Genomic DNA, 144,179 nt, shown 5'->3' on the forward strand with positions numbered 1-144,179 from the left:
TGAATTTTTGGGATGGAGAAAATAAGCAAGCTATGCATGGGATAACAAGTTCCCTTCCGTACGCCAATGAACGGTAAACCTAAACTGCACCAAAACAGAACACCATCACCAAATAACTAAATAACTTTCTGAATAAAAAAAGTAACTCAGCCGAAGAATTCAAACGGCGACAACAGCGATAATAAATCATTCAAGAAGAAAACAAAAACAACAAAACAGGATAACCCTCTGTCAGAACATGGACCTATAGTAGGTCCATGGTCAGAACCCCTATTTGAACATGTTGAATACGAATGGACTTTATTCAGCCCAAACTCTCAGCTACTCGAATCAGACCAGATTCATTACCCATGATGCAACATTCTCAGCAGAATAAGTCCCATCTGAATTGTAACCCATTAATTTCACTACTCATTTCGTTCATATTACAATAATTATGTTACCTAAAAGCATAAACACGATAAAAGGTAGCTTTCCTCTGAAAACGCTTTAGTTTCTCTACACAAATAAAATTTTAGGCTAATAATCACTTATATTACTAGTAAATTTTCATAGTTACCTCAAAAGATATATATTTTGAACTAGCCATGTACAACACACAGCCAATAATAGACAACATACATTGTTAGTCAGTTTGCTCTGCCTGAAAAAAAAGACCATGCTGTACATAAGTGTATGTTCAACGAATATACATAATTGACACAATTGTACAACAAAGACATGAAATAGCTGCTTCCTTATGTTGTCTTTTTCTTTTTTTTTAATAAAGGAATACCATAGGAGGCGTCTATACCCGATTTTCTATCATCTATTGGCAAAAATTAGGATGTAATGTCGGGTGCTTCATCATATTTTCGCTCTTATTCAGAGCAGATGCAAAGACTCGCCGCCTCCAACATGCCTGGAAGCTTTTGAATTGCGATACAGTTATGATTTTAATAAAAGGCCCCTGATGGGGAGAACATGTCGTAAAATAAATGGCCCGGATCGCTGAGTTCTTTTCAAATTGGGGGTGTTATCAAGATACTAGACGCTTAGCTTGGGACGCTTATTGAATGTGCAAATCATGGAGCTAAAGACCATCATTGTCATTGGATATGATGGAATAACATCGCTTAATTCTCATAATGTTCGGAAAGCACGTGGTATTATTCTTCTTTAAGCTACATTGGTGCTTATGCATAGATTGTAATTATAATGCTTTGGCAACTGTTTATGTAGTTCTATAGTATTTTATGCTACAAAATGTACTTGCATGTTTACACAGGATTGCCTATAATGTCGCGCAGTTTTCTGTTCTTTCCTGAAATATTAAATATATATATATCTATATGAATAAATATGTAAATAAATAATCGCAACAGAACGGTCTAAAATACTATTACAAATATTACGTTGTATGTCTTTATTTCGATTCCAACAAAATTATGACCATGCACTGATCTGCATACAAATAAATAATTATGACCTATACGAGCTGGATCATGGGGAATAGTTCAGATATGAATCATAAAACAAGCAATATTTGTAGTTTTTTTGAGAAAAAAAATGGTAGAAATAACATAGGTGACTGTTTAGAGTGTTTGAAGAAAAATAAACATGGACCCCTACCCCAAAATAAAAATTAATTTCGTTAAGTCTCATACTTTGAGTAATAGAGGATGCCTGGGCTCCGTAACACAAAGGTTTGCGATTAATCGCAAATATGCAAGAAGCGCACTGATTGGTCCCTGGTCAGTATTTCAAACCTAATGCGCGTGTAACATTGATATTGATTGGTCAGTTCATTTAGCGATTGATCGCTAATCTTTGTGTTACAGGTTAATACTTTCTCCTACCGATCCTTTACATTTTTGTTTTCATTTCAAGTGATGGACACAGACGCGGACTGGGAAGAAGAAGTCGAAATGAAAGGAAGAGGAAATAAAGAACTTAAACCAATAACTGGTAACCGCCCCCCCCCCATCCACCAATACTCCGGCGTCGCCTCTCATAACATGGATAACAGATGTGCAGTTTAACCATTGTGATGTGTGGTTGTAAAAACGAGAAATTTGCTTTTGTTTAACTTGTCAAAATCAATGCAGTCTACACGAATAGCCTTGATGTGCGTTGAAGGTGTCAGTCTAGATGTATGTTAGTGCGAAAGAACAACTTCACATGTAGGCATTTGAGTCAGCTGATAAAATGAAAAGATTCATGTTGATTTTGTCGATGGAGAAATATTCAAGTAGGCGACCGTTCATGCCAGTAGAAGATACATAACCCAGATACATTTTCAAAAAAAAACATTAGGTAAAAGTACTCTTTGAGGGTAATTATGTGTCCAACCACTGTGTCCAACATTGGGCATTACTTTCATGACTTTGGGTCATTTTTATTTATCCAGTGTGATGAAAATGTTGCCCATTCTAAAGTAATTGCTGCTCATTCTTTAATCTTACTGGAGAATATGCTTCCCGCATTGGATAAAATACCTACTGCCCAAAGTTTGTTTGGCACATATTATAGGCCTCGTGGAGGTAAAAAATTTAACCAATATATTTTTACAGTGTACTTCTCTATAAGACAATCATGAATTTTTCAATCAACATCAACAGAACAATGAAAATACATGCAGATACACTCTCGAGACGATTAGAACATTCTTTTGACATGAAAATTGTTTCATCATTGCACTAAATAATTAAGGTTTTCAAACACATTACTATCAAGAATATGTTCGGTTGTCATTGCTGTAGTGCTGCGGGGGCAATTTGAGAGAGAATGTGTTCTTTAATTAAAAAAAAATCTTATTGGGTAAAATGTTATCATTTACCATGAATAGTTCAACATTTTTAAAACTAAACATTGGCTAAACTGTATGTATATATTGTTAATTTTATGTTAACAGGACTAGGCTGAAAAACAGTTAATCTGAGCCTGTTATCCTGTATAAAGATATGTTAATAAGATGAAATAAATAAAATAAATTTACTCTACTTTCTACTAGACTGAATTGAACCCAAAATTTCCTCTTTTTATTCTTATTATGTGTTATGTTATTAGTATTATCATCCCGGATTATCATTTATTCATTTATTTTTGATAATTATTATCATCATCATCCCTCATTACTACCATTGCTATCATTGTTACTATCTTTATCAGCAGTAGTAGAAGATGTAGTAGTAATTGCATGGATCCCAATATCAGTAGATAAAATACAGGTGCAATAACATAATACTACACTCTAAATTACAGGGATTTAAATTAAGTCTAGGGCTCCGTAACACAAAGATTAGGGATCAATCGCTAAATGAACTGACCAATCAATATCAATGTTACATGCCCATTTCGTTTAAAATACTGACCAGGGACCAATCAGTGCGGCTCTTTTATATTTGCGATTCATCGCAAACCTTTGTGTTACGGAGCCCTGATGGACTGTAGATACGGATCAATCGATTTCTGGATTTAGTATTAATCAAATCTCAAATGATTTAAATTTGAATCTTTCGAGATTTAAAAATGAATCTTAAGGATTCAAACTAATTCTCAAATGATTTAAATTTAAATCTTTCGAGATTTAAAAATGAATCTTAAGGATTCAAACTAAATCCGGAATTCGATTGGTCCCTAACTACAGTCCATGTGAACTTATTTTAAATCCCTGTAATTTAGAACAACAACAGTATTTTCTAAGCTACCTCATTGAACATAATGATGTCGTTCTCGTATTGTATCGGTAGAATATTCTGTCTTTATTATGAACCATAAAGTTCTCATAGTAGCAATAGACACCCATAAACGATCCTATTAATTGTTTTCATCCTACAGTTCGTATACCTTACCATGCACTTGGAAACAAATTTGTTCGATTGTGATAGCTCTCAACTCATAAGAGCATCGTTTATTTAATTGATTTGTAATAAGGACAATTGCGGTTGTGGTTTCGACTCGCGTGCAACTGTTAAAACCTCAGTTTATTCTTCTCTTCATGTTGTGTCCTTTCTGCGCTTTGCTTTCTTAAAAAGACATAATTTTATGGATTTTATTGAGCATATCCAGTAATAGTTTTTAATTCCTGTTGGAGCCATATAGACTTTGCAGTCTACTGCACAAGCCATCCGTTTATGAGAAGGGGAATAGCGCAGTGAAAAAATAATATATAGATTTCGAATCCCAGTTGACTTGAAATATCAACATTTATATGTTGTCTTGGATCTTAATAATAATCCGTTTTTATATAGCGCTTTATACATAGGAACGGCGTCTCTATAAACGGTCATGCAAATATTTGAATTTTTACGACGGTATACGGGCCTACAGGTACTGGATTTTTTTCTTTTCTTTTCAGGCACGATCCATCATTTTTGAGAAGGAAAATAATGCAATGAAAATATATATTTCGATTCCTAATCAACATAAGTCACTTGAAATATCATCATAAATATTTGTTATTGGTGGATTCAAAACTGTCAATTAAGCAAACACTTAATTTGTTATCGACGCTGTATATTTTTGTTCCATATTTATGCACAAACCAATTTTATGAGGAGAACATCGCAGTGAAATACATTTTTGAATTCCTAGATGAAACTTACAGGTATTAAAACGAAAACATTTACATCTTCCGATGCCATAACTATGTATACACCTATGTATTAGGCCTATATTTTCTGAGAAGGGGAATATTGTTAATGTAAATATACTTTGTGATTCCCTGGCCAGTTGGCATGAATGATCAATGTCTAATTGATATTTTTCTTTTAGATTACAAATAAAATTCATGCACTTAAAATTGCCGAAGCTAAACAAGGGTTTGCGTTTTTCACACCGACCATCAGTTCAACAAACGAAGAGGAATATCGCAAAAAATATATATTCTATTCCCAGTTGACTTGAAGTAACAACATCGATATATTTTCTTGTAATTTATAAAAGGTAAAGTAACGCTTGATTTTTTCGACTTAAGTTTCCAATAATCCACTTACCCTTATCAGAATGGGAATGTTTCATTGACAAATCTATTCCCTGTTTTCTGTATAAATATATAAACTAGATATCTGTATCTCTCAGATTACAAATGATGGAGCAAAAACTTGGGTTTTACCGACACTATTTACACTTTTTTTTCAAAAGGCTGCACATTTTTGTATCACCCCTGGTGTTTTTTTATCAAAAGTTTTTAAAATATATTTTAACAATTTTCCAATTTTATTCATGTGTATTTCACACTCCTATATTTGCGTAGCCATTAACGCGTTTTCATCGACCCTCCTAATGAAAGACCAATTATTTATTTCAGCCACTTCTTGGCGCACTTGAATATTGACTTGGCACGTATGCGATCCATGTTTTTCAGAAATGTAAATTTGGCCTCTTCAGTATTTTTTCATATACTCTATCAAAAAAAATCAACCCGGTATCTTTGAAGACGGAAAGAAAATGATGAGAATGAAGAGGAACTACAAGAATGAAGAAGGAGAAGAAAAAAGAAGGTGGATGACAAGAGAAAGAAAGAGGAGAAGAAGAGGAAGGAGGAGGAGGAGAAGAAGAAGAAGAACAACAAAAACAAGAAAAAGAAAAAAGAAGAAAAGAAGCATAAGACAAAAAAGTCACAAATCACAAGCGAATCCAGCATCACCTGATTTTACACAATTGTTTATACTCTCAGAAGTCAAGGAAACTATGTCTTTTGATCCACTTCATATTTGTTTGATAGTCTTGAATTTCACCTTGATTTTTCTGTTTTTTTTATGCTTTTCTTTTATGGCTGAAGATTTAGGGAAAATTAGCCTCAGATTTTTCACATCGAAAATCCAGGCACGGAACCAGGGAGGGTCGAGTACACCTTGCATCCCACCCTTATATTTTGTTGCTTATCAAAATTCGTTAACAGAAAAGTCAGCGTGGCCAGTAAAAAAAAATCCAATTATGCCAGAGGAGCAGCGAATTTACGCTAAATCGCAAAAAATTATGCCAAACCGTTTTTTGACAAGCAAAAAAAAAAAAAAACAAGGTTATCAACCTAAATTTTAGGATTGGCTAACCAAAATTTTTTGACAACCAAAAAAAAAAAAGTTATCAACCGAAATTTTAGGATTGGCTAACCAAAATTTTTTGACAAGCAAAAAAAAAGAAAAAAGGTCATGAACCGAAATTATAGGGGCAAAATGAAAAACAACATGTGGGGAGAAAAATCGACAAAAACTATGATAAACATGCAATTATTATGCCAGATTCTTTGCTTAAAAATCAAATTATGCCAAATTATGCCAGGCATAATGAATTATGCTGAAAGGGTCGAAATAATGCCAGTTCTGGCAACGTTGAGAAAAGTGCTTTTCTTGGGAAGTGATAACCTCTTCTAGGCTGAAAATAATATGGATGGAGCAGATAAAAAAAGACAAACCACTACACTGAAAATTCGATCAAAATCAGACAAGGAATAAGGAAGTTAAAGGCATTTCAAAGATTTGAATTATTTCGGTGAAACAGTTCTATGCATGTCTTTATGAAAATTCAATGAGCAAACTGATGATGCCATATCCCAACTTGTTCTTTAGGATTTTATTACATGAAATGTTTTTTTTACTTCAAATTTTGTCCTCCAAGAAGTAAACAAATTGGACTAAAAGTAATTAAATGCATGAAATATTCATTGCTGGAACTTATTTTATCATACATGTACTGGGGACATGTCATAATTATACACAATTACGAAAATATGAAATATGATTTCATGTAATAACATAAGAAAAAGGGCAGCCATCATCGGCCCGCCGAAATAATATTCATGACGATGTGCATAAAACCGTTTTCATGAAAATTTTGTTGAACTTAAACGTTCAATAACTTTGTTATTTGTTATCAGATTTTGATGAAATTTTCAGCATTTTGCTCGGTGAAATGAACTCCTTGTGGACTGTCGATACGTATATTCAAGATTGAGTTATGTCATTCAATACAGTCAAATGGTGATTCCTATACATTAATTTGTCTTTGTTCATTAGGGTCACTATACGAAGGCCAAGTATACACATATTACTAATTAATTATTACGTCAACATGAAAAGCATGCAACCGAGAATACCTGCCCATATATATTTTTTTTTGAAAAAAAATCATTTCAAAAATTGATATTTTGAATCGTATACAATTAAACGCTGTAAATGATCTTATTTGATTATACTCCATCCACTGGATACATGCAAATTTCTAGACAAAACCAGCTAAAATTATGCGAGTAAAAATGAAACATTGAATTTGTGAGAAAAAAAAAATCATTATTTTGTTGTAAACCTTTTCCTCTTCAGTCTAGAGCCTAAATCTACTATTATATTTTATTTTCTGTCTGTATCGCAATTGATATCGTATTCATGTTAGAATGATTTCTACTGAACAGGCCATTGCTATCCCATTATAGTTGCCTCCCTGTGTACTGCACACAGTCAAGCTAAAAAATAAAAGTAATTATATTTTGCATGTAGGCCGGACAGAACCATTCATTTTCGTCGCCATAATTACCCCGACAGAGACTCGACAAAAGCAAAATGGCGTTACGCGTATAAGGCAGAGGACACGAGTATAGGCCTGTATATAGACAGACATGAGATGTGCGTTTCTATCTGTTTAAATGGTCTTATCTCGTTAAGATTTTAATTCAGAGGTTGAAATATTTAAGGTGTTAAAAGTATAGGTAATATAATTGGAAATAAAAAAATCAATTTCCCCCGTTTTTCACTCTAAAAACACTGAGTAAAATTCTACCCAGTATTGGGTACAAAGGGAACGAGCATGTTTGCTTGTATTTTTTGTTACCCCATATTGCGTTATTTCAACGCAACATTATTTGCATAAATTTTCAAAACATTGTATATCTTTTACCCAAACAACACGCATGTTCCAATCTTACCCAATATTGGGTAAGCCTTTTTTACAGTGTAAGTTTCAATGTTACAGATGATAAAATATGATACTCATAATATTGAGGGCCGGAAAGAAAATAAATGAAACATAATATGATAGTTATACATTATTTTGGGGTTTACTTTACAAGGGGCGGTGTGACTTTGTCGATTAATTGATGCAATTTCGATGATGAGGCCTACATAATAAAAGTAAAGATTCAAATGCCTGTTTGTAATGTTTGTATTTTTGTTGCAAAATCAGTTATATTTGATATGAAATTATGTCCTTGGTTATTATGTTATTTATGTACAGAGATTCAATAAACTATACACTGTTAGAAAATTTATCCTTAAAATAAAAGAAGTTCCTGCAGCAGAGTCTCGGAACACCTGTAATCTTACCAGATTGCATAATCTTACAGGATATTTGTGGAATCTTACAAATTTACTTGAATAAAACACCCTTTTCCCATTTTTAAACAGACCTGTTATGTTAAATTGCAGAAGAATTGTTGTTACAGAATTATTCTATTATTGCTTTCTGCAAAACTTCTTTTTTTGTGTGTAAAATCACGTGTTTTTTAAGTGTATTGTATCTCATATAAGCTTTTTTGAATTGTCACGTTATGCATCTAATAAGAACATATGAAGATATATAAACATTTATATTTTTTTCAAATTGATGGAGACAAAGTCAAATCTCATTATATACTTTCAAGATTTTTTTAATCTCATTTCTTTGCATTGGCAGTCTCTGTACGACAAGTGAATAAAACATGGCGCATAACATAATTAGGATAATAATAAACACCTGCGAAAAAGGCATTGCCTATATGGATCGAGGCTATAATACAGGTCTATGGGCCCGAGAAGAAATATCAAATACAAAATACATGTTTCATTCAATCATAGTGAGAGGATTGGAAATCTTTAAAAAAATAGAAAAAAACACGAACGAAAGGAGATGAAATGCAAATACGTCACAACTTACCAAAGATGTAAAGGCAGCGATAGTTATGTCCAAACAAGTCAATAAGGGAGAAATTTCAGCTCTTTTCTTCGTGAAAATAAAAAGAAATCCAACAGGAATAGAACAAACTTCAATCCAGTAACTCCTTCGTTTACTTTTAATGCGTAAATGATGATACGAAGGACGATAAATTAAAAAAATATCTTGTAAATCCGCTCAAATCAAACTCAACATTTTACTGGTACTCAGCAATGATTTTAGGTCTATGGATTTACAGACAGCCCCGGCGTGCCGTACCGTTCATCTACTGCCGAAGAGCGATCGCCGTGAACTGATCACTTTCGTCGAGAGTCGCTCGCAGCCGTACCCAGCCAACCTCCTTTCGTCTGCGCTCTGATACAAGCCCCACGCCTAGACTTATGCGTCTGGTAAACACTAAGCTCGGAAACTCGGAATGCATGAGGAAAGGTGAGGTTAGGTAAATCGGAGCATATTGATTGGATTGGCGGATTTAGGGTGGGAAAAACAAGACCGGATGAAACCGTCAATAGCCACGGTTATCGATCCAAATCTGGAATGTGGTCCGGGAATGTGGTAAACAACTTTCCATAACTATTTGCTTGAAGATCAGTGGTGATATTTCAGTTTACTTGGAGAAGTACAAACTAAAACCTGGTTCATCTCGATTTTATCCCGGGTCCTCTTGAGTGTTTCTGCACAGCAAAAACTGTGGTGTTAACCGGTGTACACAGAGGACCACGCCAGTTATTTTACACCGGTGTTAAATTGGTGGTGTTAGTTTTACACCTCTAGGTGTTATTACAACACCTATGGTTGTTACATTTACACTCTTTTGTGTTATGTTCAATCTCTAGGGTGTTATTTTAACACCTCAGGGTGTGGTCCTCTATTAACACCAATTGGTGTCAGTTTTAACACCACAGTTTTTACGGTGTGCCTCTTAATCAAACCTTTCTAGTACACTTCTGATATTTTTTTTTTAATTTAAAATATACAATCCCTTTGCAAATCGTTCCTAAATGTTGGGAAATGAAATTGGATGGTCGAATTGATACTGAAAAGGAGATTGGCACGGCTGGTGCAGAGAAGTAGGGCAAAGGACCCTATATTTTTGCCGTTGAAAAAAAAATTAAAAAAATAATCTAAGCATGTATGAAACCAAAAATAAGGGGAAAGATTGTTTTGTCATTTTGGATGCAGTAGATTATACTTTAAAAAGCATATTGAAGGAAAAATACATCGATAATATTTGCGAGTTTCAATTACTTAAACATTTTATTTTGGTGACTTTCAAGAATATTAAGCTCTAAGTGAAAATAAATATCTTGAGTCCAGTTCCACTCAATATGAAGGCGTTGTGATTGAGTAATCACACATGAAATTGACCTGACCCTGGTAACAAAACAGTAAAATTGACGAGTTGCCTAAATGTGGGCACATTGTCAATTTTAATAATTAAAGGCCTTGAAAATGGTAAGGCGCATTTACCTTTATCTAGAAGAAGACTCGAAATGAAAAGGCCTAAATAAAAATCTCTGACATTGCTTTGATCACTCCATGAGTTCCATCATTAGATCGGGATTTCTTGTTTGAAATGTCAGCTTTTCCCCCTTGATATTATATGTAGACTTGTCAATCAGAAGGGATTACTGAATGCGTTAATTCTATTAATCCGTCTTAATCCGAAGAGATTAACTAAGTCAAAAGAGAGTAATCATTAGACCATGTATATGTCACATCCATCATTCAAGCAGGATAATCAAGACACGACACTATATAAAAGTAAAATGTTTTGAAGGCGTATCGATTTTTTTAAAGTCACGATGAATTTCTAATGCTATGCTGATTTGTTAAAAATCAAAAATGTCAAAGACGTGGTCGAACTGATTCTTCTGACGCTTTACGAATAGACCCCCCCCCCCGATGAATCCTAATGAAAACACCCTATTTGATTTGGCGTTCAACTTTACTCAAGATCGCAAGAAACTTGAAATAATGCAATATAATTATGATCACAATACCAAATCGATGACCATTTTCTGTACATTATTCTGCTTTTTGAAGCATTTCCACTACACCAAGAAATTGAGATTTTCGTTAATTTAAATTTTGGGGTAATTTAACCTATTGTATCAGATGAATGGCTGAAAGTATGTTCAACCTTTATGTCGATAAATATTGATTCAAAATCATTCTGATTATATTTACTCTAATCATATTTGTGTAAAACATTTTTTTAGAGATGCTGTTCCAATGTGTTTATTACTCTATGAAATCAGAATTGTATTATTGTTATTGACATGAATGTCCCTTGTGTAACTCTTCAAATCGTTCCTCAAAACTCACTCATTTCAGCAGATGTGTAGTAGTTGGCTTAAAGGGGAATCCAACCCAAATAAAAACTTGTTTTTATAAGGAAAAGAAAAATCAGACAAGTTGATAGGTGAAAGTTTGAACAATATTGGACAAACAACAAGAAAGTTATGAATTTTTAAAAGTTGTAAATATTGGTAATCACTATACCCATGGAGACTTCAAATTGGCCGCATATGGATGTCATAGTGATGTAAGGCAAGGACTACTCTTCCATGTACTCCAATACATATTATGGCTAAAAAGTCATTTTTCCCAAAAGTTTTATTTGAAATTATATTTTTCTTTCATGAGGACATACTACAATATACTACCTGGATTATATTTAGATGACTGCCCCAGGGGAATGGGTACTTAGGAGAAAACCACAAATCCCTGATAATAAAGTACATGGCCTATGGGAAAGTTGTCCTTGCCCCTTGTCATAATTTACTTACACAGTTGCCAATTTGAAATCTACATAGTATTAGTGATCTCAATTTTAAAGCAGCTATAACTTTCTCATTGCTTGTCCGATTTCTTTCAAACTTTCACCATTCTGTTTAATTTATTTTTCTCCTTCCCAACATAACATTTTATGGCCAAGGCTGGATTCCCCTTTAATTGGATGAGACTGCGCATATTAGTGTTTATAACAGAAATACGGCGCAATATAAATTTTATGGATCATCATCAGACATAATCACAATCATCATCATCTTCATCATCACCATCATCATCATCATCATCATTATCATCATCAGTATCATCATCATCATTATCATCATCATCATCAGTATCATCATCACAATCATCATCATAATCATCTTCATCATCATCATCATTATTATCATCAGTACCATCATCAATATCTTCATCATCATCCTTATCATCCTCATCACCATCATCATCATCATCATCATCACCATCATCATCATCATCACCATCATCATCATTATCACCATCATCATCATCATCATCATCTTTAGTATCATCATCATTATTATTATCATCATCATCATCACCATCATCATCATCATCATCACCATCATCATCATCATCACCATCATCATCACCATCATCATCATCATCACCATCATCATCATCATCTTTAGTATCATCATCATTATTATTATCATCATCATCAGTATCATCTTCATCATCATCATCATAATCATAATCATCATCATTATCATCATCATCAGTATCATCATCATCATCATCATCATCACAATCATCATCATCATCATCCTCATCATCATCAATATCATCATCATCATCCTTATCATCATTATCATCCTCATCATCATCCTCCTCATCATCATCATCACAGGCTATATACCTTTACAAAGTTAACCCCTTTTGGGGGCATATCTGAAAATCGTTCATTTTCAAAGTCTCTCACATTGCCGCGGGGGGGGGGGGCTTACGGAACATGGCTCCAAAAGAGCCACGAACAAGAAAGCATATGATATTATGTTCAGAGTATTATGTCAAAATCTGTCACTAAATAGATTTTCATTTTGTAAAGGTAATTTTTCCTACATAGTACACTATGTCTGATTGTCACTACTGATCGTGTATTTTAGACACCCCGAATAGTTGAAAAATTAAGTTACAATCTACAGAGTTTGCGCGTGCAGGCCTATTACTATGACATGGAAAATAAAATAAAATTATAAACATTAAAGGTTTTGAAATTTAAACACCCACTTTCAGTTTGTAATTTTCATTGCTTTATAAGTTTAACATTGCTGCTACGATGTAAAAAAAATATTTGCAATATCCATTCAATTCTTAAAGAACAAACGTAATGTTTGTAATAATCAACCAGGTTGTATAGGTTTTAAACATTGGTTGTTTTATTCGTCTTATACTGTGTATTCTTTCAAAGAAGTTGTTTGCTTTTCTGTCAGGTCTAAGATCGAATAAGATAGAAAAACCAGGGTCCTCATCAAAATAAAGAATAAATTAAAGATGGTGCATGCAAGCTTGTGACTACATGCACGTTGCGTGGTGGTGCTGCATGATCTCGTGTTTTTTCATTATACAGCCATTGCGTTGGGGGAACATAATATTCCTCAATCCTCTATACTATTTTCTTCCTGCTATACCTCGTCTTTTCGTGGATGTGTGGGCCTGTAATCTTGGTCCATTCAGTTCCTGGGCCAGGAAACCCTAAGTTTACAATAAGAAAGATCAATAGCCCATCATCGGCTATCCATTGACAGGTCTCGTTGACAAAAGGTCTCGGGCGAGAGCTCTTCCCATTGTGACCATTGTCCGGTATCTTGTAATCAGTCTGCTAAACAAATCGCCTTACAACGTGGACAGGATTGCTATCAAAAGCGGTAACAAAAACCGCTGGCGCGTCAATGGGAGGTATTCATTTCTGTGAAGAGGGTTGCAATTATAATGTTAGGATGCATAGGGACTTGAGGCAGATCAGGGGTTGAGGGAGGGGGGGGGGGGGCAAGCGAAGGGGCCAAAATCATCCCCCCGTGCCGGAAAATGGGAAAATAATGATAAAACAGGGGCCGCGGAACGGAGGGGGGGGGAGTGGCTGCTCCCAAATTTTAAGAAAAAAAACATTAAAATTATCATATAAATATGATTTTGCATAGTTAACCCCCTTTTAAAACATTTTCGAGGTTGTGGAAAAGGAAACAGGAAGGAGAGGAGCAAGAGTTAAATACAACAGAAGGAGGAAGACAATTGAATAACAATTATGGGGAAGGGAAGAGGATGAAAATAGATAAACATTTAAGACTCACTAAATAAAGAAGACGATAATTCCGCTCACGCTTCGCGCCTTTATTGTTTGCTTGATTATGCAATCCTGTTCATGAGGACCATTCCTCAAATATATTTATCCCGTTTTCAAGTACTTAATATATATATATATATATATATATATATATATATATATATATATATATATATATCCATAGATGTGAAGATGCCGATGACTGTGCAAAGTGCTCAATGCTATGAAGCAGAGCATATATTCATACCTTTGAACGTCTGCTACCGGCGGTTTCACGCCCGGACTTGAGGCGATCTTCAGGCAGACTGACGTTATTGGCTATTTGTGTGGTGCGGCGGGTCAATTTGACGCTTCGGTGGTTTCCGGTTTGGTCTCGTTCGGTGTCTGCACTTAGAAATCAGTTCTGACCTTTTGTTTAGTGAGTTTCTGTTTGTTATTATTGACACTTTTTCCTCCAAGCAAAGGTTGCACAAGCCACTTTTTCTTTGGTTTAAGTTTGACTTTTTTTCGATGTCCCAAGTTAGCGTAGATTCAATGTTCTTTTCTTTCAGATTCCATATGTATTTTGAGAGTTGAGTTTCGTTCCGGTATCTTTCATGCTTAAATGATTTGATGTGGTTTCTGTATCTATCTTTGAATGTCCCCCCTGCAAGTCCGAAGTAGTGTTTCTCTTCGTTGCCATGTCGGACCGTCGCCTTGTATACCAGAGCTGTCTGCATACACTTTCCTTGTAATGGACATTGGGTTTTTTGCCGACAGTTACATTTTGGTTTATTTTCCGCTCTTGGGTTTGATTGCCTGACAACTTTTTGGTTGTGGGTTTTTATTATGGTATCCATGTTTTTTCATGCAACTGTAGCTAACCTTTATTGTGTTCTTGTTGAATATTTGGTTCAATTTATGTCCCTTGGGGAAGTGCTTCATTATTAGCTTTAGGAATCTCCCTCCTACGTTGGTTTTTACTTCAGAATTGTAAGGTGGGTTAAACCAGGTGACTTTTCTACTTCTGTTTCTTCTTTTTCTTCCTTCTTCTACTGGTCTTGTGTATTTGATAGTCTTGTCGTACCCGTTTCTTTTCAGGGCGTCGTCGTAATCTGGCGCTGCTTTCTTGAATAAGTCTTCGTTAGAAGACAATGTCGAGAGGCGCTTCTCAACGGCCGCAGGTATTTGGTTGAGGATAGGGGTGGGTGGTTGGATGCCCTATGTACGTAGGTGACCGTGTCGTTAGGTTTTCTATATAGTTGAAAGTCGCCTGTGTCTAGTTTGAGGGTGACATCCAAGTAGTCTACTATTTTTTGGTTAGTTTGGACGGTGATGCGTAGGCCGAGATCATTGAAGTCCTTTATGAGGTCTTTTCGCGCCCTATCCACCCTGCTCCATGATGCTCGTCGGAGTACCGCTAAGCCGTCGTCGCGGTACAGGCCTACACTATAGGTGTTGATTCTTTTGTTTAATTGCGACAGGGCATATAATCTTACGAGTTCCCAATTCTAGGCTCCGTCGTAGGTCTCCATGGAAACATCGAATTGCTTTCGGCCTTCTCTTTTTTCCCCACGCTTTGTTGTTGTTGTCGAAGAGCAATGTTCTCCTTGCATGCATGATCGTTTCCATTTCGTCATCCTCGATGGCAGTGAATTTCTGGGCCCAGCTTAGGCAAGTTGACAATAGGTCGTTTGTGATGGAGGGGTAGAAGTCGATTATGTCAAACACAATAAATGATAATGATTTCTTGTTGTGGAGCTTTTTGAACCATTTTATTACATCGGCTGTGTTGGTCCACTGGTTTGGGTTGGTTTTTGCTTTTATTCGCTTGTTAATGCGGTCAAGCATTATCCTGCTAACTCGGCCTAACTCAGGTATCGTAGGGTTGATTAACCTGGCCTGGAGGTTGTTTTTGAAATTCTCCTTATGATATTTTAAGGTGATGAACGCTGGTTTTTCCGGTGTACTGTTTATTCTATCACCAATGTCTAGTTTACATGCAATCCTTTCTGACTCCTGGTCGATTTCTTAAATTATTTCATCATTGGCAGACTTGTATTTGCTTGTAATGTTCCCATTCAATAGCTTTTCGTATTTCCTGGGGTTCATCATGTATATGTTCCGGGTTTCGTCGGCATGAACGAATACTTTTTCTGAAGTATTAATAAGCTTACATCCTCCCGGAGTTTCTTTTGGAATTGGTCATTTACCCGCCTGAATTCCAGGTCATCTACAATACCTAATAAATCATTTTCAAAGTCTATCATTTCATCTATCTGAGGGGGCGTGCGCTGAAGATCGCCTCAAGTCCGGGCGTGAAACCGCCGGTAGCAGACGTTCAAAGGTATGAATATGTATATATATATATATATATATATATATATATATATATATATATATATATATATGTATATAATATATATATATATATATGTATATAATATATATATATATATATATATATATATATATATATATATATATATATATATATATATATATATATATATATATATTATATACATATATATATTCTGCTCGCTCCTCGAAATTCCATTATTTTCTTTGTTGTGATATATATCCTGATCATAATTACAGAACATTTTATAAATGTACCATTTTTTAATGTACCATTTTGCAGATGTCATTTTCTTCAATTATTTCTCGCTATTGCTCTCAATCTTATTATTATTCCTAATGTTCTATTTTAACTTATTATTATTATTTTATTTGGCATTCAAAAAACAAAGAATACAAACAGATCAAAGACAAGATCAATCAAACTTGTACATGATAGAGAAAATAAGACCTGGATGAGAGTTGGAGAGGCTGCCTGGGTATTGAAAAGGCTAACTAAATAGCCATAACCCACAGGCCTTCCTTCCCAATATTTACACTTGCGAATGAGTCCCATTTTTCAAATGTTTGATATATCATCTTAGGAGATCCACGCTCTACAAGCAATGCCTTTTTAGTGGATCCCTTCATTTCCATATCAGATTTTGTTAAAACTATTTTACAAATGTTTTGGAACTCGTAATTGATTTGTAATCATTATTATCCTATTTCATTTGTATTGTTTATATTTATGATGTATGTTTGATTTATATTTGCTTATAATGTTGATAATGAAAATGGGAAATAACATGAACGTGAACATAAACTTTTCAGGTTCAAATATCTTACAAATTTTCAGTTCAAATTTCTTGGTGGAATATTTTATTATAGTGAGAAGGGGGTCCTTTTTTGTGAATTCTCCAATACAGTCCTTGAAAGTTCACCACTATATTTAAGCTAGCACTTCGTGTACGTATATTGTTAGACAAATACGCATCTTTTTAGGATTACAGAAATAGACGCATTTTAGGGTATAAATTTGAAAAACATGTGCGTTTCGTGCTCATACCATTTATTTAATAAGATGCTTCATAATTTCTTACATGCTAATGTAGTAGTTGCATGGTGGCGCTCTTCAGCTAAAGAGAGATTATATGTTTGACAACAAGGGGGCGGGGTCCAGGAATGTAAGATGTTCCTTTAAAATGTTGACGGTATATTGGCATATCGCTTTCTCCGTAATTAGGAGAGCCCTTCTGCTATAGTGTCAGTTTATTTGTATCTAAAAGTTAGTTTTCTTCAAGTCAATCACTGGTTCACCAAATTGCAGTTGATGGAATGAAATACAACTTGGAAAATAATTGGGAAACCCCGTACCTCCAATTAAAAGTCATTTTACTAAATCGGGAAAGCTGTTTTGGTGTTAAACAACAGAGGGAGACCCAGAATTCAATCGGGGGAGGGGGGGGGGGCACGCTGTACAACAAATATCTGCCAGGCAAAAAAATTTGCAAATAAATAAAGGCCTGTTTTCCTTTACAAAATAACGGCTAATTACACTGTAAAAAGTGAAGTGCTAATTTAGTACTTACGGTGCTTGTATGGTGACTGCACTACGAGTGCTGGTTTTCTAGTTCAAATTTAAAGATAAATTCCAGTTTTGGTAACGATCTCAAAATTACTTTTTACAGAATCTAATATAATGACCACCCAAGTGTCTGTTTGTATGAATAAAAAATATGTGCCAAGGGATTCTGAAATAAATTGTGTAATTGCTGAGAAATAAGCAAAATAAGCGCGGATTCGGTCACTTCCGTCGGGTCTTTTAATATTCCAGCAATAATAATACACTGTCCCACGTGTGCCTATCTGTTTTGGTGATGTTCAGTGTGAACATTTTTCAGCGTAGATTTCAAGATTTCACAAAGTTCAGTTTATTTAACTGTACCAGATCTAGATCCTTGATGATATACTGAAAATTAAGCATGGTTTTATAGACTTTCTCATGAAATCAGTGTTTACTGCAACTACTGGTATTTATCTTTAAACTAGAAAATCAGTATTCACAGTGTAATCACAGTGCAGTCACTATACAAGCACCGTACGTGCTAAATTAGCACTTCATTTATTTACAGTGTATAAAGAGAAACAAATGGATCTAGGGGCGGGGGTGTAAGTTCATGCTTTGATTACAATGAAATCGTCTCTGAGCAAGCTGAGTACAACGTAAAAACACCTAATCAACCTAATTATTCGTGTATAAACTTATCCGGTAAACAAAATGTTATATATATTTCCGAAGCATGTTTGGGGTAAAAATTATGTAGAACGCTGTAATTACATTTCATTGAGAAAATTGCTTTTTTGTGGAATATGTTTCTCTCATACTTTTGCTTTTATCAAATTCAACTGCTCCATTCTGTGATTTATTTAAGTTTAATATCAGTGGATAATAATAACGATGTTAATATTTACAATGATAAATAACAATATTAATAATGATAATACGATAATGATGATGATGATAATAATGCTAATAACAAAAGTTCTCTTCATTTTATAGAAGTCTACATTCATTTTACCATTGCTTCTTTCACTGAACTTGCAGCTAAACAATTATTTTTACTGTATTAATAATATGGTAATTATCATAAACCGATGGCGTGTTGGGATAGAACTTAGAAAATAAAAGTAAGAATATTCTTTTCACAGAAAAGCGTCACATTTTCCCACATGATGTTTGCTGTTTTCCAAATATACTCAAACAACCGACATAACCTTATGACTTGAGCTGGTATACGGCCTACACCTCTGCACACCCCGATATATTCATTATATGATGTGTATTCTTATCACTGTCATATATTGCCTTGATGACAGCAAAATCATATTCACATATATATAGGCTTATGCAAAAAGTGTCTAATACAAAATGATGTGAAACACAAGTTATGCAAATCTTAGAGTGATAAAAAAATTGTAATGCCTCGGGGGGGGGGGGGGGGTTGAGAGGAGAAAGTGCGAGAGAGAGAGAGACAGTGGGGGAGGGGGTGCCTGGGTGTTGGCGGTGGAAGGCAATTTGTGTTTATACATGAATCGCCCTGCCGTTCGACTTTGTTTATTCCGGCCATAGCTGCGCGTTGTTTACCTGTTTTTGTAGGTCTTCGATGTCAGTGAAAAAGTGACTTTCTGGAGGTTTGTAAACTAAGGTCTGTATCACTGGCCATCCTTTTCTGTCTCGGAACTTCGCTTTTGATCAATGCACCATTTTGCTGTTATTCTGCTTTATTGCATGATTTTGTTTTCTTATCATGTAAAAATTGTTTGTATATATTGTGATCCTCGATGATTCTCCAATAAAAATATAATTAAAAAAAAGTTATGCAAATCTTCCACACAAATTTTGATTGCATGATTCACCTACGATCTGACTATATTACATCCATGGTATCTTGTACACAACTAATGAATTTTATTACATCACTCTTGCATTGAATAGTCTCATTAGTAGAATCCTAGAATCGATTAGTATCCGTTTTGGCTTTTGATAAATCATAATGTAATATTAAACATCTCACCTAGTAAATTTCTTCTTCCGTTAGACGGGTCAATATACGATAAAAAAAATATCCTTACCCGGAACAATGGTTTTTATACTTTTTTTTGGAGGGGGGGGTACTATTTGACTTCAGGAATAACTAAAAATCTACCGAAATCCGCATCCAGGAGAGTGGATTTTTTCCAAGATGGCGTCCAGGACAGCCGCCATTCACTGAAAATTGATGCAACTCACTCATTATCCACCCTAGAATCCTATTTTACATATTCCATGGTCTAGGGGGTAAAATAATTAGTTGATACAGACTAGAGTGAATATAAGCACTCCAGGTTACCTGGAAAATCCAAGATGGCGTTCAAATGGCTGCCGTTGGCTTAAAGTGGCTAATGTTTCTAATCAATGATTTAAAGGGTGCAGTAGTACATTAGAAGAAGTTACAAGGACAGCCAGTAAGAAGTCTGGTGGGTCAAAAATACAAGTTGGCTTCCAAAAAAGGAGTTTAAAATGGCTGTTGATACTTAAAGATGACATATTTCATTTCATATTCGCCTTGGAGATATGATTTTGGTGTCTAGACTATGGTTCCAATGGTCAACATAATATTTGGACAAGTTAAAAGGAGAGTCATTGGTCTAGTATGTTTACAAATCAAAGATGGCTTCAAAAATGGAGTCTAAAAGTGCTCTTGCTACTTAAAAAAACAACTTAGTTTGCTGAATGTCCAGGAATACGATTTTTTGTTCCTATTCCATGGTTAAATGGGTCAAATGATAGATTGGGACAAATCAAGGAAAGTCAGTGGTCTAGTAATGTCCAAAAATTCACGTTGGCTTCCAAAAATGGAGTCTAAATTGACAGTTGTTACTTAAAAATGGATAAAGAACACTGAAAATACACCTGACCTGGGGGGACGTTATTTTTTGTCTACATTTGGGTTTCAACGATCAAAAAATACTTTGTGACTGGTTACAATGATATGCAGTTATCAATTTTACCTTAAAATCCAAGTTGGCTTCCGAAAATTGGGTTCTAAAATTACTGTTGTTACCTAGTAGTGGACATAGTTCATACAATATGAGAAATAATTTTGATGCCTACACTCAGATACATGGGGATAAGTTATTATTATATTGTTTCATGAGTTGGTAACAGGATCCATTTTGATGCCAAATTTTAGAATCTACCAAGGATTTTCGGACAAAATGGAAAACTAACCATCCTTGTTACTTGTCCGAATGTATTATTTGACCCTTTATCATGTTTATACCACTGTGTACACAGTCACCAAAATTATTTCTCAGAGATCGATATTGAATGAAATCTGGCCATTATTGAGTTATTATCCACCCCAACAAAAAAGTTGATGCGAATGAAATGAAAAAAAAAATCATCAGAGGCCTACCAATGAAAATTTCATTAAAATTGGAGGTAAAAAAAGAAGAAGAAAGTTATGGCATTTCAAAGTTTTAGTTTAACAAAACAGTTAGATGCACAGTCTGCTCAGTATACAAATTAGCAGACTGATTACGTCACCCACCCAATATTTCCTTTGAAAATCACTTGACAATGCTTGAAGTACTTGAAAAGTATTCTTCGTAAAGGGGGGGGGGCGCAATATCTAATTCCAGCTACTATCAAACAATGAAAGCGCCTGTCTCAAGTTAAAGAAAATTTCGGTAATGGTCTACTTAAGATAGTTTTTTTATTATGATTATTGCTTGAAAAGCGACATGAGAATCAAGATCATAATTATGATAATAATACAAGACCAATATTTTTATTATAACTAATATTTCTGTTTTCATGGTTATGAATGATGATATTGATCGTTGCTAATATCAATGTTTGCGAGCTCCGGACTTTGAAACCACATGAGGATTGTTTGAGAGTGCAAAAGGAGAACAGGTTTTAACGTTCGTGACAAGAAAACAGATTTTATTCAGAATGTAGATTCATGCTGACCAAAAACCTACGGGAGCAGTGTTGTATTAAACTATGAATTTGTGAAAGTAAGGGATAGCATGCAAATTGATGTGAATGAAATGAGAAAAGTCAACATAGGCCTACCAATGAAAATTTCATTAAAATCGGAGGAAAAAGGAGAAAGTTATGGCATTTTAAAGTTTTAGTGAATACCACAACTCAATGATATGAAAATAAGAGAGTCGATGATGTCCGTCACCCACTCAATACTTTCTTTTTATTTTATTACATAAAATATGAAAAATTATAATCTTCTCCTCATTGTCATATGAAAGAAAATCTTATTCCTCACTGAACATGTGGAACTTTCAATATTTCAACCGTTTATGATTAAATCAAGTTGGTCGTTATTGTCAAATCTTTAAAATTTGAAATATTGTATAATTCAAACAATAAAAACAAAAGAAGTAGTGAGTGACGGACATCATCGACTTTTTCATTTTCATGTCATTGAGTTGTGCATATACTGTTTTGTGAAAAATAACCAAAACTTAAAAATTGTCATAACTTTCTTATTTCACGTCCAATTTTGATGAAAACTTTATTGTTATGCTTGTTTGCCTTTTCTTTTTTTAATCAAATCAATAATTTTCTGGGGTGGACTTAATCTCTAAGTTTCAACAGTCATTATAAACTCCATTTTTGGAAGTCATCTGTCCTTAAAACCTGTCCCGCTGTACTACTGCAACCTTAAAACCATAGAATAGCAACCAAATTAAAGCCACTTAAGTATTAGATGAATTGTGGATTTTCAACCTACTGCAGCCATTTTGGGCGCCATCATGGATTTTCCCGATAGCCTGGATTGCTTATCACTCTAATTTTTTTAAAACAAATTATTTTATCCCCTGGACCATGGAACGTGAACCGAAATAGAATTCTAGGGTGGATGAGTGAGTTATATCTAATTTCAGTAAACGGCGGCCATCTTGGACGCCATCTTACTAATCACTACTTTCCCGGATGCTGAGTTTTGTAGATTTTTAGTATGGTATCCCTAAGGTCAAAACCGCCAGAAACAGTTTAAACACCCCTGTGTTGCAATTTGCTCCGGGCCAAACCATATATTGACCCGTCTATTGTGTTTGATCCAGGTTGATGTACTTGATATCAGAGGCGTCGATCCTGGGGGGGGGGGCAGGGGGGGAGGGCGATCGCCCCACCAATGAAAATATTGGGGGGGGGGCAAACATATCGTTTTGCCCCCCAATAATTATGCATGGGCAAAAAATAAAATAAGATTGTAATGTTACACAGAAATCAGCAAGCGAGATTGAGATACACAACTTGCTCCTTATCTAAAATCGTGCTCAAAAAGTCCGCTTTTCACATTGGAATACCCAAAAAAATTTCAGCTCTCGCTTGGCGCCCGCATCATTTATGTAGCAAACCATACTTTTCGTGATTCAAAAGGTGAAAAGAATGTCCCGTTTTCAGTTCTAAACCTCGAAAGAACTCTCACTTCGATGTGCAGTAATCTTTTGTTGAATATATATATGGTGCTTTATTGAAAACGTACGTTAAACTAACTTTTTTTCAGATCGAAATATCAAAATTTTCAGGCTCGCGCTTCGCACTCGCATTAATTTGCTGGTGAGATTTTCTCTATCTCATGAATCATATATACATATATATATATATATGTATATATTGTTATGTAGTATGTTATGTATTATGAATTTAACTTCCTGTTATCCTTCCAGTCATTCACCCTCACTTGTTTACAAACTCCCCCAATGTCATCTTAGAATCCCAAACCCCCATTACCATTTAACAGATAAGCCTTGACCATAAAAGACCAACCCTCAGTGACGTCAGCTAACTTCATGGAAGAAGTATGACTCACACTCCAGCACAGAGCATCACCACACCCCCATATACCAGAGAAAGTTTGATAGACAGTTACTTGTAGACCAATCAGATCAAGTTTAGATCACTCCCACCTTTAATAGTTACACCCCCGAAACTAAGGATATAAATAAGACTTCTTGATTATTAGAGAGGAGAGAATACCAACGACAGAATACTAGACCCACACTCATCCAGATAGACCGACTGACTTGAAGACATAGACGTCCACCGAATATTATATTAACTTCACTCCGAATCTTGATCTGATACCTCAATATTATATTACATTCATCTTCCTGTTACACGACAATATATGTATTGTCACGAAATGGGTTTTATTTCGTGTTAGGAAATTATGTTTGGTTGATTTATAATGATTTTGTCGTAGCTGGCGATATTACATGCATGTTTCTACAGTAATAACGACGTAGATACGACATTGAAAGTTATGCGTGTTTTGAACTGTTTTTGTAGAATAACAATTTTCTGGAGATGCTTAACTGATTATTATGGTTATCACTAGCTTGATCTAAATGAAAGCTTTAATTTGATATGTCATTCATGCATATCTGGTTTCGGAGAGTAAAGTTATAGCTGTTCTAAGATTGTAACAGAGGTTAACTATAACAGATATTGTATAATTAATGCATAAGTACAGTAAGTAAGTGTACTCGTGAGGCTTTGCCGATGATCTGTTGAAATACGGCGCCCACGGGGTGCATTGCACGTAAAGTATGCAGATCGATTTGGATTCGCTATCCAATAAATAAAGTTGGTGGATGCGATCGAAATGATTTATATGATCGTTCGCATGTCTTTCCACGGGGAAACCTAGAATCCTAGGCGACGACTGTGGTTAGATTTCCTTGTATGTTGGGTCTTTTGCACGCCAGCAAGAGACTATACCAGGGCTTGCTCTTTTGGTAGTCTGGTTGGTCTGGAGGCGGACGGTTCGGAGTCTGGAGCAGACGGGTTGGTCTGAAGCGGATAGTTGCTGGTCTGGAAGCAGACGGTCGGAGGTCCGGAGCAGACAACGGGGAAAACTACAAGTAGAGCAGAGCCAATGGGTGTGGTCGTGGGAGCCTGACTGCAGAAGGACCCATACATATGGTCGAAGAACCAGACGTCGTTCCGGTACTGAACAGAGGTCGCTGGTTGCAGTACGGTAACAGACGTGGTTGCGGTACTGAACAGACGTGGTTGCAGTACGGAATCAGACGTGCATGGTTGCAGTACTGAACAGATGTCGGTGGTTGCAGTACGGACTCAGACGTGGTCGTGGTACTGAACAGACGTGGTTGCAGTACTGAACAGATGTCAGTGGTTGCAGTACGGACTCAGACGTGGTCGTGGTACTGAACAGACGTGGTTGCAGTACTGAACAGATGTCGGTGGTTGCAGTACGGACTCAGACGTGGTCGTGGTACTGAACAGACGTGGTTGCAGTACTGAACAGACGTTGTTGCAGTACGGTATCAGACGTGGTCGTGGTACTGAACAGACGTGGTTGCAGTACTGAACAGACGTTGTTGCAGTACGGTATCAGACGTGGTCGTGTACTGAACAGACGTGGTTGCAGTACGGAAATTCAGACGTGGTTGCAGTACGGAGCAGACGTGGTTGCTGTACTGAACAGACGTAGTAGCTGGTCGTAAGCAGACGACGGATGAAATTAACAGAGTCCATGGGTATGGTCGTAGGAGTTTTACTACAGAGAAACCCATAACTATGGTCGAGAGAGCTTTATATCATTCGAATTGAAATTTCATTATGAATTTATTCTTGGATACGCTATGCTTGGAGTTATCAGCTCCAAAAGCTCACCCGACCATATGCATCTGATTCCTGTAGTTAAGCTCCTACGACCATATGCATCTGATTCTTGTAGTTAAGCTCTCTCGACCATAGGTATGGGTTTCTCTGTAGTTAAACTCCTATGACCATACCCATGGACTCTGTTAATTTCCTCCGTCGTCTGCTTACGACCAGCTACTACGTCTGTTCAGTACAGCAACCACGTCTGCTCCGTACTGCAACCACGTCTGAATTCCGTACTGCAACAACGTCTGTTCAGTACTGCAACCACGTCTGTTCAGTACCACGACCACGTCTGAGTCCGTACTGCAACCACCGACATCTGTTCAGTACTGCAACCACGTCTGTTCAGTACCACGACCACGTCTGAGTCCGTACTGCAACCACTGACATCTGTTCAGTACTGCAACCACGTCTGTTCAGTACCACGACCACGTCTGAGTCCGTACTGCAACCACTGACATCTGTTCAGTACTGCAACCACGTCTGTTCAGTACCACGACCACGTCTGAGTCCGTACTGCAACCACTGACATCTGTTCAGTACTGCAACCTCGTCTGTTACCGTACCAGTGACCTCTGTTCAGTACCGGAAACGACGTCTTGTTCTTCGACCATATGTATGGGTCCTTCTGCATTCAGGCTCCCACGACCACACCCATTGGCTCTGCTTGTAGTTTCCCCGTTGTCTGCTCCGGACCTCCGACCGTCTGCTTCCAGACCAGCAACCATCCGCTTCAGACCAACCCGTCTGCTCCAGACTCCGAACCGTCCGCCTCCAGACCAACCAGACTACCAAAAGAGCAAGCCCTGGTATAGTCTCTTGCTGGCGTGCAAAAGACCCAACATACAAGGAAATCTAACCACAGTCGTCGCCTAGAATTCTAGGTTTCCCCGTGGAAAGACATGCGAACGATCATATAAATCATTTCGATCGCAACCACCAACTTTATTTATTGGATAGCGAATCCAAATCAATCTGCATACTTCACGTGCAATGCACCCCGTGGGCGCCGTATTTCTACAGTTCATCGGCAAAGCCTCACGAGTGCATTAAGTTACTGTATTTATGCATTATTATACAATATCTGTTATAGTTAACCTCTGTTACAATCTTAGAACAGCTATAACTTTGCTCTCCGAAACCGGATATGCATGAATGACATATCAAATTTAAGCATTCATTTAGATCAAGCTAATGATAACCATATTAATCAGTTAAGCATCTCCAGGAAATATGTTATTCCACAAAAACGGTTCAAAACATGCATAATTTTCAATGTCTTTTCTACGTCATTATTACTGTAGAAACATGCATGTAATATCGCCAGCTACGACAAAATCATTATAAATCAACCAAAGATAATTTCCTAACACGAAATAAAACCCATTTCGTGACAATATATATATATATATGTGTGTGAGGGTGTGTGCGGGTGAGTTTGTGTGATCGACCCTTTGGAAAGTTGATTCATGATTTTGCCCCCCAATCTGAAAAATGGATCGACGCCCCTGCTTGATATACAATCATACAATATGTCATAGAACACGGTCCCAACCCTACATTGAGAAGATAGTTTCAAGTGGAGCTTTATCTCAATGCCCAGTCTACTGACGGCCAGACGTGCCTTCACAAATCCATCAAACTCTGTCACAAGACTCGGATAATTGTGGAAGGAAGTGCCACACTAAAAAGGGTGAGCTACAACATTTAATGGTGTACACCTTATGCATACTGTGATGATAATAACAATAATGATAATGATGATGATGATAATAATTGTCACAGGCCCAGAGTGCAAAAGCAATGGACAAAACAATGCTCTAGAGGAAAGACAATTGCCTATTTACTGTTCAGATTAGATTATTTTATTTATTTCCGTTCAAACAAAAGATATAATGCAAGTACAGTGTAATACATGTTCAAAATAATACAAAATAATACTGTTTATTCAACAAATCACGAAATAGAAAATGGATTGAAATTACAAATCAAATGAAATGTCTTTAATTATAATTAAATTCAACACGTTCACATCTGTGAATAATATGGCATAGCGTATCCAAGAATAAATTCATAATGAAATTTCAATTCGAATGATATAAAGTCTTTAGCTATTATCATTTCGTTGGGGCCCATTGAAGAGAACTGACGAGTTTCGCGATCAGTGGAGAATCTGAACATCGATGACTCATCCCGAGACTTCTGTCCCGTCCGGGGTTCCCGTAAGCACACTCAGTACTCACTGTTGATACGGCTCTGCCTTTAGAATCACGGTACTAAAAACCCTACAATAAATAGTAAATATGGAACCACACATCTAATACATTGATCTAATCACACAATTGATTCATTAATTAGTGTTGCATAATTAGTTGTCAATAAGTGTCCACGTTTGATTGATGGAAATTCATTTTAAAAGCATCCATAAAGTAATCTTTCAAAATACATTTAATCTTACAAATACATTACAAATCAATCACGCCAATCCCTTATAGATAAACCTCATAATTGTCAAACACGCAACCATGTTCAGGTATAGTATGTAAACAAATCCATTAAATGGACGTAATGTCGAAAATCTTTTAAATTGTTTCAATTTGCAAAGTTATACGTTTCATACAATCTGCCATCAACTCAACACCTTATTTCATGGAAATTTCCGTCTTGATTTTAAAGATTCCTGAAATATCCTAGTAGGAAGTAATTGTGACCTACCACGTATGTGGGTTAAGAAATACATCATAGAAATTATCTAAAACTCCTTCCTGACATAGCAGCATAAAATAAGATAAACTCGTCGATAAACAAATCCATATTATGTGTCTGCTAAATCATAGCAAAATGATAAAAAGCGATGAAGTTGATATTGTCCCCAAGGCAAAAACAAATCGAGATAAATCATGTCAGCTCCATCCAAACCAATAAAACGTAATGACCAAAATTAATAGGCCTACAGTACACGACGCCTTCGGATCGGGTTTTAGGGCGTAGTTCATTTGCCTAACAAAAGTTTTATGAGTAATTTGCATATACGTATCGTTTCGCCTAGACGTAATGTCCAGTCTTTAAGAAAAGCTCTAAATTAGTAAGATTCAGACACTTAACCTTGACAATAATAATAATAATAGTGTAAGTAGTAGTAGTAGTAGTAGTAGTAGCTATAACATTGGAGGACAAGTCCACCTCAACAAGAAGTTGGTTCAAATAAAAAGACAAAAGTCCAACAAGTATAACACTGAAGTAAGAACGTCATGATATTTTCGACTCTCGCTTTATTTCACAACATCCTGGTTGGTATGCTAATGAGGTAACCAGTGACGTTACTCATTCACATTTTCTTTGTTATTCTATTATATGAAATATTCTAATTTTTTCCACAATGTCCTGGGAAACAAAGTTTTAAACCTCCCTGAAAATGTAGAATTACCATCATGACCATTGTTTCACATCTTATGATTCAGGTTCAGTCAGGTTGGTACTTATTGCCACATCGATAAAACATGAAATATTGTATTCTTCAACCAATAAAAAAAAGAAATAGTGAGTGAGGGTCATAATTGACTTTCTTATTTGCAAATAACTGAGTTCTGCATATCTGTTTTGTGAAAAATAAACGAAACTTAAACATGTTATTACTTTCGTATTTTACATCCGAATTTGATGGAATTTTCAGTATTGTGTTGGTGTGATTTTTCTAATTTATTGAAATCAACATGCTTCTGGGGTGACTTGACCTTTAATGATAATAATAATAAAATGAATCGAATATTAATAAGATATTACTGGAAAATCCCTTTCATACATCGCGTGAACGGTGGGGAGGGGGCACTCCAGCTACTAACACAACAATGAAAGCGCTTGTCTCCAGTTAAAGAAAATGTCGGTAATGATCTACTTAAGATAGATTATTGATGTTGATCCTTGCTTGAAAAGCGACATGAGAATCAAGATCATAAACATGATAAAAATACAAGACCAATATTTTTGTTATAACTAATATTTCTGTTTTCATGGTTATGAATGAAGATATTTGATTGATGCTAATATCAATGTTTGCGAGCTCCGGACTTTGAAACCACATGAAGAGGATTGTTTGAGAGTGCAAAAGCAGAACAGATTTTAACGTTCGTGACAAGCAAACAGAATTTATTCAGAATGCAGATTCATGGTGACCAGAAACCTATGGAAGCAGTGTTGTATAAAAGCAAGAAACTGTGAAAGATAGGGATAGCATGCAATTGTTTTATTTCTTCAAAAATGGAAGGGATAGATCAAGAGCTTCATTATGAGGTATCTGAGGGTAATTTAAAACGAGTAAAACAGTTGATCAAACGTGGTGCTGAAATAAACCGAACAGATCAAGACGGAAACACAAGTTTACATGTCGCTGTGCAGAGCAACCAGGTTAACATCATTGAATACCTTATTAAACGCGGTGCTGACTTGGAAAAGGTGACCACGTATGGACACACACCCTTACATCTCGCTGCTTCGCACGGACGTCTACAAGCAACAAAAGTTATACTCGGTCATGGAGCGAGCATTGACAAAATAAATAAAGAGGGACAATCTGCATGTCACATCGCTATAATTAAGGGAAAGCTTGATGTTGTGCGATACTTAATCACCAAGGGGGCAAAGATCTACCATGAAGCCACCGTGGCAGAAGACTCACTCCTACAAATTGCAGCAGCATACGGCGCAATGGATATAATGGAATACCTAATTGGTCAAGGAATTCAGGTAAACCAGGAGAATGCTGAAGGTTCGACTGCATTACACATTGCTGCAAAAAATGGTCATCTTGATGTTACCACATATCTTGTCAGTAAAGGAGCTGAAGTGGAAAAAGAAGATAATAGAGGAAAAACATCTTTACATTGGGCTGTTAAGTTTGGCCATCTGGAAGTTGTCAGATATCTGATCTCTCAAGGAGCTAAGGTGAATAAGGCCAATAAGCAAGGTTGGACAGTATTGCACCTTGCTGCTGGGGCGGGTCATCTTGAGGTTGCAAAGCATCTTATTCTTCGTAGAGCCGATGTGAATAAAAGAAGTGAGAGCGGCATGACTGCTTTACTCAGTGCTGCTCATAAGGGTCATGTGGACGTCATCAAATATCTGATTAGTCAAAAAGCTGAGATAAATGTAAAAGCTAAAAGCGGTTTCATGGCAGTACACATCGCGTCGGAAATGGGTCATCTTGATGTCGTTAAGTACCTGTTAAGTCAAGGAATTGGAGTAGATACATGTGATGATTCTGGGTATACGCCATTGCATTTAGCAATTCGAAATGGTAAAACCGATCTCTCAAAGTGTCTTATCAATCTTGGTGCTAATGTGAACACGGGTGAAAATTATGGTTCGACACCATTGCATCTCGCGGCTGAGATTGGTAATCTCGACATTACCAAATATCTGATCAGCAAAGGCGCTGAGGTGAATAGCAGAGACAATGAGTTTACCACTGCGTTACACATTGCTTGCAAAAATGGCGATCTTAATATTGCCAAGTATCTGATCGATCAGGGAGCTGATACGAAGAAGAGAAAAAATAACGGTCAGACCTCGCTCCTAGTTGCTGCTCAAGGGAATCACTTGCATGTCGTTGAATATCTGATCAATCAGAGAGTCGGGTTAAACACACAAGACAAACATGGCTTTACTGCGCTACATCTTGCTGCTCAGGCAGGTAATTTCGACATCACCAAACATCTGATCCTTAAAGGGGCTGAAGTCAATAAGGCTAAATATGATGGTTTTACAGCATTACACAGTGCCGCTGAGAATGGTTGTCTTGATGTCACTAAATATCTAATTGATCATGGAGCTGAAGTAAACCATACTGACAATAGAGGTTTGACGGCATTGCACACTGCTGTTGAGGGTGGTAGTGTTCATATTGCGGAATATATAACAGCTAAAGGAGCCCATTTGAATATGAGAAACAATTCTGGTGAGACAGCATTACACATTGCAGCTAAGAATAATGATCTGGATCTCACGAAATTTCTGATGAGTCAAGGAGCCGATGTGAATACTAGAGATAACGACAATCGCACTGCATTGCAATATGCTTGGACGAAGGGTTTTCGTGATGTCTTTGACTATCTGATCAGTCACAAAGCCGATGTGAATAAGGAACACAATAACACCCACAATGCATTGGAAGATACTGATGCTAAGAATAGTCATCTTGATAACACAAAACATCTTATTAGTCACGAAGCTCAAGTAAGTAATGGGGATTATGTTGACAGGAGGGCCTTAGACACTGGAGCTGGATTCAATAATGAACTTTATTTTGTCTGGAATGACTTACACAACGGAGCTAGAGTCAATAATGAGTATGTTACCTTCAATGAATTACACACTGGAGCAAGAGTCAATAATGAAGAGTATGTTCCCTTCAAATACTTACTCACTGGAGCTAGAGTCAATAATGAAGAGTATGTTCCCTTCAATGACTTACACACTAGAGCTAGAGTCAATAATGAAGAGTATGTTCCCTTCAATGACTTACACACTAGAGCTAGAGTCAATAATGAAGAGTATGTTCCCTTCAATGACTTACACACTAGAGCTAGAGTCAATAATGAAGAGTATGTTCCCTTCAACATGTTCAATGACTTACACACTGGTTGGTGTTCCTTACACACTGCGGCTGAACACAATGATCTCATAGGTGAAGAATCTCAAGTCAATAAAGGAGACAATTACGGCTCGACTGCACTACACGATGCTTCTCTTCAAGGTCATTTATATGTCGTTCATTGTCTGATTTGGCAGGGAGTTGACGTAAATACGGGAGACATCGATGGCAATAGTGCTTTACACTTCGCTGCTTTCAATGGCCATCTTGATGTCACCGTGTATCTTCTTAACCAGGGCGCTGAAGTAAATAAAGAAGCTGAGAATGGGAATACTGCATTACACTATGCTGCTTGGAGAGGTCATCTAGCTGTCATGAAATATCTTACTAAATATTCCAATCAAGAGGTTGCTGTATATGAAAACATAAAACCTCATGACCCGCCTTCGCATCAAGAGAGTCATGCTGGCGTCACTGAGTATGTTTTGCGCAGTGCAGACGTGAATAAAGTAAACAAGGAAGGTAGAACTGCCTTACACTTTGCTGCTGAGAAGGGCCGTACTGACGTCGCGGAGTACCTACTTACTCAAGGAGCTGGCGTGAATGAAGGAGACAATGGTGGCTGGACAGCATTACACTTTGCTGTTCAGAATAGGCACTTTGATCTGGTTAAAATTCTGTTAGAAGGAGGGGCACGTACTGACGCAGAAGATATTTACGGACAGACATCTCTACAGTTGTCTCAGTTACTTGGGTACAAAGACATCACTGATCTTCTCACCAGCGGCTGCACATCAGAGGTAAACGTACACCCACTTCCCCGCTCCTTATCTGCCGCACCTCTCTTCCTATCTCTCTCGAAGTTCAACATAAACTTTCATTTTATGCTACCCGTGTTTCCAAGTCTTTTCCCTTGAACGCCGCACTAAAAAATTGTCACTAACCCCTCTTCTAAACAATACATGTTAATTTTCCAAATGTCCTCACAGAGGAAACAAAAATGATTGCACGTTTCACCCACCATCTGACTCTAGTTTGCAAGGCACAACTTGATACTTTAACCAAAACCATGTCTTGAGCGAAGAATAGACTCCAAATAAGTAGAGCCAGTCACATGTTATGGTAGATGTAGTAACACTTCTTCATACTCTACAATCTGTACTATGCAAATCGAGAAAATCAAAGGGTCGGTGCCTGCAGACTAATCTCATTCAGCAATGTGTATAATTATGTATCACCACATCATATACAATGATTAATGAAATAAAGTTGAATTCGAGATTCTTGTATAAAAAGATTGCTTAATACATGTAATAGGAATCCGAGAATTGATTAGTTCCCCGCTATGGCTTTTGTTACATCAGAATGTAATAACATTTCACCTGGTAACTTTCTTCTTCCGTTGTAGGTGAGCCAAGTTGAAGTGCTGGACATACAACATGCCATTGAACACGGTCACACCCCCTCCATTGAGAAGATAGTTTCAAGTGGAACTGATCTCAATGCCCAGTCTACTGACGGTCAGACGTGTCTTCACAAAGCCATCAAATTGTGCTACAAGACTGGGGTAACTGTGGAAAGAAGTGCCACGCTAAAAAGGGTGAGACACAACATATAGTGTTACAGACCTTAGACGTGTCACGTCATAATCTTATAGCGCCCTCCCTTTGTCAGGGATGCGCCAGCTGCAGATCACGAACGTACGCAAAGCGATATAGCGGCACTATGACGTCAATGCATAAGGTCTATATTTCGAATCACCAAATGGTCTGCTTTCATTTAGTCTAATGCCATTCCATCTAATAACTAGTTGGTAAAAAAGCCATTTTAATCCATGTGGTCCAATTAAACTTAAGTGCTAATTGTGCAAAGGGAATGAAAAGAAAATGGTTATATGAACAACTGGTTATTAAACGAAATGGTAATATACAAACTGGTGATTGGACGAAGTGATGGTTGGACCAAGACGAAATGTTATTGGACGGAATGGCAGACTAAATAAAGGTAGTCCATGTGGTGAGTGGACAAGTTAGTAGAGGACAAATTGGCAATTTACCACCACCAACATTGTTGGGCGTTTTTAGATAACGAACATAATAAGCAAAAGTGCATTCTTGGGCATGCTTAGTGGCGGATCCGGTTGCACATCTTGAACCCTCTTTTTCTGAGCCATGACAAAGTGAAGACCTGCTGTTTTGGTTGTGAGATATTCTGTGTCATAGATTAATTTTGGAGTGAACATCGTTGATTTTTTTATTTTTTTTCTTTTGTTTGTCTGATTCGAACAACTCCCCCTCCTTGAAAATCATAGATCCACCCATTGGTATGCTCTATCGAAAAGGGGCTACTGTCCTATTAGTGGGCATACATTATTAGCCATATAAACTTGTGCGTTTCAGATTTCGGATGAGTTTTACGATGGAAAACTATCTCCTGAGATGGCCCTCGTGTTTTATCTCCTGGAGAACGGAGCTAGGACAGATGTGGAGGATGCAGAGGGCAACTTACCGATCCAGTATGCCAAAGATGAGGTGGTCAGACAGATGATTTTGTCCAGGTGATTCTTAAAGCCACCGCACACCTTACGATTGGTCTGGGACCCGGTTTGGGAATAACAAGTATTAAAACTTTATGCGAATATTGAGACATGGAACTTGCTTTTTAAAGAATTAAAGCGAACTGAATATCTAGTTATAATGACGTCAAAGCAATTGTACGATTTGCTACGATTTGAAATCAATTTGGCCTGTACTCTAAAATAGAGGCTTGCAAGCATCCAAAATTGTTATATTAGTATTCTTACAGTAAATTTGAACCTCCATATTTTCAGATAATTAGCAAATGTGCTCTATTAAAAAATCGGCGGTTGACCGGTCGTAATTTGTGTGAAAGCCTGAGCGAGTGAAATTTCTTCATGAGCCATAGAGGGATAAACATTGAAGTCCGTGTATAGCTTTGGTGGAGGCTCGATATTGAGAGTTAAATGTATGTATCACATAATATTCCAACCTTATAAACGTGTAGTGGATTTTTCGTTTCAGCACTTGAATAGTTTGAAAATTTTAAGAAAAAAAAAAGTTTGTACCTTTCTCCTTCATACGCTGATATTTTCATTATGGTTCGTCTCGGTACAATCGTAATGTAATATATACATATATATATATATATATATATATATATATATATATACTTGAAAGACAAATAAATAGACGAGTGAGAAGTAGCTCTCTTATTTCCTTTTATTTACGAGCTTTCGGCCACCATCGGCCTTCGTCAGGCCTACAAAAAACAGAATGAGATAGATGACATAATGAGATACATAACATAATTTGGTACGATTATCATATATGCATATATATATAACTTGGGTATAGTGTTACATTTGTTTATAATGTTGCAGAAGTTTGCATAAGATATTTACCGTGATTTTATAGTAGGTCTTTCATCGGCCCTAGAGGGCCGTGTGCAGTGGGACGGTGACCACAGAAATACAGAATTTCTAGTTAACAATTCGTTGACGGTTACGGGATCGTGTATATATATATATATAATGTAAGGGCCCCCTTACATTATATATATATATATATATATATATATATATATATATATATATGTGTGTGTGTGTGAGGGTGTGTGTGTGCGCGCATGTGGGTGTGTTTGTACAGTAATACAGACAATTGAACCATTTTTTATTACTTTTAGATTGACTTCATTGGAGGACATCAAATCATACCGAGGTAAGAGGTCTTTAAAAGTGTGTTCCATCCCCTCTCCCGAGAAGACGCTCACATTTATTGTTGTATTTAAAATCACCTTTTCAATTTTATTCAACTTAATTTATTCTTATCGACAATGCATGGAAGTCCGGATTGCTCACTCATGATAATAATACGAGAGTGCACAAAGATATGAATTGAAATATAATTTGTATTTTGCATTTTTTAAAGAGCAAATGGAGAAAAGGCAGAACATGTATTTTGCTAAAAAAGCCCATGTTATTTATTCTATTCTATTCATTCCCCACATATTGACCAGATAGCCCCGTCAATCGAATCAAGGGCCCAGACGTTGAAGATATTTATAATTAAAAGGGATGTGAATAAACGAAATATAAGACCGAAATGATTTCAGTATTATCAATATTGCACGTGAATTAAAACTTTATGGATATTCATGTAATGTTGTATGATACATAAATAGTGTTATGCATTCAAAATAGTATAAGGCCCCGTGCCCCGCAACTAGTATTGAAAGAGAATACTGTAGACACTAATGCTTGAAAAGTGCCCGTTTGACCGCCATTTTTAATGCAAATATCCTGGTCAAAACATGGGAAATCGTTTTAGAAACAGATCGTATCAGTCAAATGATTTTAAATTCGACCTTTCCCTCATCATGGTTCTAGAATATAAAGATATGAAGGACTAATAACGAAGATAGACAACTGTCTTGACGTATATGTATAAGATACGCTAGTGTCCCTCGCCAGCTTCTGATGAAAAAAGGGAGGGGAAAACAAGGAACACACACAAACACCCTCTCACACACCCACAGCACCAACACTCTCCACACACACCCACACATCAAACACAATGAAGCCACCCTGGCTCTTCTCAAGATTGTTACAATGTGTATAATCAGTCAAACCTTTCTTGTCTCTTCATTATCTTGCTTATATTCTACATCAGAAATTGGACCCGCACCATCAGTAAAGTCCATTGAGATCGGAGCTGATGACACTTTGGAAAAAGCACTAGACGATCATGGCGTATCAGTGATCATTCCGTCAGATGCCATTCATCAGGATCACTCACGTCGGATCACCGTAACCCTTTTAGAACACCCTTCATGTCTAGATGTTCAGGAAGATGAATCATTGGCATGCTGTGGTATCAAGTGTGATCCTGGAAATATGATCTTCAATAACTCCGTGATGATCAGAATTCCACATTGTTTCTCCGTTATCAACCCAGATCAAATACGACCAGATATCGTCTGCCATGAATGGGATTCAGTGAACGGTAAGTTTTTCTGATCAAAAATGATGCTTTAAAATCTACCTCATACCAAGGTGGTGTGCCTACGCCAAAAGAAGCGGAGAGTATATCAAGAATCCATTTAAGTGTAAAAGTCTGATGTTTTCGTATAAGCTACGCTGCAGAGTGGTTTTCTAAAATCCATGCAACTGCCGCGTCGCTTAGGTATACCAGAAAAACTGCCCTGTTGTGGGAGATACGATCATATTGGTCCTAAACTGCCTAAGTTCGAATCACTCAAAGTAATGTGGTGCAGTTTGTTTGGGGTTCCATACTCGTTGTCTGACGGCTGCTGTATTCTGCTTGTTAGCTTCAAAACGACTGACGCCTCTGCGACAAGGGAGTTTGACACCTCAATGAATCATTGTACCATGGCCGATGGTTATAGTTGAACATGTTTTGCCATCTGTTACGAAACATGCTTCCAGTTTTCCTTGAAGTTGGAGTGAGGATGCTCTATGACGGCTAAATGGACGACGAGGATGCGTTAGTATTCAGGGTTTTGTTGTATTGCAACATAACAACATCCCGTGGGATTCTTGACATATTGTTGAGCCTTCTTAATTATCCAGAATGTGTGATATTCACTTCGGAAGGGGGAGGGGCAATGGCCGAGAGGACTAGGATGCTTACTGGGATCGATCTAAGACGTCCAATAACTCTTCTTCGTAGTGTCATTTAAGGGAAACATCGGGCTTTTGGAATAAGTTTCTACACCAGACTGGATCAGCATATTCTGCATCACAGTTGACAAGAACAGGGGTTATCTGTGCGAATCGCATGTCAACATGGGCTCCCCAATAAGAGCCAGGAAGACGATGCAGAATGATGTTCCCTGATGAAAGTTTGATTTGTCTGATGTCATTATGTCAACAGATCCCTAATATGCAATGTAGTTTAAATTCCCATGAAAATTTTTTCGATGAATAGTATTTTGTTTTTGTCAAAGAAGCATGCATAAAACACTTTATCTGATGATGAATTGAATGTGCATCAAACATCATGTCTCACTTTATGTTTATGGATATCACGATAAAAAGTCAAAGATAACTGGTACGATGGTAAAAATCGTTCTGTATTGATTTTTTTTAATGATCAGATCTCCCAAATACGTCAAGGAGGAGATCATCCACCTCACCAGACAGACCACCACACTGTAGAGTGTATGGTAGACATCTTGAGCTTTACATTGACCGCTGTGCCGAGTGGTGGGTTCTTATTCCCCTTGAGCAACAGTTGGTCCGACAGAAGATTATTTGTACGCCATACATTCCGGACAAGATAGATAAAGGCAAGAAGATCGATGTTCATCTCCATCTGCATGCAAACATTCCAGGAATGGAAGCGGTAAGTAGAGGCTTCCATCATTTTTATTAATCTTTATCAATTTTTGGAGGTGAAAATTGCTTCCTTTAGGTTTCATGTGTCATAGGACATTTGCACCACTTCAACCTCTACCAGCAAAACGTAAGAAAAATCCTTACACGGTGCTCCAATAAGTAAGGACACATTGATGTCTCATGATCATGCAGTTCTGCGCACGCTACGTTATATAATTATATTTCTACTGATGAGATGCAAATCGATGATGTTGAGCATTGCTAGTAGGTCCATGATGGCACACACGGTCTTGCACTTATGCAATTTTCTAGATCACACTTACAATTTCATGTCGTTAAACAAATCCAGATTTACTGTTCATCTGTTAAAAACCAGACAATACCAATTTGCGTTGAATGCAATGGGTCTAAGTGCATATTCATGAAAGTCCATCTCCGACCCCCTCCCCCATGAACCAATTCCCACAAAATTGGTAAGATATATGTAATCTCATGATAACTAACATTGTGTTTCTAAACAATATGGGTCCAATTAAGGCAGAACCTTGTGGGCGGAAATACCATATTGAGTGTCGAAGTAGCGCAATAAGGAACAATATCCTGCTGGAATATTTACTGCACATGTTTAAATTTAGGCTGATGATTATTATCGTCGTTACTTTATTCTAGGATGCAGAAGAGGAGGAAAGGAAACAATCATATCACAAGGCCCATCCATCTGTTCCTATCAACGTAGCAACAAAGTCTGGAGACCTTGTTAAGATAGAGGTTGGAGAGGTCGGACGTGTTTTAAAAGTGCTCTGACATTTTGTGCAATTTTACCGTGTTTCCTGACATTTTGTGAAAAAGTTTTATATGGTTGCATCAGAAACTGGATAGTGAATATCAAGGATATACTCATTTTTCATTTGGATTACTTATTTGGATACTATCAAACATTTTTAACTTGAAATTTTGATCATTTTGGAGAAGAAAGTGTCAATAGACTTCTAAAACTAGCATCATTTACGCGTCATTGCCTAGCAACTCATCATTAAACGCATACTGGCTTGGATGGAACGCATGACTGGTATCTCTTTGCGCAACCATTCTTTGTGCGCTTAATTCTGATCGTTTCATGTAATTGTGACGTCACGATGTCTGGGAAGAGAAAGTCGTCGAAAAACAACTCTGGTGATAATGAAGAGACGAATGAAAACTATCTTCTATCACTGATCAAGAATGAGCTAGGGAAACTTTCCAATTCCTTGAATGCTAAGTTGACCGTCTTGGAACAGTCGATCGACAGTATACGAGAGGGACAAAGTAGTATTGTCAACTCGCTGTCGTTCCTCAACGAGAAATTTGAGGAAATGAAGTTGAAGGCCGAGAAGATAGAAAAGGAAAACAGAGAACTGAAGGAACAAAACATCTGTCTTCAGAAGAGATTCAGTGAGTTGACCTTCCAGCTTAACGAACTTGACCAGTACCACAGAAGAGTCAACTTGGAGGTGGCAGGTGTACCAGAACGACAGGGCGAGGTTCCTGAAAGGATCGTACTTAATATCGCGAAACACATCAGCCCTGAGCTTGCAGCATCCGACTTCGATGTGGTTCATCGGCTGGGTTCCAAACGCCAAGCTGATAACAAAGCCCGCCCAATCATCGTGCGATTCACCACAAGACGAGCTCGGAACATCATGTACGATGGGAGAAGGAAGCTGAAGACTCTCTCCACAAAGGATCTTGGATACAACAGCGATGGCAAGATCTACCTCAATGAAAACTTGATCGCTTCCACTAAGGAGCTAATGAAAGATGTCAACAAGGCCCGCCGAGATGCCGGATACAAGTTCCTGTGGACCCAGAATGGCCGAATCTATGTAAGGAAGGATGAGAAGTGTCAACCCATCATCATTCATTCCAGAGAGGACTTTTCTAAGCTGTAGAAGGACTATCCATGTTTTTCAATTTTCCAGTATTCTTTTTATTTCTTATGAAATTCACGTCACAAAATTTTTCGCATCGATCAATATTTGTGTTATTTTCCGTGGTATATTTTGCATTCTTTCACTGCCCTTTCAATAATGTTTCAATACCAGACATTTCATGGAGGTCATTTTACTTATTTTTGTGTGCAAATATTCTTCATCGACCGTTAATAATTGTATCAAATAATCTTTATTTTGTTAACTATTACAACTGCAGTATTTTTCAAACTCGAATTTGGGGTCATGACGGTATCAAATCTAAAAGATGCTTTATATGCTCAGCTTACAAAGATTTTGATTTAAGATGGCAATATATTCTATTTCATAATGGTGGATAATATGCGTGATTTCCCATTTTATCATCTGAATAATGATGATTTCTTATTACTAAATCATCCAAGTCAGGATAAAAGTAATATTATCTCAAATCATCATACTCCATTTGATAGATTTTCTACTGATATTCTTACAAATAATTTTGATGAACTTCAAGTTGAATTCGATATTCATGATAAAGCATACAATCTTTCCTCTTCTCCATATTATACAGAAAATTCATTCAAAGACTATGCTAAATTGATTGGAGAAGATGATGTTTTTATTTTGCATTTGAATATAAGAAGCGCTAACCAAAACTTCGAGAAATTACGATTATTATTAGAAAATACACAATTTGCCAATCCCCCAATCATTGCTCTTACTGAAACTTGGTTCACGGAAACACCTAATTCCTTATGCACCATCCCGAATTATGATATTGTTATAAACAATAGGAAAAATAAAATTGGAGGTGGACTAGCATTATATATTCCGTCTTCATTTGATTATGCAATTAGACATGAATTTGAATATATGAATGATATCATCGAATCCTTATTTGTAGAAGTAAAACTTCAAAAAGATAAGAAAACTCTAATAGGTGTCATCTACAGACCTCCTCAAACTTCTTGTATAGAAGATTTTTTACTTGCTACTAATGAACTTTTGCAAAACGGAGAATTGATAAATAACAATTGTATCATCACTGGTGATTTCAATATTAATCTCTTGACCAGTAATCACTCTGCAACAAACGATTTCCTTGAATTAATGTTAACTTCTACTTTTTTGCCGATTATTTCTAGACCAACCCGTATTACTGATCATTCTGCTACGCTTATAGATAATATATTCTGTAACTCTCACCCTCTTCCGAAAGCTGGCATTGTAACGACAGACATATCCGATCATTTTCTTATTTTTACCCATATCCAAACAATGCAATCACTCGCAAAAATGGAAAAGAAATATAGGATCTGTCGCAACTTTAGTGACAAAAATATTGAACGCCTCCAAGAAGATTTAAGCTCTGTTGATTGGTCTGACGTTTATAACTCGAAAGAGAATGTCGATGACTCATTTGACATATTTTTGAAATATTTCAATGATTGCTTAGATTCTTGTGTTCCTTTAAAGAAATATCGAAATTACGACTATAAACGTGTTCCAAAGCTACCATGGGTTTCAAAAATGATATTAAGGTCTATCAATCGGAAAAATAATCTCTATGTTTCTTATATATCAAATCCAAATGATGTTTCACGGAATAGATACACGTCTTATAAAAATACCTTAACAACTACTCTCCGAATAGCAAAAAAGAGGTTTTATTCAGAAAAATTACAATCATATAAAAACGACCTTAAAAATACATGGAAAACAATAAATGGGGCTCTAAACAAAATTAACAAATCTAGTGCTGTTAATAAATTATGTGTAGATGGAAATATGGTTGAAGATACTCATTCTATAGCAAATGAATTTAATTCATATTTCTCTCAAATTGGACCAAAGTTAGCTGGAAATATTATCCCTGTAGAAAATTCGTTTAAGGACTTTTTGGACAAACAAAATGATAATTCAATATTTCTTACTCCAGTTCATAGAGAAGAATTACTTGAGATTGTATTTAATTTGAAAGCAGGAAAGACACCCGGATATGATGGCATTACAAATAAAGTATTGAAAAACATTATACATTCTCTTGCTGATCCCCTGCTTCATATATTTAATTTATCATTGCAGCTTGGCCAGGTCCCAAAGAAGATGAAAATAGCTAAAGTTATACCCATTTTCAAGAAGGGGGACCAATTAATTACTAGTAATTATCGCCCAATATCTTTGTTAACTTCGTTCTCAAAAATTCTTGAAAGGATCATTTATAAAAGGACAGTTGCTTTCCTTAAGAAATATAGTATTATATGTGATAATCAATTTGGTTTTAGAGAAAAACATAATACAACTCATGCTATATTGACATTAATAAATAAAATATCTACTTCTTTTGATAATTCTGATCATACTGTAGGATTATTCCTTGACTTCTCAAAAGCGTTTGACACAATAGATCATGAAATACTGTTATGTAAGCTATCAAATTACGGTATCAGAGGGACAGCTTTACAATGGTTTAGGAGTTATCTTACTGATAGAATTCAGTTTGTTACAGTAAATGAATCAGAATCTCCAACAAGGCCAGTTTCCTGTGGAATTCCACAAGGTAGTATTCTTGGCCCCTTGTTATTTATACTTTATGTTAATGATATGAAAAATTCATCTCATGTTCTCTCATTTATTCTCTTTGCTGATGATTCCAATATTTTCTATACACACCATGATCCACATGTACTTGTGAGCACTATGAATACAGAATTTAAAAAAGTAACAAACTGGATTAAAGCCAACAAATTGTCACTGAATCTGCAAAAAACTAATTATATGCTTTTTAGTCATTCATTGAAACATCTACCGCATCAAATACTTTTAGATAATACTGAAATCAAAGAAGTGCAAACAACAAAATTTTTAGGTCTTACTATTGATAACAAGCTTACGTGGAATGCTCATATCAACAATACTTGCAAAACTCTGTCAAGAAATATTGGAGTCATCAATAAGCTTAAATACGTTCTACCAGCACAGGCGCTATCCATGTTGTATTGTGCATTAATTCTACCATATCTTAATTATGGAATTCTGGCATGGGGTAATGCCTCTCAAACGAGACTGAATAAAGTCTTGCTACTTCAGAAAAAAGTACTGAGAATAATATGCAATATGTCCTTTAGAGCTCATACGGATGAATTGTTTCGTCAGAAACGTATCCTTAAAATCAATGACCTGTACCGCTTGCAACTATTCCAATTTATGTATCAGCTAGATAGAAATAGTTTACCTAATGTCCTACAAAAGAAATTTATGAGAAACAATACTTTACATTCATATAATACGAGACAATCAAATGACTATCACTTACCTAAAAGTAAAACAGTATTTTCTAGCAAAACTGTATTTTCCACAGGACCAAAACTCTGGAATTCTCTGGACAGAGAAATGAAAGAGGCAGCTAATCTTATACGATTTAAATTACTCATCAAAAAATTTCTCCTGAATTCTTATTGATTCAATCTAATATTTGTGAACTTCATACTTATCCACGGTAGTATTGAATATTTTTTTAAGTCAATATTTAATTTTGTATATAGTGTAAATACATTTGTGTTACAGTGTTTATATCTATATAATTTTATAGAATTTTGCTGAATATTTTACTCTTACCCTTGTATAAAGTTTTGATAGGGGGTCTACATTTTACAAGCTCTGCTTTTTAGTAGGCCCCTCCACTTTTTTCATTTCATTGCTACGTTTCAATCCTGCATATGTTATGCATTTTTTTTCATTGTAAACATGATTACGAAATGTACTTTGATGATTGTGGAATATGAATATATCAATAAATAAAATAAATAAATAAATAAATAAATAAATACCTTGATGTGGTTTGCCAGCGTGAGGGTCATCGTGATGTCAAGGAGGTAAACATTTCTACAGGAGATCAGTCTTGTTAATTGTCTTACATTCATCACTAAGTATGAAATCCTGCCAATATTTGACCCGCAATCACTTTAATATTAAAATTATATAGTCAAGATGCCGTCAGAGAGCAAAGTTGGATCAGTCGATAAAAGCGCCTGCCTGTCGACCCAAAGATCGTGGGGTTCGAATCCACCCCGGGCGGGTGACTGAAGCCAGTGCGTTGTGTGTAAACTTGTCTCCTCTGTTCCATAGATGCAGGCTGTGTTACAGTGGAAAACGCTCCGTCCCGCGGACATGTCGGATATGACGTTAAATGGAGAGGAGAGTCACCACTTTTACACGTTAAGAACCCAGTTCGCAGTCATTCAACGCGTTGAATTAGATACAAGTTAGCCATCTGGTACGATTGAAATTTCGGTGAATAGAGTACATGCTCCTATTTGTAATGAATCCTTTAATGAAAATTACTCGAAGTAAAAGCCTATATAACTAGAAAGCAAAGGATAAGGTAGCACTATAAGTCTTGACCGTGTGGAAAATATTTACTTTGCTTTTTTGTATTATGATCTCAGGTTCTTTCGCTAAAAGATATTCATAGCAATATGAGAAACCGTGTTCTAATACCAGTGACTGTGCTTGAAGAGGACGTGGACTTTCCAGTTACTATCACAATTGTACAGAAGGGAAAGCTTGACGTTGCAATACATTTCGCATTTGTCTTCAATAGTTCAGGTAATTCGCCAAGGAATAATATTTTTACTTTTATTGAAATTGCGTAATATGCATTAAATTTAATTAAACAGTTCATGAACAATGATACAGGTGATATTCGATTGCTAAAGGGGATTTAACTACCTTATATAAGACGGGATTTATTTACATGTTGATATGACTACGTCTTGACATTTATTTTTGTTGTACTACTGCTACTACTAATACTACTACTACTACTACTACTACTAGTAGTACTACTACTACTACTACTACTACTACTACTACTACTACTACTACTACTACTACTAGGCATTTATATAGCGCCATCTATCTAGAAATATTCTATTCCGAGGCGCGTTGTTATTATTACTATTATTATTATCCCGGATTTAGCTCGAGCTGCCTTTCACCGCTCATGCATTCAAGGAATTAATCCTACCGGGTACCCATTCACCTCACCTGGGTCGAGTGCAGCACAATGCAGACAAATTGCTTGCTGAAGGAAATTACGCCATGGCTACTAGCCCTATTAATATAATTCTTACCGTCTTGGTTTATCTATGCATGACAGGAGACCCCCCACCCGGGGACACTCTAAGCATGTTAAGAAAAAAACCCCAAAACAATGATTTAAGGGTCATACCAAAGATTATAAATCACTGAGTCAGTGATTCACTATACACACCATAGTTTATATCGACCGATTTCTTTACTTTTCTTACCTTATTTGCAACACAGATGATGAAGACCAAGACCCTTCTGTAGAAATCGCTTCTTCTGTACGGTAAGCGTTCACTTTTGTAATATCTGTAGTATGATACTAATTTGAAAGAATGCACCAACAACAGTATTTTTAAAGTTAAAACTACTAGATCAATAGAAGCTTCTGTAAGCAGTGCCCTGAATATGCTGTCCAAGTTTGACGAAATCGTGTACCTACAGAATGGCATGGATAACTTATTAAACATTTTCTACAATGGTAGTAAAAATAATAATAAATGACTTTTATAATTATATAGCACTTTATCAATCTACGACTGCTCAAAGTGCTTCACAATTGTTATTACCCAGTCACTGGATTCATAGCTTTTACGCAGCCTGTTAGGCGCACACTTGCTAAACCATGCAACCACAATGATTATAAGGCGAGCGTCAGAACCGCTACGCCACGGCGCCTCCAGTGCGCTACCACTTTGACAAGGCTCAAGTAAGTGCTATGTCTTTGTTCCACCATGACAAAAAAGGTTCATGAAACTTTCACACATAAATATTGGACATGAAAAGTAATGGTAATTTGTATAATCTGACGTGCTACGATGAAAGATGGCTCCAGATTGGCGTTTACCATAGTGTACGAATCAAGATATAAAAGACCAGCTGCGGGCTGATGGAGGAGGGGGGGGGGGGGAGTGGTGCTTGACAAAAAATATTAGATATATGTACCCTTCTTTTCCAGCGCGATTAGAGGCATTTCAGGAACTGACATCCAGGATGTCGAGCTGCACAGCATTGCTGAGATGATGTCGGTGAATCATTTCTATGATTTGGGGATCGCACTTGGCTTTCGAATCCCTAACTTGGATGCCATAGAATACATGCAGTCAGGAAACAGGCAGCAGGCTATGTACCAAATGCTGGTAAAATGGAGGCAGGCACAGCCACCTGGTCTTGCAGCGAAGGATGCGTTGCTGTCAGTAATGGAGTCGTTAGATCTACCGAGTGAGGACATGCAAATATCAGGTTAGTTGATGACTTGATTTTTTTTGTAATCTGAAAATCTGATACTTCTTTAAATACCGGCACCGGTTCTGGGAAATAATTGTTTGGCAATTTGTAGGTGTGTTGTTAATGTAGAAATCGTAACATTTCTTAAAAGATAGCCTATGCATGCCTTCTGATTATAAATGATGACGGTTATCGTTGACAACCATTGCAAGCCAAGACCATAAAGGAATTGAACTACGGGAAGTTTCCGGCAACGTATCAGAGATAATATCCACGATGAAGGTACAATATATTCAAACTGAATCAATAAAAAAAAGAATCGTTTTTTGAATGAGAAGTCAATGTGATGGGTTGCCACACCTTCCACACAATATTGATGCATTTAAATGGATGGTTCGGGCTGAAAATATTTATATCTTAATAAATAGAGTAAAATTCACTGAGCAAAATGTTGGTAATTTCATCAAAATCGGATAACAAATAATAAGGTTATTGAAGTTTAAAGTTTAGTAGTATTTTGGAAAAAAAAAACAGACGTCATGAATACTCATCAAGTGGGCTGATTACGTCACATCTACACTTTCCGTTTTCTAAGTTGCAGCAATAAATATCTAATGCACTAAATCAGTTGTCAATCCAAGTTTTCGAATTCTTGGAGGAAAAAAATTAAATAAACCTAATTTCATATAATATAATAAAAAAGAACAAGTGGAGATGTGACATCATCAGCTCACCTTATGAATGTTCATGACGACTGTTTTCACAAAATAATGCTTTACTTTAAAATTCAATAACTTTGTTATTTGTTATCCGGTTTTGATAAAATTTTCGGCATTTTGCTTAGTGAATTTTACTTTATTTAGTAAGCTATACATACTTTGAGCCCGGACCATCCCTTTCAACAACAAAACAATAGTGGATATACAAGTTAATATCATTACAAACCGGAGAATAATATATCATTGCTTTCATACTACACAATTATTTTTGTTCGACTACTTTACTTATTGTTCCAACAGCTTTTGAATTTTATGTAAAACATTCTCATGGGGTAAAATTAAAGAACGAGATGAGATAATGAGAGAAGATAGGTAAGAGAGATGGGAAGGCAGTAGTGAAGCGTGAGAGAAAACCAGAGATATAAAGAAAGAGAGAGAGGGAGGGAGAGAGAGAGAGCCAAAGTGAAGTGAGAAGGAGTGATAGAGGGAGACAAAAATGTACTTTAATACACAAAGTTGAAATAAAAATTTTCCTCTTTTCTTTCGTTCCTCATATCGCCTTCACTTCAATTGACATGTGTATACCAGACCTCGGTTCTGACAGGTAAGTGCCTATCCAGTCTCTCTTTTGACCCCCTAAATACCATGTTTGTTTTTTGTAATTGATATGCACAAATTTGTGTATTTTTTACATACAAACTTTGCGTCTTCAAAGGAAATAAATGGGTTCTTTATCCCCCCCAAAAGAAAGAAAATAAAGATAATGAGAAAGCTAAAGCCTCCATCTTAAAAAGAAAGGTGAAACGAAGATTATAGATGTACACGCGATAGCATTAACGGTCCGAGATGGGAATTAGCTCTTTGACAATAATGTCAGCCAAACTTCAGCAGAAAATATCACTAGTTAAATTACGACCTTAATGATTCACAAATTCCTGTGTATCAACCACTTCACTAGGAGAGGATTAGTCCAGGAACATCCGAAATAAGTAATAGACTTTCATCAGAAGAGAGAAACTATTTTCTATCCTTTACAAAAATACACATTTTATTCATGTCATTGATATAACATATGAAGGGGTTGGGGCAAACATGCTTTCCTGTGGATCTCCGTATTTTACAAGCATATGATCTGAAATACATTTTGCATGTAGAATAATAATTGAAGATTAGTCAGGTATGATCTTAACCATTAAAGCAAGCTCAATAAGATTAATGATTTGTAATCTATGAAAAATAAATCATGACTTACCGTTCCTGTATCGAATGCGTTTTGTAAGGAGGTAAGAACAATTCTGAAAAAAATCGACAGATGGTTCATTTTGGTCAATTACGAGATTGAAATCCGTATATACTGTTTAGTTTTGTTTATCAGAGTCTACCATTTTTTTCCTATTTATAATTTTTCAAATAAAAATAGTGATATCCAAGACAGTACTTTGCTTACCCTCTCTAAGACGATCAAAGCAAATCAATTCTACGAGGTAGGACAATTGCTTGGTCTAACAAAGATGGATCTTCAACACATAAAGCACCGGACGTTCTCCAACCAGAAGGATGCCAACATCCAAATGCTTTATAAGTGGAAGTCATCCCAAATATCAGCAGAGAAAGGCATGCAGACTCTGAAACTTGTTTGGGAATCAATACAAGCAGTAGGAAAAACAGAAAGCAGCGAAGGTATGTTTTGCCTCATGTGATGCAAAACGGCAAACTACATTTTTTGTTCTTTCATGAACAGAAGTAGATTTCTAAGCCATAAAAATTAGGCCTAAAAACCAATTAGATTCTTGTTTAGTACTCCACTACAAATTACTTAGTGGCCTATTTTTTCAGTGGGGTTTACTTCTAAACCAGTTGGAGCGTTGTGGCCCAGTGGATTGGTCTCCGGACTTTGAAACAGAGGGTCGTGGGTTCAAATCCCAGCCATGGCGTAGTTTCCTTCAGCAAGAAATTTATCCACATTGTGCTGCACTCAACCCAGGTGAGGTGAATGGGTACCTGGCAGGAATTTATTCCTTGAAATGCCCCAGCGCTGTAAAAGGCTGCGGGGCTAAAGCCAGGGTAATAATATCCAAGTCCTTTGGAAGCGCATAGAGACGTTATTTATAATGTGTTTTGCGCTATACAAGAACTGTCTATTATTATTATTATTATAATTAGATAGAATGGAGAATCATTTTTTTTTATTGATTAAATTTCGAGCAACCCGATTTCAAAGAATATTCATAGACCCTGTGCATCGCGTATTCTTAGGACATAACATTTATGACGAAATCGTTTTTTTTTTTCCAGATATCATGGATAAAGGGGATTCCGCTCGTCTGTACCAAGTTCAAGAGGAAAATGAACCGGGTGGACCTACCTGCGAATCAGAGGATATGGACGTAATATGCACTGACATGGGTGAGTTACATCACAACAAATATATGTGTATATGGTGTCGGTGTATGTGGTTGTGCGTATTTGTGTTTATATTCATAAATAATTTAAAATAGGCATATTCTTATCCCATACACCATTTTGAAGAAATTACTGCATAATGATTGCTCCTCCTATTTTTTATATTCTTAGGGAAGGGAGTGAAATAATGAATGGTATAGATATACTATTCTATCCTTTGAATCCTTGAATGGATTGGCAAAGTTACTGTTTTATTATCTGCAAAGTCGACCCCCGACAGTAAGAAGTATTTACCAGAACAACCTAGTGTTAAAGGTTCCCGCAATACAATCTTTCAGCTTGGTAACCTATACGCCAATCCGAATGATGTATCTTGAACAGACACTGTGAACAGTGGTATTTCATTCAGTCTTTGATTGAATGAATGATAATCTGTTATTCCGAAACAAATCCTTTTTTTATTTCGAAGATGCTCGCGGTGGATCTCCGGTGAAATATGAAAGATCTTACGAAGATCCCGACTTACATGGCGGAATGTCAAACACAGAAGAGCTTTGCAGCGTCGCCCTTCCGGTAAAAAGTCTCCCACAAGTATGTCTACTTGGGAAATCACTTTATCTGGATGATGGCGTCATTGTTGAGATCATAGATCTACAAAGGCTGGCAGTGCTCCATAGCATCGCACGGCAGATTCTAGATATTTGGTGGCATGGTTTGAAAGAGGACGAAAGGAAAAATCAGAGTTCAAAGCTGCTTCTCGAATACAACATTACCAAAATCAAAGAAGGTAAGTTTCTCAAATTCATTTTCATAACTTACAAACGGGGCTGCTGTGACCCCACAATATTTTTGCAAAAATTGTATTGTGGGGGTTCTTTAAACATATCTTTTTTCTCCTTTTGTTCATAATTGTTGGATATGGCTCTTAAACATTATGTTCCCACATTTCTTAAAAAACCGAGTGTTATTCTTTTTTGGTCAGTCGCGTCGCTCCCTGGAAGATAATCCAAAGGGGTGCCATATCAAAAACTCGGCCTCTTGCGTTTATTGCGTCAACCATATTATTTCACCAATCACAGCTATTTGATAATCCTTTCCTGAAAAAAAATCAATTTGCATGATTTATTTAGCATGTAGTGTATTCTACACTAGTCTTGGGACATCTTAAAATATCTCAAAACAATTTCGCAGCATCTCTTGTCTCATTTTGTCAAGTATTTGCTCCTTTCTCTCCCTCTGTGTTTTCTTTTGTTTTTGGCACATATCCCCCTCTAGTATATCTAGAACCTACTTCTTGACAATAATCTTGAAAGTGAAACAAACTCTTAACCATTCCAAAACCATCAATGCCCTCAGGTCGTGAAGATGTCTTGGGCGCTATTCGGTCCACCGCAGACCTACTGACCTTGTGTCATCGAGTAAAAGTGAGTCCTTCGAGAGTTCTGCAGATCATGAGCGCATCTGTAACATTACTACCGTCTTACGTCATCGGTCGTGTGGTTATGAAGATGCTGAACCTATGGTTGCAGAAATGTGGAACCAGAGATAGACTTCTGGCAATTGCTCAAGCGTTTCGTTTCAACGACGCAGCGACCAAGATAGCAGAAGGTAAATGCCGTTTAAAACTTTACTTCAAAGGGATGGCTGCAACTCCCACCACACATTTTGTCATTATTAACGGCAATATAAAAGTTAAATTATCGCTGAAAACTAATCAAGACCAAACTTATCAAAGTGGAGTATCATGATTTTGTTTTACTTTTCAATCTTATAAAACTGTGACCTAAGAATCACCCCTTTTTCTCACATGATATTTTGCACCCTCTTTCTGTCATGTTGTTTCATTTGAAAAGGTCATTTTACGTGTGAAAACTTTAAAACCTGCCTACCAGAAAGCTGAAATTTACAGAGCATTAAAATGTATTTTTTAAACATACACACATAAACACACCCCACACACAGTCTTCTAATTTGACAATAGGGGACTGACTTATAATTAATCGACAAAAAAATGTCCCCAGAACTAAGCCATTGCGAACTTACATGCTCACACACACACATACCCACACACACACGACACCAATCCCCCCAAACAAACCCTCTCACCCACACACAACTACACACACACCCTCACATATCCACCCAAATACACACTAACACACACACCTAAATGTGAATGAATTACGCCTTTTCAGGAATATAGGCCTACCCTCTCTGATTCGTGGCCTTTCCTCCCAAGGTCGGTTCGCACAGCTTGACCTTTGAAGGCGTGATTTAATTTGAGTACATCTTATCCTCTTCACGTCTTCAGCACTCGAATCGCAACCAAGCTACCCAAAATTCAGCTCGCACTGCAACATTGATCACAGAGGAGGAACACTGGCCCTCGCTCAACTTGGTGTCGCTCTATCGATTCCCGAAGGAGCTATACCAAAAGGAACGAGATCAGTTGTAACCCTTCAGGTATCAACGCATGATACTCCTCGGATCCCCCTCCGAGAAGGTGAGGTCCTGGTTACCCCAGTCATAGAGACTTCCTTCAAACAAGAACTACTCAAACCTTGCAAAGTCGTATTACCACACTGTATCAATCTCCGGGGAAGAAGCGGCGACTATTCTACTATTCTCTACGCCAAACAAAATCCAAGTAAGAAGTACACATTACTATTCAGGTATATTGTATTAAAGGTAAAAACTGTGTATGTTTTTATTGCTGATTTAATAACAATAATGGCAACCCATATTTTAACCTTATGCGGTGCTGAAATTTATTGAGATTCTACAGTGATCTCCTTATTAGGTTCACTTCATGATTATTATACCGAAAAGTGTACCTTGTTTTTGGCAAGCCTTTTTTACGAATTGAAAATAAAATGAACAGACAAATAGTAATTTATGATGATAGTTTTAGCTTTAAAGATTAATAAGCAGTGACTAATTTTGTCATATGTATAACATGTCGTTTAATAAACGACATTTTCTCACAATATGTCAAACTTTAAAGCTTAAATATCATGATCAACCAATAAAACAATGATTATGTTATTGCTAGATTTTCAAGATTTAAATCCCTTTCCTTTTGTATGGTCCCTATTCTTAATAAAGATTAATGTTGAATAAAATAATTTGGATAATTCCCTTAATGCCTGTCTAAAACTTTGTTAAGGTTCAATAATGTTATGTATACTATATCGTCGAATTGGTCAATCGTACAAAAGTGAAGAGGCCGCCGAACTTTTTTTCCAACCGTCGATCCTTTGCCAAAATTTGGATATCAGAATATCTTGCACGCCCTTTCTCGGCAATTAATTTTGCAAGCCCCTCAAGGTACTTACTTATCTTGCAAATTGTAGTGAATGGATATTAGGAATGTACCCAGATTATACTGAGTATATCAGCCCTTTTTGAACTTGGGAAGAGGTTTTAGTATGCGGATGTTGTTGGTTTTTTTACCTGGTGCCCAATATCAATGATCCACAAGCTAAGTGTTATTTGCCAGATTGCCTTTTTGGTGTTAGATTGCCATACGCTTTCTCCAAAACTCATAAGGTTGCTCGGTATTCATTCTCTAATCATTGTAATTTTCAAATTACCACAGGGACTTTTGGTCGGAGGAGCCTTACTCGGGGTACATCAAATACCTCAAAATCTGAGATCGTGTTTCATACACGTCATCTTCAAGTCTTGGCTCTGTCTTCTAGCGATTGTCCAGGAGTTCAGTTAAGATGTGTCGTCTTCCAGCCTACCATCTTGACTCCAGAAGAGGAACCACGTTTACGTGTCTACATAGTTCATCCCTATAGGATATATATGAAGGTTTTATGTCAGATATGATACAAAGATTATGTTCTAAGCCATACTTTCTCGCTTTAATAAATGATTTTTACACCGCTTGTGTGTTAAAGAAATATTATTCACATGGTCATGTGCCTGCCTTACACATTTCTGTGTGATAGCATGGTACAATGCTATTTAAGAGTTAAGAGGTGAATTGTACGGTGCTGAAATTTATTGGAATTCTACAGTTTGTAATATTGTATGTCACTACGAATAATATTACCGTTGCATTTTCGAATGTGTGATGTGATAGACAGGCAAATATACAACATTTGTCATTTTAGTGAATTTGACGAGATGATTTTTATGACGAGAACACCAAAATTGCACCAGATTATTTTTTGTTACATTTAGTTGGTGGAAAATATATTACTTGACCGAAGAATCAAGTCACGCCGTGATATTTTCCCTGTGGTTTTAATCGAAATTATTTCCCATATGATTCTGTTTACAGCATATAAGCAGAAAGGAAAGGACTTCATCTGTTTCCTACTGCCAAGTCCAAAAGGAATTTCAGTTCTCAATACAACCAACATCAAAGCACCTCAAGATTATACTCCAGGATGGAGGAAAAGTACAGAAAAGAATGGTAATGTTTAATTTTTATGGAAGGTCGGGGTACCTAGGAGGGGCCATTTTATGTTGTGTGTAACAATCCATATTGTCGCCAACTCTAATCTGCGATACTTAGATTACCGGAAGTGCACCACATTATGATTTCCGTTGGTCACTTGAATGCAGAAGGTGTTGAAAGAAATGGAACCAACTTCGGATTTACCATGCACACTCAAAGTATCGTTTTATTAATTTAGACATTGGCCCAAATTTAGTGGGATTCAATATTCTAAAATATATTCTAAAATAACATAGTGCACAGTCGTTGACCACGTTTACACGACATGTAACAACAACGTTAACAACAATGGGCCTACTGGGAAAGCGCCCGCCTCATGAGTCATACCAAAGACAAAAATGGGACCATCTACCTTGTTTCTTGCTGGGCGTTCAACATCTAGCTTGGAGAAGGTTAATAGTATAGCGCCTGCTGGTAGAGCAGTTTCCCAACTGTAGTGGCTACCCTGGCTAAGTAAAACATTATTATTAATATTATTCTATCATGATCATTGACGTACCATATCATGGTATTTTTTTGCAGATGCCGATTAAAGGTATACTGAGTGGAGAATGTGATCCTCTGATCTTCAAGCTACAGTTCTCTGCTGAAGAGAAAGGCTACAAGGACTTGAACATTACCATCCAAGAAGATCGAAAACTAACAGCAGAAAAACAAATTTCCATCTCTATAGAAGGCAAACAATTATTTTAAAGTAGTTACAGGTTTTGGCATAGAGCTAGCTCCATGGTTTGGGGGTGTCCTTATACAGTATTCCTCAAAAGTCATCAATCATGTCAGTGACGGTTCGATATATATTTGTCACTTTCGTTTACTGTAGTCATGGTAATGGTTTCTTTCCTTTTCAAGCATTTTATTTAATTCTATGGGAATATCAATTCATCTCTGAAGGAAGTTTCTTACTTTCATAACATGAAATCATTTATTATTAACTGTCAATAGCACAGCTGTAAAATTCCCTCATTATATTGTATTTTTGTATTCAGATGAACCAGATTATGCTGTCGACAACATCACAGATTCGTAAGTTTGACACGGGCTCTGGAAACGATTTATTTTGTGTAAATTTGACAAGCACAAAAAAAGTTTCCCCTCTACATTGAATGTCGTTTTGGTCCCAGGATATTGACAAGCCAAAAAAGAGGTTTAAACACAACCCTGGGAAAATCTTGGGGGTGCTTCAGCACTCCCGCTTCCTAGGGCCATGAATCTCCCCCTAATATATTGATATAACACTTTAAACATATGACATGCATTAGGTGGCATTTGCACATACATGTGTGATGCCATCGCTTGAGTATTTTGATAAGTTCTTTAGGTTTTTTTTTTAAATCTGTAACAAATTCTTCCTAATTGTTAATTTTGTATGTGAAAATGTCAAATTACAATAAAATAAATTTTAGTCGTTCCGGTTTAGCATAGGAAAAAAATGGAACTGGAAAGTATGATTCCATGAATTCCTGAAAGATTGTGCGTTCATCTTATGCACGAGGAGGTTCTTGGTAAAAAAAATTTCCAGTCTTTTACAACGCTGGATTATTCCATTTTGGTTGGTGCACATCTGTAACAATCATAATGATAAAAGTGTAAGGATGATATGGCTACCGCTTTTCATAATGATTTTTTTTTTGCTTCTACTTGTAATTATTTAACACTACAGGCATCAACATTTTGCATCTAATAATCTCCTTGAGGTACTTGCCGATGTGATCCGTGAACCGAAGGACTTGACATCTCTTGGCTACCAACTTGGCTTCTCGCAACAAAGTATGAGGAAATATAATGATCCAGCTGAAGTATCGTTTGATACAATCTCAAGGTCAGGCTTCATTGGGATGCTACGTGAGTGGAGACGAAGGGTCCGACCTAGTGAACAGATGGAGGAACTTCACCTGGCCTTGCAGAACGCTGGTCTAGAATATGTAACAAACGTGATCCTCCGAGAAAGTAAGCATATCCTACTCCCTGTAATAAATGAAATAAGTAACGATGATGATGATGATGGTGATGATAATGATTACGATGATGATATCACTTGCTGAGTTTAGATCGCGCTTTTAGCGCGACTATAATTACACTGGGTTGACTAATCAGAAGGGCTCGCTGCATTTAACGGTCTAAGGATGTGATCCTATTACCCATGGTTCACCTCACCTGCATGGTTGAGTGAAGCAAAATTTTGATAAATTTCTTTCTTACGAAAAACAAGTCATGCCTGCGATTCGAATCCACGATCCACTGATTGAAAACCAAGAGGTCCCCATTTGTCATTTCGATATATATACATTTTTTTAGAATAAAACTGTTTATAATCGAGCGCATTTATATTATAAACCTTTGAGAAAGCCTTTAAACTTTGTTTCTCTCTCTCTCTCTTTTTAATACTCCTTTTTGAACTTTAGTGGGTGGTGCCTCTAGGAAAAAGTTTGAACAACTCAAACAAGAATGGGAGTCAAGAAGCAAGAAGATTAGTCACTAAACTGCTGATTATCACCAGCAACCAGCATGACCATTAAGGACTTCACATGAATTATGTATTAAGTACTAGAATGGAACGGAAATAATATTCTTCATCCATGTTCGACATTTATATATTCTGTTAGACAATTTGATCTTGAATTGGAACATCGCTGTACAGTCTCATTGCAGCTTGGCTCCAAACAGCTTGGCTGCTCCAATCCTAAAGGTTAGCGCTATATGGAGATGTCGTATGGTTCGGGATGTTATTAGGCACTCTCTCTTTATGATGTCATCGTCAGTATATCCCCACTTTCACATGTCTCTACATGTATGTTATACGGATGTTGTTTTTTTTACCTGACTGCTAAGAAAGCACGAATGCCTGCATGTGAGCAAGCAACCAGAGGACCAACGGTTTAAGGTCCTCTCCGAGGGACCTGGTAATGAGGATAAATGCCTTACCAAAGGGCATTAGCGCACCACTTGGAAATCGAACCCGGGTCACCGGAATCCGAAACCCCCGCTCTACCGACTGAGCTGTGTAAACGGTGTACTTTGAAATGTTTAGATATTATTTACCAAATGTAATTAATGTATGTTTGGTATACTTTTCTGTTAATTCTTAGTTTTACCATTTGAAATAATTGTGAGTTTGTATTATAATTTTGTCCTGTTGTAAATAAGCGTGTAAATATAAACTTGAATTTCAATTAATCGTTTTTTTAAAGCCTTTTTTAGACGTCTTCCGGTATTGATAATGTCTTATCATGTTATGGTTATGCCGCGTACATTTATCATGTTTATCTCTTTTCGTTGTCCCTGTCTAGTCTGCAGGCACAGACCCTGAATGATACAGCAAGTGTGTCTCCACGCAAAGACTAACACATACAAAACTTGCCGTTTCAATTCAGGGGCCTTCAGTACACAAGGCATGAATAGGCTGCACATTCAGACCCTAAACTCGAGTGAAGGGTTTGCACAGCAGAAATGTGTACTCAACAAGAGCTTTACGGATCCTAAAATAATACCTCATAGGCCTAGTCGCCTATTATATAAAGAACTTATCAGCCGATTTAATCAAGGATTCAGCACAAGACATGTGCCTTGGTGCTCCTTGTACACGTTGTAGTATTTTGGTTTTCCCCATATTTCTCTTTCAAATTCACATTCATATACTCGCTTACTATGTCATTAATTGAATTATTAATTTGTTCATTAAATGGGATGTACTTGCTTTGTATTGTTTTTATGAGAAGTAAAACGTATCTATCAATCAATATAGATCAAAGGTACATTGTATTATAGGTATGATAGGAATGCATGTCTGAAATAATTTTGATCAGCGATTTTGCTGATGGATTTTGTATTGTTTCTTCATATTTTTTCTTGTCATTATCTTCAATTTTGAATATAACTTTTGTACAGGGATACTTCAAATATGTTTTGTTATTTGTATGTAAAAATGTACACAACGAAATATAATGGTTGAAAATGAAAATAAACAAATTGAAATGAAATTGAATGATATGCATGCTATTAAACTTGAACGCATATAGAGTAAGTATGGAACATAATTTTATATTGCATGTTAACAATCTTTTTAACACTGCGATTAAATGGTATGTGTATACTGCATGAATCATGTCAACAATCATCAGGTATTTTCCTATATATTTGCATAATTTTACAATGGTATTGTGTTGGAAGACTGAAATGTCTTTCATCAGTTAATGGGTTGTGTAAAGGCCGAGACTGAAAGCCTGCGGCGAGAGAGCGTCGTGAGCGGGCGTTGAAAATATTGCTTTAGGTGTAAGGAAACAACATGCATATATCATGGGTGAAATAAGGGTCACTCATTAATAAATTGATAACTAACTGAAACTTGTATATTGTAAAATTATGCAAATATATATAGGACAATATTTTGACAATCTTTCAAATTATATTCAAAGATGGTGCAACATTCGATTTTCTGAACAAACTCTTATTCACATTTGAAATATTCATTAGATTATTATGTTAATTATACTGCGATTTAATGAATACAAGAATATCTATATTATCTTCTTTCCTTCTTTATATTCTTCTTGTATATATCATCTCTATATCCTATTTGCTAATAGCGAATTCAGATTTTTTTTCTTTTCTTTGTGTAAATAGTATAATTTTACCTTTTATTATCGTAATTCTATACTTGTCGAGGGACCCCACTGGAAATAAGCTTTCGTGGGTCATCCTGTGCAAGTCGGTGTTTTTTAACGCTACAGTATGTATGTTGTGGTGACTTGTCAAATAAAATCAATCAATCAATCGATACACTACAAACATACTAATCATAGACTAGTGTATGTTTATCTTATTAATGGTATTGTTGTGTTCAATGTCATCATTAACTCATTCATGTCATATTATTTCCCCCTTTTGCACACAGAATATGACAGAATGTGCCCCCCCCCATGTTGGTGTATGAGCAGAGTAATAACCATATTCAAAAGTAATTGGAGTCATGCCATTCATAAATGAATCATACTCTTGTAATACAGCGGATATAATCTTTGCAATAGACTGATAAATCTGAACGAAGAAGTGTGTTCAAGCGGATCAACCACGAGAGGGGCATTGCGATTTGGAACACATTGGCGGCATTTGAAAAAAAAATAAATCCATGCATAAACACGAATATTAATCATTATGTCGAATAAAATATCGTTTAGTGTCCTGAAAAATGTGTGGGGGTGATTGTACGGGCCACCCCCTCCGAAAGTTGCGGGGATATGTCCCCTTTCACCCAGTGCAGTATAGGCAGTACGCCAGATTTACGCCAGTGTATAGGCATATTTAGATGATGTATGTTGTTTATTCTGACGAAAAATGTTATATAACTGTATAATGTTTTGTTGTTGTGTTACATTATTCCTGACATTAAAACCCTCTTTCGATGTTATGATTTTGGTGCCATTATGTTGGTGGCGGTGTATTCTATTTCGTTTATAAAATCTGTATCAAATATTTACATTGGCTAGTATGATATATTGATAGGACAATAGTATGCTGATTCTTCTACATTTGCTCTATTCAGTTTATCAATGTTATAATAATTATAACATACATGTATGAGCAGACATTATTTTCTTTCCCTATTTATTTCTCCCCCCTCCCGCCGATTATTATTCAATAAAAGATAAGTGTCTTTTACTGCACTGTAGTAGAGTTTTCTCGTCACTTTCCTGTCGAGGCCTCCATCAAATTCAAGCTCCTAAACAGCTAAAGATGGGGGTCTCAGACATTTATACTGCCTGATTTGTATAATTATTGTTTAGTTCGCTATCGTATAAATGTTTCAACAATTAATATGAAAGAGGTAACAAATGCAAATCATAATTCATATTTGAATGAGAATAAATATGCATTCTCATTTTTATGATGTAAACTATATATTCGCTTACTATTTTTGTTAAAGGTCTTATACTGGTACATACCTTTGATATGGAAAAAAAAATCCACATCAAATAAATTTGATGAGGAAATGAAAAAAAATCGTGTGGAATCAAATTGATTTTTTATAGACCAGGGGTGTGTTTCACAAAGATTTAAGTATGACTTAGAGTCGCACTTAAATGCCTAGTTGCGCGCAGTATAAAAGGCATGACAGCATTGGTCAGATCATGCCAAGAGGACGCGCACTACTGCGTATTGATCAATAAGATTGCGCGTTGCATATCATGTACGCGTCGACATTTAAGTGTGACCTAAGTCATACTTAAATCTTTGTGAAACACCCCCCAGTTCGTAGTTACTTCAGGGACAATTTTGGTCAAATGACCTTTCATTTCTTTCATTATGATAGGCAGATTTCAAAGCAAGATATTACGTAAGCTTGCCTTACATAGCAGGATGAAGAAATTGAATAGACCAGGGGCGGTATTCTGAAAACGTTCTTATCTTAATTTTGTTCTTATCTACGTCACTTTCTTAAATTGGTATTCTGAAAACGTTCTTATCTTTTTCTTATCTTTTGTTCTTATCTTTGTTCTTATCTTGCTTTCCATCCAATGCTGAGCGCGTAAATTTACAACTCGCGCATATAATACCAAAGCGCGCTAAAAGATAAGAACAAAATAAGGATAAGTGGTATTCTGAAAACGTTCTTATCTTTTTTCTTTCTTATCTTTCACGATATTTAAGATAATATTTAAGATAGCTTGAAGGTTATCACATCTCACGATGTCCGCGTTTTTTCTTGCTCAAAATCGATGGCCTCTAGTAGTAACAAATACCCACAAGTATTCCTCCCACCATTTCTTTCATTCACCCTTTATTTTGCCCGTCTCTTTTTTCTACCCCTTCTTTCTTTTCCTTTTTTTCTTCCTTTCTATCTGTCTGTCTTTCTTCCTTTCTATCTGTCTGTCTTTCTTCTTTTCTTTCATTCTTCATTTATATATTTTCTTTTGTTCTGTTTGAATCTTTTAATTTCTTTTTTTTCTTTTGCTTTGTTTCATTTATACTTCATCTTTCTTCCTTTTTTATTTTCCCTTTTCGTTTTATCCCTTTCTTTTTTTTCTATAATGAGTATTTTGTCTATACTTTTCCCCCGTTTCTCTTCCTTTTCTTTCTTTTTCCTTTTTCTTTCTTTCTTCCTTCACTTGTTTGTAATCTTTTGATTTTTTTTCCTTATTTTTCTTCCATTCTTTCGTTTTTATACATGCTTTTCCTTTTTTAATCATTCATTTTATTTTTCCCCCTTTTTCTTTCTTCCCTTTAATAATTTTTACTTTTTCTTTCTCATTTTTTGTTATTTATGCATTCTGACACATTTGTGTCTTTTTTTTACTTACTTTCTTTTTTTCCTTATTTTGCTCATTTTTTTCGTTCGTTCTTTACTCTTTTTCTTTACTTTCTTTCTTCTCTCTGTCTTCTATTAACTATTTTCTTTATTCTTTCCATTGATTTTTTTTCGTTTTCTTTTCCCAACTTAATATTTTCCCTTTTCGTTTTCTTTTTCTTTCTTTCTTTCTTTCTTTCTTTGAATTTACCTTTAGTTTCCTTTATCTTTTTGTAGTCTTCATATTTGCCTAAATTTTCCTTTCATTATTTTTCTCTCATCTTTATTTCTTTGTTTAATTTTCTTTTTTTTCTCTCTTCCTTCACTTTTTACATTTTTATTCTCTTTTTTCTCTTTTTTTCTTTCTAACTTTCTTTAATTCGTTCTTTTTTTAGACTTTTTTTTTCTTTTTCGGTTCCTTGTTACTTTATTTTATCTTATTAATTTGACCTTTTTCTATTTTTGTGTGTATTCATTTTAGTTAATCCTTTTTTTCCTTCATTTTTGTTCCTTCACTTTAGCATTGATAATTGTTCTATTTTTCTCTTCCGTTTCCTTCTTTTATTCATTCTATTTTCTTTCTTTTTTAATTTTTAAGTTCTTTTTGCTTGCTTTCTTTCGTTTACTCTTTATTTTTTCATTATTTCTGCTTTGTCCCTTTCATCTTTTTTTCTGCCTCATTCTGACCCTTTTCTGTCTTCTTACTTTCATACCTACTTACTTTCTTTCTTCATATTTGTTATTTATTCGTACCTGCTTCATTTCCTTTTCTTTCTTTTTTTGTGCACGTGGACGTCTCGAAATAATAAAATGAGTCATTGCGTATAAAATGCCTATTTCGCGCAATGCGCCAGAAAGAGTGAACGCGCAGCGCCCATGATATTCTCTTCACATAAGGAACGCTCTTATTGGTTAAACTGCCAATATAAAGCGCATTTTGATTGGTAAAATCTTAAAAATGGGCGTGTTGGAGATAAGAAGGGGGCAGTCCTTACAGAGATAAGAACGCGTTAAGAAGATTTTCAGAATACCGATTTGCAATGATTTTAGCGTCTTCTTATCTCAGTGAGATAAGATAAAAGATAAGAACAAAGATAAGAACGTTTTCAGAATACCACCCCTGGTGACTAGAATAGCACACCAATGAACGCTTTATGAAGGTATTTGTTGCATTCCTACTTTGAATGCATATCTTAGCCTAAATAGCATGTTGCACAATGTACTTGGCAAACTGTGAAATACCAGTCGTTCGTGGACGCATTGTTGTTTTTTGTGGATGTACATGAAAAAACACAATTCAAAAGAATATATGCATAATCAAGACATCAATGTTGGTGCTTATCTCATTAGATTTTAAACCACCATGTCACTTAGTACAAATGACCTTCGTCTGATCATGCGCAGAATCTTTTGATCATGCGCAGAAAGGAACTACGAACTGGCTTATTTCATCCATGTAAGTTCTCTTTGTAATATTTTTGTATTTTACATGATTTGTTGACTGTTCTATATACTGAAGTTTGCATAATCATGATAAAAGATGGTATAATTATGTTTATTCTTACAAAATGGTAATAGTATGCATTGTAGTGCCCAATTTACAAGTTTTATCTGTAAAATTGATCAAATCAAAGTGTAATATTTTTAGTTTTTGAATTTATTTTTTTTCTTCATTTCAAACAAATTGACAAAGTAAGTAGGAACAATAAAGAATATGAATAACAGAAATGAAACACACAGTATCTTAATATTCCTTTACATTTCTCTCTTTCGATGTTCCATTTTGATACTATCATGTGGGTATTAAAAGGTGTAAAATATATTGTTTTGTGTATAATTTCTTATTGTTTCAAATGACCTTTTGACCTTTCTGTACATTTCCAATATTTCCCATATTTTATAGTTCATCAAAATAAACAGATAAATTGTAACTTTTTTGGAACAACTGCTACCCAAAGGAACATTTATTTTTAAAGCCTAGGTAAACAAACTTTTAGGGTAATTTTACCAGCTGGCTATAATATGAGGATTAAACAAATTGATGTAGGCAAAGGTTCATTTCAGAGATCTCCAGCATTTTTTTAATCATATTTTGTCATGTAAAGCGGTTTAGGCCTATACATTAAAACTAAAAAATTGTTCAGGGAAAAGTAATTGTTTTGCTGCTTTGTAACATAATGGGGTACAAATATACATTGAGTGTTGAGTGGTGAATTAGTGCGTATCATTCAAGTAGGCCAGCAGTATTTCTAGATACAGCTCAGAATGTTGCTTTATGCTGGCCAGATTTGAGTAGTTCAGTACTTGAGGTAGCGTTATTAAAGGGATGGTCAGGGCTGAAAATATTTATATCTAAATAAATAGAGTAAAATTGACAGAGCAAAATGCTAAAAATGTCATCAAAATCGGATAACAAATAACGAATTTATTGAATTTTAAAATTTTTTGTCAATATTTCGTGAAAACATTTAGTTATGCACAGCGTCATTAATGCGCTAATGATCTCCACTTTCCTTTTTCTTATGTTATTACATGAAATCATAACTGTTTCATTTTTCCATACATGTGTATTGACGTGTGTCCATAATGATGAAATAAGTTGCGGCAATAAATAACTAATGCACTCAATCAGTTGTCAATCCAATTGTTTTAGTTCCTGTTAGAAAATTACCCACATGTTGCATATTTTTTGATTCCCAGGGCTTTTTCAAAACTTTTTTTGATACGCACGGTATCCTTTATAGGATTTTTTTCTCAGTGTTACCCTTTTTGACACGCACTGTATGCCTATATACTGCACGGCTTCATGCCTTGTTGTAAGGTATCACTTTCCGCTGCTCTGGTCGGATATTATGAACAGACACATCGCTGATTTTTTTTTTGTAGGGGGAAAGCAAAAATAAATGTTGCAATATTAAATTGAAATAATATTTGAAATTACTCAAATGGCCGCAAGGACGCATATTCTCTCAAACTGATATTTCTGTGTAGGCCCTAATGAAAGTGTATGGAAAATTTGATAAATGTTGTGAGGCTTTAGGTGTATTTTATTAATGTGTAATATCCACATTTTGTGATCAGATAAAATTGGAAACATTCCCAAATAACTATTTTTTTTTCAACACAAATCGCTGTTCAGTTTTGCCATGATACTGGAGGCATAACAATTCGCCACCAAAAGCTACGATGCGCTTGCGCATACTTTGTACTTGTTTAGAAATTGGAAAACTACATGTAATGTGCATTTAATTCTCACACCTGTCCTTTTACCTCACACTATAGAAATCAGTGGCATTTTTAAGGAGGCTCGATCTGGCATATCGCATAAATTATCTTAAAAAGTTGCGACCGAGCGAAAAGAATTTTTTTATTCAAAAAGATGTCTATTATATTATTTTCATTAAATAAGGTTTTTATTACAAAAAATCAAAGTCAATTTGTAAAGATTTTGACATAATATTCAGAAAACAATAATTCTCTATTATCCCTTTCGTTTTCTTGATAATTCTCTCTTATCTCTTTCCTTTTCTTTTCTTTCCTTTTCCATTTTTTTTCTTGTTCGGGAAAACAAAACTGGGAGGGGGATCTGTACGCCAGTCATAGAGAGGACCCTTCCATATAAACAAATGTCTCAGTGTATTAGGACAGTATAATAGAGAATGGGTGTCTGAATTACTCGCGTGCCCTAAATGGCACTGCGCTAATAAAATGAACAGCGCCCTCATGTCAATTCACAAGTGAAGGGATCCACAAAAACAACACAAACAACATAAAAAGTTCTATGACGTAGACTTTTATGCCCCAAAGAACGAAGAGCTGCAAAGCTTTCTGCATGCATGTACAAACATGATTCTCTGTATAAAAATTACTCAAGGTCAGACGATCGTGAGTTTGTTTGTTTGTTGATAATTGGAAACGATTGGAGCCCGCACATGCCGAAAGAAGTGCAGAGGTGAATAAAATTTGATAGAAATAGGGCTATCTGTATTGGAGAGAGAGAGAAAAATATTAAATAATTAATGAAAAGTCTAATTATGAATAAATACATAAAAGAATAAATAAATTAAATAATAAAGCCATAAAAAACCAGAGAAAAGAGAGAATGATCAGAACAAGAGAAAGTATCAAGATAATAATATTCTGATTCTTAATAAAAACATAGATAAAAAGAATAAGAAAAAATAGGAACAAGTGCAAAAAAGGGCTTTAAAATGACTAAAAAGGATAAGATTTTAATGACTGAAGCAGTAGCGGATCCAAGGGGGCGGGGGTACATCCAGCTCGTGCCCCAACCCCTTTGCAGAGCCATAATCAAAGTTTTTGAAATAAATATGCCGTTTTTAACAAACTGTGCCCCCTTCTTAAAAAATGAATACTTTTTTTGTTGTCAAAATTTTCCGCGGCCAAAATGACGTTAAATTTTGGGTAATTTTTTATTTATTTATTTATTCTTTTTTTTTTTTGGGGGGGGTTGTCAAATTTAGTTCGGAATCCCCTCTGGAAAATCCAGAATCCACCCCTGAATGGGAGGTTGAGAAATAGAGACTGCATGGGATCCACTGGATCGAGTGACATTAAACATCTTATCACCCCCACCCCGCCCCTGAAACAAGTGGCATTCCTTTTTAGCAGATTATACGAATTGGGCCAAAAAACCCAATTAAAGCATGCATGCAAATTACGAGAAGTATAGGCCCCGAGCGCTAGCCAACATTCGGACCCCTTTATAAGACAAGTTCTGCAGACAATTTTTTTTATCCTCCCACTGTAAAAAATGAAGTGCTAATTTAGCACGAGTGCTTGTATAGTGACTGCACTACGAGTGCTGATTTCTTAGTTTAAATCTAAACTAGAAAATCAGCACTCGCAGTCACTATACAAGCACAAATAGCACTTCATTTAGTGCATGACCACCCCCTTGTAGCATTTCATTGGAGGGGAGGGGGTGACATATCTTGAATGATTTATTTTACTAGCCCTAGCTATCTGAATATATCACACCCCTCATCGTAATAGTATAAGGGTGGGGGGGGGCGGTTCACCAATTGAAACCACTAGCTGAATCTATATGAAATGAGCTATGATATGCTAGCTGTGCCTTAATAGGCCTATACTGCCCAGTGATTTTTTTTTCTGGATAGAATATGCCTAAATATGGTCCGCCTGGGCTAAATAATTGGACATATAACAACACCAGCAGCAGGCCCTATTCCTATTTTACCCCAAATAGAAATGACAAATACTGATATAGGCCAATTTATTGTAAAAGACATTTTGTAGGCTGCAAAACAGATTTCAAAACATCATAAAAGAGAAAACGACTTTGATTGAATATTATGTTAGGCCCTGCCAAGTAGTACAAGAGCATATTCAGATCAATAAAATGATTTGATTTTTTTTCTCTCGATCTGTTAGCCTACTCTTTTCTTTTACTTCAAGGGCGACGAGTTTTTCATTCATGGGCAAATGCACGTAAGACACGCGAGATAAGGGACGAACTCAAATCTCTTACTCTGCTCTAAAATGTGAATTTTGAATTATTTCCTGAAGCTGAACCCAATAAAGGAGTGACATACCCCCACCCCCGGGGAGGGGGTAGGGATGTTGATTGACCCAGCTTTCCTTTCCCAGTCTTTTGGGACAAATCAGAGAGGAATTCAAGTCTTTCATGTTTTATGTCAAATGTCTCGTTGGAAATAGTGACTCAAAATCACGAGTAATATCAAGTTTCAAGCTTGTACTAGATAAAATACTAGTGTGTGACAATTTTCGTGAAAATAGGACTGCGTTTTAGACTAGTAATCTTCCCCCTGTAGACCGAGTCTTCATCCACAGACTCATTTCTAGAATCGATCGCCTTTAATATCGTCCATACCCTTCTTGAATTTGCCGTTGAAACAGGATCGTTTATTTATATTAGTGTAATGAAAACTTAAATAAATATAAATGAATATTTTCCTACTTAAGGCCTCACAGTTAGATGTGATACCATAAATCTGTTTTCAGTTTTTGTTCATAGTCTGAAAAATTTAGTCGCGGTAACCGTAGTCTACATGCGCAGCATAGCTTGCGTGTATGTTATGTGTAAATGGCCGGTCAACCTTGTTGGGGAAAGCGTGTTTGAACATGTCCAGCACTGACTCGACGAAGGGGAAAAGTGCATCGGAAAAGGAGGATAAGTCAGAGACAAGTGCATGCATGCCTGTTTGCGAACGATGCTGTTGTTCAAACTCTACACAAGATAAGGTAATATCAAATACTACCCCACCAAATTTGTCTCTCATATTAGCGAGTGAGTAGGTTGAAGTGAGTGCTCCTATTAACATTTCTCGAGCAGCAGCTGGAACGGGCGTTTGAGAGGTCCCTATCGCCGAACTTCCGGGGGGACTGACGGCGTAGGGCCGTGTGGAGTTGGTCGCCGCCAAATCTTTATTTCGGAAATAAAGTGATTTATTTAAATGTCTGACTTTATCAGTGGATTTTGGCTTATTTGGTAATGGGGAGGATGATCGTGCCCATGGCTGTGGAACATATGGTGGTAAATAATCATTCCTTAAATTAATCTAAAGTTTATCGTGGGTGTGGATACATGCTTAATTAATCAAATGTTAGATGGCCTATGCATGCTGGCTATTGACGAGGGGGGGGGGGGGCAGTGGCAATGGCAATGCATCAACAACTGCGTGACAAATAGATCTCTAGATCTAGTATGCCGATCTATCGTGTCTATACTATAGTATAGATCTAGGCCTAATGTTAGTGTCTGAATTTAATGATATGAACATGGAAAAAGTTCAACTCAAGTTCACTACATTTTTTATTTTCTCATCAATCATGCCAATTAGATGATTAACTTAGATCTACATCATGTACGTACGTCTCGGCTATTTCCGTAAGATGATTTTTCACAACATTGTGTGTGGATTCGAGGCATGTATTTTAATTTTTATAACAAAAAAGCCCCCCCCCCTAACGTTATAATATCAAGAAGTTATGTTGTTTTTGTTGTTATTCGTTGTGGGTCGTTTCCACACCCAAATGATCTCCTCATTCTCTCAGTGTTTGTCACAAGGTTGATGAGCTGCTAGGTACTATTTGCGGCGCTAATGCAGTTTCGCACCGGCCGGTTACCAGCATACCTCATCACCAATATTTGTTCCCAAATGTCATGACAAGTCTCTCAGTCACATTTCGATGTCAATATATCCACCACTTTTCAAAATATCGTGATCGGGAATGGCTGTATTTCGGCTTCAATCTCAACGTTGTTGATCGACACGGCGTAGACATCGCTTCGCGGATCGCTTGGATTCACCGTGCACCGTAATGTTGATATGAACTGAAGTTAGCAACCAAATCATGCGAAAATGTGGCGAACAAACTGCCAGCATGCCGCATGCGATTCTATGTTCGCATGATTTGGTTGCTAACCATGCTAACCATGCTAACGAGGTTCAGTTCATATATCAACATTAAGGTGCACGGTGAATCCAAGCGATCCGCGAAGCGATGTCGATCAATGACGTTGAGGTCGAAGCCGAAATACAGCCATTTCCGATCACAATATTTTGAAAAGTGGTGAATTTATTGACATCGAAATGTGACTGAGAGACTTGTCATGACATTTGGTAACAAGTGTTGGTGATTAGGTGTGCTGGTAATCGGCCGGTGCGAAACTGCATTAGCGCCCTATTTGCTACTGGTGCTAGAAGTTGGCATTGGTGCTTTTGATGAAGCGAGGAAGCGAAGAAGTTACTTGTGTACAGAATCTAATCTAATGTAGTCTTGTAGACCATAGGTTTACATCTATATGCTAGACCAAAAGCTTTGGTCTCTGTAATGTTGGTTGCTCCACTGAACTCCGTTGGCTCCAGTCACCCAAATACAGAGACCGAAGTTCTAGGTCGATCTGATAATACAGGGGACTCAATGGCCATATGTTGTATTAAGTTCGGATAAAACAGGGAAGTGAAGTTGTGTGAGAGTCAAAGTAAGTCACCTTTTTTCCCTTTTTAAGTTTATTTTTTCCCCATTTTGGTGCATTTCAGGCCAAAATGGAATAATAATCTTTATTTTGGTACAGTTCTTTTTATATATTTTTATGAAATAAAGACAAAAATCAATGAGACCCGATTTGATTTTGCATTGTTAACCCCCTAACGGTGGCTGCACGATAGGAGTCTGTGTACGAGGAGAAAAAAAGAAGAAAATGTGAAAAAAATCCTCAAAACATACGGCTGCCAGCTGTCTAGTTCTATGCCTGCCTGCCTCACTGCTGTGTTTAAGGCAGCGATTGGGGTCATTTGAGTGCAGAACTGTAAATGCAGTTGGAAAGGAAAGGATGCAAATTTTGGTCCCATGTGTTTGATAATCCCGACCTGCCGGCTTACATGTACCTTTAGAATCCAATGCCTTGAATCGCCCGTGTGGGTGATGCCCCGTTCTCACACTGTCTACACTACAGTTTAGTATCCATCATGCTCTCGTAAATGATTATGACATTGGATTGTAAAGTAACCCCGACCTGACTTAAGAGTCTTCTGTCAAAACTAAACCAATTCATCAAAGAGGAACGTTAAGGTGTTCAACTGGTGTACATGCAGTGATGTAGGTCTAGATCTACCTGGAATCTGATAGTATGCCAAAAGGTGGTCTGTACTAACAATGGAAGAAGTTCAGTGGTCGAAATAAAAGAGGAACATGGCAAAATGTAGTTTTTTTTGAGAAATTTGCATCTGCCTACATTTTCACATATATATTTTATAATTGGCACATAGTTACATTATACATGTAGATCTAGGCCTACTACTTGAAAAATATAAACAGAGGATATCAGTTAACCGAACTGTCTCTGAAGGTGGATACCAAAATTTTAAGCAAAAATTTCTTGTTTCGGAGACATCTGTTTTCAGTCTCAAATGTTGGCCCTTAAAGGGAAAGCTCACCCTGATGATTAGTTTCAATAATTGCAGGAGAATTCATGAAATTAGAGAAAATATTGGTGAAGGTGTGATGAAAATCCATCAAAGAGCAAGTTATCAAAGAATGAAAAGATACAGTATATGAATGTGTTTTGAATTTGTGTTGTCATGTTGATTTTAGAAAAGCTTCCCCATTTACCATGAAGGCCTGGCTGTAGGCTGATGTTATTGTCATAAGGTCAAATTTTTTAGTAGAATATATGAGTATTCTATTAGAGGGGACGTATGAAATGATATTTGTCCGATGATCCATCGCACAAATGATATCACTTTCAAATTTGTGAGCAAATATCATTTTTGGATCACACACATGTAACATACGAGCAAGCCCCGTTGTGATGTCACAAATATAAAACTGTAAATTTGAAATGACTTTTTCATAAATATGGTTTTCTTATATTTTTAACTTTATAGTGAACTTCCCCTTTGAAATCCTCCTACATATATGTCAAATAATCCCAAATCCTGGCATTGTATTAATGAGATATTGTACGCATTGATATATTTTTTTAACATTGAATACCTTCCTTACATGTAGATGCCCAAGTCGCGAAAGCGAAAAAGAAGCAGAGGGCGGCACCATTCGTCGAGTTCGCAGAGCTCTTCGGAGCGACTTGGTCGGGGTAGCAGGAGGGCGTTCATCACCATAACACACAAGAAGCAATCATCAGCACAAGAGATGGCAACTGTTCTTGCGAGTGAGCTCAGGCCAGAACACAAGCTTCCAAAGAAAGAGATCTGGGTAAGTCGGATTTGGATAATTTTGAAAATCTATTTGGAATTGAAAATGATGTGATATACTATACTCCTGAAAATGGCCATACCCTTTTCTCACAGTGGTTTCTTAACCCGGGGCCATACTTGCTCAGGCTATGTACATGTAAATTTTCTGCCAAGCTCGGTCTAAGGAAATACATTTCCTGTTCTTGCACAAATTTCAGTATTTGCACTCATAAGCTCACTGTAGATTCGTGAGTGCTTTATCTATGATTGGATATAACGTTGCGGCCCAGAAGGAAAAGTCGGCTTGAACCTTCACTGGAAAATTAAAAAAAAAACTTTCCGGGCCCGGGATTGGCCCGGAACTCCGAGCACCGCATAACACTGCTGATGCATTGCCGAGAAGCCTGGCCAGAGTTCCGTGAACGCTAGCGCTAGATCTAAATGTAGACCCTTGTGCACTTTTACATCCCGGGATGTCAGCGAACTACATGTACTGTACTTGTATTTTAACCTAAATTTCTGTCTGAATTAATTCCCAAATAATTGATTGCAACGTAATTTTTAACCCCTTTGAGGCATCGAGCATTAGGAACTGCTTTATTTTGGCCTCTATCTCAATTTCATCATTCGAGTTCTCAGATTTAGGGTCTCAGTCCGCCGTACATGTATATTCTTTTTGACATAATGTGCTGAAATTAGCGATTAAATACAGCAAACACAAAGTCAACAAATTCGTTGCTGCCTTCTACCTTCGTTTGGCGAAATCTGACTGAGAATTCAAACGAGGCCATCAAGATGGAAGCTGAAATTATGCCATTTCCGATGCTTGGTGTGGCTGAAATTCATGATGAGGATCAATTAAGTTAAAATGATTTTTTGGGAAAATATACAAGCTCAGTTCATGCATGGAGAAAAATTGTCACATTATCTCGCTTTTTATGTGGTAATTTTCTGAGACATACAGTGTAACAGCTTCCGATCTTTGCTGTTTTCGCTCTCAGCCCAGACCGGCTTGGCCCTGGGGAAATCCCTCCCAACTCGCTGGTCTCAGAGTTCCAACCTGGCCCGGCTCCCATTACAATATTGGACAACTAATTCAAATCCAAATCAACTTTTGGTTGGGTTGGACTTCTCTTTCACTTCCGGAGAGTATGAAGAGCCCTAAGCCTTCAGTCTAGACCAGATGACATTTGCCATTCAAAAAAAAATTGCAAGCATTCTTGCCATGTAGGTTTCTTTGTGTGCGCCTTATATCCCATCCACCCACAACAAAAGCATTGGTGACTCAATCTCCTCAGTCAGGAGTGGGGGAAACCCCCATTCAGAGTAAAGCACCTGGGCTTTTTCCAAGTGTAATACAACAATGTTCAGTATGCATTAGCTTTTATAGGTGTGTAGATAATTTAAATCAGAAATTCATTTAAAGGCGTGGTCACACCGCCCGAGCGTTGTTGGAGTGGTCGTGGAGCGGAGATAAAAAAAATCATCACCTCTCGCTACCGTTCACCATTTTCGATCTCTATTGTTTTTTGTTTTTTTATAGATTTTTTCTCCCAATTTTGTGAGCGAAATTCGACCCTCTCTCCCTACCGCTCCAACAACGCTCGGCGGTGTGACCAGGCCTTTAAATTCAATTCAAAACTGCTTTCCCCTTTTTTAGGTGTTGGTTGAGGGAAATGGGCAGAGAACGCTTATGATGTCCAATTGTCTTTAAACAGAAAAATAAAGAAAAAAGTTTAAACTGTAATTGATGCCAGCTTTGCCTTTTAAACTCTTAGTTGAAAATGAGAGCATGAGTATAAAACCAGAATCATTGCTATTCAAAAACCTAGGCTATAGGCCTACCCACCCATCAAAGGAAGTTCTTCCTGATGTCAAGTTGATTTTAGTTCAATTGTTTAATGGATTTCTAATGTTATGATAAAAGTGATTGATGCAGTATGTGAGGAACTCTCCCGGACTTCTTGCACTATGAATTAAATAAAGTGTGATTTATTCAGAAAGTTGAAAATGATTTTTTAATGTTCATTGATGAATCATCTGACAGAATCTATGAGAAAAAGTTTCTAATCTTCTTGAAATATTAAGAAGTTGGAAATGATGGATTTTATTTTGCAGGGAGAGAGATCTATAGAAAGAGAATGTGATGAGCGATTGAGAAGAGTAATTTCGGAGCTAAAAAAAGAGACAAAGAAAAAAATTAGTGAAAATCATTTTTACATGTACATGTACATGTAGCTGTCAAGCATTGTGTGCGCCTCATTTGCGAATGGCTGAAATAGTACTCAGGAGTGGAGGATGTGCATGGCATGTGCTTTTTATTAAAATGTGTATGTGAATCACTGAGTGAGTCTGATGACTGAGTAGACAATCAAGACAATTATATGACAGAAATCCTTGGATACACATAGTCATATTTATAATAATTCAGTCATTCTGTCATTCAGTCAATCATTCAATCTCTCTCCAGTCATGACTTTTTTTCGCCTCCTTTTTCATTCAGCTCCTGCATGCCGCATCTGTTTTGCAAGTGTTTTGTTAAAGGACAAGTCCAACCCAACCACAAGTTGATTTGAATAAAAAGAGAAAAATCCATCAAACTCTGATGTAAAATTGTAAGAAAGTTACAACATTTAAGGTTTCTCAAAAAAAGTTATGCACAATTCCACAAAAAAAGTTATGCACATCCTGGTTGGTATGTAAATGAGAAGACTGATGGCATCATCCACTCACCATTTCTTTTGTATTTTATTATAGGAAATAAAAAATATTCTTGATTTCTCCTCATTGTCAAGTGAAACAAAGACTAATACCACCTCGAATATGTGGAATTACATTAGCATTGTTGTAATGCTATATGGTTCAGTCAAGTTGGTCCTTATAGTCAAATCTGTAAAAAATGAAATATTGTACGATTCAAACAAAAAAAGAAAAGATATACATGTAGTGAGTGATGGATATTATCGACTGTCCATTTGCATGTCACCGAGATGTGCACATAACTGTTTTGCGAAAAATAAGCAATACTTCAAAATGTCATAACTTTCATATTTTACATCCGATTTTGATGAAATTGTTAGCATGTTGCTCATTTGATTTTTCTATATTTATTCAAATCATAATTTTTTCTGGGTGGACTAGACCTTTAACAGAATTGTGTGGTGAAAAGAAAGATACATGTAGATACAGTACATGTCTGTCAGAGACGGAGAGAGAGAGAGGAAGAAGATGAAGGAAAGATGAGATTGAGATCTAAGCAACTACATGTACAGACTTGTACTTGATAGTTATGGATTTCAATTTTCTTTGGCTTGTGATATTAAACGGTAGATAGTGTAGTCTTAATCCAAAGACCTGACCTCCTCAAAGTACATGTAGGTCTTCAGTTTGAATATAAAGTTTCATAATGGAAACTTAAAAAGTAACTGGATTTTGTATTAAAACATGGTATTGTACTCTAGAGTGTACATGTAGTTTTGGTTTTGATACAAATTGGACGCTTTAATAGGAGAAACTGACTTTATAATCATTCCAAAAGTAGAAGATGTACTTGTAGAGCAGCTAGAATATAAAATGAAATAATGACATTTCAGTTGAAATCCAGAGTTCTACTGCCTTCTCCTTTACCCCTTTGAAAGTACCCCAGTTTGGAAGTAATTTTGTGAATAGCAATTGTGAGAGTCTGGAATGAAAAAAAAATCACATACATGTAATTCTAGTATGTATATTAAAGCTGAGTCACTGGTGACATTTCAGATGCCCTTTACAAAAGTGCAAAACCACATGACTCATCATTGGCTCTAATTTCTCAAGATGCCCATTCTGTATTTACTCTGCAACTTCTTTTCATTGTAGACTAAAGGTCTGCAAACCAGACTACACACAAAGCCAATGAGTGGAATGGTAAAGTCAGGTGACATGGTCATGTGACCTGATTGTACAATGCACCCAACAAGCAGAGACTTGCTAGTCTCTCATTAGCAGGATCATCACTGTATTAAAATGCCAGGAATGAATTCCATAGGCACGGAGAGAAGAAACAGCTTTGGCATTAGATTTTCAGAAGTTGCCTGAAGGAAAGTTCATGTTTTGTCTTGTCTGCATGTAATATCAGTATTCTAAATTCAATTTATTTTAATGAGGATATGAATTATACTCATGTCCTTTTCATTGGAATTTTTCCCCTCTCACTGTGTAAAGGTGTGCAGTGTCCTACATGTACATAGAACATGCAAGAAATATTGCTAGATTAAAAACAATTTAGTTCTTATGAGAAAAAAATGTCTCTTTTTGAGGTAAGTATTATCACATGCAACTAAGCTTTTCCTTGAAATTTCCCAGTCTATCTCAAGAAAATAATGCTGTGGTCTGTACATGTACATGTATGTGTACAATGTAGGTATGTGACAAAAAAAATGAAAATCCTCAAATCTCAATGAATTTGGTATCATTTGAAAGCCCTTAAAAAGACCTTTCAAATGATACCAAGAACTCAAATTTTCATCAAGAAATTATAAAGTTATTCCAGTTTAAGTCGCGCATATTTATCCAAATTTGTGGTCATTGTCTTAATGTAAAGTCAATGGAGTGCATAACCGATTTTTGTGACCATTTTGAACCCAAGTCTTCAACGGGCTCTAACTTCTTTGTTTTTGAGCCCTTTGAAGTAATTTAGGTATCAATGGAAAGGTGAAAGAAAACTCAATTGATGTGTAATCATTTCACTTGGTAATTTTTCTTCTTATGTGTAAAATAATTTCTTTTAATTAATTCTAATTAATTATGCAAATTACAATTACTCGCCTCTTTTTTTTGCCAAATGAAAGTAATAATGAGAGATAATTTGTATATAATTTAGTTGGCATCAAAACAGCATCATGTAGATAATTTCCTAAATGAATTTGTTTAAAGTATTGTTTTTGTAATTTCTAATGTATTTCTTTGTTTTTCTGATATAAATTACAATTAGCTCTTTTTCAACTTTAGTATTGTGTACATGTATGTATGGGGTCTTTTTTTACAAATAAAAAATATCATTCCTTTTGTACATGTACTTTGTATGGTATAAAAATACAAGTGTGCTTTTCTGATGTATTTGATTGTTTCACCAATTCTTTATGTATTTTATTGTTTCAACAATTTGTTTATAGATGGATAATGTACCTTTCATTTTGGAGACCGTGGGCATTCGATTACAATTTTTTTAAGGAAGGATGAGCAGCAGAGTCTGAGGGTGTAAAGATGTAGCATTGCATGTAATTCAAGTATCAAGAAGGAAACATAAAAATTAAGCTTTAATATATGCATTTCTTGGATATGTATGATTACAACAAAGGCCATGTTCGAGCACTCCTTTTTTAATGAAAAATAAGTTCATATTCTAGCGTGAAATCACTGCACATAAATAAAGCTCTGAACAGCAACAAAAACAGGCATCAAAGCTCCAACACTCAAAACAAGAGAACAAAAGTGACACAAAAACTTATACAAATCCCATCCCCATTTCAACTTATGAACACAACCCTCCCCCCCCCCCCCCGGCACCCTTCTTGAAAAAAAAAAAATAATTATAATAAAATAGAAAAAAATGAATAACATAAAAAAATAGACAATAGAGCCATGTGGAAGTGAAATATTTCCTCTGAGAGTGAAAAATTAAACAACAAATTTTTTGCATTTTAATCATGGGCGGAAATTGGCCCCAAAGGTAGGGGGACGCTGGCATCGGTGGCGAAAGCCAACAGTTTTAGGGGGACCACCAAATTATTTTGATAATCAAAAAAATACACCAAAGGTTATCAACCAAAAATTATAGGGGGACGCAGAAAACTAAATTTGACAAGCAAAAAAAAAAAGAAAAGAAAAAAAAGGTTATCAAAAAAAAAAAAAAAATTGAGGTGGGGGGATCGTCCCCCACCTCAAATTAAGGGGGGGGGTACACTTCCCCCAGCTTTCGCCGCCTATGGATGCTGGCAACTCTGACAAGTTAAAAAAAAAAGTTTATCCCCAAACTGTTGTAAGGTCATTTTCACCCCAAAAAGTTTGACCAAAAAAGAAAAAAAAGAAAGAAAAAAATGTATTATTGTTACATGTCCCCCTATTATTTTGGGTAGGGGGACGTGTCCCCCTGGGATTTCCACCCATGAATTTAATTTTAGAAAAGTCAACATTGATATTCCACTGTCAAAAGCAAATCCAGTTTCCAAATGAAACGATAATCAACCACCTAGACTCTTGAGTCACATAACCTTGGGATGATAAAATCTTTCTGTGACAAATGAATGTATTAAAATCAATATCAGAATAATTATCTACGGTATAATGACAGAGATTTCCCAAAAAAGGCACAACATAATCATCAAGTAAGCAATTTACGATCTAGTTCAATCCAGCATGAACGACTCACTATCGACCGCTCCCATCACCCTGCCAACCGCAGGCGCATCGGGCAGCTCGACTGACGAGAGACCGGCTGTGACAAGGGTAGCATCGCCCTGCCAACGGCAGGCGCATCGGGCAGCTCGACTGCCGAGACCGGCTGTGACAGGGGTAGCTGGCATCTCTTATATCTGGACTGCGCAACGTCAGAATCGCGTAAGTTTGGATTTTTTGATAATTCAAATATATTTCCAGTCAAATTGTATACCTAATCGGATTCTTGTTTTACTTACCATTTAAAAATTTCGAACATTTACGCGTCCAAAAATTTGATGAACTTTCAAGCTCCGATATCCACACTTTACAGGCGAGTATCCACATTGAAACTTATATGTACAGAAAGAGCACATCTTCAGCTGTCTGTTAAAAGGCACGAGATTGCACCTACTATGTGCGCATGCGCATTAAACCCCATTTTCAATGAGCCGCCCAGACAGAGGCGATGCCACTCGTAGCAAAACCCGCGCGAAAACCGTGCCACCAAAACCAGCGCTCGCGATGCCCCGTATTCGCACATAGCTATACAATGTATATAAATTCCTCAATAATAAAGAAATTAAAGAGCAAGGCTACCCCAACATAACAAAACTCTTTTCTGTGATAAAAACAGGGGAAAGTAAAACAAGAATATGATTTCATCAAAATTTGAGAAACAAAGTTACGGGTATTTCAAAATTTTGCTTAATATTTGTTTTCATGACAATTACATTTGTATGAAAACCACCTTGATTTCATATGAAAATGAGAGAGATGATGGTGTCACCCACCCAACCACTATCTTTTAAAAAAAAATATTTTCCTTTTTTTCTCCAGATTTTACAGGGGAACTTATCCAATCACAATAGGGTTGAAATACATGTAATAGTTCCACATTTTCAGGAAGGAATTAACATTGTTTCACATCATAAGGAGAAAAGAAATGAAGTATTTCATGTTTCTTAAAAAAATACTTGGGATTGACTTCCCCTTATTGAAAACCAAGTCAGGTTCACCCTGCAGTATACACTCAATGGTCTATGGGCTATCAACATTTCCCAATGTTAACTTAATTTCTTTTAAACCAGACCCTCTTCCTATATCTTCTTGAAGTTCGCCCAGGAATATTTTTTGCCAAACTTATTGCTTTTGTAAATGCATGAGCTACTTTATTTGATAACTGGGCACATAAATACACACTTGACTTGAGATTGATAACATTGGACTACAATGTTAGTTTCAAAAAGTAAATATCAGCTTTATCCCTTTATTGTCAATATGAGGAGGCCTTGCCCTGTCAACCAACAAACATGTGCCAAATTTCTAGCAAGTAAAAACTTGTCTTCAGAAGTTGAAATTACAAATGTAAGAAGCCCACTTTTTTTCATCAACACTGATTGATGAATAATCAGGTAAATGATGAATCAAGACTTATGGACCATTTACTGTGGTAACCATAAAGATTTTTACATTTCAGCATATAAAATTACCCTTTTCTATTTGATTTACACTGGAATTCTTAAATGCTTTTTAATTAGTCAAGGAACTATACAGAACATGTACATATATTTTTTTGTCTGATCGTTTCTTAAATGTTTAATCAGCATACTCAGCATGTTCAAGAAAATGTCCTCTTAGAGGACAAATTTCTGCTGAAGTATTTCATGAAGTTTAATGATCTTTGGTAGGATAAGAAAGCCCAAATGTTGGACTTTACAAAACAAAGGGGGAAAAATGTTGTATGCCAAAATCTTATATCAATTACAATGTAGGTATTGATGGTGTCAACAAAAATGAAATGTCCTCTACAGTATACTGTGCAACAATTTTTGAGGACATTTTTCTAGATTGAGCTTCCAGAATGTAACATTTGTATTGTTGCATCTCCAGGAATGGAGTATGAAAAGGTAATCGTAATCCACAAAATCTAATTTACTATAGTATTGTTACACTATAAGTATAGGTCTTGAATACACATGTAGAGTATATTATCTCGGACTTTCAGACTTTTGTATACAATGTCGGCTATCAAATATGTGTAAAAAGTAAATGAGTTAAAAAAAAATTCATTAGCTCAAAAAGTGATTTACCTGGTATTCACATTTTATGGCGTTTATAAAGATTGCTTAGTTATTCTGTGGAAATAATGAAGAAAAACAATGGGGAATTAAAAAGAAACAATATAAAACCAAGCAAAAAGTGACTAAACATTTAAGATGGCTAAGTCTTTTCACTCCTAACATTAAAAAAGAAATATGTTGCTTTTTAGAAATTGTTTTAATTCAATGCAAATAAACTCTAGTGTAGACGGAAATGTAAAACAGCTGAAGAAAACACAAGTCAAAGAAAATGAACAAAATAGGAAAATGGCAAAATAACCATCCTACACATGGAACAAACTTTGTGCATTTTCTGTAGGACTACAGTATTATCACAGTTTAGTTCAACAAACATGCACTGGCAAGTACATGTACATGCAGACCAGCGCTTCTCAAATGGTGGGCTGCAAAGCTCTCTCAGGTGGGCCGTGAGGAGATCCAGAGGGAGAAAAAAAAGATAGGAGAAAAACTATAGTAGATCTATATTTCACAGACCTGTCCAAACATGGTATGTCCAATCAATTTACCAGATATTTTCGAATCCCGGGGGGCCACTTACATTGGCGAGTGGATACCATGCGCGACCAAAAAAACACGTAAAAAGGATGTCTTTTTCACGATAGGGCACGTTACGTACGTAACGTGATAAGGGTGTCAAAAACACAAAAATAATGAAAAAAGGGTATCTATTTCGCTAGGAAAATTACGTGTTTAGGGTCGAATATGCGGGGATGATAAAACAAAATTAAAATGTTTTTAATATAAAGGGTGTCCTTTTTGCCCCCAAACTTCGCGTTTAGAGTCCGATTTGCGCGAGGTGTAGAAGGTGGGGTCGTACTAAACCAATTAAGGTAAAGCCGACGACCGAAGGACCCGTAACAATAAAACATTCCTGTACTTGTTTAGGGGTTCATTTCAGGGAATATTTGCTAAGAGTATCGTTTTGTTTCCAATACTTGTTAAGGGTAGGGTTTCACACGCCAATACTTGTTAAGGGGTGCATTCTCAGAAAATGGAAATTACGTGTTTAGGGTCCTTTTCGAGACCCCATGGTCGCGCATGGTATCCACTTTTGAATGGAAGTGGCCCCCCCGGGTTTCGAATGCAGATTACATGTAGTTCTCAAACTGTTTCGAATGTGCCCAAAGTTTTGTGTTCAAATTTCTTTTTTTTTAAGTTTTGGTAGTTGGGCCTCAAAAGAAAATCTGAGAGTCAAAGTGGTCCTTGAGTGAAAAAAGGTTGAGAAGCGCTGATGTAGGTCAATGTTGACAGTATTATGTGGTCACATTTTTGTGGTTCTTCTTTCTGGGTAAAATCACTTCTTCAATTTCTGTTGAAATGCTTTTTCATGACTGTTGAAACTGCAGTTATCACTCTTGTTTGTATGACATATTGAATCAAGTATCTCTAGAGTCAACGTCATGATTGTGTTTACAGTCATAGCCCAGGCAAGATCCGGCAAGTTTCTCATTCTTGCCCAATTGACTTTTGGGCATGTTTACAATAACCACTCTTTTGTGTTTTATTGTATTACATTGTTCATTGTTGTGTTCTTTAAATGCCTCTTTCCCATTGCTGAATTGATCGACTAGAACGGCCTCGTAAAGTCGATCAGTTTCACCTGGTTAGTTCCTACATGTATAAACATGTAGCTTGGCAAAGTGAAAAAAAAAAAATTGATTGACTTTATAGACCGTAAAAAAGTCATCTCTTTGTAAAGTTATTTGATCTCTCAGCATTTCATCACTTTCATGTTTGCTCACAAATCTGTAGGCCTCCATGTTTAGCTTAACTTTAAGGAATGCATTGTTGCTGGGAAGAATTCCACTATTAAGGATGAAAAATTGACGATCCTATTAGACATTGGTCCCATTCTTCACCAAAATCCTACGTGAATAATTTGATTAGTTTGATCTCTCTCTCTTTCCCCCCTAATATTTGAAATCCTTGAAAATCCCATTGTATACATGTAATAGCTAACAAATAAAAGGACCCATGGAATGATATGGCACCGTGCCACATGTACATGGGCGCGGGTTCGACATTCCCAGACCAGTTGCTGCTGGGCCAGTAACTTTCAAGAAATACATTGTAGCCAGATTTACTGGTCTGACCATAGACCGAGGCCCTATTCGTAATAGGTCCATGGTCTGACATGACCAGTAAAAAGTACATCAAACTGATACAAATGATATTGACTCCTCTTTGTAAATGAAAAGTACATAAAATATTGCTCTGGCATCATAAAAAAATGACTCTCATTATGTTGTGTGTGTATGTGCACTATTTACATGTTTTTTTTTGAGGGGGGGGGGGAGAGGGGGCAATAAGAACAATAAAAAATGGCAAAATAAACTCAAGTCTCTTTTTATGTTTTTTCATAATATTTTTAAGGACCAGTAAATTTTAGGTTTGTACCAGTAAACCATGGAAAACTGGGTATCCACTGGTCCGACAAGAACAGGTTGGACCAGTGAAAAAAATGGTCAGTGTAGAGCCCTGGATATATACCGATTTTTAGAGAACTTTCTCAAGTCTGAAATTAATCTGACCACTCCCCCTACTATTCAGTAGGTTGGACAGTCACATTTCACACCAAGCCAGACTCTGAAAGGATCATTTGTTCCACGGTTTAACACGATAGTCAGCTCAAGGTTTGCTACTACTGCATCATGTCTGTGCATGTTCAGTTTATTACAATGTTCACATTCATCAATTCATGTGTTATTCCTGCATTCTAATGTGAAGGTAATGTAGTCTCTCAATACAGTCTGTTTTTCAGGTCATTGATAAGGGGGTTGCTGCACTTTGCATTTAAAAAAGCTAGTTTGCAATGATATTCAGCATCTACAGGCTACAGCATATAGAAGATTGCTTCAAAGTTAAAAAAATTGATGAATATATACATGTATGCAACATTTTAAATGTGAAATGCAATAATTTTGCAGCCATATTTCCCCTACATGTATATGTATGGCTACCATATGCAAATTTGTAGAAAACTCCCATTTTTAACATTTATATCAGTTTCAAATAGGTGGTTAAATAAATGAATAACACAGCTGTTTTCTACTCGCTGTATGGCCGCTGAAGGGGAAATGTGACTGCGTTGTCAGAAACATTGAAAATATTATTAAAGTTTTGAACTGTGAAGCACTCTTCTAAGGAGTGTGTGTACAAAAGCCTGTGCATGATGTGCCCATTCAAACAGGTTTGATCATAAAGAAAAAACATTTTAGTATAATTTCATTTTTTTAAGAAAGAACATTGTTAATATAAATTGTCTTTTTTTTAAATTTCAGGGTGAGGTCCAACAATTTGATTTGAATAGAAGAAAAAAAAGATAGAAAGAGTTCATGTTTGTGATTACACATCTCGATTTAAGAATATTGTTTGAAGGTACTGGTAATTTGTTACATGTATGCCTACATGGCATCCATATTAATAATGCTTCCTGTAAACCACTGGACATGTTTCTGCTTGCCTGGCTGGCTGGATGGCGCAGAGTGCAATCTGTCCTTTCCATCCTTCCCAGTTCAATTATTGTTCATCCGCTGTGACAACTGTTTGCAAGGAACAATAGGGTTTCCCGCCCCTCTTGCATAGTGTGACAAAGCTCTCACTGTATTGCTCCAACTTCAATTTATAATGCTTTTGTGAAAACATGAATTGGCCGGACATTATATATTTTGTAGAGTATCAGGAGTAAAAAAAAAAAGAAAAAAGAGGGGGATGGGGATCATGGGGGTAAGAAACAAAAATAGGTATGCTCGGCAGATATGGAGGCTGATTCATGCACCAGTAGTGTTTCACCATTTCTCCAGCCAGGGAGGAATCCAAAACCCTGATGTAAGAGAGAAAGAGGGACAGGGGGAAGGGGGGGGGGGGGGGAAGAAGAGAAAGGGAGGGGGGGGGGGGAAGAAGAGAAAGGGAGGGGGGATTCTGCCTTTGGTAGCCAAAAATTTGTGAAACTATGCAGGCCTACACGTACAAACTGAGAAAAAGATCTACATATTCCCCTTTTCTAATAAAACCCTTCATATTTTCCAAGGTGGAATAGGTAGAAAATTTAATGGAATAAGGCTGACATGATAGGTATTTGACCACAGCCTACCTGCTACCTGTACTATACAAGTAAATGCTGAATCTTGTATTGATCTTATTCTTAATGTGCACAATCATGTTACTCGTGGAGTTGTTGCCCCAGGAATACATTCCTAATTCCGAAGCTTCGTTATTCCGAAGGTTCGTTATTCTGAAGGTTCATAATTCCAAAGGTACTGTACGTTAATCAGAAAACAAAACGAGGTTAGTTAGTCCGAAATTGTAATGATTAACGAACCTTATTTCGTTTTCGGACTAACGAGTCTAATGAACAACGAACCTTATTTCCTTTTCGGATTAACGAATCTTCGGAACAACGAACCTTATTTAGTTTTCGGACTAACGAACCTTCGGAACATCGAGCCTTATTTCATTTTCTGATTATCGAACCTTCGGAATAACTCCACAAATGTTCGGATTAACGAACCCTTTTTCGTTTTCTGATTAACGAACATCGAGGTATAGGCAATTTACGTGTTTTGGAATTACGAACCTTTGGAATAAAGAACCCTCGGAATTACGAAGTGTAACTGTTGCCCCCAGGATAAATACTAGTACTAATTGGATACTGAAGAAGATCTTTACTAGTTTATTTTTCTTTCATCCAGGTATCCCCAATACCTCAGTTTCTCAAGCTTCTACGAACAGTTGGAGCTCAGGGCAACACTTTCACAGCCAAAGAAGTAAGTTGATTGTTTTTGCATTAAAAGCAGCTTTTACACTGGCTGTTTGGTGGATGCCGTTTGCTATATAACAAGAATTCAACATTCCAAATCTGTTAATCTGTACTTTAAAAATCCCAATATTATGTGGAGGGACAGAAAATGGTAACAGTTTTGCTCTGAATTGTAGGAAATTGGTTTTGATTGTTAACAAGTGTAATACAGGACCTGCTTTATGGGTACCAGCTTTTGAAGTCATGTGCAGACATGTATGTACCTACTGTATATCTGACCAAATAAAAAAATATGATAGTGCCCCCCAAATAAGATTTCTTTAAGCCAAATCTTATTTGAAACTAATAAAGAGGCGCTTTGCCGCATTCAGAGGTTATTTTCTTATCATATGGACATGATTACAAAGGTCTGGAAACTCGTATAAACTGTAAATTCTGAGCTTTCAGGGATATGAAAGGCTCGTTCAGGTGTTGGTTCCCCTCTTTTGGCTTTTAATCCACTAAAATTTACAATATTTTTGTATTTTTCTATTCTATCAATTTTACAGCAAGATTTTTTTTTCTTTGACAACATTTTGCAGCAGGAGAAGAATAATTTTCAATTGGTACATCAGGCCGGCCTGTCTTACTAAGAGTTATGATTGATCAGATCAATCATAACTATGGAAAGCCAGTCAACATATAAAATACATGTTTGTTCAAAATATTTTCTCGAAAATTCACTGATTTCTTGACAATTCAGTATGCTACTCTTTGTTTTCAAGGGACATTGAGCAAATTTCCTAAAAAATTATGACATTGATGGATTTCCATATACATGTATCCTTGAATTTGATTGGATTGATCATAACTTTTTGTAAGACAGGGCCCAGTTGACTAATGGCACTCCATGAAAAAGTTAGGTCTCAGTTAAAGGACAAGTCCACCCCAACAAAAAGTTGATTCGAATAAAAAGAGAAAAATCCAACAAGAATAATACTGAAAATTTCATCAAAATCGGATGTAAAATAAGAAAGTTGTGACATTTTAAATTTTCGCCTTTTTTCAGAAAAAAGTATGCACATCCTGGTCGGTATGCAAATGAGGAGACTGATGACTTCACTAACTCACTATTTCTTTTTTGTTTTTAATATGAAATGAAATGCGAAATATTCCAATTTTCCACCTGTTGTCCTGTGAAACAACAATTAATTCCTCCCTGAGCATGTGGAATTAGCATTGTTTAATACTATATGGTTTAATCAAGTTGGTCCTTAGTGCTAAATCTGTAAAAAAATGATTGTATAATTCAAACAATAACAAAAAAAGAAATAGTGAGTGAGAGACATCATCGACTGTGTCATTTGACACTGAATTGTGCATAGCACTGTTTTGTGGAAAATAAGCGAAACTTTCAATTGTCATAACTTTCTTATTTTACATCCGATTTCGATGAAATTTGCAGTGTTTTGCTAGTTCAATTTTTCTCTATTTATTCAACTCAACATTTTTCTGGGTTGGACTTGACCTTAAACTTTGGCCATTGGAACACCACCCAGTGTAGAGGTACTCTTGATAGGGAATCCACCTGTTAGAATAAATTTTGATGATTAATCCGTACAGTCCCTGGATAAAAAGAAATACATCCTGGTTCTCGCATCCTGGTTTCAAGTATCGATTTGCTATTTTTACAAGGCCCGTTGATTAATCATTTCCAGTGTAAACTATAAAACCAATAGATGCTTTCAAACTGACTCGACCTCCAAAATATCTCGAAATTTTTCTGGCTTCCAAATTTATAGCGATAATAATTTTCCATTCATACCCACCCTGTACCAGACACTAGGTTGTTTCAGACCACCTCGATCCCAAGAATATGGAGGTTGTTAGCAGGTACCGTATAAGCTAGCAACCCAGACAACCTCTCGCTGGGATGGAAATGATTTCATAATTTGCTTTCACATTGTGAGAACACCGCTGACCTTGGAAAATATCCCTTAGAAAATTCTCATAATATGACATGGAGCTACTTTTTAGGGGGTATTTTTTGGGGGGAATATTGCCAGAAATTTTCTTTCCACCAAAAAACAGTATTTTCTTATGAGGGTAGTACTGTATAAAATCAGTCAATTTTCCGATCAGAGGTTACCTGGTATTCTCGGTTTTCAGGTGGGTCTAAAAGCACCTTGTGTTTCTTTTGTGTGCATTGTGTTCATAGCTTTCCTTTTGTATGTTTTGTAATATGATGATGATGAGCTCTTGTCAGAAATGTAATGATGCAATTTAATTGCAGCTAATTATTTAATATTTTAAGCCTCTTGAAATGACATTTGAAAGTGAGATGGTATACCTGAGAGGATGCCCCGTCACAAATGATGAGAAATAAGAAACTGAGGGATATGTAATTGCTCATGATGATCTATGTACACTGTAGTAAATGACTAGACAGCGTACATTAATAATATGATGAAAAAACAATCATGTTTTGGGAAGTAGTCAGCTAGCCACACATGTACACCATCAGTGAATTGTGCTGATGACGAGGGCAATTTATAGTTTTAAAAAAGAAAAGAGAAAACGCTGTAGATTAGCCCCAATAAAGTGTTTAAAATTCTGCTTTGGTTGTTGTTGTTTTAGCTTATACGTTGAGTATTATTCAGTAGTGAATATTTGCGCCAAATATGGTAAAAATATTTGTGCTAGTCTGGTGTCAAGACCCGTGTGTCAATCAAAGATTCAAGCAGGGTCTGTGCCTGCAGACTAGATTGAAGCTGCTGACACTAGTCTTTGTGTCATGCCCATCCTACATGTAGGTACTCTCTTCAGTGGAAGTATAATTTGTGCTACTTGTAGTCTGGTGTGAAGACTCACTTGTTCACAGTAACATTCAGGGTCTGTGCCTGCAGACTACTATTGATTCAAATTGCTTCTTTTTTTGTCATTCTCATCCTAGGTTCTCTCTTATCTAATCAAGTACATCAGCTCGAGGCAGCTTTATGATCCCAACGACCCAAAGAATGTGTTCTGCAAATCAGACCCACTCGGCCAAGTCTTCAAAGTCCATTCATTCACGATAAAAGATGCAAAGTAAGTGCATACAAGATTGCTGGACAGAACACAGGTAAATTGCATGGTGTGTTTGGGGTCAAAGGTCAATAGTGTTTGGGTCAAAGCTCAGGTGTTATTAACTGCACTATGCATTTGTAGGTTCTTGATATAATAGGAGAAATACATGAATGAAAATATAGGATGAGTAAAAATTTCATTCGAGAAAAATTTATTTTCCTTCAAAGTTTGGAACAATATTACAGCACACTAGATTTATATGAAAGTAAAAGAAGATAACCCGTAGAACCCATCTAGATTATCTCGTTCCAAATGTTCTTTAAAAGTGCTTTTTATGAGTGCAACTTGTGACAGATTCTTTTTTAACATCCATCATGTTTGCATTTTTAAAGCTGTTTCCTTTGTGACTGACAAAAACTTGACCAAAGGAAGCTGTGGTTGGAACGAAACGTCAAATTCTTGTGCCGTGAATCCAGGGTAAAAGAGTCAATAAACAACCAATACACAGAACCTACTATCTGTACATACTGAATGCATCCATATTTTGTACTCCAGGAGGGTGTTTCACAAAGATTGAAATATGACTCGTGTGGTGTTGCAAGAAATTTGCGATCAATTGCAAGTCTATTTTTGGTCCCTAGAAAGTCAATCATATGTCTTACCACCAATTTCCAAATTGTGATTGATTGTTAATCTGCTTCTCGAAACAAGGAGTGTAATCTGCTTTGCTACGGCTAACGTTGTTTTATCTCTTGTAAAATTGCAACAGAATATTTGCAATTGATATTTTCTTTTAACACCGCTGAGTCGCACTTAAATGCTGATGTGCACACGTATGTTATGCACAATCTGATTGATGGATACGCAATAGCGCGCCTCCCGTGCGCATGATCTGCCCAATGTGGTGATGTCTTCTATACCGTACACAGCTGGGGATTAACGTGCGACTCTATAAAGTCACACTAATAAATCTTTGTGAAACACCCCCCTGACCTGCCAACTGTCCAGACTTCATCTTGATATGTGCAGATTTTCAACTTTCAAAATGACCCACAATCTGGTGATTCTGGACATCATGTCAGAATAAAGGAGTGTGATAAAACTATTAAAATGTAAATGAACGAGCCCACTTTCATATCACTGCAGTATATTTCAAAATGTTTTCAAACCTTCAATTTATTAATTTTAGGTGTGAAAATTGTCTCTATGGCCTTGAAAGTTGCTAAAATCCAGGAGCTTCAGGGGATGCTGGCCTCTTAACCTTTGTCCAGTGGCCTGTAGCACAAAGTTTTATGAGCTACATGTATGATCGTACAACAGTTTTCTACGATTGATTGCATTGTCTACAATGTACATCAATCATGGAAATCAAGGGTAAAATTAATCGCTAACCTTTGTGTTACGGGACCCAGATTCTGCATGATGGCAGGTATGGTCAATTCAAACGTCTTTGAAAACCATGACCTTAGGGTCAAATAAGTTTACGCACCTTTGGTATACATGCGTCCTCTTTCCCAATATAATGCTTTGTTTCCCAAAACTCAGTTTTTCTCCAACTCTCTTGACTTGTAGGAGGTTACTCTTTGAGAATATGAAGGTTCTTGATAAACCACCAGAATTACCGACCATTCCAAGGATACAGTCCCTACCTGAAACTAGGAAAGACTACTACATCACCTTCCGCAATAATCAAGAGGTAAGCCTTCAGATTTTACTCCATTTATGGGACAGACAGAAATAAATTGTAATTGGTGCCAGGGACAGGGGTGTTTCTGAAAGAGTTAAGTGTGACTTCAGTATACCCTGTTCTCATTACAGTCCTAAAGCTCGTTAAGTGGAAGCTACAGGTAGGTTAATGTGTAATGGAACGCTCAAAGCGGTCTTGGAAGTGTTCGTCCAAACCAATTTGGAACACCACTTCTTGTTGTGGTTTTCAAATCCGCTTTGCCTAGTTTAAGCGAAGATGAGGATACCAATGTTCCTTGGGAAGTGATCTTCGGACAATTTTGGTGTGCTTCTCCAACCACTGTGTGTAGAATGTCTGTGCTGCAGTTTGAAATTTTGCGCTAAACATGTTACCCAACTGAAAGCTAGTTAAAGCACATTAGAATTTTATTAATAATACCCCACAAAATTCTATAGGATTTAACCTTGAAAGTATATCACCCAATCTCGGTCGCAACCATCCATGCAACAACATCAAATTTTATCACGAACATTCCTTCCCACGTTAAGAACAAAGACTGCATGAAATATAAAAAAAATTGACATTTCTGTCACATACTTGTATGAATTGATTATGCAAATTTATGTGCAAAAACCTATTAAACACCCAAATTTATGTGAGATTTAAGTTTAGTAAGTCATCTGTTTTCATGATGAAAGCCAACATTTGCCTGATGTATTTTGTTACTTTAGAATATCTAGTTCTTTCTTTTTTATTGAATGTAGTAAGATTTATTATCAGTCCTTTATCGCTTCTTTTCCTTTTTACTTTGTACTTACAGCACACCCATGAAATGGCACCGGCTCCTCCGTACCCCCTCCCCCATCTGTACACCCACCCCGCCCCTAGGTCAGCCTACCAAACGGGAGTCAAGGTGATATCGTCGGGGGTCGACGTCGCAGACGGGATCGACAAGGATTTCTTTGACCAGCAAGTGATGGAGAAGATGCTTGATACAGTATCAGAAGGGAGAGAAGGTAGGGCTGATGCTCAGTCTCTTTGGCCCGATTTCACAAAGGTGGTTTTTAAAACCATCGGTTGAACCCATGGTTTATGCAAATTTCCTGTATAAATTACGCTTATTTGCCGTGTATGGTAAAAAATGTCCCATGCTGATGCGCGCTTTTGTCACCGTGCGCCAAATTGATGCCTGTTGCCATGGTTGAGTACGCTATTTTATTCATTAGTCCACTGTTTTGAATTAATGAGTCCACTCTTTATATAGCGTATTTAACCATGGCAACAGGCGTCAATTTGTTTCAAAGTCAGAAGACTATTAATCCACTGGGCCACAACGCTTCACATCCACAAGGGTCACATCCGCTCCACAAGGAGTGCATTTTATGGTGGGTTTCATCACTGTATATCTATAAATTTCAAGTTTGAGAAAATCTTATAGAAATTTCAGGTCATACTCATGCAACAACATATGCAACCATTATGTCGCACCAAATACAATGTTTTTAAGAGCTAATGATATTACATCGGCCTTAGCACTGAAGCCCTTATCAGGTGCTCAAGCATTAGAGGAATTACTTCCTTCCGGGCACTATAAAGGGTATGTTAACCCGTAGCGTGCCATGGACACGTTTTCTTGCAATTGTGTCTTAACAGTCGTAATGATAATTTTTCTCTTTAATGATGACAGTACAGTACAGGCATTGGAAAACAAAAATGCTATTTGTATAGTGTCTGTGGATTAATTTCCAGTCATCAATTTGGAGCATGATTTTTCCATATTTTCTTAGGGATTAAAAACAAATTATCTGATTTTTCAATACAAATTAATGTGGCATGTCAGTTTCCAAATTTAAATGCAACATGAATCATAATTGAAAAAGTGATTACAAAACGTGGATATAATGAGAAACGAACGGTGCGTTCAATATTCTCCATTTCCTGTCATAAAATTAAACATCTTTCAAATCATAATTCGGAGGAAAATTCAAACTTCAATACACATGCATTTATAGATGCGATCAGCTCATATTTTACATCCTTCAGCATCATGAATGCAATATTGGAAAATTTTGAAATGCCTGTAAATTTGCTCTTGCAGTGGAAGCCTACACAAGCAGGTTCAAGAATTGACTTTTCTTGTGGTGGGTCAAACTGTGCAGTAAAGCTGCGCTAAAGGAAGCAGGAAATTTAAAGACAATCAACAAATAATCAGCTTTATGCTTACGACCCTGGACAGTGCACTGCTGATCGTGTTTATGCTCTGTGTTTATGTATTGAGTTTTCAGTCATGATTCATGTTGCTGTTTAATTTGAAAACCGACATTGAACACACCCATGGTTACTACACCTTGGTGGAGAGTGGCAAGTTTAGATGAACGTGTTGTCAAAGGATGCAAGTGCTGGGTGGGATCTGATCCCCCCGGACCTTTTGGATTAAAGTCTGGAGTCTTATCCATTAACAGTATGACTTTCAACCCATTTTATTATTTTATTTTCCAGGAGGTACTGACGAGCCCGATGTTGGGATCTCTGTGACTCCGCCCCCTCAGACATGTCTTTCATCTAGTGAGTACTACCATGGTGTTCTTGGTTAAAGCTAATTGAAGTGTATCTATGACTTATTATTATGATAATAATAATAATTATAATTAAAAAAGAAGATGAAATTATAATAATAATATGCAACAATGATAATAATATGCTTATTAAAAATGCAAATGTTTTAATAGCGCTGCATACTATTACCCCGGCTTTAGCATGGCTACCCTGATCGGGCGCTCGAGCATACTGGGTACCCTATCTACTACACCTGGGTGAAGAGTTTCAAATGTAGATAAACGCCTCTGGGTGTTTCCGCAGGTTGTTCTAGACAAGCTGTTAGATCTAAACGGTCTTGGCACAAAGGACAAAGCAAGAATCCGAGGTAATCCAAGGGAAAATACACCCGAGAAAGTCTAGCACAATCGCGAGATCACACGGCGTGATCTACTGTTGGACTGTAGATCTAAACGGTCTCGGCATAAACGTCGCATAGAAAACGGACGTCCTTTATCTGAGCGCATGGCCTCGATCGTTGTGCAGCGTTCGCTCTCCCCCTTGATTGACATTTTTCCATGACATCGCAATTCGCAAGTCCAAAGGCAGACGATGTACCTCTTGCTTACTGCAGATGATTTAAATGGCCCCTCTTGTTTTGGTGAAGAATTTCATGCCGTGTTTGCTCCAGACAATTTTCATGTGTGACACAAGAGAGAGAGATATATATAGATCTAAACGAGATATAAAGTAATCAATCAAAATCAGAATCCCATGATGAGGAGAGTAATGCATTGAGCCTGTTGGACGTAGGTCTCTAACAGTGTGTGCAACATGACTAGCCGTCTAGGACAAACTAAAACAGAAAAAAAAGTATTAGAAATGTTTCAATACTCCTCCAAACAGACTGATTTTAGCTGTCTAATGTGCACCTTGAGGAGGGCTGTGTTCCCATTGTTTATTACAGCGTGTGCAACATGGCTAGCCATTTAGGACAAACTAAAAAAGTAAAAAAAAGTATAAAAAGTTTCAAAACTCCTCGAAACAGACTGATTTCATCTGTCTAATGTGCACCTTGAGGAGGGCTGTGCTCACATAGTTTATTACAGTGTGTGCAACATAGCTACCCATCTAGGAGAAACTAAAAAAAGTATTAAAAATTTTCAATACTCCTCTAAACAGACTGATTTCAGCTGTGTAATGTCCACCTTGAGGAGGCTGTGCTCACATTGTATATTATCAATTTTTCAGGAGAAACTGAACAAAAAAATGTTTTAAAAACTTCTCCAAACAGACTTACTTCAGCCATGTATTGTGCATCTTGAAGAGGGCTGCAATTTACATGTATGCTCGCAATGTTTATTAATGTGGCAATAATTGTAAAAGGAGATAAGATATCATGTTTTCAACTACTTGGTAAACATTAAACTTTATATGAATCAGTCCTGGCTTTCAAATAATAGATTGATACAGGAAACAATTTGCCCCAGGAATATATTGAACTTATAAAGCCACAAAAACATCTTTAAGTAGATCATAATCATAGCACTGTCAATATTTGTTCCGAAGCGCGGGAAAATCATGTGCATTGCATATAGGGGAAGAAGACAATGAAAATGCTCTTATCAGAATGAAAATATATTTCAACACCCATTTGTGATAAAGAGGATCTTTTCCAGGGCTGTGGAATGGGAACATTGAAAATTTTTAGACCCTTTGTAGATTTAAATTTCTGAATAACTATTAACCCCATCTTAACTGGGCTACTTGGGACCAACATACTGGGGGGGGGGGGGGGGTCAAAATTGACCCTCTCCCAGTTTGAAGGGTTAAGCTAGAACTCAATAGGAATACAGCTTATACCAATTATATTTTTATCCAGCGTTTTTTTTTGAAGGAGCGTTATGGCCCAGTGGATTAGTCTTGGGACTTTGAAACAGAGGATAGTGGGTTCTAATCCCAGCCATGGCGCAATTTCCTTCAGCAAGGAACTCATCCACGTTGTGCTGCACTTAACCCAGGTGAGATGAATGGGTACCTGGCAGGAATTTATTCCTTGAAATGCCACTGCGCTGTTAAAGGCTGCAGGGCTAAATCCAGGGTAATAATGCCCAAGTCAAGACCAACCCAGAGTCTCTGAAGAAAACAACAGTTCAAACAGTTCAATGGCTCTATTTATGAATTGGGTGATCCATTCCGAGATCTTAGGGGGCCATAATGCCAAAATCCGATTCAGATGTTTGGCAATTACCAGAAATCTTATCTTTGAAACATTCTTTTTTTTCCATAAGAGCCTACACCCAAAAGGAATTGATGCAGGATTACAAATTCAGGGAAATTTGTGATAGGGTGGATAACGTCATCCAAGAATTGTGTCCAAAGTCTAAATTTGATTCTTGTGTCAGGTCAGTTTTAAGTCAGTAGTGGCAGAGGAATGTGACATTCATTTGGAAAAAAAAAATTCTTCATAATTTCTGGAAAGTTGGAGTACATTGATGACAAAATTATCAGGTTTTTATGATTCATGATAACGTTCAAAGGTCATGTTCCATTCAAAGAAGATCTTGGTAACCTGGTAAATTTCCTATTGGGCTATGTGTGCTTTGTCTACTTTCTATTTGGTCTAGTTCATCTACAACCTGAGGATGTTGCACAAAGATTGAACTATGACTTAGACACCATTCTCACTACCTTCCTAAAACCAGTTTAGTGGAAACTAGTTTAACGTGTAGTGAGAATGGTCGAAACGATCTTGCAAACCAGTTCAGAAAACCACCTCGATGTAGTTTTCAAGATCACTTTGCCTTGTTAAACTGGTTTTGGCGTGAGGACACAATCGCTCTTCGGGAAGCGATCTTCGCACATTTTGAGAGCGCTAATCCACATGACAGGTGTAGCATGCCAACGCTGCGGTTTCGAATTTCGCGCGAAATGTCTCGCCCCACTGAAGAGTGTTTGCATAGAAACAGGATCGTTTTCCGTGAAGTGATTTTGAAAAACCACTTTAATGTGATCAACTGTAGGCCTGAAAATAGAGAATGACTTTCTATCATAAACCAGGATCAATAGGTTTCATGTCAATAATGTTTATTATAGATATGATTGCACAGAGTATCAATTTCAAACAGATAAGATTCAAACTCCTGTCTTGTTTGCGATCTAATCAACTTTAGGAAGTCATTCTATTTTAGTGTCAATAATTCAAAAGTTTAAAGATACATGGACTTTTTACCTCACTGTGCCAAGTATAATTGCACTTCAGATGGGGTCTTATCTCTAAGCGCGGGAAAACTTGTTTGTTGACTTTACAATGTTACTCAGTGTCTTTTGATGCTTGAAAAATGAGAGATTGACTATCTAGGTGGTTTTAGACCATGAAGTTTGTCAGTTCCAGGTATTTTCTGATCGGGAAATTTACCGCGATCATAAAATACCAGGTAATATTGGCAATGTGAAAGCAAATTACGCGTAATCTCCCTGAAAGAAAATACCCACTAAATAGTAGGTACTTGTCAAAATTATGAGAACTTTCTAGGGGACTTTTCCAAGGTAGCAGGTATTTTGGCAATGTGAAAGCAATTTACGGGAACTTTTATTTGGGTTGGCGCCGTGGATGGCTGCTGAGGTAGTGATTTAGAATCTCGCGCCTTGCCTCCTTATCAGACCTTACTGCGCATGCTTGTAACTTCAGGAGCTTATCCCGAAGGGTATGTTTCAGGGCGGTGTGAGTGCAGGAATAATTAATGGGTAGTTTTTAGCCTAGTTCTCGTAGCTTGACAGGGATTCTTATGATCGAGGCGGTTTGAAACCACCTTCTGCTTCTCAAAGAGTTGAAGGATTAAATATCTACTACAGAAATAAGAGCAGAAAACAGGCCTTGAATTTCATCAAAACCTGTTGTATTCTAAAATCTGGGCCCCGTAACACGAAGGTTATTAAAAAAAAAAAATGCTTTTTGGAAAGAACGATTCTGATTGGCTCCCAGTCAGTCTCTTGAACAAAATGCGCATGCAATGGTGATAGTGATAGTCCGTTTGAATAATTAATTGCTAACTTTTGTGTTATGGGGCTCAGGTTGAAGTTGAGTAAATAGCCATGGTTTAAAGAGAAATACCAGTAGTTGCAGTAAACACGGATTTCATGAGAAAGTCTATAAAACCAGGCTTAATTGTCAGTATATCATCAAGGATCTAGATCTGGTTCAGTTAAATAAACTGAACTTTGTGAAATCTTGAAATCTACGCTGAAAATGTTCACACTGAAGATCACCAACACAGATAGGCACACGTGGGACAGTGTATTATTATTGCTGGAATAAAGACCAGACGGAAGTCACCGAATCCGCGCTTATTTTGCTTATTTCTCAGCAATTACACAATTTCTTTCAGATTCCTTTCGCACATATTTTTTATTCATACAAACAGACACTTTGGTGGTCATTATATGAGGTTCTGTAAAAAATCATTTTGAGATCGTTACCAAAACTGGAATTTATCTTTAACTCAAAAGAAAATTATGAAAACCAAAAATATCAGGATTCTCTTGACATTTTACAATTTTTATGATGTTTATTGTTATTTCTCCATGCACTATGGCATTGAACATGGATTTAGTTTCTCACACATTTGTGAATGATAAGGGTGCCAAATTTAGTTTTCTTTTGAAGTCTTGTAGAACTTTGGAGAAAGAATTCGCTACGTACAGGTAAAGAGTAGTATCTCGACACCACATGACTCTTTATGAGACAATTTCATGAGACAATTTCATGCTGAAAATGACTCATTTTAATTTTTGATACCTTATGTTCAAAGTCAATGGCAAACCAAAGCAAACCAGAAACAGGTATTGACCAACTGATTCTGCTTCTAAAAGATATGAGAAATAGATTTTCTTCTACTAAAACAAATAAAAAAGTGGACTTTGTTGTAGTAGTGATGATAATGATGACTTTACGTATATGATACCAAAATAGCCAAAAGACGAAATGGGTGTAGACAACGTGGCGGTTTAACACCCAAAGCAGTATCTTATGTCCATTCCATTAAAATTTTGATAAAATAAGATTTATTGCATTATGACGGCAGTGTACATGTCTCTGATTGGCTGGATATAAAGTCACATGACATCCACACATGCACCAGATTGATATGAAACTTGAATCAAGGTTTAGATAAATTCCTTCCATTTTGTAAAAGTTGAGAATCTCATATAACCCCTTTTCATGTGTCCTGTTCAGTCCTGGGCGGTTCTGTGAATGAAATCCTGATAAAAAATTGATTACATCATTCATTATCCAAGTATCAGTATGAATTGCAACATAGAGAATGATATAATCATTCAGGTAGTTCTGGCGTATTCACTTTTAGTCCCTACTTACTAAATATTTGCATGGACCACCACAGTCATGTCAAATTTAATTGTTTTATTGCAACTGCACGAAGCAAAAACATCCGGAGTTGAGTGTTTGTTTTATGTGCATGACTTCTGGGTCTTTTATCTTGTGCTCTTGAATGCGTTGGCACCAATATCCCCAGGGCAAGGAGACGACATTGTCTTTGCTTTGGGGGAATATGTCTCAGAGGTATCTTTACAGTCCAGAATGAAAGCCTTCATGACAGTCATAAATTAACCTTGACCTTTTTTTAAAACTAGCATCAGTTTGCCACTCCGTGAATTTCCAGTTTAATAATTTGCAATGTTGATTAGTTTAAATACCCTATGATAACTTCAGTTTAATTTTTTCCAGAACTTTTTTTTTTACCACAAATCAGGTGGCAGTGCGGGGCTACTTCTGACAAAGAGTTGCGATATTAAAATCAAACTCAGATAATTGTTGTTAAGAAATAGGAATTTAGATCAATCTCAACCTGAATGAGTTTGATTTGATATTATCAATACTCTCTGTAAGGTGGGGCCCTGCATCGGAAGTGCATCTGAATCATGAGCTATTGCATAAAAAATAGGCGTGTCTTATAAAAAAGTGAAGATAAAATGGCTCTCAAAAAATACAAATTCAAAGAGGTTTTAAGGGCATTTTATCTCACTGACTTTGAAGGGATCATTTCACTTTATGAGCAGCTGATTTTAATAAGAAATTCCCAAACTGAGATGAAACATGTGTATGAGTGCCTGTATTTGTTCTTGAAAAGCCTGAAACAGACCACAATATAGGATGAATAACTAGTATACAATTAGCAATTTCTCTAATTGCCTGATTTCCAGAACTGTCTAGTAGATGGGTTCAGCTTATAACCAGTTTTCGCCAATTCGAAAAGTCTGTTGGCTGTGTTGATTGCCTTCTAGCACTGTGTGTATCTCCAATGCACTCACTACTCTTAGCTGCAATGTACCTTCAGGGTACCGTATACACACTGTATTTAGGTCATGCTGCGTTCATCTCGAGTTTGTGTTGTGGTGCACAGACTCGCTGTATACACATTCATTGAAACCAACCCCAAACTATTTTCAAACTTTGATTTTAATACATCTCCAAAGTTTTAAAATAGTTCCTATAGATGCGATACTTTTGGGATGGTATTTTTACACTATAAGCATAATTTTTAGCCCATTTGTAAGAACCAAAGTGAGATTTTTTTAAAAATCAGAACAAAGTGAAATAATCACTTTAACAGAGATTTTATTTTTATTTTTTTACTTTTATCTGAGATAATGGATATCAGAACACCATACCTGGGATTCATGCAAGGGGCTTTTAGAGTTATACTGTACATTAAAATTTAATGACTGAACATGTTTACAGCTCAATTTGTCATATTTTTGGTCAATATTTGCATTCATTGATGGGGATCTGTGTTACTAAATGTGATTGTTCTTATCAGTAAGCAAGGAAGAGGAAACATCCGGACCGGAGAGAAGTGAAGTGTTTGATCTTGTAATTTGTGGAATCATCTTTGATCGTAAAGATAAACACAAGTTTGGGTTGCAATATTTGATTGTGCAAGAATGATCTCCATAAGTTTGGGAAATGACAGTCATGAAGCACCTTGAGACTACATGTAATTGATATGCTGAAAGATTTTAGAATCACCGTAATTATTAAAGGTCAAGTCCACCCCAGAAAAATGTGTATTTGAATAAATGGAAAAAAATCAAACTAGCATAATGCTGAGAAATTTCATCAAAATCAGATGTAGAATAAGAAAGTTATGACATTTTAAAGTTTTGCTTGTTTTTTCACAAAACAGTGATTTGCACAATTCAGTGACTTGCACAATTCAGTGACATGCACATGAGACAGTCGATGATGTCCTTCACTCACTATTTATCTATTTTTTGAATTATACAATATTTCATTTCTTACATATAATACAGACCAACTTGACTGAACTGTATAGTATTAAATAATGCTAATATCACATGTTCAGGGAGGTATTAATCATCGTTTTGCCTGACAATGGGGAGAAAATAGGAATATTTCATGTAAACTAAAATACAAAAAAAGTAGTGAGTGGATGACGTCATCAGGCTCCTCATTTGCATCCAACCAAGATGTGCATATGCAAGTAATCTGATGTAAAGCAAGACAGTTTTTGTTTCAATTGCTCTCACAGGAAGGAAATCACGCTCAAGATCTGAGTCATCCAGCCTAACTCTAGCCTCGAGAGCAAGTCACAGGTCATCCCAAAGGTCATCGCATAGGTCATCGCATCGGTCATCACATCGGTCATCGCAAAGATCATCGCATCGGTCATCGCAAAGGTCCTCACACAGGTCATCATCAAAGAGGTCATCTCTGAAGTCTGCATCGAAGAGGTCGTCGGTGAAGAGGTCGAGAGGGGACGTGGCAGATGGGCGTGGTCGAGAAGGTCGGCCGTGGTACTGCGTCTTCTACAACGCAGAGGAAGATGTAAAGTCGCAGAGCAGCGAGATATACAGTGTGCAGGTGAGTAGGATGTAGGCAGAAGTATGTTATGACCATCAAGGTTTTATGAGTATCCAATATAACATATATAGTCAACAATTTAGACAGAGGATGCAACAATTTTATTTGCTCTTACGAGTCTTATGTGTGCATTTAAATGGCTGAAAGTATAGTTGCTTTTGATTTTTAGGATTACGTTTGATCGCAACTCTTCCGGCAAAATGCCCAAGATGGAGTGTCTATTTCTTAATTTGGAACCATATAATATCTCAGCATTCCACACACATGTTCATTCGTACTGCCTCTGATAGTCTTTCATTGCAAGGCATCGTATCTGTTGTTGTAACACGTTTATTCATCTCATATTTTTCTGATACTCTGTCATTGAAAGGCAAGGAATCTGATGTTATCTATGAATGATGCTGGTTTTTAGGTGAAGGGTAATTTTCACAAACACATTTTCACACGTAAATTTCTATGTCCCGTGATACTCATTTCATTGCAAGGCAATGAATATGATGACTAACAAACATGTATGAACGTTGTTGGTTTCGAATGAAGGGTCATTTTTCACAAACACATTTCCACACACATTCATTCATACTTTTCTCCATTGTTCTCTCTTTCCAGGGTAAGGAAACTGCTGTCGTTACTGACACTTCTGACGATCTTTGGTTTATGGACGATGATCGGTTCTCTGTAGAGTATGAGGTGGAAGATTCTGAGTCAGAGCCTGTTAGCAATGATGCAAGGTCAGACTCGACTACTACCGAGGCCGAGGTAGGCATTTGCCTTTATTCCACTCCTAAGTAAATCTATTTTCTCAATGTTTTCATGGTGAAGAATGAATGACTGTAGAGGCTTCACGGTGCAAAATGTATTTTTCTTTGGAATGTGTATTGGTCCTAAAAAGGACCACCCAAACTCCGGAAGACTTGCAAGATACTGTTCCTGCCATTGATGGTGATGTTAGATGCTTCTTCAGTGGCTCCCACCATGAATGATTGCGCCAAACAGTCAATAGAGACTGGATGATTTCAAGTACGGCGTTGAAATCTGGTGTTGGTGTTTTGACAACACCAGCCACAACACCGTACTTGAAATCAAGCTAGTGTTGGGATTTACCTTGGAAAATATGACATATTTCCGGCAGTTCGTGTTGAAGGCTGTTGTTGAATGTCATCTGCTGAACCTAGCACTGCTGCTGGTTTTGTCGACTTAGGACCAGTTTCCCCATTCACCAACACCAACTCCCAGGGATTGGGAAAATCATGATTTCAAGATCGGTGTTGGTGTTGGCAATCTGAAGCTTGTGAACAGGCCGCGAACACAATGAAACATCTCCATAAAATTAGCTTTTACAGTTACGATGAGTACAAACCATTTGAGCTTTATATATTCTGGTGAAGAATAATGTTCACTCTTTCGAACTCTTGAATTGAGCAAAGCATTGGTATTCTGTATGATGAGAATTTAATGCATCTCTCTCTGATTTCATTTTCGTTGTCGAGACTTCTCACGTGTCGTGAAGTTGAGATGATTTAAAGTGATTGGTTAACATTGGTTTGACTTTTAAAAAATCTGAGCTAGAAGGTCACACTTGTCACCTGTGTCTGTGATATGTTAAAAAATGAAGCCCAGAAAAAATTGCGTTCGAAAATAATTATTTAGTGCTTCAAAAATTGAAATATAAAGTGACCGGAAACACCATCTTAATTTCATCCCATGCACTTATGTGTACTATTTAGGCGTCTATTTAGAAAATCGGGGTTTGTCTTGTAGTTTTAGCTTTTCATTCTCAATAATGGTTGTTTTCAGGGTTTATTAGTTCTAATACATGCACTTGTACACATGTTTCATCTTGGTTTGATAATTTTTTAAATTGGCTGCTCACAAAGTTAAACAATACCTTTAACAGCGCAGCGCCAAGGCGTGACATCATGTGCTATCGATAACGCAATCGGAATCGTTCCTCTGAATCCAGCTTAGCATTGGAGCTTGGTTCAGCGGCGTTTTTATGCTCTCAACACCAAAACCGAACACTGAACTTGAAATCACCCATTTTCTATGCAGTGTGCCTAATTAGAAAGGCACCGAAAAAGAGGAAGAGAAGGAAGGAGAAAGAAAAGAAGAGGACGAGGGAGGGAGAAAATAGATTTATTCCTTTTGTATGAATCAACTTGTTTCAAGGGCTTCATTTTCCTTTACTGAACTACTCTGGTATATTTCGTTGATAGATCTTTGTTGAGGTTGATGACCTTGGCAGTTCCAGTGATTCGAGGTTTGCCGATGAGGACACCACAGACTCAGAAATCCCTGAAGAGGTGGGTATCTAATCCCTTGACTACCGACTTCTATAATCCCCATAGGGTTTGAATAGGGTCCTTCTTGATTCAGTAGGTAATTGATTGAAAAAGTGGTTGTGAAGGTCACCCCACATCTAACATCACAGGGTTGGCAAGACTGCGAAATGCTGGTAAATTTCCCCTCGATAATTCGACAGAAAACATGGAAATAATTGGATGTGCTGGGAAATCCTACAAAAATATACATGTTGAATACTTTCAAGTATTGCCCCGGTGTTTCCCAAACAAGCATTTCCCTGTAACTCCCGGTATATCCAAAGTACTTCCCAGCATTTGTTTGCCCTTTTTTCCAAGTATATCCCACCTGGGCCTAGATGTACATGAATTTGCTAGGAAAATGACAACCTTGTTTATTTACTTGTAGGCTGCACTCAACCCAGAAGTGATAAATGGGTACCTGGCAGGAATTTTTTTTCTTAAAATGCTTGTGCATTGTAAAAGGCTGGACACTTCATATAGACTGTTTATATTCCTGATAGTGAATTGTTGAATTCTGTTCTACATAAACAAATTACCTAACTGATTTAGGAACATTTATTTTACTTATTTTCTGGGAATCTCATTTAATAATTGCAAGCCTTTTTTTGGGAGTAAAACAGGGCCCATATGGGTCAGGGAAGTTAAAATTACTGTAGCTTCTGAAGGTTTCTGTGGCAAAGAAGAATAGTGTAGAAGGTTTCACGGTACACCATGTATCCTTCTTGGTTAAGTGTTGGTCGTGAAAAGGACCACCCAATCCCAAGTGTGTTGATCCTGTAAAGGACCACCAATATCAAGAGATTGGGTGGTCCTTTTCAGGACAAACACTTGCCAAGAAAGATACACGGTGAACTGTGAAACCTACTTCACTGTTAAAATTACTTTTTTTCCAGAAGCAAAATGCCAGGTGAGGTCAGGGAAAAGCATTGTTTTCAACATTTTATTCAAGATATTTGTTGAGCGTAAAAATGTACTTGATAAATGCAGGATAAATGGAAGTGCTCTGAATGCAGCCAGGTCAACAACCCTGTGCACGGCTATTGTTCCTTCTGCTGGGCTAGGCGATCTGGTTGGCTTGCCGATGAAGACAGGAAGAACCCAACAGAAAGATTAGGTGACAAGCATGTACTCCGTAGAGCGTTTTCTGCACCTGGTAAGACTTCAGCATGGCTTGAATCCCCGTTCATCCTAGTCCCATATGTAGATATTTTATGTTAGCATTTCTAATGAGACATCAATTCAAAACAACGGTTTGGAGTCAACAAGAACAGAATAATCTTCATTGTCTTGATGGTTCCAACTTATAATGAAAAATTGGAGCAAATAATGGAAAGTAGTTGGCAATTCCCTGGGATGTAAAGATGCAAAATGTGAAATTTCAGCAATTTTTTTCCCCCATGCGATAACACTCAAATGTTTTTATGTTTTGTAATGTAATGGCCCAGGGCCAATCCAGATCCCTAGTAGAACGAGCCCTTGAAATGGCTAGCCTTGATGTACTCTTGATGTGTATACATGTATAACTGATCATGTGTAGCTATTTGATTGGTGCCATGAGTCTTGCTTGGTAAAATCTAGGTTCCATTACTTTGAATATGTACATGTAGATGGGTCTCAGTTGATGACTTGTGTGGAAAAAAATTGTACATATCTTGGATAAAATAAGGATTCACTTGGTTTTCTTTCAGCTGGATGCCATCAAGATGAGGTCCATCGATCTAGCGTTCCAGCAAGGGTCTTGTCACAAGCAGAGAATGCTCCTTGTGGAAGTGATGAAGCAGGTACCGGACATCGAACAGCCAGTCCACTTCGCTTCCAGTCCATTCCTAGGGATTTTGCAGATGGGAAGAGTGGTGAGGAGGGTGATGAACAGAGCCGGAGTCACGTCCAGGAGGAGAGGCACGTCTTCTGTCAGATATCCTCACCAGGGTTGGCGCCTCCCTTGAGACCGCTCCAAGGGTTCCATGGCCAGGATGTGAAAGCCCCCTTGACTCACCTGACGACAGTTCACGAGGCGTCTGAAGAAGCGATCCCTTTGGATATCAGCAGACGAGCTCCTGCATCCTCCACTCTTACCCCTCATAGTAGTGCGACCCATGGGAATGAAGATCAGGGTGTCGGGAGTGACGTGTCTCAGAACACTCAAGGAGTTGCTGATACCGTGTCTCACCACTCCAGCGATAGCTCAGGGGATGCTGCTGGATGTACGCCCAGGAAGCGAAGGGCGTTACTGGTCAGTAGGGAAGACTCCGGCGTATGCCTCAAAAGACAATCTTCTGGCCATTCCGGTGCAGATAGTATTCGACCAGTCGTCAAAAGTACCCTTCCAGTAACAACTAATCTTATTCAGGCAACACCAATAATAACAACAGGTTAGTAGTATTAGGAGTTACTTCGAGGTTTCATCAGCATATAGTGTCACTCCTCCATCACTTGTATGATAGATTTAATTTGAAAGTGCACTAATTTTGTTTTAAATGATTCTGATAAATCTGGTAATAGTTTTTTTTAGCAGAAGTTAAACGAAGCTGTTTTTATGGTAACAAATTCATAGTTTACCACATATTTTCACGGTCACATGATCCACAGCCAAGATCTTGAAGGAGCGACTATTTTCCCACACCCCTCCGATAAAAGTGTGACCAATAATGATATTTTGCTCAACTCTTCTCTTATATTGTAGGCTGTAGCCATGAGAAGATGATCACCAAGGTAGGAGGTCAAACAAGTGGCAGTTCATCTTTGGCAGGGACATCGATGGCAACCCATCCTATGCATCATATCCCAGTCATGACCTCACTCACAGAGAAGACATCAGTCGGCCCCCACCAAACCATGACTCTCCAGTCGCCCCGACTTGAATCCCCTGGTCTTACTTCCAGCACAACCCTTCCCCATCCAACCGTGGGCAGCTCCACGATGGGCAGTGGGGCAGTTGCCAGCCACGCCCAGGAGCTGTGCCGATTCTGCTGCGTGCGACCCAAGACAGCTTGCATCATCCATGGCCGTACTGGCCACCAGGTCTGCTGTTACAAGTGCGCCAAGAAACTGAGGCGACGAGGTAAACCCTGTCCTGTTTGTCGACGCCCCATTCAACACATCGTCAAGAATTTTTATGCCTGATGATCCCCATTCCATAGTCCATTAGTTAGGTAGCTATTATGACATATTAGAAAAAAACAACTTTAAATAATATGTCAAACTTCATCTCTATTTGTTTATTCGAGTGGTCTGCTTTGTAAGCAAATCAATGTTGTTAACACCTAATACATAGTGTACCGCACTCTCGAAATACACATGTTCTCACAATTTGTGATTAAATAATGAGTGCAAATATTATTTTTATTGAAAAATGCTAATGTTAAATGGATTGTTTAACTTCATTAAATATATGAGAACCGACAACTTATGCTGGAATCATAGTTGGAAACCTTTAAATAGGTAAGACAGGATTTTCCTGAGATATTTTAGGCTAATCGGTCACTTAATTGCCGCGATTATGATGACTACAGTCATTGTGTTAACTGGAGGCTTTTAAGGGAAAATATAAACTTTGCTTAATGTAAGGCATGTAATGTTGCTTATGAAGTAAAATTTTCAAGGTTCCTCTTGAAATTTCACAATGTTAATCGATCCCTTAGGTTGATAGCGGCCTCTTCAGTAGAAACTGAATGGTACTTCATTTGGCAATTTCAAGTTCAGTGTATTTGCCAGGGTTGGTGTTGGACGAACAGTCCAGAGATTGCCTTCCTTGAGTTTAATTGATCAAAACAAGTATGAATACCAAGTGTGATTCATCCAAGAACCAGCTTCCTTTTGTGTTTAGTCCTGTGCTGATACATGTGAATTGTTCCAACACCAACACCAAAAGGTCAACTCTGAACCTCTTCACCACTGATCAAGTATCTATGAATGAGAGAATGTAGTAACAACTAGAGTTAAATATACACAATTTCATTCTGCTTCAAAGATTGGTAATAGAAGTGCTTTGCATGTGGCAATAGCTCTGATAAACCAGTTTACAAGATTGCCTGGATTGCTTAGGGCATGGAATTGTTGTTTAGAAACCAGTTAGGAATGCATGTGTGTATGTACAAGGGTCATAACTTTCTCGCTTCTGCTTCTAGGCCTTGTAGGGCTTTTGTCGAGACCCATGTTGATGATGACAATTGCTTTGGATGCCCACTTGGGGCCCATTGCAGAAAGAGTTGCGTTAAACGCAAGTAAAAAAATCAATCGCCATTCCCAAGTGCGTGCTGTTGATTGGTTGAAAATCAGGTTGCAATTGATTTTTAGGGTTGAGATTGATTGCAACTCTTTCTTCAACGGGCCCCTGATCTGCCATGCTACCCAGAGCCCCATCTTACAAAGAGTTATAATTGATCTGATCAACCTCAAGTATATGGAAATCCATCAATGTCTTTAGGAAATATTTTTCTTTAGAAAATTGTTTACCTTTACAGTCAATCACATCTCGGCGTTAAGCATCCATTGTCTTTTTCAGTTCTATTATAGATCTAGCGTTCTAGTCATTCATGTGACTTTACTCCGATGAGTGCATGTCGGAAAGATTCAGAATGTCAGTTTTGAAGGCTAAATTTCGGCTTTGCGTTACCAAACACTTATTTCTTTAGGAAATTTGCACAATGTCCTTTGAAAACAGAGAAGCACGCTGAATTGTCAAGAAAACAGCGATTGTCTGATATACATCATATCTAGAAAATAAGGCTTGTCGTGATATGTGCGATGACCTTTTGGCAATTGAAAAATATACTCTCACGCCTCAGGGCTTTTATTTTTTTTGTAATTCATGTTTTGTTGATCCTTTTCATCAAAATATACATAACAAAACATTCATGAAATAATGGGCTTTTATGGCTAGGGTCCAGGTTTTCAGTGATATTAGCTAATTTCCAAGATCAAACCATAAGCCCTCATGGATGCACTAGAAATGCTTTAAAAGTGCTTTTCTAATTCAATTTTTACAAAAGATGGTAAATTTTCTGTGCCATATTCTACTTGAAATGCTCAGAATGAAATAGATATTGTGATGATTTCTACATGTAGGTTATATTCAGGTGCTAGAAATTGTGTAAATATCTTTCATTATTCTGAACAGGTTGAAAGTTGTGTTTGGTGTTTTTAAGTTGAAAGACCTGTGTAGTCCGATTTGAATTGAATCGAATATGTGTGTGATGTAGAATTATCAATGTGCAAGTCCTTGATTAAGAAATGTCTCAGAACGAAATGGATGTTGAAATGTTTTTGAATTGCCAGTAATAGGGAGTCCATGTAAATGTTCTAAATGTGATGTAATTTCTATGCTTGAATTTACTTGTTTAAATATCAATTGATATTTATTTCAATTTATGTTTAATAATTATATTTTTGGCTGGATATGTTCAAATACTGCATTAGTAAGCACAGAGTCTTGTATTATGTGATCATTGGCCTATTTTGCTAGAAATTGCAGAGTTGGTTCTGGAATGTTCTTTTTTTATTTACACATAACTGAAGATTGCAGAATTTGATGTGTAGAACACAACACAAAATTTGCATTTTAGAAAACAGGTAACGGGAGTTTAGTTTCTGAGCTTGTTCATTATTATGATATGAAATACCCAAATATTGGTATCTTTTTTATCCCTAGGCTTCATACATCCAAGTTATATTTGTGTATAGCATTAATCTCATACAAGAACCCCATTCTATTACATGCATTCAATATTCCTAATTTTTGCAGTATTTTTGCACATATAATTCTTTGCTTTAATAATTATATCAGAAATCTTGACCTTTCTTGTTTTTCCCTTTTGTAAATTCATGCCATCCATGTTTCATATATGAACTGAATTATAAATATATTTCAGATTTTTGTTGTATCGTTTCTTGGCATCTATAGGAGCTCTTAACCCTATCAATACTTGAATACCCTTTATCGGGTCCTGATAAGAAAACAGGTATGCAACAAAACAGTGGAATCATTGCAAGAGTGTTGAGCACTCATGAAATTGGAATGCACGATTTTTAAATATGTATTTTGGGGCACCTTTTCTTCATCTCTTCTTTTCATGAGGATACTCCAAGGAAACTGCCAAGGTTTCTGGTGTCGCGTGTGAATAGACCTCTGTATGCTTTCTTCCACATGTGATTTTCAGTTTGGTGTTGGTGTTAGTGCTGGTGTTTAAAGAGTTCAACCCACACACACCTAATGTAGGTTTACAGAAGCGATAGCAATCACATGGATAGCTTAACACCAAGTGACTGAATTCTAAACACTGATCTTTACAAATTTGAGTGTTTTGGCTTGTGTAAATTGACCCAACACCAAACTAACATTCACGCCATGTATATATACACTGCTTGCACATATGTACAGTGAGATTAATATATTTGAGAGTGTACTATAAAAACGCTTTTAGAATATTATATTGTGATTAACATTATAATTATACATATTATAAAGGAGATTGCGTGGGATTTAAAAGTGAAAACATTCAAAGAAAATATGTAATTTCCAAAATATGCAAGATGATGAGCATTCTGCAGAAGCTAAGGTTGTGTCGACTGAATTACCCCTATGTACGTTTACATTGTAATTTATTTTATAGATTTTGGATGGGTGAAAATATCATTCACAGTCAATAGAAAAATGCGAGGATATTCTATGAAAAATTACCAAAGAGATAATATTGATCGTTTGAAAATTGAAGTCTTACAGGTCAAAGAAAATGTCTGTAATACTAAGTGCTTTAGAAGTGTAGATTTTAGTGCAATTGATAAGTTTCATAATGGTATAAGTAATGACACATGTCAAAATTTACAGTGGTGTTAAAATTAAAGTGAACCCCACTACAAAATTTAACATAATTAAAGGGTTCAAGTTCGCCATGTTTTAGATATTTAATTGTGAAGCCACATTATGAAATATTACATTCAATAGAGTTTGTTTCTCAACACTCGGCATGAAAGTGTGCATTATCTGGTGGGGTTTATTAACTTCTGGCACCACTATAGAGCCATCTGCACCATCCCGAGTTTTCAAATTAGCGCGCTATTTCAGATCTGGCAAATTATCCCGATCTGAACAATCTCGAGATTATGTGCAATGCAGACGCAATTATCGCGCTATTTCGTGGGAATAATCTCGAGATTGCAATCCCAAGTCAACTTGGGATTATTTGCAAAATAGCGCGCTATTTCACGAATTATCGCGCTAATTCGTAGGTGCAGACGCACTATGGATTGTTTAACATGGCAATGCATCGATGCCTCGCTCGAGCAGGAATTGCTCTTCTTGCGATGGTGGAGACAGGGTTTCTTGAATCTCGAGATTAATCGTAAAGAGGGTCGATCGGGCTAAAATCTTGAGATTGGGCAAACTCGGGATGGTGCAGCACCGCCTTATAAGTAAAAACAAAAGTAGTGCATGTGCCAGCTGTGTGGCAAGATGCATTGATTGTTTCTGCACAATTGATTGTTGCATATGGTTAAAAATCTCATGGCTATTTAACCCTATCTAGGCCGGGGTATTTTGGGAGTTCCTATGGCCGGGGGGGGCCTCCCAGGCCCCCCCCCCCTAAGATCTCGGCCGTCGACCGCGCGATCACGCCGAAAATTGGCACGCGGGTTGCCTGGGACATAATCTACAAGATTGTATAGTAATTTATTTCATGTGAATCGCTATTAAGTGATTATGCTAATTTATGCGTAATTAGTATGCGAAATCATACTTTTTCCTCTAACTCCCTAAATAAAGCTCCAAATGTACTAATTTTTGGTATAGAAACACTTTGTGGTGTCCTTAGCAAGTGTACATGAAAAAAATTGTGATATCAAATCATTTTCTTATGTATTATATTGTTTTTTGCAATTTCTTATGTATTTCTTTGTTTTTTTGACCTTTTGTTTTTCATTGTTTTTTCAATGAAATTTGTTGGGGACTCTTCTGTGATCATAAAAAGCATAAAATGAATACATTTAGACTAGCAAAACTAAAAATAATCATACATTTATGAATTTTGGTTGAAAGCACAATTTGCATTGACTTTGTACACGAAATCACGTTTTTGAGCCATTTTTGGTCTGACATGCACTTACTCAATGTTACGTAATTTCGGAACCACGTACCCGGGTGACGCAAAATTGGTCTCAAAAGTTGCGCAAGACTTGAAAGTAAAAAGTCAGCGAGCGGCGCGGTCAAAAATTTTCGCACGGCAAAAATATCGCGCGATTCGTTGAGGGGGGGGGCCTCCGAGGCCCCCCCCGGCCTAGATAGGGTTAAGTCTAATATAAAACTTCAAGTGAAAAGCAAAATTATGTCAGCAGATTTTACGTATGCAGTGAAAACTAGAGTGGTACATTCCAATTATTTCCAAATAAAAAAGATAAATAAAAAAAGAAAAGAACATGAAAAACAGGAAAATATGCAGAATTTATGTATTTATGAAATGTCAATTACAACATTGGTAGTTGAGAAAGTTATCATACCCAATGAAAAAAGTAATCTATGTTTGTAGGCATTTATCATAAAAGAATGGTTTAACTCTTGCTTTATATTGGTTTACTAGTGTACTGGTAATGTTGCTTGTTGTCTACATATATGAATCCATATCATGTTAAAGTGTAACAACTCACTTTGTTTTAGTTTGAAATATTTATGCTTTGAAGTGCTGTTGAATATTTTTTTCAGTAAATATTCAAATAAGTGTTCCTGTATGTGAATGGCACAATGAAGAAATACATAGTCCATGAATTTTCTCTCCTAGCAACCAGTAAAATAATTTGGGAAAGTTATACAGATGTTTTATACCTCAGTCACATTTACCCTAGGTCTGCCGTACAGCGAGTCAAAAAAGCCATTTTATCTGATTTTATTCAAGTCACCCATCATGGGGCTGGTACAAGTAATGTTAAAACGGTTGTTTTCGATTCGCCTTACGGCGGCTCTAAAGGAAATGTGACCAAGGTATTTTCCTCTTTTCAGTAAACTTTACAATATTTAGAATGCTGTGTATAACTTGACATAACTTTTTTGTTGTCAGTGGCAAGATTTCCAGAAATCTTCTTTAAAGCATGGTGCCAATTTACATTTCATCTTGTGAGGCATGGATGTATGCATGCAAGAAGCATGTTCAGTTTTGAAAAAAAATCAAAAGCTGGGGAGCGAAGCGACCAAGCTTGTCTTGGGGCATTTTTAAAGAGAAATTGAAGTTTTCCTCCTCACTTAGGTTAATTTCAGAAAATTTTCAAAATTTTAAGGATAGTGGGGGAGGGGAATACCCCCTTTGCTGCATATGACCATGTGAGCTCAAGATGGTATTAATTAGTAATATTTGATGTTTCGAAATGCATGCATGCAAGTTGCATCCTTTACTGTAACGTCTCTCCTTCATGTTAATCTTTAAACATTAATGATTAATATTTCTACAGCTTATACCAGTGGGTTCTGACTAACAATTCCCTGGCTAAACTGATCACGTCATAACCTGCCTTATATGTCATTTGTCCCAAAGCCATGGACAGCTGTTTAAAGGCAAATACATTACATATAGATATTATAGCAGCGAAGGCTTTGCAGAGCAAATGTTGAATGGCAAATATAAAAGCTTTCAAGTTTGTAGTACATGTATATTATTACCAATCAAAACAATATTCACGTATGGTAAAGATGAGGCACTTTTGGAAAGGGGAAAGGGTATTTCAGAAGGGCCCAAAAGACTGTTCTACCGAGTTACTACAATAGTTTATGGTCTTGTCTTATTGTTCCAGTATAGGTTTTTCCAGTGCTTGTTCCTCATTAGTTAATTATAATACCATGGATCAAGTCTGCATACATTGTGTCATGTTACGTCAGGCTAATTTATGAGAAGCCTTATGTGTGTTATGAACAAACATTTTGGTTTTAAACTTTGCATTGACAATGGTACAGGGGGAGTATTTCTTGAAACAAATAGTCTATTTTTCTCCGAGCAAACTTAGTAGCTTAAAACAAATGATGAAAACCACTGATTATTTGTCGCATAAAATAATCCCCTGGTATGTGATATTGATTATTGAAATGAAAACTAAGATTTTTATGGTTTAAGTTTTGGGAGTATACTATACTGCCTCCTTTCATCTTAAAAGGAGAGATTTATTCCACCCCTCCCCTTGACACCCAAAGATATTGAAATTCAATAGCAAAGATATTGATTCATTGCAAAGTGGAATATACATGGGCTAATTTTGTTGTTGCTTTAAAAATTTTAATTGGATTTTGTAAAGTTATCAAAATGATGATGAACACATTTACAAAGTAATGAATTTGTTAAAATGTTCTTAATATTCAGGTTTCTGACATTGATGCTTTAGCCTTTGTTAGAATTAACATATTCGTCTTTCTGTAGTTCTTGGAAATAATTTTGTCATGACTGTGTTGTGAGTTGAACTGGAAGTGGTAGAATGATTGAAAAAAAGGGGAAGGAAATAAAAGTTAACAGATTTATTTATTTCAAACAGAACTTGCATAGCATTGTATAGTCCTTTGTTGATTTGTGCAGTTATGTAGTGGAGGGGAGGACAGATGCTAGTAACTTCAGGACCAGTAGGAGAGAAGGAGGAAGAATGAGGAAGAGAGAGAAAGGAGTGGGAGAAAGAGGCTGGTTTTAATCCAGGTGCGGATCCAGGAGGAGGGAGCACAGGGGGCACGTCCCCCCTCCCTTTGAGACGAAAAAAATAAAATTTGTAATGTAAAATTGTCATTGAAACCGAGGTGTGCCCCCTTTTTTTAAATTGAGAACTTTTCCCTCTTCTTTTGCCCCCCCCCCCCCCCCGCCTTGGAAAGTCCTGGACCTGCCCCTATTTTTAAATTGCTGGACAAAATAGGAGAGAAGGAAGAGTGAGTGTAACAGAAGATTGAAGAGGGCGAAAGAGCAAGAGGGGGAAGGGATGGGGGAGGCAGAGAGAAACAGGAACAATAAAGGAGGGAAGGGGGGCAGATATGAAATATACACAACAACAAAAGTAAGTCCCCCGTAAACAAACATCAATAGTTTCCGAACCAATGCGAGTTTTTGATATATTTTTACATGAGCATGTAGGTAATTTTATAAGCTACCCTCTGAGTAAATGTTGTGGACGTATCTTACGTCATGCTTCAGTGAGCACGGTCAGAAGGTAAAAATGTCACTTTTCAAAAGTCACAAGCAAAATATCATGACTTTGATTCCATTTTATTGGAACTGATTTGATTTGATTTGATTTATTTATTTCCGTTTCACAATAGTATAATGAACATAGCAATAATATAATAAACATAACAAAACAAGGTCGAAAATACTACGAAATATAATATGTATACATAAATAATCATAAATTTAAAGAACACAATTGAGTAAATAAATTTATCTGAAATGACATTTGTATTTGAAAGTAAAACGGAGGGACTTGCCGAAAAAAGCAAAGCTTGTACAGGCGGCAAGCCCCTAACTTAGTTTCAACATAAAACTACAACAAATAATTATTGGTTCGTAATAATAAATTTGTTTAAAAATAAATACAATTTTTGTGCACTTGAAAAAACGTAACTGATGGGACATGTAAAGAAATATTTCCGTTATACAATATTTTAAGAGAGGGGGAGGTGAGGGGGGGGGCAGAAGGGACAGAGCAGTGCAATACACTAAGTAGAAAAGAAATATGGCAGGCAGCAGGAGCAGGTACTTGGCTAATTGCAGTTTTAAGAAGAAAAAAAATGTAAAACAAATAATATACAAGACTATATGTATATAATATAAACTCATATACATAAAAGTTGAGTATAATTAAATCAGTTATTTTAGTTATTTAGCTTGACCTGTTTGCGACGAATATTTCAGAATTAACATTTTTTTCAGTTTGCGTTTAAAAATATTTACATTAGGGGATTCTTTGAAATCTTGAGGCAGAGAGTTCCAATAGGCAGGCCCGGAGAAGACAAACGAGTTTTTTGCAAATAAAGTTCTTGTTAAAGGAAGATGATAACATAGACGTTGCCTTGTTGGGTAGCTGTGTACGGAAGCATTTTTACGGAACATATTAAAGAAAAAGAAAAACTAATTGCACATTCTCATCATGAAAAATAGTCAGAAAGCTTGTAAAAATGTACTTTCTAAAAGACGATACAACTTTTTAAGCAAAATTTCACGGTTGAATAAACTCAAGTCCAAATTTGCTATAATTGGATTTTTACACATTTTTATCAATATCTGCAATAATATTCATTGTTTCACGGTTCAATGAACATTTATTGGAAACAAAAAATGCGATTTCCAAATATCGTAGGCAAGTATTGCACCATTTTGGTAACTGAAAATGATCTTTTCTCAACTTTTTCGATATGTTCATGACCAATTAACACGCTTCAATGATTCAAAGGTGTCAAATTAAACATTTACGCTTGAATGAACATGTGGAATGTGATTAGCTCTTTTTTACGTTATTGGAAAAAATGCAATTTGTAACTATGGATATCTGTCACAAAACTCCTTGCACAGTTCATTTGATTTGATTTTTATGAAAATCCCGATGTTTAATGCATCAGTGAGCACACAATATTCGAAAATTATGCAAATGAGAAGAAAGTTCAAGGCCTTGGCCCCAAGGGCGCCGGAAGCGGGGGGGGGGGGGCACTTGCCCCCCCCCCCAAAGAAAATTTTTTGGGGGCAAAACGAGATTTTGCCCCCCCCCATGTGCCCTCCTAAAAGTAGAAAATGATATTATTTAAGAACAAAAGGAAACGATGAAGGCACTTTTCTGCCTAAGAATTGTTATTTCTTTTGTCAAAAATGAAAAAAATTCGCCCCTGACGGGGCAATTACACATCTTAGTAAGCCTTGCGTCTTTTGACGAACATGTCCATCTGTGAAACATGCCTTTGATAAGCCCCTTTTCCATCTTATTACAGTGTGATAACGTTTAACCTTTTAAACCCCCATTCCACAGAGAACAAGACCGCTGGAAGACCTTTGAAAGACCATGAATTTTGGTTGATCTTTCAGAGGTCTCTCAAAGAACCTACAATGGTCTTTGAGGTCTTACACGAGTCCTGACCAATCTTTCAGTGGTCTTCGTGGTCTTCATGGGCTCCAAAACTTTTTGAAACGGTTCAAAACAGTCTTACAACTGTCTTACAGGAAAATTGTCTTTCAGTGGTCTTTCAGCAGTCTTTCAGCGGTCTTTCGATGAACTTTCAAAGGTCTTCATAGTCTTTCATTGATCTTTCGGCAGTCTCTCAAGATTTTTGCGGAGATCACTGTAAGACTCATGAGAGATTATTGAAAGATCATTCAAAGACCATTGAAAGACCAGGCAAAGTCCATGGAAAGAATTCTAAAAGGTCACTTATTGCATAAAAGATCTCTGAAAGACCGAAAGAATTCGAGAGGACTAGTCTAAGACCAGTACGAAAAGAAATATCCATCAGTCTTTCAGAGTTCCTTGAGAGGTCTTTCTGAGCCATTCCAAATGTCTACCTCCTTCTATCAATTTCAGTTCTTCCTCTATCCACTTTTTTTTTTCGAAAACTCCACATGGTGTACCGTCAATCACATCCGCTGTTGGAATGTAATTGTTTTCTTCTAAATGTTACATAATGTACATTATGAACTGCCGTATTTTGTTAGATCATGATTATTTACAAATGAATATTTCCTGGAATTTGATATTCATCATTTCCTAGTTATGGTCACATTTTCCCCAGAAAATATGTAAAGAAAAAAGAAGATTTTGAAGGGGTCATCCAAAAGTGCTTCCCAGCCATACAAAACATGCCAAAGGAAACACATAAATCGAGAAAAGTTTTAAATTTTCAGAAAAGTTTTAAATTGTTAGACAATTATTAAGCAGGTCATATTTCTTTTTCCTCCAGTTACAAAATATGAAACGTTTTGCCTATGCATGGATAATCAAGGACCCTCTCCAATGCTGAGGTCAGAAGTGATTTAAATAGAATGGGGATTTAAGCGCTTATCGTCGTCTGCCACGTCAGAACAGTATGACATTTTGAATTTAAAAAGACATTAATTAGAATGTATTTTGTCTCTGTTGTTACGCTTCTTCTGCTTAATACACTCCTTGAAACTTATGATAATTGTGCTCTCTAGCGTCGTCCGTGTATGTGAATGTACATAAATAAATATTTCTGAAAGGATATTGCATGAAAAATGTAATTTCTGGTATTTTGAGTCAGTATAAGCGTATTACGAAATTTAATTGATCAGACACGAAAATAGTGTTACTCTGAAGTCATGTGCGAAGTTTCATGAAATAACTGTTGACAGAAGTAACAAAAACCGTTCATGAAACAAACCCTCATTTCACATTTTGTTAAAATTTTGACTTCCTCTCTCATAGACTTTTATGGGTGCATATGTTTAAGCATACGTAACCCCTTATTCAATATGGTGGAACTTCAAGGCTGTCTTTAGCAATGTCGTTTGGCAGTAATGTTTATCAACCTATAGGCAGAAATCTGTGTAAAAATGAAATCGATTTTGTTTATTTATGGATGAGTGAGCACGCATCAAAGTGGGAAATTTGGTATTTTCAATGTCACAGACTCATTTTGAAGGGTAATAAAGTGATTAGGGCGAATTTGGTTTCAAATGTGTCTTACATTGCTGTTGTTTTTATCATCCATCATTTCTATCACCAAACACTTTCCGAACTTTAACCATTTTCATGGTTGAGCGAGCACATTCGAAAACTTAGGAATGAATACTCTTTATACTGCATAAATGTATTCTTTTCCTAACAATTTCTCAGGATCAGTTGAATGTATGGACAGATCAGTGGTGGCTCCAGAATTTTAAATGGGGGAGTCATCAACATTTTTTAATTTTAACATGATCTAACAAGTTGTAGAAGATACTACAAAAAACCCTATGATGATACGTCACAATACAGGGGCCGCAGAGCAGTTTTCAAAGGGGGGGTGACCATGCCAAAAATCACAATCGTATTTCATTTTTGTACTTGCCTATGGAAAAAAAGTGGGGGGCTGAAGCCCCCCAGCCCCCCCCCCCCCCTGCTTCCGCGGCCCCTGCAATACATCGTGCTCACTCAACCATAAACATACGATATCAAAATTTGGTCTGAAGTGGTTAAATGATGGATAGTAAAACAGCATAACACCATAAAATTCACCTAAAAACAATTTTTACCCAACTTTGTATTTGCACAATCTGAAAAAAAGACTCTTGTGACTTTCAAAAATGGTCATTTTTAATTCAATCTTTAATTACTCATACATGACTCAACCGATCAATCTCATTTTTCCCCAGGAGTTGCTTAATGAGTGTAGAAAATCACCCATGAAATATCATATCTCAACATAATTTGGTTCAAAAGTTACAGCAATTTGATTTAGGGGGGACTTACTTTTTTTGTTGTGTATATATTGAATTTCTGAGAAGAAGAGAGACAGATGGAGAATATTCTTTGTGGGTGGAGAATGCGGGGGGGGGGGGGGGTAAGGAAATTAAGGTAAAGATCTGCAAAGGAACTAAATGTGAGGAAGGTTTGACCAATTAAGCATTTCCATAGGGATAATTTTAAAACTTTTATGAGGGGGGGGGGGTCGTTGATAAACCTGATAATTTATTACAAAGGAAAATGCTCCCCATATTATGCAGTAGCAACTTTTGAGTCTTTTTTTTTCTTTGTTAATCATTACATAATGATCTTGACAAAAAAAGTGGGGTCCATATTGGCCCCCACCCCCGAAGTCACTTTTGGTGAAGTTAGGATCGACGCATCATGTATTCGCTCACGATGCCAGCAGTTGCTTTACTAATTGTTTAATTGAAAGTTCAGTTTGATAGTTGTTATTCATTTACTCAGGGCCGTCGCCAGGGGGGGGGGGGTGCGGAGGGTGCGAACGCACCCCCTTCAGAACCAAAACAAAATAAATAAATAAATAAAAAAAAACCCGGAGGGGGGGTAGGGATACTTGAGGGCTCTTTTGAAAAATATCTGGCCGGCGGGCTATATAACTGCATGAAATTGAGTTAATACGTTGTTTTTTGTGTTTTTTTTTTCATAAAAAGCACCCCCCTAGAAAAAAGCTGGTGACGGCCCTGTTTACTCAACAACCCATTCCGGGTAACGTAGTCCATTCCATTAAAAATAAATTGGACCACTTTTTACATACACGTACAGGCATATTTTAAAATACATGTACATCAAAAAGCGTATTGTTACGTCACAATGAGATTTGTGTGTAAAATTCGTGCGTCACAATCAGATTTTGATCAGGGCTGCGTGACAGCTCCGCGTGCAAGCGCACGGAAGTGGACCGAGCATAGAAATGTATATATACATCTCTATGGGACCGAGCTGTTCTTCGCGTATGCTAAACTTGCGCTTGATTGCATGCACGCGGCGCAAGTCTAGATGCATACAATACTACGTTGCTATTTGTCAATTCGTGTGTGCGTACGCGTATACGTATGCGCGTGTCTGTGCACGCGCAATATAACAGAGATCGATTGTAATAATCGCAACAGCTAGACGCTGATGATCTGAGCGCCAAATGGCGCCAATACAACGCTCGAAAAGTGCAACACCGACGTTCGTCAGAGATTGGGAGTCAGCACCTACTGACCTAGGCCTAGCCCTAGAACTCACTTTCAGCCTAACAGCATTTAACTACGTTAGATTTTTGCAACAACGTGGGGCATTATTTGGAAATGGAATGCAATAATATTCGTACCGGTAAGTAACTTAATTAGACCGGGCCGCTATGCCCGGTGCTATATAGGCTATAGCCTAGGCTAGGGCTAGGCCCGCTTGGCCCATCACTATCATTGGGAATGGGAGTGAGTCCGAACTTCGCGCGTGTCCATACTTCGCGGACGGTCATTATCTAAAAAAACTAGCCAATATCCCTAAAATCTGACATCATCAACGTGAAAAGCGACCCAGAATTAACTTTTGGTGAAAGTTTCTAGGCCTATACCGTATGGCACTATGGGCACTAGCCAATAGTATGATGGGGTGTCCAAACTTCGCGCACTTTTAAAAAATATTCATCAGGCTTAATTTTGTCCACAAATTATTCATAATTTATACAAAACCAATTCAAGAAATAGTTACCACATTGACGGCAAGATCGTAAACTATAAAATCATGGACGAAAATGTAAAGTAGGTCACGGGGTTTCGCCAGTATCGCGATCTCAAAATTCTATTCCGATCGGCGAATGCGGGCTGTGCTTGAAAACCGTTCAGAAAAAGTGTGACCTAACTTCGCGCACCAAAGCTTTTGTGGAGATTTAAACAAAAACTCAAGCTCAAAAAGTGAAATATTTATATCAGATTGATGGCAAAATGCTATGGAATAGGTTAGTACCAAATTTAACTCACATTTTTTATGATTTCTGCTTGTAAAATGGTGATATCTTGATGCTTGTTGCTTTCTTCAAAACGGGCGCTAACGGTGACAAATTTGCCGATCTTTTGCCTATATTTTCATGAATATGGTGACACTACCACATATCGACCACCTCTTTTGAAACCGACCACCTTGCGCGCGTTAAAATTATTGCGTATTACAAACGATACGCGCGGGAGAGTAGGCGCAGTGTCCATAGAAACGGTAAAAATCGATTTTACGAGAAAAAAGGAAGCAACAAAAAGTATAAATTGAGTAGAATTAATCAAAATTGTATTGACCAGACCCAAACCCCGCTGAAAAACCAAGAAATCCGATAGGAAACGGCTTTAGAACAAATTTCCGTCGTCAATCGTCGAATCATGTACCGGAGCTCGCAATGGAAGTAGTGAGACGATCATTTAGCATGTTTACATCATAGAACTGATTTGGAAGAGTTAAAATTCTTCGCCACCGCGACAAGAATCGGCCGTAAACTTAGTGTATCGCGGGTGGTCGGTTTCAAAAGATGGGTGCAAATGAGCAAATGTAAAATCGTCGTATTCGTTGTTCGTCGATATATAAGCGGGTTGAATCGGAGTCGCCGTGCGAAACATGGGAATCTGATCTGCTTAATTTTCAGCACAAATGAGACGAAAACTGGGTAAAATTGATGAATATTTTCGCAGATACGATACTTAGAAGATTAGGTGGTCGATAAGGGGTAGTTCCAACCATACTGGACTAATCCTAAAGAAACTATCAGCGAAGGGTAATTGTAGGTCGCTTTTCACATTGATGATGTCAGATTTTAAGGATATTGGCTAGTTTTTGAGATAATGACCGTCCGCGAAGTTTGGACACGCGCGAAGTTTGGACTCACTGCCATAAGTATGGTTGGAACTACCCCTTATCGACCACCTAATCTTCTAAACATTTATCAATTTTACCCAGTTTTTGTCTCATTTCTGCAGAAAATTAAGCAGATCAGATTCCCATGTTTCGCACAACGACTCCGATTCAATCCGCGTAGGCCTATATATCGACGAACAACGAATACGACGATTTTACATTTGCTCATTTGCACCCATCTTTTGAAACCGACCACCCGCGATACACTAAGTTTACGGCCGATTCTTTTCGCGGTGGCGAAGTATTTTGACTCTTCCAAATCAGTTCTATGATGTCAACATGCTAAATGATCGTCTCACTACTTCCATTGCGAGCTTCGGCACATGATTCGACGATTGACGACGGATATTTGTTCTAAAGCCGTTTCCTATCGGATTTCTTGGTTTTTCAGCGGGGTTAGGTTCTGGTCAATACAATTTTGATTAATTCTACTAAATTTTTACTTTGTGTTGCTTCTTTTTTTCTCGTAAAATCTATTCTTACCGTTTCTATGGACACTGCGCCTACTCTCCCGCGCGTATCGTTTGTAATACGCAATAATTTTAACGCGCGCAAGGTGGTCGGTTTCAAAAGAGGTGGTCGATATGTGGTAGTCTCACCCAAAGACCTTATAATATATTACTAGACCGAAAGCTGCGCGCGCGTTCAGCACAAAACAAATGAGATTAGACTCCGCCTACCGCGATCATTTGAAGACAAAAATAAGCCCCCATTGACATTCATGAGCGTAAATATATTCATATTCCGGCCTTGTCATTGGCTAAGAGCGTCATTAATACGCGATTTCCCCGATTCTTTGTCATCGATACTAGTGGTATCGTGTTACAGAAGTAATTATTCATTTGACCTCATTACGTCATCTAATTTATTCATTCTGAAACTTTTCTTTCCACACAAAAATGGACCTACGAACACTCCGGTGAGTACGTATAAATTGATATAACCACATGAATTCAGTGGACTATTTACAAATTTTACACTGTATTTTGTGATCTTAGGTTATTTCTCTACCAAATTAGAGAGTTTACTATCATTCTTCTGTTAAAGGAAAGCATAATTTGGTCTTTGAAATTGAAGTTAGATTGTCATCGTCGCCCAGTGCAGCCTGTATGTTGCTTGCAGTGTTGCGGTTATGCCGCTATGTTAACCACATGTATTTTGTACGGGCTCCTAGCCGATTGGGCATCGAGAGAATTTCGGGCCGGTTTGGTTCACCTCCAATTAACAAGGACCGACCCACGATTGATTAAAGCAAGAAGAACGAAGCTTCTTTTTGTACACTGTAACGTTAGATCTAGAGGGAGATCTGCATCTATCTTCAGTAGATCGAAACCCAGTCAGGAATAAACTGTGAAGTGGAGTGTGGATGAAGATATATTGCCTGTCTTTGTGTCAATCCTCAGTTTCGGATATATATCAAATTTATTTTGCATAACTTCAAGCTTCTTTATTTAGCCCCCACCCATTTTAACTTATTGTTATTTATAAATAGTGTCTATAGACTCCTAGACCAAAACGCAAAAGCTTTAGTCTCTCTATTTTGGTTGTTCCGCTGAACTGTGTTTGCTCACTCACGAATAGTAAAAAAATGTCAGAAATTGTTGAATAAATCCCCAGAAACGACGGTTATTCCTGTATACGAAATAATATGCTGCTCTGCATGCATGTTTTATTATCAATAGGCTAGATCTAGGACCTAGATCTAGATAGGCCTAATGTTAGATCTAATTTCTAACTTGGTTAACAGAGGATCAGGCCTAGTGTTACTGTTGCTTCTTATTAATATTATTTTGGACTTAGATCTAGGCCTACGGTACTTCACTTTTATTCATCGATGCTTTCTAATTCTAGGCCAACCTAATTCAAATCGACTCATCTAAATTATACTTTCCCAACCCGCGACACTTACCCCAGGCCCAAGGCTTATGATCTAGGTCTGTAATCTAGGCCAAGATCTTGGTCTGGGCCTAAACGGCTCCATTTATATGCCCGTCTGTGTCAGTGGACCAAGGACTAGATCTAATCTTGGTCAATAATGGCAATGAAGTTTAAACTTTTAGCCAGGAATAAAATACATCAAATCCATATAGGCCTAGATCTCAGTTTAGAACCAAAGCTTTACTTTCTAGGTCTAGATAGATCAAGAGTCCATCGTTACTATCTAGATCTAGACCTACGAGTAATTTAGATACGTGAATGCTGTTGCACAGCTCTGAGTCTTGGACTAGATCTATACTTTCTTACAAATAGATCTAGACCTAGTGCATGAGATGAAATTATGTTAAAGTCAAATGAATAAGATTCGGAAATAAAAAGATGCAGATGTTTCTTTTTTGGGGGGAGGGCAGACATTTGAAAAAATTTAGAGAAACCTAAAATTCAGAAAGCGAGGGCCAGAAGTAACCAATATTACCTATGGCCGTTTTGTGCATTTTGTAAAATAAAATAGAAGGATGTCATGCAATTCTTTTTTTTGATGAAGGTTTTCACATTTCATCTCTTACCCAAATCCCTCCCCTATACATACGGCCATGAAAAATATCACTTCTTATTATTGTACTCTCTTTTCTTTCACAAACAGGTTGAGTTTGAAGAAAAAGAAAAACAGGTTGAGTTTGAAGGACAAGAAAAACGGTATAGAGGTCTACCTATATGGTTCAAGATGATGATCATAAGTGCATGCATCATTTTGCAGATTCTCATCCAGGTATAAAAGTTAAACTAACCCATTCAAAATTACAGATACATTACATGCATTGAATGTTAACCATGTTTACATTAAATAAAAATAACCTGAGCCACAAAGAGGTAGGATCTGTACGGAACATACACTTCGTAAATATACAGGCTGTCGAGTCTAAAGTAGAACCAATGTCAAAAGATGTACTTTGGGCAAATTTATAAAATTAGGACATGTCCTTGATCTACTAGTAATTAAATTGCCTTTTTATTTCCTATTTGTTTATAAACAAAGCAATATTCATTTTTCATGAGTTATATTTTATAAAATTCATTTTATTCATGCTTTAGTGTGATATTCATATTTCATATTTGTAGATTTACTATTTTTTTTTTGTTTTACATTTTGTCTAATAGGATGATGCAATTTGACAATTTCCATGGAGGTGATTGATGTAGTCATTGATGATGATAAATAATTGGTGAAGTAGGCCTAATAGAACAGTGCCTGGACCACAGAGAGAAATATAAACTACAGCAGTTATATGAGTGAGTGAGTGAGTTAGTGATTATTTTTGATAATGGAGGTTGTTCACATTTTTTTGGCAACAAATAGACCTGCCTTTGAAAAACCCATTTCAATTTTGTTTCTAGATTATAGTTAGTGTCGTTTTTAATTACAGATCAAAATATTCTGTGCAACAAAACATATTAACTTTAATTCTGACTATTCATATAATTTACATATGTTAATTAACATATTCATATTTACAAGAAATTTCTGTCATTTTTTCGAAGAGTACATGTAGTTAGAATGGAGAGTGGTATGTTAACTGCAGAGAACATGTTTAAGTGATATGCTTTATAGAAGTACAACTTTATAATTAGAAGTAAGATTTCCTCTGGTATGTGTTGAAGAAACATATATACCTATGCATAGTCTCACTTTTCTTAAAACATTTTTTTATAAATCATGACAATTTAATTGATTTTCTTTCTCTATTTTTTTCAATCTGCAGGACTGGTGTAACAAATGTTTTCATTCAAGAAATCCAACTATTCAACATTGAAGACTTAGGAACCACGTGATGAAGATGGAAAAGGTTTTTTTCCAAGTCCAATTAAAAAAAAAAATATCACACCCCGAATTCATGACGTATGAGATTTCTTATTGATTTTCATTAAAATTGGTAGCAAAAAGAGAAGCTATAAACATACAAATAGGAGCAGCGGATTGAAGTTGCTTGAAAGTGGGGGGGGGGGGGGGCACAGGGAAAATTCTGTCTTATGTGAAATTTTTAAAAAGTTGCGAGCAAGTAAAATTTTGACATTTTAAAAACAAATATCCAATTTTGTGATAGATTTCGACAAAATATTCAAAATGATATATTTCACCCTTTGCTTTCCTTTTTCTTTCTTTACCCTTGGTCGTGATTTTTTTTTTTTTTGGGGGGGGCAAGAGCATTGGCGGCGGAAGGCAAAAAATTTAGGGGGGTCCACCTGAATTTATCCACCTAAATCTTAGAAGGGACCACAAAAATTTCCAGCAAAAAAAAAGGTTGTCAACCACAATTTTAGGGGGGCACAACAATTTTAAGGGGGTCTACCTGAATTTAGGGGGGGACGCAGGAAAAAAAATTGACGAGCAAAAAAAAAGATTCTCAACAAAAAATTTAGGAGGGGGGACTGTCCCCCACCTCAAATTTAGGGGGGACAGGTCCCCCTATCCCACCGCTTCCACCGCCTATGGGCAAGAGTCCTTCAAGCCCCCCCCCCCTCCATCTGTACGAACCTGCTTATATATCCCACTCACATGAATTATTAAACTTAATGCACACAGGATTTCCTTCAGAAGTATATTATAGAAATGAAAATATTGTTTTCTTGTTTCAAAGGGCACTCGTCATGGTGACCATAAAACAGATCCTTCTCAAGTGAAAGGGGCACAGAACAAATTCTTTAGAAGCGCTCTTCTTGGGTAAAAGGGGGCAGTGATTCAAGAAAGGGCACTTTCAAGAAGGCGAGGGGGCACTTTGTATTACATGAAACGGGCTCTCAGATGGAAGGGCACAGAACACGTGGGGGCATTTTTGGGTGAAAAAATGCATATAAGGAAGAGCACTAATTGGTATTACCTAAAACAGGTTCTCATCAGGTGAAAGGGACACAGTACACGTTCGTGAGGGGGCATTTTCTTGCATAAAAAGGCACTTTTCAGTGCTTCAAAAAGTAGGGGGAATTGTTCCCCCCCCCCCAGCATACAAAAACATATTTATTTTGGTTCAAACTATTAACATACGCTTAAGAAAAAGGTAAAGCTTAATCCTCTGATAATGTGATATTTTTTCTGGATAATTAATAAAATTCACCACTAACCAGAAAATTCCTTCATGTCTTTCATTTGTGTTCATATAGTATTTGTACCGAGCTAAAATGAAAGGGATTTGGAATTGGCAAAATTTAAAGTGAGACGGAGATCGAGAGAGGGAAAGAGTGATGAGAAGTGGGTTGAAAAGAGATGAGAAAGAAATGGAGGGGCACATAATTATGAAGAGATAATTTAGAGGGGGTGGTGAGGGAGCTGGTGTTGGAAGTAGGAACAAAAGGGGTGGAAGAGAAATAAGACGAGATTTTTGGAAACCAGGAGACAGATAACAAGTGGGAAAATAAGGAAATATATGAAAAGTTAAGTTGCAAAAGGGGCTAGGGCCACTCCAAGAATTTTTTTTTATTCTCCCATATTGCAATATTCTTATGCGAAAATGAATTTTCATGATACCCTACCATTAGAAATTCAAAATTGGGTATAAGAGAAATCTACTTATCTTCATATTTTTTTAAGATATTTTTTTCCAGAAAAATTATGAATGGACCTAACCCCTTTTGAAAAAAGTGAATTTTCTTTTTTTAGTTCACTTTTTTATGGGAATTTCAAGTTTTCTATGGTATCATCTTATAGAGCTACTAAAAATCAATTAAGACATAAAAATCAAATTTGATTAAAAATGGACCTAACCCCTTTTAAAAGTGAGCTCTTCATATGTAGGAGAAGGGCGGCACAAAAGAACATGAGTGGGAAAATGATTTATAAATGGAAAAAAAACAGAGTAAGAAATGCTGGAGAATAAAGCGGACAGGAAACATATTGAGCATGATAAACTGGGGCCCGTTTCATCATGAATTACAAGTATGGTAACTACGAATACCAATCATAATCAAGGTTCCCACGGTTATCACAATAATAGCGATGTTTAAATAGCTCATTGTAATTCATTATGAAACGGACGCCAGAAGAAAGCAGGCACGGGGATCCATGAAGATTTTTTTTTTTACTTCTCCAAATTAAATTTGTAACAAGAAATGACTCTGTTAGTGGTGAAAGTTATTTTTTCCAGTATTCATACTCAACCAGTGAAAATGAATACCATCATTGTAATAACCATGATTCCCCCCCCCCACCTCCACCTTTTTACCTAATCGCCACTTCTAGTTGATCTACTCTTTTCATCTTCCCTTTAAGAATTAGCATAGGCCTATAAGACGCAATACAAACATTGTTTTGTTTTTAAGTGATATCGCTTGTGATATCGATACTTTATAAAGCGCAACGTATCGTCTCAGATTTGCGCTTGATTGATTCGCTGAATCATTCGCGTCACGAGCGCGTAACAAAATGAATACATTAATAAATTTGCCAAGTTGACCTTTGTCATTGCGCTGGTGTGCGTATTGTCTAATACACGTACAAAACCACAGTTGACGAGGGAGCATCGTACGAAATTAATATTAATGGGGGCTTATTTTAGCTTCTAATGGATTAAACAAAATGGCGGTAGCTTCGGGGGCCTGGTCTCACCATAGTATTCAACCCGGCATAATTCAAAGATTTTGACATATTCCCGAACCTCCTAGGCCCTAGGCCTACTTAGAAATAGGCCTAGCCTAGGCCTAGATCTAGGCCTAGGGAATTTATCTTATTTTCATACCTTTGTTATGTCCAGGCCCAGGGTACCGTAATCTGTTGTCGGTATTTTCTTTATTCATCTGTCGACTGTATGCACGGAGGATCGAATTATGTGGCGATGGCCTTTTGCACTGAAATTCGACCTAGGGCTAGGCCTACTCAGGATAAATAGCAAATCTCAAATTTCAAAAGGGTTCAGAGGTGGTATTCTGAGGTCATTTTATCTTTAAAATATTTTATTTTATCTCTTAAAATGAAATTGGTATTCTGAGATGACATTTTATCTCTCGGATAAAATTTACAATTTTATCTTGCGTATAAATTTTATCTTGCGTAACTTTTAATGATACGCAACAAAAAAGTACCTGCGTAGACAAAGGCATCGCGTATCTGGGTATTGCAACGCAGATGGTGTGCTTGCGCCCAAGATAGTTTAAAGAAAAATGAAATAAACTTAAAAGAGGGAAGGGGCTATTTTATCTCCGCGACGTTGATTTCACCAATATTTCTAGGTGAATTAACCTCAAATGTTGACATGAAAATGAAGAAAAATTATATATTTATTAAGAATAACACCTTAACGTTATCCCTGTACAATAAGAAAGTATTTCATAAGACTTGTCTTTATGATGGGGTGTCCAAACTTTGCGCACTTTTCAAAAATATTCATCAGGCTTAATTTTGTCCACAAATTATAATTTATACAAAACCAATTTAAGAAATAGTTACCACATTGACGGCAAGATCGTAAACTATAAAATCATGGACGAAAATGTAAAGTAGGTCAAGGGGTTTCGCCGGTATCGCGATCTCAAATTCTATTCCGATCGGCGAATGCGGGCTGTGTTGGAAAACCGTTCAGAAAAAGTGTGACCTAACTTCGTGCACCAAAGCTTTTGGGGAGATTTAAACAAAGACTCAAGCTCAAAAAGTGAAATATTTATATCAGATTGATGGCAAAATGCTAAAGTATGGAATCGGTTAGTACCACATTTAACTCACATTTTTTATGATTTCTGCTTGTAAAATGGTGATATCGTGATGCTTGTTCAAAACGGGCGCTAATGGTGACAAATTTGCCGATCTTTTGCCAATATTTTCATGAATACTGGACTAATCCTAAAGAAACTTTCAGCGAAGGGTAATTTTAGGTCCTTTTTCACATTGATGATGTCAGATTTTAAGGATATAGACTAGTTTTAGAGATAATGACCGTCCGCGAAGTTTGGACACGCGCGAAGTTTGGACCCACTGCCATATGGTCAGTTCTCCCATGTCTGCGCGGTCTCCCAAGTCTGCGCACCCGCGTATCTGCGCGATTCTAGTAAAAGAATATACGCAACGAGCACGAACTTTGCACATTCAATGCATAGACAGGTATTCATAAAAAAATCCGACTCAAAATGGTGGAAAAATGATGAATTCAGAGCATTTCATGTGACGGTCTCAAAATGCAGCCTTTTGTCATCAAAATCCCCGAATCGTGTGCAAAGTGAATGAGTGCGCAGACATGGGGTACCATTTTTTTTTTCAATCTGAAAATGACTGCCCTAGGTTTTTTCCAAGAAAATCATATATTTATTTTAAATTTTTATGAGATATTTGGCACACTAACTCATTATGATGTAAGGAACATTATAAACTGAAAGATTTTGTGAAATAAGAAGAAATTCATGTTAAATCTTAGCTCAAATTGTTAGGTGCGCAGACTTGGGGCCCACCATCATACTAATATTGTCTTTGAAATGACGCTTGAAAAGATGCGATACAGACCTCGAAAAAAGATGAGAGCATTGTCCTTTTTGTTAAAAAGAAATCTCTGTAAGACTGTAAAGACTCGCGAGCGTGTAGTGCAAGCGTATTTGAAGTCAAAAATTGACGCAATCTCACCCCTTTGCCACACCTCCTTGTGGAATGGATTTCCATTGGTTGACTGACACGAAAGAGCTATAAAAGCGCGTTTCTAATTGGATATTGATTAAAAAGTAGGTGTGTCTTACAGAGATAAAATGGTTCTCAGAATACCAATTTGGAGAGATTTTAAGGGCATTTGATCTCACTGATTTTAACGGAGATAAAACATTTTATTTTATCTGAGATAAAATGGATCTCAGAATACCACCCCAGATTGCTAAAATTAGATCTAGATCTATGTAAGTCTCTGGCTTTGACTAATTCCTTGTTTGGTCTCATCTCAAATGGTCTAGATCTAGTCCATAGCCGGATGGGACAAGGGCGGGTTGACTTGAGAGATAGGGCCATCTTTCATTGCTACTAATGCTAGGTTGAATACTAGTGCCGACGGATTGAATACTACTAGGTCTACTAGTGCCAAAAACCGTCGCCGTATAATTCGATCGCCCGCGCACACAATCGACTGAATGAATTGAAGAAAAAAATAATGGATAAAAAATAACCAGCATTTGCTCTTGGAAATAAGACGGGTCTGAAATTCAGGTAGGCCTAAATTCTACATTTCTATATATTTGAGGAAACTCTCCAAACGGGTTGAATACTAGTGCCCGGCCTTAGGTCTTACGGTAGGATGAGTTCAGAATTCATGAAAATATTGGCAAAAGATCGGCAAATAAAATGTCACCGCTAGCGCCCGTTTTGAAGAAATCAACAAGCATCACGCTATCACCATTTTGCAAGCAGAAATCTTCAAAATGTGAGTTAAATGTGGTACTAACCGATTTCATAGCATTTTGCCATCAATCTGATATAAATATTTCACTTTTTGAGTTTTTGTTGTCTCACCTGCATAGCAGAGTGAGACTATAGGCGCCGCTTTTCCGACGGCGGCGACGGCGGCGTCAACATCAAATCTTAACCTGAGGTTAAGTTTTTGAAATGACATCATAACTTGGAAAGTATATAGACCTAGTTCATGAAACTTGGCCATAAGGTTAATCAAGTATTACTAAACATCCTATTAGAGTTTCATGTCACATGACCAAGGTCAAAGGTCATTTAGGGTCAATGAACTTAGACCATGTTGGAGGAATCAACATCAAAATCTTAACCTGAGGTTAAGTTTTTGAAATGTCAACATAACTTAGAAAATATATGGACCTAGTTCATGAAACTTGGACATAAGGTTAATCAAGTATCACTAAACATCCTGCATGAGTTTTATGTCACATGACTAAGGTCAAAGGTCATTTAGGGTCAATGAACTTTGGCCAAATTGGGGGTATCTGTTGAATTCCCATAACTTTAAAAGTTTATGGATCTGATTCATGAAACTTGGACATAAGAGTAATCAAGCATCACTGAACATTTTGTGCAAGTTTCAGGTCACATGATCAAGGTCAAAGGTCATATAAGGTCAATGAACTTTGGCCATGTTGGGGTTTTTTGTTGAATAACCATCATATCTCTGTAAGTTTATTGGTCTAGTTCATAAAAATTGGACATTAGAGTAATCAAGTATCACTGAACATCCTGTTGGCATTTCAGGTCACATGGCCAAGTTCAAAGGTCAATGAACTTTGGCCGAATCGGGTGTATCTGTTGAATTACAATCATAACTTTGAAAGTTTATGGATCTGATTTATGAAACTTGGACATAAGAGTAATCAAGTATCACTGAACATCCTGTGCGAGTTTCAGGTCACATGATCAAGGTCAAAGGTCATGTAAGGTCAATGAGCTTTGGCCATGTTGGGGTTTTTGTTGAACAACCATCATATCTCTGTAAGTTTATTGGTCTATCACTGGACATCTTGTGCGAGTTATAGTAGTTTTCAAAGTCAGCACTGCTGCTATATTGAACTGGCAGGTGATACGGCCAGAGGCATTTTACTTGTTTAAATCTCCACAAAAGCTTTGGTGCGAGACGTTTAGTCACACCTTTTCTGAACGGTTTTCCAGCACAGCCCGCATTCGCCGGTCGGAATGGAATTTTGAGATCGCGATACCGGCGAAACCCCTTGACCTACTTTACATTTTCTTCCATGATTTTATAGTTTACGATCTTGCCGTCAATGTGGTAACTATTTCTTGAATTGGTTTTGTATAAATTATGAATATTTTGTGAACAAAATTAAGCCTGATGAATATTTTTGAAAAGTGCGCGAAGTTTGGACACCCCGTCATACTGTATGTACGCATCCACCCAATTTCAGAAACTTGCTCGAATACCGGTAGGTACTGTATTTGAAAATGAAATTAATCGAGCTCTAGTATCAAAAAGTTCAGTATTTCCTCGTCAAAGTATGATAGGCCTAGATCTCGATTGATTTTTTTTTTAATTTGTAGAGGGCACTTGACTTGGTATGGGCAGTGCATTTTTTCTAGCTTGCAGATTTTTGGTATCAGTCTTAGTTTTTGTCTCACCTGCGAAGCAGAGTGAGACTATAGGCGCCGCTTTTCCGACGGCGGCGGCGGCGGCGGCGGCGACGGCGGCGGCGGCGTCAACATCAAATCTTAACCTGAGGTTAAGTTTTTGAAATGACATCATAACTTAGAAAGTATATGGACCTAGTTCATGAAACTTGGCCATAAGGTTAATCAAGTATTACTGAACATCCTATTAGAGTTTCATGTCACATGACCAAGGTCAAAGGTCATTTAGGGTCAATGAACTTAGACCATGTTGGAGGAATCAACATCGAAATCTTAACCTGAGGTTAAGTTTTTGAAATGTCATCATAACTTAGAAAATATATAGACCTAGTTCATGAAACTTGGACATAAGGTTAATCAAGTATCACTGAACATCCTGCATGAGTTTCACGTCACATGACCAAGGTCAAAGGTCATTTAGGGTCAATGAACTTTGGCCGAATTGGGGATATCTGTTGAATTCCCATCATAACTTTAAAAGTTTATGGATCTGATTCATGAAACTTGGACATAATAGTAATCAAGCATCACTGAATATTTTGTGCAAATTTCAGGTCTCATGATTAAGGTCAAAGGTCATTTAGGGTCAATGAACTTTGGCCGAATCGGGGGTATCTGTTGAATTACCATCATAACTTTGAAAGTTTATTAGTCTAGTTCATTAAACTTGGACATATGAGTAATCAAATATCACTGAACATCCTGTGCGCGTTTCAGGTCACATGACCAAGGTCAAAGGTCAATGAACTTTGGCCGAATTGGGTGTATCTGTTGAATTACCATCAGAACTTTGAAAGTTTATGGATCTGATTCATGAAACTTGTACATAAGAGTAATCAAGTATCACTGAACATCCTGTGCGAGTTTCAGGTCACATGATCAAGGTCAAAGGTCATGTAAGGTCAATGAACTTTGGCTATGTTGGGGTTTTTTGTTGAATAACCATCATATCTCTGTAAGTTTATTGGTCTCGTTCATAAAAAGTGGACATAAGAGTAACCATGTATCACTGAACATCTTGTGTGAGTTAGAGTAGTATTCAAAGTCAGCACTGCTGCTATATTGAACCGCGTGATGCAGGTGAGACGGCCAGAGGCATTCCACTTGTTTACTGGTAGGATACCATTTTTTACTCCACTTTTTGATATTTTGAAGATGTTAACATAATAATGTGATTTTTACCGTATGATGATTGTGGATGTTCATGATGTTTCTTTATTCAAATTTCAACAAGAAAGCTTCAGCCTCCATGTATTCCAGAATTTGTGTATGGGACTAGGTTAAGTCAGTCTCAGATCGAGAGCCCATAGACGTTACATGTACATGTATGTATGTGATCACACTCAGATAATGTAAATCACCTTCTTCACTACTTCAGTATTGATTTTCCAAACCTGAGATTTTCAACCTATGCAGATGCTACTTATGAGATTGTGAAAATGGAATTTTACTGCCAATTACTTACAAGTTACATTTAGCTTGATTTTGGTCAAGTTTTGAGAATGAGACATATCCTTTGAAGTTTGAAATTTGAAGCTTGAGTTTGATATTTGGGTCATTTACAGGCTTCTTCTTCTGTGGAGTCTGCTTCCTTTAGTCCTGAAGATTCTTGCAGAACTTGTTGAAGTGTGTGTCACAAGGATAAAGTGCACCCTCGATATGCTTATTTCAGAGGAAGAACAATGATATGAGAAACTTTGTTCAAGACCATCAGATTTTCGACTTTGAAGAGGATCAAGATGTAGAAGACAAATATAACTTCTTTAAGGACATTATTGACAAATTAACCGAGGAGTTTGTACCCAAGTCAACTGCATCTTTAACTACTAGCGAAACCATTATGGATGAACTCAGAAGTCAAATCTGCAATCAAGAGGAAGCGCAAGGCATGTAATGTTCATCAAAGTCAAAGGTCGGCTCAATCTAGATGTGTTTTCAATCGTATTAGAAATGAGACTACAAGAGTTATTAATTAAGTCAAAAGAAAGTTTGAGTCCAAGTTAATCTCTGAATTGAAGACTTATTCCAAGAGTTTCTGGAAATATGTTCAAAGTAAACTAAAAATAAAGCACGACATCTGTCTTCTTTCAAGACTTGATGGATCTTTGACGTCTGATGATGAGGAGAAGGCAGTACTTTTGAACATTTTTTCCGCTTTGTTTACGAAGGAGGATTTGATGACCATGCCAGGTATTTCTGACAGAAGTTATGCCAAACCTTTGACATCTATCAACATTTACACTGAAAAAGTCCTTACAGTGTTACAATCACTGGACCAGTCCAAGTCACCAGGCCCAGATAGGGTACGAGTCAAAGTACTCAAGGAGCTCGGTGAACACGTCATAGTTGTATTTTTTAAAGACAATACTAGAAACTTCCAGAATAGTGGAAATTTATATACTGGTACATAAGCTGGCAAATTTCTTCAAGGACATCATCATATCGGTTCAGACCAGACCAGACTTTTTGTCAGAGCATAGTTAATTTCCAATTGGAATTCAACATTTATATTATTTGGAATAATTTGCACACAATCAATTAACTGTTTGCAGTTATTTTGAGAGAATAATTTTCAGTTCTCATCGAGATTATCATCCTGTTCTAAAGAATATTTATCACCCCATGGATTGGTGAAATCAACTGTTAATCATCATCAACTACGTCTACATAGATATTTCAACTCGTCACAGTGACTCCATGTCCCATAGATGTGGACGCCTCACCATCCACCTGCTGGTAGCGCATCCATCAACTCGCCATCTACTGTATCCCCCTGAAGATAAAAGCCATGGATACCCACCCAGATGTCCCATCTGCCAGAGATAAATGATGCCCCACCAGACCACCATCCACCTACTTGTTTCAGTGCCCTATCCAACAACTTGCCATCTACTGTAGATGTCTCCATCCTTCTGATGAAATTAGCCATTGATATGATATCCACCAACATACATCTCCCAGAGATAATGATGCCCACCAGACCACCATGCACCTTCTTGTTTCAGTGCCCTATCCAACAACTTGCCATCTACTGTAGATGTCTCCATCCTTCTGATGAAATTAGCCCGTGATATGATATCCACCTTAATGTACCATCTCCCAGAGATAATGATGCCCCACCAGACCACCATCCACCTTCTTGTTTCAGTGCCCTATCCAACAACTTGCCATCTACTGTAGATGTCTCCATCCTTCTGATGAAAATAGCCCTTGATACCCATCTTGATGTACCATCTCACAGAGATATTAATGCCTCACCAGACCACCATCCACCTACTTGTTTCAGTGCCCTATCCAACAACTTGTCATCTACTGTAGATGTCTCCATCCTTCTGATGAAATTAGCCCGTGATATGATATCCACCTTCATGTACCATCTCCCAGAGATAATGATGCCCCACCATCCACCTACTTGTTTCAGTGCCCTATCCAACAACTTGTCATCTACTGTAGATGTCTCCATCCTTCTGATGAAAATAGCCCTTGATACCCATCTTGATGTACCATCTCACAGAGAAATTATTGCCTCACCAGACCACCATCCACCTGCTTGCTTCAGTGCCCTATCCAACAACTTGCCATCTACTGTAGATGTCTCCATCCTTCTGATGAAAATAGCCCTTGATACCCATCTTGATGTACCATCTCACTGAGATATTAATGCCTCACCAGACCACCATCCACCTACTTGTTTCAGTGCCCTATCCAACAACTTGTCATCTACTGTAGATGTCTCCATCCCTCAGATGATACATGTAAGACCCTTGATACCAACCTTGATGTACCATGTCTCATAGATATGGATGCCTCACAAGATCACCATCCACCTGCTGGTGACATTCTCGATCCTTCTGATGAAAATAGCCCTTGATATGATATCCACATTCATGTACCATCTCCCAGAGATAATGATGCCCCACCATCCACCTACTTGTTTCAGTGCCCTATCCAACAACTTGTCATCTACTGTAGATGTCTCGATCCTTCTGATGAAAATAGCCCTTGATGTACCATCTCACAGAGAAATTATTGCCTCACCAGACCATCATACACAAGCTGGTGTCAGCGCACTATTCAACAACATGCCATCTACTATAGATGTCTCCATCCCTCAGATGATACATGTAAGACCCTTGATACCAACCTTGATGTACCATGTCTCATAGATATGGATGCCTCACAAGATCACCATGCACCTGCTGGTGACAGTGCCCCATCCAACTACTTGTCATCTACTATAGATATGTCTCCATCCCTCTGGTGATAAGAAAGAGCCCATGAAAGTCCTCCCCACCTAGATGTACCATGTCCCATAGAAGTGGCTGCCTCACCATCCACCAACTAGTGTCAGTGCCCCGTCCCGCAACTTGTTATCAACTGTAGATGTCTCCATCGGCATCCCTCTGATGATTAGAGCCCCCTGATATCCGTGACCCTCTAAGTCACTGCGTATTGACCCCTGTCTCATACATGTAATACCCCTCACAGCTTCCATTGTGTCACATAACAGTTTATCGTATCCTTGCAGGTCATGTCTCCCACTTTTACCATGTGGGCCCTTGGGAGTAGCAAACTGTCAGCCATCTTGACTCCATTTCCCAATGTACCATCTCCCAGAGATGTGGATGCCCCACCAGACCACCATCCACCTGCCGGTGTCAGTGCCCCAACCAACAACTTGCCATCTATTGTAGATGTCTCCATCCCTCTGATGAAGAGCCCGTGATACCCACCTAGATCTACCATATCCCAGAGATATGAATGCCTCACCAGACCACCATCCACCTGCTGCTGTCAGTGCCCCATCCAACAATGATTTGGTAAGTGTGGAATTTAGAGCGGAGCAAATGTCATGGAACCGCTGTTTTTTTTCATGTTAATTTTGTTGCAAAATGCAGAAATTATGCCAGCGTTCACAATTCTCTTGATGTTGAAAATGTTGTCATTCATGAAACTCTTGAACGTAGAATAGGAATGATAATCTTTTATAAGTGTGACAATTAATTTTGTGGATTTAAGTGTTTCTTTTATAATATTTCGATGGTGCATGACGAAAAATCTCCACAAACTATTTCTGACATGAATTGGTTCATGGTGGGCCAATTATTTATAAACACCTACTATAATACTAGACTCCATTTTATCGGCGTGGTTTGTATCCAAGCCATAACTCAGTCTGGTTTAGAAAAAAAATAGCTATCGGCCCTTAGACAGTGTGTAAAAATGCCTACTCCTTTTTTTTCAGAATAGTTTTTATACAATTTTGATAGTTTTGTTATAGTATTTAGCCAGAAGAAAGATAGAGAGAAAATAATGATATGATGAAACCAGGGGAGCGTTTCATCAACATTTCTGTCCGACAAGTTGTCAGATCTGACAACTTTCCCTGATTCTGATTGGCTGACAGGTACTGTTACTATGGTAATTGTCGGATAAAACAAGACTTGTCGGATGAAATCCATTCATGAAACGCTCCCCTGGCGTTTGTTTAATTATTTTTCGGGGCTGTTTTTTAATTTTTTTATTTAATAGTTGTGATGCCTGCATGTTTAATACACTGTAGTTGAGTGTTCAGCAATATGTGTCAATAGGCCGCGGTTACAGCAGTGTACATGTATGGGTCCGTGATATTATAGGCTCAGCATAACGATTTTACATAGAAATTCAAATACAGTAGCACGGATTTCGGAAGCTTAATATACCACTGTCTTTTAAAAAAAAAGCCCCCCCCCTCTCATGCTCTAATTGTTTTCCTTGAAACATGAATTCAGGTTCATAATTTTTTTTAAACATACATGTAGTATAGAATCGTGTAATAATAATGAAAATAGTAACGATATTTTTTTTTAATAGCGCAGCCACTATATAGATCTATGCTTCAATGTGCTTTGGTTAGTCTTATACTACTTAAACGCTTCCCTACACAGATGTGTCTTCAATTATGTTTTAAAAGCAGGTATACATTGGGGAATTCCAGTTATAAGCGGAAATTGGTTTCATAGGTTTGGAGCTGCGTTGATCAATGCAGTCTCCAAGAGTAACCTTCTTTTTAGAGTGGGGTATTTTTTAAAAGGACTCCACAACCTTTTTTTTATTAGAACTTCCCAGTTTGTGTGATATTGATTGAATTGTGAAGGAATCAATTTTGAATAACTAACGCTATAAAATATGCCAGGGAAAGTATCTTTAAAAGTTTTTTTTTGGTAACGAATGCAAATTAATTTAAAGGACAAGTCCACCCCAACAAAAACTTGATTTGAATAAAAAGCGAAAAATTCAACAAGCATAACACTGAAAATTTCATCAAAATCGGATGTAAAAAAGAAAGTTATGACATTTTAAAGTTTCGCTTCATTTTACAAAACAGTTATATGCACATCTCGTTCAGTATGCAAATGAGGGAACTGATGACATCACTCACTATTTCTTTTATATTTTATTATATGAAATATTTTTATTTTCTCGTCATTGTCATGTGAAATGAAGTTTCATTCCTCCCTTTACACGCGGAATTCCATTATTTTAACATTTTGTACTTCAGGCAAGGAGGTCCTTATCGTCAAATTTGTAAAGATTGAAATATTATACAATTCAAGCACTAAAAAACAAAAGAAATAGTGAATGAGTGACATCATCGACTCTCTCATTTGGATGTAACTGGCTCGTTCATATAACTATTTTGTTAAAAATAAGCGAAACTTTGAAATGTCATAACTTTCTTATTTTACATCCGATTTTGATGAAATTTTCAGCATTGTGCTTGTCTGATTTTTCTCTATTGATTCAAATTAACATTGTTCTGAGGTGGACCTGACCTTTAAGTAGGATATGTGAACATTTTGGTGACTTAATCACAAATCTAGCATAGGAACTATGAACACGCTGCAATTTCGAAATGTGTACACATTGTGAACCAATCATCATAATCATGCACACTATACGCAAACTACATGTAGGCCAATAAGATCACGAATGGGAGGAGCCTTAATACCTGTATTTAATTAGTTTTCCCATGAATTTTTATTTTAAATATAGCACCTATGTGAACTGCCTTGAATACTAACTTGGTTACCAAGCGAAGTAGATTGATTATAATACATATGTATACATGTAATACGAAAACTCGTAGTATTATTGTTATCCAGTTACATGTACAAGTCCATTTTGTCTCACCTGCGAAGCAAAGTGAGACTATAGGCGCCGCTTTTCCGACGGCGGCGGCGGCGTCAACATCAAATCTTAACCTGAGGTTAAGTTTTTGAAATGACGTCATAACTTAGAAAGTATATGGACCTAGTTAATAAAACTTGGCCATAAGGTTAATCAAGTATTACTGAACATCCTGCATGAGTTTCACGTCACATGACCAAGGTCAAAGGTCATTTAGGGTCAATGAACTTTGGCCGAATTGGGGGTTTTTGAATTCCCATCATAACTTTGAAAGTTTATGGATCTGATTCATGAAACTTGGACATAATAGTAATCAAGCATCACTGAAAATTTTGTGCAAGTTTCAGGTCTCATGATTAAGGTCAAAGGTCATTTAGGGTCAATGAACTTTGGCCGAATCGGGGGTATCTGTTGAATTACCATCATAACTTTGAAAGTTTATTGGTCTAGTTCATTAAACTTGGACATTAGAGTAATCAAGTATCACTGAACATCCTGTTCGAGTTTCAGGTCACATGATCAAGGTCAAAGGTCATGTAAGGTCAATGAACTTTGGCCATGTTGGGGTTTTTTGTTGAATAACCATCATATCTCTGTAAGTTTATTGGCCTAGTTCATAAAAAGTGGACATAAGAGTAACCATGTATCACTGAACATCTTGTGCGAGTTAGAGTAGTATTCAAAGTCAGCACTGCTGCTATATTGAACCGCGTGATGCAGGTGAGACGGCCAGAGGCATTCCACTTGTTAACTGGATTAATCATCTTTAGTTTTTGCCGGCCCACGGCACTTGAAGAAGGTCCTTCCGACACGCAATCCTGAGGCAATCTGAGATAATTAATTGTTATTAAGTAGAGCATTGCTGAAATCAAGACGGAGGTATAGAATTTCGCATGAAAATCTGCACACAAGTCATGATACAGAAAAAAGACGCATCTTGCGATTTTAAACTTGCTCGTCGGAAGTTGAAAATTAGAGCTACATGTACCTGATTTACTTTTCAGGTATTTTGAATGATGCATGTATGGCTTCTCTGCTCACTCACGGTGGGCCAAATCCCGGGGGGGGGGGCACTTACAGACAGGGGCGGATCCAGCTTTCGCCAATAGGGGGGGGGGGGGGGCTAAAAAAATTTTCATCAACATTTTTCTCGATTGGCCGCTATAATCTGATTTTTTTTGGTTGGTTTTTCAGGGGGTGGTCCTAACTAAAGACTGAAGTCTTAAGTATATGTTAGTTTTTATTGTTATAAACAAGATAAGGTATCTCATGTGGTCTTAAGATATAATGCGAGCGCGAAGCGCGAGCTAAAATTCTTTGATATTTTATGTCCTTAGAACTGAAGATTCTGAGCAGTTTTTATAATCATGAACAAAGATAAGTATCCAACTAAACAATGCGAGCGCGCAGCGCGAGCTGAAAATTTTAATATAACAGTGTAAATCAAACGAAATAATGAAAGCTTGATGTGCGAGCTAAATTATTGTGTGCAAATTGATTTCAGAACTGGATATATGAAGTGTCACTTATCCTCTTGAATGAGATTCATTACACAGGCAATGCGAGCTCGAAGCGCGAGCGAAAATTTTATATAAAGTCTATTTACCAATTCTTCCCGTCACATTTTTCTTCTTTCCGTTACGAGGCTGTAAATTACACATCATGGGTATAATAACTATTTCTTAGTTTTCTTTCTGTTTTTCGTAGTTTCTATTAAGATGAAGAGTACACTTTTTTCTGCAGGTTGTCAAAAAAATAGGGGGGTGGGGGCGGGGCCGGCTCGACCCCCTCCTGGATCCGCGCCTTAGTATATAATGCATAGTGGGTATGTGCTGCGGAGGGGACCCCATTTTTACACCCAAAGTTCCGTTCCAAGGCATAGCATTTTTAGAAAGCCGCTCCAAGGCATAACATTTTGTTCTTATCAAGAAAAAAAAGAAGAAAGAAATCCGCTCAAAAGCTTCGCATATTTTTCGTTACGCCGTTCCGGTCGCATTGATCTGCTGCAATTTGGTGAGAAGTTGCCGCAGAGCGCTGTCCGACCATCGTCTCCGACGGAGGCCGCGCTAGCTGCATCATGCACGGATGGACGTTCCATAGGGATGCATACGCAGTCCTCACACGCTGGCGATCCGTCCCAATTAAGGACCCCCGTTTTCACAAAATTGTAGTTCCGAAGCCCGTTCCGGGACCCTCCTTTTACAATAAGCCCGCTCCAAGGCCTTCGTTTTTTTGTCTCTCCCGCGGCACACCCCTACCACTTTTTGGTCGAGTGCCCCCCAAGGGGGCCAAATTACCTGTAAAAATAACTGGGCCAAATTACCTGGAAAATAACTGCACCTTGAGCACTCTGTAGTAAGAAAACAAATATATTAGGCTGCGAGAAAGTATAGTGAATTATCTATCCGAGGCTATTGTGGCAATTAATATTTTTCCCGAAGGGGCGAAGGCGGAAGCCATGCGGGAAATACAGTAGTTTTTCCAGATCAACCGAGGAATAATATGTTTTCGAAAATAAATCACCTATATTCTTCTAATTACTTAGAACCAAAATTTATATAATGTATGCGCTGAGCTTGCAGAGTCCAGTTACTTGAGTTGAATTACCTATACTTCCCCCCCCCCGGAGGGGAGGAGGGGGGGGGGCACTCCCATTGACGAGTGGATACCATACGCGACCATGGGGTCTCGAAAAGCACCCTAATTTTCCATATTCTGAAAATGCACCCCTTATTAAAGTATTGGCGTCTGATACCCTACCCTTAACAAGTAATGGAAACAAAACGATACTCTTGGCAAGTATTCCATGAAATTAACCCATAAACAATTAAGTACAGCGATATTTTCAATTGTACGGACGTCGTCGGTCGTCGCTTTTACCTTTACCTACATGTACATCATTAATTGGGTTTAGTACAGCCACACCTCCTACCCTCGAGCATATCGTACTCTTAAAACGTAATGTTGACTCTTGGGGCAAAAAGTACATCCTTTATAAAACAATTTTTTTTACCCTCGCAAATTTGACCCTAAACACGTAGCTTTCCTAGCGAAAATAGATACCCTTTTTCATTATTTTAGTGCTTTTGGCACCCTTATTACTTTACGTACGTAACGTGCCCTATCATGAAAAAGACATTCTATTTACGTGTTTTTTGATCGCGCATGGTATCCACTCACCAATGTAAGTGCCCCCCCCCCTGGGACTTTTCCCCTATTCCCAAAGCCACCGCGTTCAGCGGAACGCGGATTACATGTAGTGCCTGCGCCGTCACATCGCTGGACTTGCCTGGGAAGGACAGCTTGCGGACCGGCTGGGAGTTTAGCTAAATATCCGGTTATCTGAAATAATCACGTATTGGTATAGCAAAAATATATCGAAGACTGACGTCACAACAATATCATAGTTGAAATATATTTGGTCACATGATGCTAATTGAACCAATCACTGTACAGGATTTTATCAATGATGATTTCGGGGCTTTGTGGGTGCAATTGAAGGCTGTATAGGCGCAAACTTTCGCCTCGCGTCCGCCTATTTCAAGGCTTGCCATTTACCTTACTTTGGTTGAGAACTGCACACTATTAATAATTTCTTGCTAAAGGAAATTACGTCATCGTTGGGATTCGAGCCCATCACCCTCTGTTTTAAAGGCCATATATTACTCACTGGGCCATAACCATCATAACGCTACACTGAATTCTTGTAGATAGATGAGAAGAAAAAGAGTGGACTAACCAATAAACATGTTTTTTTTTGTTTATTCATTTATGTGGGTGCGTCGTGGTCTAGTAGTTCTGACTCTCGCCTTTGAAACAGAGGGTCGTGGGTTCGAATCGTATCCATTTCGTGTTTTCCTTCAGCAAGACATTTATCCACTCTGTGCTGCACTCGACCCAGGTGAGGTGAATGGGTACCTGCCAGGAGTAATCCCTTGCATGCACTGAGCGCCAGTGATGGAAGCTCGATGGTAGCTCGAGGTATTAAAAGCCGGGGTATAATAGCAGCGCTTTGTATCCTCTGGCAAAAAGCGGTTTATAAATCCAGCTATAAATATTGTTATTTTCATTATTTTTTAATTTTATCTTTTTATTATCATCATTATTATATGTACTATATTGTATACAATAATTATAAAAATTTTCATAACTTTGTCATTTATGACAAATACCATGACAATAAGGCTCAGCAGCCAACCACAATCAGGATTTAAACATGACAGAACTAATAGCAAAGTAACAATGGTTGTACTGTAATTCTTTAAGAAACAGGTCCTCGGTAGCCTTCCAGTTGGACATGCAGGGAAACAGTAATATCGATTAGTTCGGTTTCATGTTTTTGCGCTTGTTGTTGTTTTTTGGTGATGGGATCTACCTATTTTTTTTTCATTTGGAGGGAAAGAAACGCATCTCATTTCCGGTGATTGGGTTAACAAAGCGGATTATACAGGGAAGAAAAGTAATTTCCCTTCCATCCATTGACGGGTACGACCTCGCATCTTACATGTATTGGGCATGTCATAAAAATAAAATAAATCCCTTTGGGCGGTGACAGGAAGACTGACAACTAAAAACAAAATGTTGCCTTTTATGGTGTGGTTATAAGATTCACTTCTACAGGATACATGACCATGCAGTTCATCAGGGAATTAAAGAAAACTTGTCAACCATAGTGAAGCCTTAGAAGAGAGTTGAGCTGCACACCCATTTTCACCGAGAAAATGCATTGACATAACTCAAGAGGAATTTTCTTGATGCATCTTCATTTCGTCTCGTATCTTAGAAGGGTTTACGGATAAAATCAATCTGATGAGTGTAAACTGAATTGTTTGTTGACAAAAAGGCTGCTTCGTCCTCACAATTTTTTACAGTGACGGGTGGGCCACTTTAACAATTCACTTTTAAATGAAAACCATTAGCACAATGAGGATGATTCTGCTCTTCTATCTTTCGTTCCTGTTAGCGGGAAGAAGTAATTCACAATGTTTGAATATGTGTGTATGTGAGAGAAGGACTTCTGTGGTTGATATCGCATGCACAGGCCAAGACTTAAATGGGATTCCACATGGTCTCCCGTGCAATGCTGGCGTCCTAAACTTGCGGAGGAACTCTATCACGACACTAAAGAGAGAATCTTTCTCATGTCACAACCGAATGAAGGAGCTTCTTCTATCCAACAACCGTATCCTTTTCATCGAGAAAGGAGTGTTTGAGGATGCAACACGACTGGAGTTCATCGAACTTGATTCAAACTTCCTTCAGAGCTTACCTTACCTAGGTTCCTTAAACGCCCTCCAGACGATATCAGTCTTCAGGAATTCTTTAGAAGGGTGGCAACAGCAAACACTTGGTGACCCTACCGTAACACGTCTTTCATCACTTCAATTGGGGTTCAACAAACTCGAGAATATACCTAAATTTCCGTTTAGACTATTATCTTTAAATTTAGACTTTAACGCTATCAAGGACCTTTCAAACGACATGTTTTCGTACCCAGAATGTGTATCAAACCTGGATGTTTCATACAATAACATTGAATACCTGGACAGACTGCAAACGATGAAAAATTTGAAGACACTCTCG

General features: G+C 37.1%; 3 protein-coding genes across 5 annotated transcripts; all 3 read left to right on the forward strand.

The window, feature by feature from the left end:
• The first annotated feature begins 29,792 nt into the window (after positions 1 to 29,792).
• Positions 29,793 to 39,304, forward strand: LOC121406324 (ankyrin-3-like). Its single transcript, XM_041597339.1, has 7 exons — positions 29,793 to 32,924; positions 33,533 to 33,724; positions 34,524 to 34,681; positions 35,827 to 35,861; positions 36,813 to 37,145; positions 38,260 to 38,507; positions 39,170 to 39,304. The coding sequence occupies exons 1-7, from the start codon at positions 29,793 to 29,795 to the stop codon at positions 39,302 to 39,304; spliced, it is 4,233 nt and encodes a 1,410-aa protein (XP_041453273.1).
• Positions 39,305 to 39,636: 332 nt separating this feature from the next.
• Positions 39,637 to 57,189, forward strand: LOC121406325. The gene is made up of 16 exons (XM_041597340.1): positions 39,637 to 40,362; positions 44,898 to 45,057; positions 45,778 to 45,823; positions 46,496 to 46,779; positions 48,072 to 48,087; positions 48,904 to 49,163; positions 49,779 to 49,889; positions 50,356 to 50,673; positions 51,243 to 51,494; positions 52,198 to 52,533; positions 53,485 to 53,702; positions 54,178 to 54,312; positions 54,880 to 55,033; positions 55,344 to 55,380; positions 56,018 to 56,304; positions 56,760 to 57,189. The coding sequence occupies exons 1-16, from the start codon at positions 39,637 to 39,639 to the stop codon at positions 56,834 to 56,836; spliced, it is 3,417 nt and encodes a 1,138-aa protein (XP_041453274.1). The 3' UTR covers positions 56,837 to 57,189.
• A 10,512-nt stretch (positions 57,190 to 67,701) lies between these two features.
• LOC121405792 lies at positions 67,702 to 106,188 on the forward strand. 3 transcript variants are annotated; one of them, XM_041596744.1, is made up of 13 exons: positions 67,702 to 67,885; positions 71,159 to 71,362; positions 84,569 to 84,643; positions 87,569 to 87,702; positions 89,254 to 89,377; positions 90,189 to 90,384; positions 91,868 to 91,933; positions 99,475 to 99,806; positions 100,416 to 100,565; positions 102,023 to 102,109; positions 103,118 to 103,283; positions 103,819 to 104,502; positions 104,814 to 106,188. In XM_041596744.1, the coding sequence occupies exons 1-13, from the start codon at positions 67,715 to 67,717 to the stop codon at positions 105,251 to 105,253; spliced, it is 2,829 nt and encodes a 942-aa protein (XP_041452678.1). In that variant the 5' UTR covers positions 67,702 to 67,714; the 3' UTR covers positions 105,254 to 106,188. The 3 variants fall into 3 exon arrangements, with proteins under 3 accessions (XP_041452678.1, XP_041452679.1, XP_041452680.1); XM_041596745.1 differs by lacking the exon at positions 67,702 to 67,885 and adding an exon at positions 67,894 to 68,177; XM_041596746.1 differs by lacking the exons at positions 67,702 to 67,885; positions 71,159 to 71,362; positions 84,569 to 84,643 and having other exon boundaries at positions 87,612 to 87,736.
• Positions 106,189 to 144,179: the final 37,991 nt, after the last annotated feature.

The sequence above is a fragment of the Lytechinus variegatus genome, chromosome 19 (genome assembly GCF_018143015.1).
Source record: "Lytechinus variegatus isolate NC3 chromosome 19, Lvar_3.0, whole genome shotgun sequence".
In the NCBI taxonomy this organism is placed as follows: Eukaryota; Metazoa; Echinodermata; class Echinoidea; order Temnopleuroida; family Toxopneustidae; genus Lytechinus; species Lytechinus variegatus.

What these genes read in the sequence shown, in the direction of transcription:
- LOC121406324 (XM_041597339.1), top strand. Translation starts at nt 29,793, where the DNA reads ATGGAAGGGATAGATCAAGAGCTTCATTATGAGGTATCTGAGGGTAAT. An exon ending in CCAGCGGCTGCACATCAGAG is followed by an intron (nt 32,925 to 33,532) that starts GTAAACGTACAC and finishes CTTCCGTTGTAG; the next exon opens with GTGAGCCAAGTTGAAGTGCT. An exon ending in GAAGTGCCACGCTAAAAAGG is followed by an intron (nt 33,725 to 34,523) that starts GTGAGACACAAC and finishes TGTGCGTTTCAG; the next exon opens with ATTTCGGATGAGTTTTACGA.
- LOC121406325 (XM_041597340.1), top strand. Translation starts at nt 39,637, where the DNA reads ATGTCTGGGAAGAGAAAGTCGTCGAAAAACAACTCTGGTGATAATGAA. An exon ending in CCCAGAATGGCCGAATCTAT is followed by an intron (nt 40,363 to 44,897) that starts GTAAGGAAGGAT and finishes TTATGATCTCAG; the next exon opens with GTTCTTTCGCTAAAAGATAT. An exon ending in AAACGTGATCCTCCGAGAAA is followed by an intron (nt 56,305 to 56,759) that starts GTAAGCATATCC and finishes TTTGAACTTTAG; the next exon opens with TGGGTGGTGCCTCTAGGAAA.
- LOC121405792 (XM_041596744.1), top strand. Translation starts at nt 67,715, where the DNA reads ATGTTATGTGTAAATGGCCGGTCAACCTTGTTGGGGAAAGCGTGTTTG. An exon ending in TTCCAAAGAAAGAGATCTGG is followed by an intron (nt 71,363 to 84,568) that starts GTAAGTCGGATT and finishes TCTTTCATCCAG; the next exon opens with GTATCCCCAATACCTCAGTT. An exon ending in CGACTACTACCGAGGCCGAG is followed by an intron (nt 100,566 to 102,022) that starts GTAGGCATTTGC and finishes TTTCGTTGATAG; the next exon opens with ATCTTTGTTGAGGTTGATGA.